The sequence below is a fragment of the Rhinolophus sinicus genome, chromosome 2 (assembly GCF_057876585.1).
Source record: "Rhinolophus sinicus isolate RSI-liver-muscle chromosome 2, RSI-T2T, whole genome shotgun sequence".
In the NCBI taxonomy this organism is placed as follows: Eukaryota; Metazoa; Chordata; class Mammalia; order Chiroptera; family Rhinolophidae; genus Rhinolophus; species Rhinolophus sinicus.
In genome coordinates, this window is record NC_142502.1 from 67,630,223 (window position 1) to 67,774,401 (window position 144,179).

Consider the following 144,179-nt stretch of genomic DNA (forward strand, 5'->3'; position numbering starts at 1 on the left):
TTCATCTGCTCTCTTGTTCCTTGCCCCTTTGGTAGCATTTGAAATCAGTGCAATTCATCAGTGCAACAAGTATTGCATTGCATTATCCTTGTGTTCACCAGTTTTGGCTTCAAGTTGGTATGAAGCTGAGCAGGTATCAAGAGAAGCAGAGTCAATGCAAATATGAACACTGCGGGTTAACTTATTCTAGACAAACAACCCAATTATGAATTTGGCTACTAGGTACCAATAAATAGGGACATAAAGCAAAAGAAACCCTGATCATATTTTGAGGCACTTTTGTTATATGGGTAAAAGTTGCTCTTTGATCATTAACAGATGCTTTTTTTTTTTTTTTTTCTGCTTTATTACTAGCACTTCTGGTTTGCATGGCTAGTAACAGTTTTCGCTTTTCCCCTACGCTAATGTAACAAAAGCCAATCGAAATAAATTTTGTTTAAATAAATTCTTAGCTCAACTGACCCATTGATTGAGGGGTACCGATCTGTCATGGCTGCAAAATAGAGGTCAGGGACAGACACTAGGGGAAGATTGGATGGCATTTCATTATTTCAAAAGATGGGAGTCCTAGCCTTTCTCATTTTCTTAAAAGAAATAGAAATTGAAGCACTGTTTACCATTAGTGACATTTGACATAGTTGCTATTTCTACGACATTATGCGTTTTTAAAAAGCAAATAGATCCCTTGAGTGCAGTTCTGCTTTGTGTAAGCATTTTCCATAGTTACTGGTGTCTGTTCTAAGTGTGTGTGTGTGTGAGTGTGAGTGAGTGTGCTCACGCGCATGCTAATTCCAACTATGTGATTTAGGAAGAAAAGACAAAAAAGGGTCTGTCTTATTGTAATGGACAGAGGTTAAGTCCAAATCATCTAGCTGTTTAAGGCACATGCATTAAAAAAAGAAAAAAAAAATTCAAAAAGAAAACTAAAACTAAAGGAAAAATAAAGAAATGGGTAGATAGATAAATAAATAAATAATAAAATCAACACCAATTATTAATGTTCTCAAAAGGTTTGCTGGATAACACATTATATTCCATTATATCTTTTCTTAGAACATGAGCTACTCTCAGAAGTCTTTATTTCCTCTTGTTTTTACTAGGTTCCAAATTCTTAGGCTTTATGTGAGAAAGTGGTATACATTGATGGTAAGGATTTGGGGACATTTTACTGATTAACTTTACCATCAGGGAAGTGTCAAGACAGAATTCACATTTACCTGAGCTAAGGGAAAACAGACACGCATGTCTGCCCATGTAAAAGTTTCTAAGTTTATTTGCTCTCTCTTTTCTTCAGAGTTAGCAAGCTTAATCCCAAATTCAAACTCATATTATGGTTGTGACTGTCTTTAAAATAACTTTTTAAAAAGCAAAAAAAAACAACAACAAAAAAACCTGAATTTACGAAGCTGCTTATTTAAAGAACATGAAAAAGCAATCTATATCGGAGACTGATCAAGCTCCATGAGTCCAGTAAAAACAGTAAATGTCAGTAATTTGGACTGATTTGAATAGTTTGGATTCAGAAAAGTTTTAATTACCGAGTTCTTTGAAAAATAGTCAGACTTATTGCTTTCAAGTAACTATAAAAATAAGAAGCAAACATACACATCTCTCTCTGAACAGGAGCTCTTGGGAAATTGTTATAAAGGACATATTCAGGATTTTTAATTAGAATGTCTACTGTTTATAGATATGTTAAGTGATTGAAAGTGTTCACAAAATGCTATTTTTAGGATTTTCCTCAATTTCTTCTTTATAGCTTTTGTTTACTCAGAAAACATGTTTTTGGTTTAGGGTGGGGGTGGGATATAGAAGTAATGCTAAGTAATGCTAAGTGCCTGACAAATTATTACAATATCAAAATTAGTGCTGAAGCCCAAGATTCTGTCTTTGTAAAGGACTCTTAGAAAAGGCTGCTTTCCAGAAGGTCCCTATTAATTCAAAGGGATAATAACCCCTGAGAAGAAACAATAAATAATTTGGTATCAGTACTTAGGATATCAGCATTATAGTATGAAATGATAGCTTTTTACATATCATCTTATGTCAAATTGTTATTCTGATGTAAGATAATATGTAAAAAGAAAGCTGATTGTGAAAGAATTATCTAGTCACAATTGCCTATAGTAGAAATAAAAACTAATTCTGTTCATTGACTCTTTTAGCAAGTAATTACTGGATATAGTGCTGTGCTAGTTAAGTAATGGTTATGTCCTTTTGCTGTAACATTATATTATTTATTTATTTAGTCCTTCATTTAACAAATATTTTTCGAGCCCTGACCATGTGTTCAGGCACTAAAGGAAAACAAATAAACAAACAAATAATTAGCCACCCCCCAAAACACATTCCTACTCTCAAATATTATCAAAGAAGATAAGTGAATAATCATAACAATGTGATACATCTTATAGCAGATGGTCGTTTATTCATTCATGTAACAGATATTATTGAGCTTTTACTAGCAGGCACTAATCTATGTATGGGGCATACAAGTGATCGCTGGGACATGTCTTCATGGGCGTTCCATGAAGTATATATATATTTAAAAAAATTGAGCTTTAAATTAAGATTTGAAGCACTGGCATATATTTGAGTTGGATATTGCAGTAACATTTTAGGCGGATGAAAAATCATATATAAAGAACAATGATATTAATGGTTGTGACATAAATGTTAATAGGAGAATATGGATGAGATGTTCTGTGCAGCCAGAGTGTAGGGATTGAGGTTACAGCTTTGGAGTGGGGAACCAATGATGATTGGTAAACCTGGAAGCAATGGGATTTAGTTTATTGTTGTAAAAATTACTTTCTCAGCTATATGGATAATGTATTCGAGACATTGAGGAGACCAGGTAGAAAACTGTTGCAATAGTCAGAGGAGAGCTGATGAGTGCCTAAGCTGTGGCAGCAGCAATGACAGCCATGGCCCATGCCTATATACTATCTAAAAGTGCCCTGTATTTATAATTTGTACAAGTCAATAATGCTTGAAATACTCATTTTCTATGTGTTGCATCTGCCTCACTTTGTTTAAATATATTTGAGTGACTTAGACAAACTTTCATAGATAAAATTATTTTTATTAACAAAACATAACTAAAATATGTGAATTATTATTAAACATCCAAATCAGAACAGTCATAAAAGGCAATATACGGTCCAGTATCTTTTCATATCTATAGACATGTTTCCCCTAGTTACTCATCTTTTTAAAATGGTTCAGAACATCTTGTCTATTATCATGGCATGTGAACTTTACAATCATTTCATCGAGTTCCAAAAACAATCTCAGTGGAATTTTTATTAGGCTCATATTAAACCTAAAATTAATTTGGTTAGATGATATCTACAAAATAGTCAACTTCACTTTCTAAGAACTTGGCATATTCTTCTAATTATTAAAGGGTTCTGTCTCTTAAAGTAGAATTTTACATTTTTTGTTTGTTTGTTTTATTTTGTTTTGTTTTCCCCTACAGGTCTCTAAAGAAAGCCAATTTTAGATATTTTAGGATTATGGTTGCTGTTGTAAGATGGGTCTAATGGGTTATTGCTGAAATAGAAGATAGCTATTGATATTTGTATGGCTTATAACCAACAAATTATTTTATTCATTCTAAAAGAGTTTACGTGATTTGGTAGATGACGATGATGGGGTTTAGTAATTTGATGTGTATAGTTTTTTAAAAGTTATGTAACTAGTTTCTGTTTTGTACCATGGTGGGCAACTTTATTTAGTTTTTGATTTTAATACAATCTCAAGTGTTTCATCACCCTTCTGGTATTTTCATTGTTAGGAATTAGGCTGATATACTTTGACCTATATATATGTTTTATAACAGTAAAAGATTCCTGAATTTTAGTCCTGTACCTGAGATAAATCCTACTTAGTAGTGGTTGAGTGTTATTTTCTCAAATTTTAAACTTATTTTCATGTCAAGGTTGAATGTTGAATTGCATCATACAAATATGATTCAAAAATTATTTAATTTTCTCTGAGTTTTCAGTGTAGTGAATATTTTAATTCTTAAAGGCTAATATATTTTATATTATTTCTTTAAATAAGAGGAGAGGGGTCCCATTACTCATCTCACAGACACTTTTTTTTAATCTTAGGAATTTTCAATAAGACATAGTAATGATACCAAATTATTTCCCTTCTTCTGTTGGCAAATATAATAATATAGGTCATGTTCTCATTCTCATATAAGACTTTGTTAAAATCTTGATGACATTTACTTCAATTTGTTTAATTATTGGGTTTTGCTTTATAGTATTACGTTCCTAATTCATTTATTTTTCAAAGTAGAATAGTAAGGGATAGGGTTAAAAGTCTTGAGCTCACTAGATTGTCAGATTTTCAAATCCTGGCTCTGCTTCTTAGCAGTTGTGAGACTTTAGAAAAGTTACTTAACTGTTCTGGGCTCAGCTTTCTTATATGTAATGGGAATAAGGTACTATGCATAAGGTCACTGTGAGAATGAAATAAATTAATACATATGAGGCTAGTATAATAGTGCTTTGACATTGTAAATGTCAATAAGTGTGGCAAATTTTATAATTTTCCCTTAAAAGCCTAAAACCTAGGCACGTCAAATATTATAAAACATTTGAAATACTTTCTTAGCCTGCAAGAACTATACTATCCTCTTTTGTCATCCACCCTTTTTTTTTTATTTTACCTAGAATTATTCTCTTAAGTATGCTATTTCCTAAGTACTAAGTATTGAAATCATTTTTTCTTTCACTTGTTCATTCAGTCTATTTCTTTAACTTGTTCATTCTCTCTACTACACTTGAAATGCTCTTAGTTTCAAAACTAAGGGTCAAGAAACATAGGCAACACAAGGTTTGACAATGTATAGAAGATCAGAAATGAGATAACCTAAGAGGTCCTATTTGCCTATCCTCCAGGGTTGTTTAAATGGGAGAAGTTAAGAAGTCTGACCTATGCTTTCTTTACTGGCAGCTAAATGTCCAAGCTATTACACTATTCATAGAAGAAAGGTAAAATGCTTTTATGAATATAATTTTTGCTTCTAATAATCAATTCCAGGATAAACTCTTTGTTAAAAATATTATACATTAGCATCATGTAATTATTGTTCGGTTTGTTGTACTATACTAAAACAGTGTAACTAAATATTGGTCTTTAAGAAGAAAAGGTTGGGAAATTTTAGTCAGCACTACTTTTGTTGACTTTCTCTCAGAAGATTATAAAGGGAATATATATACAATAGTATGTAAGTGATAGCATGGCAGTACAATCTAAATCCTTTAGAATTAGCCAATTATATATGTTTAATAACTATTGAAATTTTTCTTTCCTTAGAAAAATATTATGTAGTTGAAATGAAACCCTGTTCATTTAAAAGAAATACTGTTCATGTAAAGAAATACTGTGTACCTGGCATCATGTATTTCTTTTACTGATTTTTTTCCTTAAAAGTAAAAGCTGACTTCAATGTTCAAATTTTTTCCACTATCTCATTCACTTGGTTCCCTATACTTTTGAAGAAGCACCAAAAGTAGTTTTTCTATTGAAATAACCCAGATGGGCTTGAAAAATTATTTTACCTATCAACAATATTTTGGGAAAGGGAATGACAAAAAGATCAACCCTGAGTCCTACTAGTAAGCTTAGTGAAAAGGCAGATCCATTATATTTCTAGTTCTAGCTTGAAAGTGATTAATCTCAAACAGATTTTGTGCTTTTTATAAAAGAAAGTGAGTGTGAAAATCATAAAGAAAATATTTTTAGACTTCAATCTAAAAGGACGAGTCTCTTCATGGACAGTCCATCAAACAGTAAACTTCTTAAAGGTGAAACAATGTCTGTTCCACTCAACACTGTATTCCTACTGCCTACTAGAGTAGCTGGAACATAATAAATGCTTAATAAATATTAGCTGTATGGGAAATTCAAATATTTACAACACGTCTCCTTTATTTTGTGCACTAAAGTGGTCCTCTACAGCATGGTGTGCCTCAGGGGAGCTTCAAATATCTATGTTTGAATTTGCATAGACTAGGTGCACAGAGAATTCAGGAAATAACTTATGTCTTATGTTTTCCATAAATCAGCATTTTCCATAAACACTCAGAATATTTGAGATTACATTTTTAGTAAAGCAGGTACTAAAATTCTCCAATGTAAGGGTACAATCTTCCGCTGTTGAATAAGATTGTGGATAATCCGTTCCTTAGCACTATGCTTCATTTTGACAAAAATAAGCAAGGAAAAACACCAGATAATCTTATTTGAACTTTTTATTTTGAAATGATGTTATATTTATAGCAAAAATTTAAAGACAGTACAGAGAGTTCCCATATACCTTTCTTCCAGTTTCCCCTAAATGTTAACATTTTACATACCCTGAGTACGTTGGTCAAAACTAAGAATTTCACATTAGTATAATACTGTTCATTAAACTACAGGCTTTATTCAGATCTCACCTTTTTCTCCCACTGAAGTCCATTATTTATCTAGGACTTAATCTAAATACAGGGTAGAACATTGCGTGTAGTCTTCACATCTCTCAGGGCTCCTATGATCTATGACAGTTTCTCAGTCTTTCCTTGTTTTTTATGATCTTGACAGTCTTGATGAATACTAATCAGGTGTTTTGTAGAATTTCCCTCAATTTGAGTTTGTTTCATCAATTTCTTGATGACTGGAAGTATGGGTTTGGGGGAAGAATAGAACAGAAGTGAAGAGCCCTTCTCATCACAGCATATCAGGGGATACATGATGTCAACATGACTCATCACTAATGATGTTAACCTCGGTCACTTAAATAAAGTAGTGTCTGCCAGGTTTTTTCACTATAAAGTTACTATTTTTCCATTTTTATCATTTGGAAGCAAATTACTAAGTCCAGCCCACAATCAAGAAGATACGAATTAAGCTCCACCGCCTAGGGAGAGAAGTATCTATATAGCCTACTGTATTTCCCCCAAAATAAGACCTAGCCGAACCATTAACTCTAATGTATCTTTTGGAGCAAAAATTAATATAAGACCCGGTCTTATTTTACTATAATATAAGACCGGGTCTTATATAATATAATACCAGGTCATAATATAATATAATATAATATAATATAATATAATATTATATTATATAATATAATATAATATTATATTATATTATATTATATTATATTATATTATATTATATTATATTATATTATATTATATTATATTATATAATATACTATTATATAATATACTATTATATAATATACTATTATATAATATACTATTATATAATATAATATAACATGATATAATACTTGGTCTTACATTAATTTTTGCTCCAAAAGACTCATTAGAGCTGAATGTCCAGCTAGGTCTTATTTTCGGGGAAATAGTGTATTTGAGAATCTTCTGTAAGGAAGATTTGTTCTACCTCTTCCATTTATTTATGTCAATATGGACTCGGATATTTATTTCATTCTTTGGGTTATGATAATTCAATACCATGGTAGTTATTTTGTTGCTCACATTGTACCATCATTGGGCATTGGAAGCTCTTTTAGGTTGGGTCCTGTGCCTTTTGAATGCATCGTTTCTTTCTTTTTTTTTGGAGTACTTCCTTAATTTCTGGCATTGTAAGATGCTCCAGAAATAGCTTATATTTCTTACATCAGTTCTAGAATCATCCATTCTCCAAGGAGCCCTGGTTCCTTTTATTGGAGACTAGTATTTAGAAACCAAATTCTGGATGTGGATGTGCTGCTGGGATGTCACTGTTTCTAGGCCCTATCAGTGGATAGAATATATATATATATATATATATATATATATATATATATATATATATATATATATATAAAGTATATACACATATGTGTTTAGTGTTATATATATCATAGTAATAAAAAATGGCCAGATTTGTTTAAAAGATCATATATAGCACATTCTTCATGAAGGGTTAATAAAAGCATTGATTATTTTTAATAATAACATAAATATGTTTTCCAAAAGACGAATTTAATAGTACACTTCTCTCTTATGGTTTGATAGCCTTATAATTGGAAAAATTGTTTCATTTTAGATGTATCACTAAAGGATAAAGTGTTGGTTAACCATCAAAATGTACTTTTTAAAAATCATGATGTGATTTAAGATGTTTAAAGTTATACTCAATTTGAAAATAGCAATTATACTTGAATTTTTATTTTAAAATAATTTAGAAAACTCAAGTCTTACATTAAGTGTCATGAATCCAGTATTTTTGATTGCCCTTTGGAGTTGAGCAACCTTGTGGCCTTGTAAGAGCCTATATGGAAAATCAGTTAATTTTTAGAATACATTTTAAAGCAATTTTAAACCATGCTTGAAAATTTCAACAAGAATTTCCCTTTTCTCATCAAAAAATATCCATCAAACTCAATTTTCTGTATCAGTAGATTAATTGTAAGCATTATAGTCCAATAGAGCCTATATATAGTCCAATATAGTCCAATATAGTCCAAACTAGGGGAAATGTTATAACACATGTTTTTGCTGTACATCAAACTATCCTAGTTCCATTTTAAAGCTCTACAAGCAGATATTATTTTTGTAGAACAAGGAAGACAACTGATTTATACTTAACATACTTCATTTGTATTAACTTAGATTAAATTTGGATACATTCAAAACCATAGACAAAGCAGTTGATCCAAAATATCTGACAAAGCTTCAACAGAGTAAGAGCAACAACAACACTGATAATTTCTATTCTCTGTAATTAAATATAATCCTTTGAATCTCTTGGAAGCATACAATAGAATGGCATGTGCATGGATTTAGATTTCTAGCAGTGAACAGAGATGACAGACTATCCAGGATATGTTCATCAGAATTACATTTGACTGATTGAGATCATCAAATAGTTCAATACATAAACTCTTACTGTAACATTAACTGACATCTCTAAAGCCACTGAAAATGCTGCATTAGTGAAGATGGAGAAGGGTAAAAAAGATTGATATCAACTTGTCAATTTTCTTACTCTACAAAGACATAAATATTAGGACAAAGGATTCAACCAGTTGAGGAATACATGACTCTCACATCACTCAAACAAAGGCAGTAACTTTTCTAGATTCTCTGAAAATAATCTGGGTGTATCTGGCCTTGTTTTCTTAACAAGGTTTTGGCATAGATAAAGGCATAAAGGGATGGGGTATGAAAAGGAAGAAGGAGATTGTTTAGCACCTGCTATATGCCAGGTACTCGGCATGTCCTTTATAGATTATTAATTCAATAACTCCCCCCAACTCACTGCAATGTAGGTATTTTTGCCCTCATCTGACAGTGAAAAAAACTAAGACTGAAATTTAAAATGGAAACGTATCACCCATAAGTGCTGGAATTGGTGCCTTAATATAGTATTAGTCTATCTCCAAAGACTTTGTTCTACGCATATGCTATCAGATTGTTGGGAAATATTCTTTTTAACATTAATTGAGGAAAAATGTAAGTAGGAAGAAAATCTTCCACCAAAAGATATCAAATAATTTATGTTAAAGTCAAAGAGGAATCATCTTTTCCAAGCACTCTCTGGTTTGGATTCTACCAGTGAGTATTAAATGCAGCCTCTGTTCATGATTTTTATAACAAATAACAATTAGGTTCTCTCTCCATGAACAATATATGTGTAAATCAACCTTTTCAGTTTTTTATTGATCTCATCACAAAGACCAGCATGGTTTGAATCTGGAAAACAGTCAGCAGGTGGGTTTGCCACTTGTGACATAACAAACTTAATTTGATGAGATGCTGATGTTATGCTCTTATGTCTATCAATTACACACCTGCCTGATCATTTAAAAACCATACCATAAATACACTGATTTTATTTATAACAGTGTCTAAAATAAAATTCATTTATTCAATAAATATTTACTGAGTGGGTGCTATTGCATTATTCTAGACACTGGAAACCAAATGCATTTCTTGATGTTATGGAACATTTATTTTGATTGAGGGAGGCAGCAAATAAGCAAATATATAAAAAACATCAGATAGTGGTAATGCTTTGAAAGAAATAAAGCAAAGTAAGAGGATAGAGTGTCCAAAGGGTGATCTTTTAAGGCCATTGGTCAGAGTCTTCTTCTCTAAGAAGTTGATTTTGGGCAAAGACGCTAAAAAAGTCAGGGGGTGAATATGTCCGTATCTGGGGGAAGAGAATACCAGACCAAGGGAATACCAGATGCACATGTCATGAGAGTGGAATGTTAAAGTACTGCAAAGAGACAATGTAGCTGGAACAGAGTGAGAAGGAAGGAATGCTGTAGATGAATTTGCAGGGAAGCTACATGTTTGTAGAAGTATGTAGGCTGTGCTAAAAATCTGATTTTAAGTGAGATGGGTATTTTAGCTATGAGGAGGTTTTGTGTAGGAGAGTAACTCAATCTAACACTCTGGCTACTATATTTGAAACAGTCAGAGGACGACTGTGGAAGCACAGAAAGTAGCCTGGAAACTCTAGAAATAGTCATGATAGTGTAAGAACTTCTACCTGCCTAGGATGAAACATTAATTATGTGGAAGCTAGGGTTTTAAATCCCCCAAATCCTGTTTTAACAGTACTTAAAATATTGAAATTCTTTGATTTTTTTCATTTTTAAACTCTATAGATTTTACTTAAGATAGGGAATTCAGCAGATTATTCACGCAGATAGCGAGGTTTCACAATGCATTTTCAACGCATTTGCTAATCAAGTACTATAAGGACTGTGGCATTCATACATGCTTGTTAAACATGACAAAGTGAAGATGTAACATTTTTGAGCCCTTGGAAGCATGGCTTTGCCTATAGGAAGTTGCAGGATCCCTCATTCTCTCCTTAGGAGCCTTCAGTTTGTATATCCCTCTCAGGGATGTTGCTGGCAAGTGGTTCTCTGCTAAGTTACTAATATTCAGATGTAAAGTGATATGACCTTGGTATCCCAGGGACCTTTACTGAGTCATCAGGTTCTATGGGGTAGCTTCTGACCTGGGGCACTTTTATATATCCTGGTGAATTCAAGGGGCTAATGGCTCTGAATGCCAACATTTCTAGTTATGCCTCTGAATGATTAACAATCTCAGGGCATACAAGATATTCTCTTCTTTAGATACAACAGAGGAACCCATGCTCAGAAAAATTTGGCCTTGAGTGCTTACGTCACCAGAGAGTGATCCAGGAGGCCTCTGGATTGGACACTCCTTCCTCTTCAGTGTTGTCATCAAAATTAAGGATAGGCAGCCGGTTGTTAGAATAGGAAGAGGAGATGGCAAGAGAGATATTGTTGAACTACTACCAAACCCAGATTTGCCTGTTCTGGCAAAAATTCCATGACAATTTTTCAAAATGTCGACACTGAGCTAGCATGTCAGAAGATAGATAAATAACAACAATTAAATAGAAACTACGACTTGTGGCACTGTGCATCTATGTAGGAAACAAAGAGAAAGAATTTCAGTGGTCCATGCATGCCACAAGAGAACTGAAGAGAGCCTAGGAGAGTTCACACAGACCCTACAACTACCTAACTAGCTATGTCTCTGAGTTTGCTTCCACCCTCTTCCTCCTGCCTGGTTTCATGTTAATGCAGGGACAGTTTATGAGGTCATCTCCTCCAGTGTCCCACATTTATAGGAGACAAAAAGTCCCTACCCCTGCCCTTTTTCTCTCAGCATAGTTAACGTTCTTCACTCAGTCTGACCTAAATCTGAGGAGTGAATAAGTAATCCAGTAAATAATGTCTCATCCCCGACTCTCTTTTTCTTTTGAGCTTCTACTCCGAAAATCCCTCCCCTAAGCCAGAGGGATGGAATTTTCTCTTAGTTCTCTTATCACCTACATTGGAATTCTATCCTCTTGACAAAACATCATTGTTAACCCTTGATAGCAATGAGGAGAGACAGATCTTCCCTTATTAATGAGAAGACTTACTATGTCCATAATCAGGCTTTCCAGGTTCCATAGGTTTGTACATATAAAGTCCGTAATACAAGCAATGATGATTCTTCCCCACCTTCTCAATTTTGGTTGTGGTCTTTTTTATCTAATTTTGTGTTAACAGACTCTGGGTACTCTCTCTAGAGTAGGGCATGTTTAAGTAGAATAAGAAAGAAAATATTTATCACAGGAAAGAATAAAGATTAACTTGTCTGTATGTGTCTCGCTATTTCAATACTAAACTACAGCTGGTAGAATTACAGAGCTCAGAAGTTCAGCTATATGTATGCTGGCTGGGTCAACGCTGCAAAATAAATGTTTACTAAGTGTTTCAACCAATACTAATCTTTCATACCCTGTTTTCTTTCATGAGCTGTTATGACTGACTAGAGGTCCACTGATTTTATACCTAGAAAAGACTAATTGTGATATTTAGGAGTTTGGGCTGGGAGAGGAGCAGTGGGTGATAATGTAGTTCTAAAATGTAACGATGTCATTCTGAAGGATTAAATCTTTAATTGGGCGTTCCCAAAACACAACCGAAGATAGTTTCCAGACTCCTAGTTCTAAACTCCTGAATAGGGATGGGGTTGAAGGTTAAGGAGAAAAAAAATGCACAAGTAAGAAAAGTATTGAATTTAAGAAGGCTCAATAAATTCCACTCAAGTTTTCCATCAGTTGATAAGTGAGGCCCAAAGTTAACTTCATGCTGATAAAGGTGATATTGGAATACATGACTTAGCTCATGGTAGCATTAGCTTATCATCCAACATGAGCCAACTTGCTCACTGGGCCAGGCCGTGCTGACCAACGTCAGCTTCCGTATATGTACAGCTTGAAGGCCATACACCTTAGAAGAACAGAGCTTTCTACTGGCAGCCTGAGTTCCAGGAAAAAGTACAGAAAGTATCAACATGCTGGGTTTCTCCCTGTAAAGGTACAGCTTCAGGTTAAGTTCCTCCTTCCCTACTAGAATTCCCTTCACATGAAAGGAATATTAGAGGTCTGGAAAAATTGTTCCCCACCACCTATGAGTACCCTGTTGTGAGTAATTCTCCCCTTTTTTGTTGAAACTTCTGCCTTAACACAGAAGTTTAACGCATGGGGGACGTTTCCCCATGAATAGCACATGTCAGGATAGGTAAAAAAAAAAAAAAAAAAGTCAGCTGGTAATAGGTGAAAAGACAGAGAATGGAGGTAGATAAGACAAAGACAGATAAGGTGCTAAGCTTATATTCAGATATATGTGTTTTTCTTTTTAATTATTGCACAACATGTGGCCATTATGGACTCATGATCCTAAAGAAGAAAATTAATGTTGAAAAGAAAATGAAAAAGAAAATAAATTCTTATGACATCTTGATTATATTGCTTAAAATTTATTCCTCTGGGTAAGCTAGGATGATATCTGGCATCATTCACCTTCTTTGGGGGAACTGCATGAATAAATCCTGTAAAATGTAATCAAAATGTGAGGAGATTTCTTCTTGCGAAAGTTATTAGGGTGTGATGTGTACTGATAACCAGCTGTTGGGAATAGATTCAGTTTTCCTAAAGGGTGGTCCACAAAACCAGGAATTCTTTTCCACATATTTCAAGTACTTAAAAAATCTACAGTCTACACATTCCATTTATTTAGAAAATGAATTGATATAGATGTCACATAAATTATACTAAACCCTCATATTAACATCCTAATCTTTGGGCAATTCAACAGAAGAAAACTAAATACTTTTTTTGGTTGTTCTGTTTATTAATAAAAGGGAAGTTTTTAAACAACAAAAAATGTACTTATGCAATTATCTTGAATATACTTTAGAAAGTCAGGAGAACATAATGTTAATATTGAAACTATATATAGAACCAATGAAGTATAATAGCCCGTATCTTCTGTTTCTTAATTGTTGATGGATTAATTTTCAAGCAATCATGGTATATTTACTATTTAACAAAACATTTACTAGTTTTAATTGTTTTTGCATAAAATTAGATTTATATGGAAATATATTATTCAACACAAATCGTGAATAAGAATTATAACAATGCATTAAAAAATCAATAGTAGATTTCATTGGAAATAAAACTAGTAATTTCTAGAGAATGAATAACAGATTGAAACCAGAGTCTGGTTTAGGGAAGCTGTGGAAGAGAAATAAAATAAGATTGACACATAGAGGTCATTTTTGGCTCATCTTTATGGAGTGACCCCTGGTTCATAATGGATAGATATGTTAACTTGGCGAAAAACAAACAGGCTCTGATGGGCACCATTAAGTCATAGCTTAATAATTAGCTAACTACACAGGAGTAATTTGAGCTATGATTTAGGACTGATAATTGCTGAATTACTGAATTTTCTAAGAACAAAAGTCCATATTTACTAAGAGCTACAACTAATTAACCCAAAGGAAAACACAGAGTAGATTTTATTTTTTGGCAAATAAGGAATGACCTTTGGATTTCACTCATATCACATTATTATTCTCTTCATACTCATGACCCTACACCAGTCTGTGTTATATATTTCGTGTTTCTTCAAAGTTGATTTTACTCTGGCAAATATGGCTGTCCTCTCATTTAACTTGTGAGGGAAATGAACAATAAAATCTATTTAATAAAATGGGATGTAAGACTGGATTATAAAGTAGTCTAATTACCTCACCAAGTGCCTTTGTGTGCTTTTGAAATCCTTTCAATAGAATGAAAAGTAATGTCATTGGAGGAAACAAAACAAAACAAAACAAAACAAAACAAAACAAAAAAAACAGGTTTAATCCATTGTTTTCTGTTCTCTAGATATAAGTAATCAACTCCTTCTTTTACGTTTCAACTCAGTTGCTTGGGATCAATCTTTGTGGAGACATACCTCACACTGAACAGTTTTCTTAAACTAATGCAATATGGATTTGAATCTGGAATGCATGAAATTTGATTATTGACGAAGTTGCTTTATGTCTAGAAGAGTACATGTGCACAAAGAGTGCTCTAAATTCTTCACTTGGTTATGTGAACATTGATATTGAAGAATTTGTAAAAATGCCATGATTTTGTTATCATAAGCTTGTTTTTATGTTGTTGATTGTAAGGGTGATCCAACCGCAATTTCCTCCCTTCCTTGAACTTTCAGATTGATCCAGCTGACCTGGCTGTGCCCATTCGTCTCTCACCTCCCCATGTACCTACATCATTAGAAAAAGATATCGCCGTATATCAGATCATGGTTCTTTAGCCCAAAGTACTGGAGTAATTGTGCTTTCTTGTCATACTCCCTGTGATTTGTCGACTGGCCTAGTTTCATTAAGATGATAATTAAAATCTTTGCTTCACCTGTGTTTTGCAGACACCATTTCCCACTGCCACCAAGTTATCAAGTTGCACATACCCAGCATATTATGAAGGTGTGGTAAATGATGCAGTTGTTAGTTCTGCATAAATGTCAGTTTCCTGAAAATCCAGCCACATCACACCTCACGGCTTATCTTCACTGTGAGCTTTGCTATCAGCCTGCCTGTTCCAGATGGTAACATTAGGTAAATGAGTTCCATGGGGCTACTTGCCCCTCTTCATATACCAAGGATGAGGTCATAGGTCAGTAAATCCAAAGCCCTGCCAGAACCAGTGCATCAGTTGAGGTGAAGACGGCCTGCTATAACCCCATGACGCAGAGCCATCAGTTTTTGATTTCTCTCAACTCCACATCAGAAGTCTTTGGATTTAGTTTTGCCTGCAGTGTGTCCAAGTCTCCACAAACTTTCCCAGTGGGGAAACCTATTTGGAATACCACTATAGATGGCCAGGCCACTCTGGACCCCACTGAATACCAGACCTTCTCCTTCCTGCTTTAAACAGGGCTCTATCTCCATCAGCAGATTAAGTTCATCCTATTTTATTCTTTCCCAGCATTTAATCACTAGGAACTGGGATCTGATCAACTCTAATATTTCTCTTTCCTGCCTGAAAAGAAGTCCTATGGAGAGGGGACTTGAAATTTAGTTCTTAATTCATTTCCTCCTTCATTTCTAGAATTGTCTATTCTTTAACTAAACACTCTGCCCCTACCTCACTATCACTCTTCCCTCCACTTGTCCCCAAAGTTGTTTCCTAGACTAATTCTGCTATACCTTTGTTCAAACGTGTTCAGACTTTTGGTCCTTCCACCAAGCTTCACTGTTTAACCCATTTCCCTAAAACCCAGGAATTCTCCAAACTATATCTGCCATGAATGCACTTGCCCATTGGCTTGAGTGTGCTCTGCAGCTGTGTAGTCCATACCAACGCTTTACTGGAAACTTAAATGTGAAAAGAACTACTTATTGCCACCCAGCCCTAACCTCTGCACAGCGGGAGGCAGTTTGGCTGGCTAATTTCCGCTGAGAGGGTCTCTTTTTCACCAGAACTTTCTCTGCCTGTGCCAAGGCACAGGACATTACTGAGGAAGTGGGAAAATTTGTCCTAAATTCTACCTGTTACCTTGAAGTCTATTTTATTGCCAGGCCCATTTTCAGTAAGATGGGCCTGATTCACTTCTCAGTAGCCCTGTTTTTGAGGGACACTTGGAATGGCTGAGAATTAATTTGCTTTATGTTTGACAACCATTGTGTCTTTGTATTCATTTCTAAAATCTAACCATCATTCATTATTCCCAGAATTAGACAAATTCCTCATAGCCATCTTGGTCTGAATTTTCTATGCCATTGTTCAGACAAGCTATCCGACATGGCGCTGTTGTCCTGAGCTTTGGCTAATTGCCTACTTCCCCAGACTCTGATTAGTTCTTCTACGAGGTCACCAGTACCTTCATATAATCTAACTCATTGCTTTTCCCAAACTCTGCTAATGAGCAAGTGAAATTAAACTCAGATTAAATTTTTTTCCTCCACGGTAGCAAACAGAACGGATACAGTGCATCTATTTCCATTAATCAAAACAGATGAAGTTAGATAATACTATTTCTTTCATCTTATTTTACTGGGAACAAGCTCTGCACGAGGCAACTAAATGATGTCTTTGGGAAAGTCCAGAAAACTGCTACTGCTCGTAGCCTGGGAATTCCTTGCAAACCTAATACCACCAAAGGTTGTAACTATGAACACATAATTGCACAGATCTTTTTTCAAGACTTTGTAATGCATTTCCTAAATTGATATCATTTGGCAATAGCTATAAATTTATGACAAACCAAAAAAGGTTACAATTATGAATTATGGGTTTGTTCCTAAGGATCCCACAGAAAAACTGAAAACTCAGAACCCTATTTAAGGCAGTAGAATAATTTTAACCATCATTTTTTCCATATTTCAAACCAAATACATTGTCTCAAAACTATATAATCATGGTGTTTTACGGCTTACTCAAATAGCCACAAAACCCTTTGAACAGATGTACGGTTACAAGTAGCCATTATAAACTATGACAGAAATGAAATTGATTTATTTTATTGGTAGTGAATATTTTGTATGGGATTGGTTAAAAAAAGTTGTATAGACCTCCCTACTTAAGTAGATCATCCATCCAGTTTTTCTCTATCTGTTCCTTTCCATTATCACATTTATCACACATGTAATTATATATATTTTTGTTTGCATGTATGTTGATTTTCTGTCTTCACCACTAGATTGTAACTTATGCACTCCATGAGACCAGATACAATAATTATTTTATTCACTAGTATATGCTCAACACCTATGCCTGTTATTCTGTTAGGTGCTGAATGAATATTTGTTAAGTACATTGCAAGCATTCAATAGGTATTTAATTGTGATGGACTTAAATGGGATTATATAAACTTGCTTTCTCCTCATAAGACAGATGGTTAATTGAAAAAATGTATAATATATCATAAAAATAAATAGAATCATAAAATTTCTGATACTCGTATATATGTAATTTCTACTTGTTCATGTATATATCATAGAAATTCTATGAGTCTTATATATGTAGATAACTAGAAATGATTTGGTAAATAATGATTTGGTGCATTTGTTTTTTATGATAAATAGAGCTTAAAAATATTTTTAAAATCTGAAAATTTGCCAGTGACATTTACTTTGCATAATATATTCTGTTCCCCGAAAAAAAACAGGTCTATTACATTTCAGGATAGCATGATGTTTGGAAGGAAAGTTAAATACTGAACAAAAGAATCAGCATTCATTTTGTGAATGAATTTTGTGAATGAATTATTCAAGACAAAAAAATAAAATTTTGTCAGTAGATACATTTACTTCCACATTTACATTTTAAAAAGTGAGAAGAACTGGTATGAAATGGGGGAGGTTTGACTTAATATTAGCACGGACATGGTGTGTGGTGAGGAAGGGACTTAAAAGTTTTAGCTGCCTCTGAGTTCTTTGTGAATATTATTGTGATAATTGCAATAAACAAATACATACATAAAATATGGAATTTTAGGTTGTATTATTCAAACACATTGTCCATAGCAAACTATATGATAAACTAGCTGTCCGGCCATACCTAGGGTTCAGTTTAGAGAACCACATTCTCAGAGAAAGGGGTAAACGTGCATTTCTCCGGAAGCAAACAGTGAGGGCCGGGGGAATTGAAAGTGTCACTGGGAAGGAATGTTTGTGGGATCAAAGGCCACAGGCATGAGCCTTGTCTTCAGTTACATGAAGCGTTTATCCTGTAGGTCTAGAATGGGTATCGATAATGAGGCACCAGAATACAGGTCCAGAACCAGCTATGGAACTTAGAAAGTGAAAAAAAATTTGACTCAACCTAAGGAAAATCTTTTCAGAAAAATAATCAAAATATTGGAAGGGGGTGCTTTTTAATATGAGCTTCATGAATCCTGAGATCTTCAAAGAGGGTAGAAGTCAGTGAAGAAATTCGTTTAATTACCTAGCAGACCCTTTCAACTATAATGTTCTAAAATTGAATAAACAGTTAACATAATGAGTCCTTTAAGCCCTAAGTGGTTTTTATTAACAACCGTGGGCTTTCTCCCTTGACCTCTGCCCATTTCATCTGATTATTTTTGTAATTTTCTCCCATCCACTATAGTGTGTGAGTTTATCTTTCCTTTTATTGGGTTTAGTGAAAGCCTGAGCAGTAATCTCAATGACCTGTAATTTAAATGAAGAAAATCATGACTTTTAATGAAAAGGGTAACATGTTGACCCAAGAGATGCTCTTGACACTGTCTACTGTTTACCATGACTTCCCATCCTCCAACCTCTGCATAACTTTATAGGAGTCATGCAAGCTACAATCTGATCGCCTGAAGAGGGCTCATAGATTGAATACCTGCTGATCAAGCAGTTCATGAGCAAGTTATGATCTGTTGTTCTAGTGACGAGGTGGGGTGGTGGAGTTTGCTTAACCTTATGCAAAACCTTCTGACCAGAGTTAGGAAAAAATGCACCTTCAGTAGCTAGCAACAAGATGGTTGGTTTGGGGTGCGGGGGTGGGGCTAGTGAGTGCTGGCGGAGACACGTGTGAACTGGACTTCAGGCAGGAGAGTGTGAGCTTTGATGCTGCTTGGGCAACCTTGGTTAGTTTCATAAAGGGGCATGAGAGTAAACTTAGAAAATTAACACTTTATGTTTATATCTTTTAGTGTCTCTCAAAATGTAGTTCATGGAAAAATCACTGAGAGAAATCGACTTATTTCTCAGCACCACCTCCAACAATTTCAATTCAGTGATTCAAGGATTGGGCTTAGGGAATCTGCCTTTTTTAGAAGCACCCAGGTGAACCCCAGACACATAGTTCATAGACCTCATGTTGAAAATAACTATTGGTTTAGGCAAAAATGACAACCTTGCTCTTTATATTTTTCAGGTGTATCTCTTCGAGCTGAAAACCAGTCACTAGGGCAAAGGGCTGTGGCAAACATCAAAGGGCTGTGTGTGTGTGTGTGTGTGTGTGTGTGTGTGTGTGTGTGTCCATTTAAGCATTTGAAATGTGCTTTGTAGACTACTATAGGTAAAAGAAATTAGACACTGCGAAATAGTCAGGAGAAAGTAGGGTAAAAGGTAGAATGATGTTGAATTCTAAACTTCAATATAAAATAACTCAACAGTGGGATAGAGTCACAGAGTTTGCTTTGGGGTTGAGTGTCAAACTTCAATGTGATAATTAATAGCAGATGGACTGCACAATTGGCTTAGGGGTTAACAACCTCTATAAACTGGAATGGCAGACCATTATTCTTGCTATTGCACTGCTCATTTTACCAGGACAAGGGGACACATTGCTATTCAAGTAACATACTGCTCTAATGCTACCAGTGAGCTTAGGAAACAGAAGGTATTAAGAGGAAAACAATCACATAATGTTTGACACAGCTTTTCTGCATTGATCGCATCTGTAGATTTTGAAGGGGTGTTTACTCACCTCCTCTCAACTTTTACTGAAATAGCTACATTTAATAATGCAAGATCACAAAGGCGATTTGCCTCCTTTTTTTTTTTTTTTTTTTTCATTTACATGTAAACGAGAAGGCTGTTGATAGAATTACGGTCAATAACCACTATTTTCTTCATGTTGCTACGTTTTTGCTTTCAAGTCTGAGAAGAAAATTATATGAGAACTTCAGCGAGAACTTCAGCCTGAATCATGTCATTCAAGGTAATCTGGCTACCAAGAATCAAACAAAACAGATTGAATAAAAGCACCTGAAGTTCATCAGGTTTACTTTGCCTCCACCTGCTCGCAGAGAGACAAGTTTGCAATGCTTGAGTGCAGTTTCATATTTACAGGAATGGATTAGAGACAAATCATCCTCAGGCCTTAATCCCAGGGAAACAAGAAAAACAACATCTTATGAAGCTATTCTACAGGACAGCAGATATGAAAGTGTGTTTTGGATCAGCCATGGCATACCAAATAGTTTTTAAAATATTTTGTTAAACAACTGAAAATGAGTATTGAAAATGTATGAACTCTGTCTCACATAAAGTACTAAGAATAATGGGCATTTTCAGCATCGTCTCATTTGCTCATTTCTCCTTTGTGCTTTATTGAGTAAGTCCTATGGTATTGATCGTGCTGGAGTGCTCAGTATACTTAGAGGAGAAACATGTACTGCAGTAGGTGTACAGCTAGCTACAGTCACAGGGAGGCTTCTTGCCAGCTACAGTTACCACTTTTCCACAAAATCACACAAACTCCCTCCCTTGTAGGAGACCTGCCAAAATACTCCTAACCATGTATTCTGTCCGAAATAGTAGTCATTTTACAATTTTTAAAAATCTTAACGCTTAAATTTTAGTTTGTCCGATTATTCTTTGGCTTTATTCATTCTTTTTCATCCTATCTGTAATGTTCCTTTCTTTGGAATATTTAAATGCATTTTTAACTGTTTTGTTTTCACTACCTATGTTATAGTTTCTTACCTTTTATGAGAAAACAAATTGTTTGCTTCTTTTAAAAAGTGCTCTCTTTTGTCCTAAAATAGTAATAATGTTATATAACATTACAGGTATATTCATATCACTATTGGAGCTTTGTTTGGTTTTATAAAAGAGATAGAAATTTGTCCACTGGGCAAAACAAAAGAACCTTAACAGGTGAGGTGCATTTGAGTGGACAGATAGACCCAGAATGACTTAGCAAGAGAAATTCTTACAAATAATGAAATGCCAAAATAAGAAAATTAATTGTTTAAGAACAGTAAGGCAAATAAGTGTTTTCATTCACAAATTTCTAGGATTGAACCGATTCAATGGGGAATTATGTATTAACCTAGTAGTCTGCTATTATTACTGCTCTTACTTTATTCCTGAATTTCTTTCAAAAAGAGAGAAAAATTAATTTCATTATCCAATCCCTCACTTCCATGTGCATTCTACCATGAATCCTGTGTCCCATTTCATGAAAATTTGCCTACTTAACAGAGAGAGGTAGTTCAAAATCATTAATATAATATGACAAAGTACAATGTGCAGAAAAACTTAGACAAATGAAATGTGATGATTTCATTGAGGTAAAGGAGGCAAAGATTATGCTATTTTTCACCAGGTAAATGACAACATTGGGAAGCATTTATTATACCACCTTTTGCTGCTTTAAGGGAATCGGTCCCACTGATATGTTTGGCATGATGGGCATGCTTGTTCCCCAAGGGGAGGCCAACTTCCATTCAGCTCTTCTATGTTTCCACTAGAAAAAGAGACCAGCCCAGTTTGGAATGAACAGAGCTTTCATTATGGATTGAGTATTCCTTATCAATAAAGACTTTTTATTCTTGTCAGAGCTTTCCCAAGATTACATTGACACTTCTTTATGTTCAAAGCTGCCTTAGAAGAAACTCAGCAAGTAACCACTTGTGAGCGAGAGTAGAAACATTGGTTTTTCTGTGTCTAATTTAAGATTACTTTTAGATTTCTTCTCTGGCCAATTGTTTAACATTATTCAAGATTAGAGGTAAAAGAGAATTTGTAGAATATTTTATTCAAGATAGTCAAGCTTAAAAAATATGGATCCTTTAGTCACATAAAATTTTCCATAGAAATTTAACATATAGAACAAAAAGAGTGATATTAATATCACTTTCTTTTACAAGTTTAATGTCTATAATTTATTGTAAAATCAGTAAAAACAAAGAGGAAGTTTTGATAAAATGAATATTTGAAATCACACAATTCCTTTTCACCGGGTTCATTATAAAAGTATTTGTAGAAATATATATTTAAAGCCAAATTCCTAAAAATCTCAGGATATTTTTTTCAATTAAATAGAAATGGCAGGACATGCTTTCTTTTGGGGTCAATATAAAGCAAGATAATGTAACAGCACTAATCGATGTGTTCATGGGCTCCGGCATATTACAATTAGAAAAAATATATATATTTGGGCAGCCACATTTCTTTGCTTTTCTTTTCAACTATTATATATATGTGTGTGTGTGTGTGTGTGTGTGTGTGTGTGTGTGTGTGTGTGTGTGTGTGCTTTTGCATGAAGCACCTACATGAAATCCTAGAGTTACGTAGAATTTGGTTGGAAAAGCATTATTCTTATCTTCCATTTCAGAGGGGGGAAAAAAGAAAACAGAAAAACTAAAGCACAGAGAAGTGACTCATTCTAGGTCTTTCCACAACCTACTGACAGAGAATTAGAATGTACATTGCCTGACTCCCATTGCTGTGTTCTTTCAACTATTCCCCAATATGTCTCTCATACTATTATTATTGTAACTATTGATATTGTTTTTATTAATATGGCTATTATGGTAAAGATGAAACATCCTGGAAATAATATGATCATTCAGCATTAGCACTGGAAGAAGCTTTGGTGATAACACTAACATCATCATTCTTGAGGTTGTAAGGTGAAGTAAATAGCCGGAACCTGAAATTCCGACTCTCTGTCCAGTGTTTTACCCTCTTTTTCTTGTTGTTTCTTTGTTCAACAGGAGTGTTCTTGAGAAATAGGTTTACACAAGAGAACCTGTATCACCTGAGCAATTACAATTAATTTTTGAGACAGTATTTAGTTAAATTCATTGAGTAACAACATTGTCTACGGATCTTGTCGAGCTTTAAATGCAACAATAGGAAGTTCTTATTTAAAATCTTTTCAGATAATCCTTATCACTTTATTCTGAGAATTAGAAAGGACTACAACCATTTTAAAACACGTACTCTCCAAATTAGACAAAGATTCTTATCATAACTTTTTAACCCAGTTTACTGTATACCTATTGCTTATAGGACCAGACATTATTTTAAATGCTGGATGAGTGAATTATTGCTCTACAGACACTGATGAACCAACATTATATTTATGCATTTTGTATGTTCCTGAACTTTCATATATCTATCCTCTCAATAGGAAAACTGTGCACCATATGTAAAGCATTTTCCATTGTACTTCAAGATGTTGGCTTTGTGACTCGTCCAAGTCTTCAACTTTCTTTGAATTTACCCTGAAACCACCACAAGCACCTATTAAGTATCCCTCAGCACTACTGAATTTGCAGTCAAAGTGGAAATACGATGCCTTCTTTGGGTTTGAATACCAAAAGGAAAATTCATAAAGTAAAAATAAAATTGCAATTTGGCTTCTTTAATGAATATAAGCAATGCATCGTGAGTTAGTAATTAAAATACTTTCTGTCATTTTGGGGATCTTAAATTTTGAATGATGTCTATGCTATATTTATAATCACTTTCTTCCCCATTAATAACAAAGTATTTCCAATTGGAAATGAGTGTGGCCATAACTTTTGCTTGCTCTCATTTGAGATTCCAGAATCTAAGGCTTTTCTTTCTGGCTCTCTGTATGTCTTATATTACAATTTCATTACTGTTTTTTCTGCTTTGGGGAAATATTTTACCAATAGTCTCGTTCATACATATATCTAACTTTTAAAAAAAGACATGAAACAAATGAAAAAAAAGTATATCAAATAGATGGATTGTAATGTTTTGGAGGCATTTAAAACTTTTAAAGAATACATGAAGTTTTTTGTGTATGTGCCAAAAGGTGTTCGATATTAAAGGGAATCAACTGTTTTCAGCTGATTTGTCACTTTCAAACTAAGTTCCATTTAGGACTGGGATTCCATGAAACATCTCTAGTAGACTTTTGAAAGACATGATCAACAGAATATTTTGTACTCTGTTTATCTCCAGGTCTGGTATCTCTGTGGGTTGGTATTCTGATGCATGAAAAATGACCCCCAAAGTTTTCATGATTTCACAGTATTGAGCTTACTGTACAAATAAAACCTAAACCTGAACACAATGTCCTAAGAAAGGTTTCGAGTCTCAAAGGAAGTGAAATGGTTTCCTTTTTTCTTAATGTCTTTACCTGTAAGGGTGAGACTGCTCATTTCCTAGAAAAAGGATGAAAGCCTAAAACTATATTCAGTATATATATACAAATATATATATATATATATACATATATATACACACACACATATATATACACACATATATATGTGTGTGTGTATGTGTATATATGTGTGTGTGTATATATATATATATATTTTTTTATATAGATATAAATATATGTATATTAGATAGATAGATAGATAGATAGATAGATAGATAGATAGATAGATATAGATATAAAATCTATATACCTCTGTGCTTCATTTTTTCTAACTCTTACTGGTAGATTATTACTTAAAACTGGTATATCAGTTATGATGTATTCCAATTTTGTTATGAAAGTTTACCTAAAGGACTGTGTGTGTTATTTCTTTATTAAATAGACAATTCAGCTAAGTTCAACTGGATCTTTATCCAAAATCAGATTTTTTCTCTCTACTGGGAGTAAATAAAACTAAAGAATATTTAAAGTATCTTTGATTACATTTTGTAGTAAAGAATTTTAAAAAGTGACATCTGCTATCATTTGATGAACTTTGTGATCACTCCCTATTTACATTATTTATTTCTATAGTCTTTATACCTCCTTTTCTGTGGTTTGTCATCAGGTGAAGTGTGGTACCTTGGTTATAACTACACTGAAGAAAACATGAATGAATAAAGATGTTAATTTTTTTCCAATATGGCTACAGAAACATTTAGAGAAGTCTTTTTTAAATCATCCTTTATTTTCCAATGAAATATGTAATCTTTTATCAAAAAATAGTATTAATTGACAGCATTTCTTGGCTCACTGTAGGTAGAGTGTACACTGAGAGAGACAGAAAAAAGAATGAAACTTAAATAATTACGCTTTCATTTTAAACTTCAAATGATATCAATCTTTGTGAATCAACAATTGATACTCACCTTTGTTTTTTCCAGGAACTTCTGTAATTTACCTGGCCATTGGGAACTTGGAACCAGGAGCTGCTGTAAATCACCTGGCCATTGGAAACCTGGAACGGTCTGGCTACAATGCACAGCCAAGCTTCTTGAACATGACCAAATCACTGTTTCAGAGGTAAAAGAAAAAAATGTTGTCATCCCTTACTGGATGCACAAACTGTGTTTTCTTGACAACACACTTTTATAATCTTCTAATTATATTTGAGACAGTTTTAATGGTGATATATATTCACAACTTTCTCTCTTTGGAACTTCATGGGCAAGTCCTCCTGTATGCCCTAAAACATAGCATTTAAAAGGTAAAAGCATTTTTAGACAAAGAATTCAGGAATTCTTTGTACATTGCAAGATTCAACCTTTGTTACAATCTGTATAATTATATTTTCTATGATGGGCTATGCCTTGTTTAAGAATAATGATTGTAGATTAATAACTCTATTTATTTCCTATGAAAAGGAGGATATGTCCCATGTCGAAACTCTACAGTCTCTGCTCCATTGGGGATCCTCTGAGGATTCTCCAATAAGAGCAGAAGTGCCCTTGCCTTGGGGACCCCATGCTCACTAACCTTGATGTCCCTGAATGAGACTTACGAAAGTCTGCACTGACATTTAATTTTCCAGTACTTCCTGGTAAAAGGAATTTATCTTGCAGTCTCACTTGGCACACAGTACTATGAGTATTTTACCCTATGGCACTTATTAGTCCTTTATCTGTTGAAAAAAGGTAGTGATTACATTCAGGTTGAGTACAAAAGGCAGAGCTTGGAATCCAGCTGGATTCATTTCCAAGCTCTGTCACCTACTAGACATGCCTGGGCCAGTCACCTAACCCCTCTGAGCTTTTATTTCCTGGTCTTTAAAACAGGGATAGTGCTTGCCTGTGGTACTGCAATGAGGGTGAATTATGGCCCAGTGTTTTTCAAGCATTGATTTGCATAAGAATCACGTGGGCGATTCTGATTCTGGAGATCTGGAGAGAGACTTGATATTCTGCATTTTTAACAAGCTCACAATTGACCCCTAACACTGCTGGTTCTCTGATCACTCTTAGAGTGGTAACAAGATTGTAAATGAAGACTGAATATACAAACAGATCATGGCCAACTACACATAAAAACGGAACTCTGACCCACATCCTGCAGCAAGCTGCCCAGTAAGCCAACCCCTTATCTTCAATAAGCAACCCAAGAACTTGCCTGCTATATGTCATACCTGTAGGAAGTCAGACTGCTGTCTCTAGTAATAATTTAGAAAGTCAACAATAATTTCTGTAGCAATCAGACTAAAAAAGGTCAAGACTTCATTAGTAATTGACAGCTTCCCAAATGTGTGTCCCCACTTCCAATTTAGCACCTACTAAAGAAAACAAAATATACACCCCTAACCAAAGGTATAGGATGCTCCATTTTTAGGTAGTTCGCTAATAGCTTCCCCAGGCCAAGAGCCTCCACACACCTGAAGCCTTCCCCGTTTTTCACCATAAAGCTCTCCCACTCCTCTGTCTGCCTTGAAGCTGATCCCTCACTATAACATGCACTGGATAAATAGCCTTTTCTTGTTCTTATTTGGTTGGTCTTCATGTATTTCTGCATAAGTAGATTATGAAAAGTGTCTGTTGTATAGTGAGGGCTCAACACATTGTAGCCTTAGGTCTCTAGAAGAAGGTGGAGTAGAAGCTTCTCTCCTCACCCCAGAAAAGGTCTTCACCGTTGAGCTCGCCGCCTTCTACTCCCCCAGAAAGGTCATTTACTGGTTTCATTAAAGTTCACATACACTCTGCCTAGGTCTCCTTTCCATGACAATACTTTCTCTTGAATTGAAAGGAGACTGACAATTTGTTTTTGTTTGTTTGGTTTTCTTTTGGCTTTATCCTCTCCCTTCATCTAAGTTGCAAAGAAGCCCAGACAATCACCGATTAACTTCTTCCCCCTTTCCTCTAAAAACTATGGTAATAGGCGAAGAATATCTTTCATCCAGGGGAAGGCCAAGTAATTTCTTATTAGTGAGCCTATCACTCTCATCTCTTCATTATCCTGTCTGATATATCCTGACCCAAACAAGGTAAAGTGTCAAATTTAGGTTTCAGCTGGAAGGAAAGGAGAAAAGAAAGCATTCTTAAGCCTAAATTGTGTACTCTTTCCCAGGTTTTCAATGACAGCAATATTTGAGTTTGGGTCACTTCTCAGCAAAATGCAGGTGGCATTTTGCTTTACTCTACCACTTTCCCTGTATTTATTATATTTATATCCCCCTTGGAAAACTCACTTGGAGGAGAAGTGCCTGGAGCAAAGGAGGATTTGGAAGTTCTTGACTTTCTTAGCCTAGCATTTCCCCAATACCATTTGAATAGCACATCCTTTTTCCTATTGATGATTTAAAACACTTCTATACATAAACATGATTATCCTAGAGGTATCTTGGCAGAAAGAATATAGAAATCATCCAACAAGGAGAAAAGGGAAAGGGTGACTCAGGTTTCTAACAATCCCAACTCAAATGCAAATTCCACGATCTACATTGGCCTTTGCAAATTTATTTGGCATAGTAAAACGAACAAATATATAAGTGGCTATGCAAAAAATATATATATATTTCAAACATAAATATAACTGAAAATGGTTACCAAGCATTATAAGTGTGTTTGCTTTTAAATACTTTCACACAAAAAGGAGAAATTTCATTTAAAATTTTTATCTTTACAAAGAATTTCCCCATATCCTTAAATAATTTAAGTTCCTGTCTTGATAGCAGCTCTTTAGTATGTTACTTGATGTAGTAAAAGATATAAGATAGTGTAATGCATTTATTTTGTGAATGCTTCTCAAGTCACCCTGCTTTCCTACAGGCTGTCTTACAAAATAGGAGCTTCTGTTCCTAAGGAGTTTATCCCTACTTTCTTAGAATTTAAAAGGGTTCTACTAAAGCTTTCATTGGCATTGCTGTAGAACTTTTTCAGGATACCATTTTTCAGGCTTCTTGGAAGTAGATTCTGATTCAGTAGTTCTGGAGTGGGGCCCTTGAACCTGTATTTTTAGAAGCTCTCTGCTGCCCACCACGTTTGGCTTAGGAGTTACAATTAGATGGATGCCAGTTGGCATGATTAAAGTACTCCTGGTTTGGAAAAGTACTCCAGGGCCTGCAGTGCTCCATAAAGCAGAGCAATTTAATTCAACAACACTTACTGAACACATAGAGTATCCACTCTATGTCAGATACTTTGGTATATGCTGCAGATACAAAGATGAAAAACACATTTTTTGTCCTCAATTGGCTCAGCGACTAGAGGGAAAGAGAGAAACAAAGTGAGAGGGAATGAGTGTGAAGGAAGGAGAGAGAAAAAAAAAGAGAGAGAGAAGGAATGAACCAACCTGCCTGCAGAGTGTGGCAAGGAAGACGACAGTGAATTCCATTGGAATTGATAGAGGAACACGAAGGGCAGAAAAAGCTACAGAAGAGAACTTTGAATCTGCCTTGGAAAGTTCCAAGAAATAAGGTGGAGTGGTTCCCAACTGCTGTGTTGAGCAATGTGTGGGGACAATTGTAGTTGTAGCTGTAAGGCTGTGACTGCATTTAGAAGCTGTGCAGTGCTGTGTAAAGTGTCCGCAGGACTCCTGTGGAAAATTTTGCATGTGTTCATGACATGGAAGAGAAGTTAAGATCTTTGGCAATGACCAGGGTAAGGGAAGGTGAGACGAGAATGTTGGCTTGGATCACTATTGTGGTACCCTTTTTAACAAGAGCAATAATAGAAAAAAAAATAAGTTGTGTGGAGGGTTTTAGACGACAGATTTTTACTAATCTGATCATTGAATACATATCACTGTTTCAATCTGAAAGTTTCGAATTGATACTAATGGCAGTAAAAACACGAAAATATAATCAGGTTTTATTTATTAGGAAGAAGCATAGGATGATGTCTTGCCTGTAGTTCCTCAAAACTAAGCAGTAAGCAATTGCTTATCGCTCTAGTGTTCGCTGTTTCATGAATAGTATAGAGCCCTCTTGAGAATGTTCTCAAAACTTCATTGATTTTTCAAGTTCTTTTCCAAACCAATAACATTTCTGAAATATGTTTTCTATGTTTGTGAACTTGTTGCAACGATGTTGCTGAACTTTTTTTGATATCAGAGGGATTATTCATTATGAATTTGTACCAATTGGACGAACAGTTAACCAAGTTTGCTATTTGGAAGTGCTGAAAAGGCTGTGTGAAAAACTTAGATGAAAATGACCTGAACTTTTCACCAACAATTCATGGCTCTTGCATCACAACAATTCACCAGCTCACACGGCACTTCTGTGAGGGAGTTTTAGCCAGCACACAAATAACTGTATTGGAACACCCTCCCTACTCAGCTGATCTGGTCCCCAATGACATCTTTCTTTACCTGAAGATAAAGGAAATATTGAAAGGAAGACATTTTGATGACATTCAGGACATCAAGGGTAATACGATGACAGCTCTGATGGCCATTCCAGAAAGAGTTTCAAAATTGCTTTGAAGGGTGAACTAGGCTCTGTTATCAGTGCATAGCTCCCCAAGGGGAGTACTTTGAAGGTGACCGTAGTAGTGATATTCAGCAGTGAGGTATGTAGCACTTTTTCTAGGATGAGTTCACAAACTTAATTTTCAGACCTTGTATATGAAGCTATTATTTGTCTTTTGGTTATCAACCCTATTTTCAGAATCCTTGGACAAAACAGTTAATTGATAGTTTTCCTACTAAATTGGAAATCAGGATAGTAGGGTCAGAACTTTTGCGGCCATCTAGATGGTGAGTTTGTATATTCTATTAGAAACAGACCTCAGAGAGCATAAGGAAAGTGTTAACTAAGTATTTATTAAGGATAACTCATAGGATACAGAGCAAGTCCTTTAAAAAACTATATCTGGCTAGATTCCTGAATATCATTGTTTACATTCCTCTTGAAAAGATTAATTTCTGTTTCCCTGTAATTAAAAAATCCTGTCTGCTTAGAGTTGCTTTGGTATGCTCACCTGAATGAAACTATGAAAGTCTTATTTTTCTTTAAAGTTTCACATCAGAAGTCATAAAAAGAACTGAATAACTGACATTAAATATTTTGCAATTATTACTTTGTCTATATTACATTTGTATTATGCCTACTATATAAGAAAATTTTCCCTATGATATTACATGAACAGCCTGCCTGTTTTCTCATAAAGAACTATAAGAGCATTTTCAAGACATTTAGTTAAAGGCAAATATCACAGATGGAATTAGGAGCTCTGAGGTTCTGATTCTGAGCTGAGTGACCCATACATTCAAAAAATGGGCCTCTTCCTTAATGTTCCACTTAGATTCTCTTCCAGGGCACAGTATAACATCAAACATTTGTGTCCAGGTTTCACCACAGCCACAACACACTACTTTTAATCTTGCCTAACTGTGTTTGGATATTTCTAGCAGTGGTTTTGATGGTGGGCAAGACCATGGGACCATTGGTTTAACTGTTGATTCGAGGCTGCACATGGGAACTAACTAAAATTATACTATGAACAAAATACATTTTTTGTAATTATTCACTATTTAAATGCTGACCTAGGGTTCAAATTTTAAAACCAAGCCACTTTTCATTTAGTCATTTCACATCTATTATAAACCATAGAACATATTATTATCTTTCTTTACTGCGCCAACCCCTCAATATGTAGAAGTTCTCTATTCATTGCAAAAGTGAAGCCAAGGACATGCATTGAATCCTGATCTGGCCAATTAGACAGTACAAAGAAAAGCATTAAAGATTATCTATTCATTCTTCATGGCACAGCCACAGAAAGATAGATCCAGAGTGGCCAGCTGGTCTGACTCCTCTAAACATGAACCAAAGTCATGTGACAGAATCAAGAGTGGAACTCAGAGACCGACTTTTTATTCATTGTTATTTCCTCTAAGTCACAAAGATGCTACTCCAATATTGCAGATACCACTTCCAAATGACCCTTGGATGGTTAGTGGTCAGTAGGAATTAGCTGAGACTGTGCATGAGCTAAGGAAAGGTTATTCTCATTCATGTGACATAACACAAAGAGCACATCCTACTTTTGGAAGATCAGAAGCATGACCATCCTTCATTACCATTCTGTGCTCTCAGTACTTTTGTGTTAGAGGACAGATATTAAGATTTTAACTATGAATTAATATAAATTCTTGGGGCCAAGAAAATCACTCTGCCAATTATCATTATGTGATATTGGGGCAAAGTGCTTATTTTTTCTAAGTTTCATTTTTCTTGACTGTAAATAAGGTCAATAATATTACCATGATGTGAGATTTTCAGGATCAATGAAATAAATGGCCTATCTTAAATGTTGTATTAGTGAATTTTGCTGCTATTAATAATGAGGCTCTTTTCTCTCAAGTTTTTCATAGTTATTATATTAGGAGGAATATACAACAGACTAAGAATCTTAGACATAATTTAGGTTTAATATGTAATATTTCTTTCTAGATAAACATACTAAGAGACATGCACAAATTGTATAAATAAGAATTAACTATCCTCAAATACGCATGATTCCCTTCCTTTGACAGAGAACTCATACAGACACGTAATTATTTATACTATAATTATATTTACATTATTTAATTATACATTTGATATCAAAGCAATAAATCAATGTGTAAATGGGAAGAAAAACACACTTTATATTCTACTAATTCATAATGTTAACTCATACAGAATTCATAAAATCCTTTAACTAATTCTCATCAGTCAAATAAGATTTTCAAAATTAATCAGTGTTATGACTCCTTTATATGATGAAAGAGAAATACCAATATCTTTTTCTTAGCTCAAAGAGTAGGGAACTTATTGTTAGAAAATGCTTTTATTCATATTACAGAATTCCATGGACTTTCTTTTAGTATAACTTTGTAAAGAACATCCTCTTTATACAAGTTATTTAATTTGTTGGATTATTTAATTATGCAATGATTATTAGATGAACTAAACAGAGTTATGTTTTATCCTAATGAAAAACTATGTATTAGTACTTTTTCCATTCACCTTGCAAAATAGCTCTGCAACATTACTAGAACCATAATAAAGTATTAGTTCAAAGAATGAATACATTACACCTCTCTTTTTCCAGGCCAATGGTTTAATGGATTTTCACAACTACATGTCTCTCTTTTATGTGTGGTGTTTTTCATGATTATATCCAAATGAAAGATTTTCTAATTTGAGGATAGTAATTAACTATTTAAGAAGATTAAGTGAAAGTAAGCCTTTTCAAATTTCTTACCAAAGGTAAGTGACAACGTTTTAGGAATTCTATCTGGGAGACAATTCCGAGCCATTTTCTCTCCCATCACAGTGTTGATTTTAGTCTGGGCCACAGGTATGTTGTATAGCAAAGAATTTAACACTGACAGCTGGGCTAGAGGACAGAATGCATTATCCAATGCATGAATAATATGAAATATAATTTAAAAAATTTTCTTTGAAGAAATGAAACATATTGAGGGGACAGTTAATCTGGTCTAAGTTCATTTTACTTACAATGTTGCACCTCAAAGTTGAGAAAATATTTATTGAATGCCTGTTTCGTGGCAGGGACTGAGCTCTTATACATATTTTCATTTGCTTATGAAACATTTAAATCTGAGCGGTCTATATAGAATTGAGTAGGTCCAGAACCAGATGAATTCTTTCCCACCCCCATCATCTAATCTGCTCCATTTTCTTTACTTTCTATGTTGATTAATGTATCGCCATCAACCTAGTGGCCCCAGACAGAAACGTATCTGCCATTGAAATTTTTTCCTCTCCCCTGCTTTTCTACATGCAATTTATCAGTTGCTTTAGTCTCTTAAATACTTCCTGAATTCATCCTCTTTATACAACAACTACTCCTGTTCTAATGCAACCCTTTATTTCTGTCCTAGACCATTTCAGGAGTCTACTGTCCAGTCTTCTTCTCTCCAGTCTTACCAAATTCCATTTCTTCCTGAGCAGTAACACAGAGGAATTTTCTAAAGTATCAATCCAAGTACATTATAACCACACTTAATATCTTTAATTGGCTCCCCATTGCCTATAGAACTAGAACCATGTCCAAATGCCATGGAATCATTGCCCTGGCCTCCTGCTCTCATCTTCCTTTCTCCGCTTATGCCCTATGCTCCAATCACCTTTTACAGACTCTAATTTACCATGCTTTTTCAGGCCTCTGTGCCTTTGATACTCGCCTTGTGAGGAATTTCTTTTTATAATTTATAACTGAAAATAATTTCCTAATTTCTCAAGACCCAGTTTAAGGATTACTTCCACAATTAAGCCATTCTTGGTACTTCTATTCAGCTTTTTTTTTTTTTCCTCTCCGCCTACGCAATTGTGTTTCACATACGCTATTGTTATAGCTCTTGCCATAACTGCAAATATGTATTTACGTTGACCATGGCAAGAACCTTCTAAATAGTGTCTGTCTCCAATCGCTCCTCATCCTAACTGTCTTCCACATTGTGTCCAGATTATCTAAAACTCTTTGATATTCCTTCATTGCTTTTATGATAAAGTCCAACTACTCAGCATCGTACACAAGGTCTTTCACTCTCCATCCCAAGTCCCAATTCCATCACCCATGCCAGGCTTCCTGCACTCTCATATAAGCCAATCACTCCTAAATACATACTTCTGTTTATTTTTACCTTTATGAGGAATGTTCTTTTCCTCCTTTCCAGAAGCTCTATTATTACTCATTATTTGAAGGCTCACAAAACCTATACAAAGCCTTCACTGCACTCTTTTGTAGTCATACACCCTTTTTTTTTTTTTTTTTCCTACTTTCAGAATATCTTCTTCAAAGGACCATGTCTCATCTGGAATCTTGTAATATAGCTTACCTGGTCTCTTCCTTCAATATTTGCTCTCTTTAGTCAATCTTCATCACAGTGTCTGCAGTGATTCTTCAAAAGGAAAGTCAGATCTGTCAATCCTCTACTCAAAACCCTTCGCTGGCTCCTCTGCTCGTTCAATCCTGACAAGCCCCTGCATCATATGGCCTCCGTCACGTCTCTGACCTCACCTCACACTAGTTTTTTCCTCCCTCTCCTCCAGCCTTACTGGCTGGCTGCGTTCCTTGCTCTTTATTGAACTCTTTAGACAAGCTCTGAGCTTGGAGGCATTTGCACATACCTTTTTCTCTACCTGAAAACCTCTTCTTTCAATAATCACATGGCTTGCACCTTCTCTCCTTCAGGTATTTACTTAAATGTCACATTCTCAATGACACCCTTCTCAATTATCTCTCCTACTTGGCATTGCACTTGACTCTTTCCCTGCCCTTATCTCTTATCCTCCTTTATTGCTCTCATCTCCCTCATGTCTAATCTTTTTTTATTTTATTTCCTGTTTCTCCCCCTGGAAAATAAGCTCCACAGAACAGAGATTGTAGTCTATTTTGTTTTCTGACATATCCCTAGAGCTTAGAACAGTTTTTGATATATAATAGGACTCAATTATATATGTTGAATAAACACACACATTCATTCAGGCTATAAATTACTTTGAATGGAGAGGTTATGTTTGACTCAATTCCATGATTCCATCTGAAAATGATTCCTGGCATATTATCATTAATCCCATAAAAATATTTGTTGAATAAATGAAAGTATTTGCCAACCCTTGGATACAGTATAGGAGAAGCTACTTAAACATGCAGCTGTTTATTTGCTCTATTTCTTCCATCTAAATATAGCAGTTAAAATAGCTTCTAAACTTATGTGTGAATATGTTCAACTGTTACAATGGTTAGTGAAGGAAAAAGTCCTCATTTATATAAAAGAATATTGGAACTCAATCCATTACACCAGTAAATAAGTGTTGTTTTTTTTTTTTTTTTTTTTTTTTTTGGTTTGTTTTGTTTTTCCTGTTGGTCCCTTTGTATTTTATCCTTTAACAACTTCATTCTCTTATATTGTTAAGAGACAATGCTACTTTTCAGCTCTGACTTTAAGGTAGAACACTGGGCAAAGTCTGATGCCTGGTATATAGAACCAGAAATTTTGGTTCCGTTAGTTGGTGTGCAGCCTGAGCTTATGTAGCTTTAAAAAGTCTCAGAGAAATGGGAAAGAGGAGTCAGGATTAGGAACCACAGTTTAACAATAGTATCTTGGACTTACTGGTCATGTCTCAGTGGCTGCCACACATCACTTAGCTCTCACCATGACTGGTAAAGCTAGGAGAGTATTTTACACAAACTTCATAAAAATTAGCAAAGTCATATATTTAGTCAGTTTTAATAATGCAAAACGTCTAGCTATTTTCTGATGTAAATGATAGACTGCTTTGTACTTTTTTGAGTTATTTTAGTGAGCTTACTGCTATATCATGTGTAAAATGCCTCCTTTTTTCTTAGCTATTAAATATAAATATGAATAAAGGAGAAAAACTGGCATTTAAATTGTCAAATTCATGATTTTCCTTTATAAAACTAAATCTTATGAAAGATTTGCTCCTTCCTCTCTGTAAATCAAAGTCCTATGGATTTATTTATTATCAAAACTGGAGTAAAAAGAGAAACTACAATGAGATTTTCAGATAAAACATTAAATGATATTAGAAAGAATTTTCCATCTATCCCGTATTCCTTTCCTACAGAATCCTAAAGAATCAGTGGTAATGGTTTCCTAATTAACATAACATAAACCCATTTGTATGTAGAGTGATTTAAATTTGTCTCTCTAGGAAATTAGACAGTTAGTTACAATTTACTGTGTATGTAATGCAAATATAGCATATAGAATTCATTTTACACAAATACTTCAATTTTTATGTCCTTTATACAAAATGAGTGTATATCAGTCTCTGTCTCTCTCTCTCTCTCTCTCTCTCACACACACACAGACACAGACACAGACACACACACGTGCAGATTATATCTATATTTATATCTATATCTATAGCATCTAAAACATTTCTATAAAAGAAAATATAATCAACAATTTGTGCCTAACTGAGAGGATATTAATGTTTCATCTAGAAGTTATAGTAGCTGTGGCTGAAAGAACAACATTTTGTTTTTTTCCTTTTTGGTATTAAGTAATTTAGGAGACTTATAGGAACAATTAAATTTATTTCCACAGTTACACTGTCTGTATTTTCAGTAACACTTGGGCCTTTGTTTCCCTGTTTAAAACGAAATTTTCCCAATGCCATATGTGTGAAATGAGTTGGAGAAAAAATGAGTTCTCTTACTCATCACTCAGTGAATAATGACACCAGTGATGTTAATATTAGTGGCACCTGATGGAATAATTATCTATCATCATGCCTTCCTCACTGCCCAGTGAAACTATGTGCCCATAGCTTCTGGGGAACTTCCAGTTTTACAGCACAACCTGCAACTGGGGTACATCCAGGTTGTAAAAAGAACTGAAATACTACTCTGCTACGTTTCATTACCAAGAAAAATAAGTCTGGCATGTTTAAGTTCTGTAACCTGTGTTTAATTCACTTCTCTCAGTCCATTGTTAGGTCATTTTGGTTCTGACTTTAGGGGATGGTATTTTGATGTCTTTGGGTAGACAAAACTATATTTTTCTTGTTTTTCTCACCTTTACCCCTGTCCATAACTCTCATAAGATAAATCAGTCCATGTGTCAATCATTAATTTGCCTAAATTCTTAATAAATGAAACTATTTATCTCCTCTGTCAAGCTCTTAATTTTATTGGGACCTATCTCTATATGTCAAGATGTACAAACAAGAGTGAATTTAATAGAGAAACATATAAATACATATTCACCAAAATTTATTTAGAGTGATTATATATAGCTCAAACAGAAAAAGCTCAATTTATTTTTGCCTTAATGCCAAGAGTTATATAAAATAATTTAAGTTCTATTTGCGTACCTTACCGTGTTTGCCTAGATGTGCATATTTAACCTTTGTATTACATTTTTTTTGCTAAAGAAAAAAAGCATTTAAAAAATAGAGGCTTGAAGTAAATAAGAGTGAACACACCCCTCACTTTAACTTTCATGTATCTTTGTTGTTTTGTTTAGATCAAAATTTATTCTTCCTTTCACTGTCTTTTCTCTTTTCTTAAGCACTGAAGTAGTTGTTTGATTTAAATTATGTTTAAAGTTAACCATTTTCAAGGAGAGACATTTGAAGTTTTTGAAGAAAACAATGTTTCCTGTACTGATGCTTTTGAGTCGTCTCAACCTCTTCTGCCAACTCTGAGATAAAATTGTGGGGCTTTTGTTTTTGTAATAAAAGGAACATTTTAAAGTGCAAAAATGGCTTAGGTCAAGGAGGTGTCCTGAAAAAAAGCACAGGGCTTTAGAGTTAGACAGATCTGACTGAGTAAACTGGATAAGGAGCTAGGTATTTCTGCACCTCCTTTCTATTGTCCGTAAAAGACGAGCAATCCCATCTCACAAGGCTGTCATGAGATGGAATTTAATTAGAAAACATACAGAGTATGTATATTATCAGTCCTTATTCAAAAATAGGAATTCCATTTTCGTTACTTTTTAAATTTCCAATGAAAATGCTGAAATCATTTTCATCTGAGACCTTGTTGATGTCTATACTTCTAAGTGACTTTGGTTGTGTTAATGAATAACATTTTTGAGAAATATGATTGAACTATTTGGTGTCACCAGTCAATGGCTGCTTCAATTCAGTGGCCAGTAATTGTTACTACAGCCAAAGCACCAAAGGAATCTCGTGAAAGTCAAATTTCAAGTCAAGTACTTAATTTCTTATGAAGCAAACCATACATTCTTGGACCTAGGAAAGAACATCTTCAGAAGAACCAGCTCTGTATCCAGTTAAATTATCAATAATAATTATTTTAAATTAGCTTACAGAACTGAATTGAAGAAATTCAGTTGTCATTGGTTGGGACGTGTGATGCTAAAAGCAAAGAAAGATCCCAAAGAGGAAAACTGCATTAGATTTAGATGAATGAAGTAGGTAGGGTGTCTCCTGGACTTATATTGAGGGGAACCAATCCAGATATATTATCTGTTTAAAAAACAGTGTCTCACCACTGTCAGTTTCTGGAGCTCCTCTAAAAACATAGAAGATTTGTCATAAAACCTAAAATAGAAGGTGTAGCCTCTGGCTGCAGAATGTACCCTGGCATGAAATGACCATCTCAGCATCTGGTTAGTAAATTACCTCAGCAGAAAATGCTCTCCTTTGTTGACAAATGGTCTAGCTACTTTCTCAGTGAGACTGGAGGTTGAGAAATTTCTGGAAACATAGTTGTATTCAGTCCCTAAATATGGAAATATGCTGAAAAATTCTCTAATCCAGGTGGAATCATACACTGAATGTTATTGTAAAGAAAGTCAATGCTTCTCTTCATGTCTTTTCTTTAAAAGCATAACTAACTTTGAGAATTTAAATTTTAAAAATGCTTTTTTGCCCCAATTTATCAATATCAAAACCAATAAGAAACAAATCTCATATGGCATTCTTATTATAATAAATTTAAACAATAAGATTTATAAGTTGAGCCAGTGAGTATTATAAGACATATTTTTATCCAACTATATTGGCTAAGACAATTCTTTCCAAAGGTAACAGTATGGAATAATTGAAATGTCAATTGCTTTCATATGGACTATGTTGATATCAAAAAAACCAAACAAACTAGAAGTTGGAACAGAAAAAAAAAATCCACTTAACTGAAAAAAAAAAAAGTTAGAATTTAAAAAGAACTTTGATAGTATCCTCATTCCAATCTATTCATAATATAGACAAGGATATAACAATATGAGGTTTAAGTTGAAAAGAACTTTGATGCCCTCTATTCGATCTACTCATAATATAGACAAGAATATAATGATATGATGTCTAAGCAGGTTTAGAAACATGTCAAGGTTGTATAAACTCCTCAAATCTCTGTTTTTCTGCTCTAAGTTTACTATTTCTTCCACCATACCAAGGTTCATCTCCATATTTAGTGTATAGTAGATGGATTAATATGACCAGAATATAAGGGACATGTGTGACCTGTAAGGCCAGAGAGGCAGGAAGCAAAAAAATATGAAGATCCTTCAAAGACAGTCAGAACAGTTGGGACTTTATTCATTAGGTAACGGGGATCGACTGAAAACAGTGTGGACACTATATTACACACCTATCAAGAGTTCATAGGACAATCTTAGCTCTCTACATTTATGTACAGCTCATGAAGCTCAGAAAACAATTTGCCACCCATTTCACATGTTATACTGGAGTAAATTCATCTTTCTGCAGAGTGCCTGGGTACTATGGCTGTACAAGCCTGCAAGAGGTATATAGGGAGATTATACTCTCCAGAAATAAATAGCATAATGCATTTGGAGAAGGAAAAAAAAGAGAAAACATTATTCAACCATGTTTTCTCCACTAGTTCTCTTTATTAAGAATAAGGTTACACTCTAAAAGCCAGTACACCTTAAAAAATGTGGTTAAATACCTATAATCTCTAAGAGAGTATGGTGAGAGAGGCAGTAGAATAAGTATGAACATAGAGCTAAAAGACTGACAACAATGTTGCAACCTCTATCAAATCTTTTAGCCTTAATTCATTCATCTATAAAAAGAGAGGAATATTAATTGCCTATATTAATCTTGTGTACCTCAGAGGGCGGTTGTGAGGTACCAATGAAACAATGTGTATGAAAGTGCCTAGACTAGTTTGGCTCCACAGAAGAAATCCAGATGCTTTTGTTTGAATATGAATTTGTTAAAAGTTATTGCACTTTATGGAAGTAGCATCAGTTTCAAATGTCAGCCCTACTGGCTCTAAAAAATACTGTGATCATTAAAGAAATTGACCCCAAAAAGAAAGATTCATAACTTTTTTCTTTAAAAATCTTAAATTGGATAGGTCATCTTATGTTCTGAGAACTATGATGATGCAGGAATCCCTTTGAAGGACAAACATGGGTCAAATAAACAGAAAATTTAAAAATTCGCTTCGCCTAATCTACTATTCTATCATCATTAATCTTTTAAACTACATATATATCAACTTGCTCTCTAAGAAAGTAATTATGCAAGGAAGCATTTAATATGAAAGAAAACTATTGTATGGTAATTATATCACATCTTGGAATCTTAAATATATTACTAAGGAATTATATAAAGATGATATGAGACTTCTACTTCTGGTTATGATATAGAAAGTCACAGGAAATCATTGCTTTCATCCTAACAACCAAAAGAAGCTGGATAACCTTCAAAAACAAATCCTTCTTCTTTTAATCCTTCAGAGACGTGAGGATGCAGTGCAACCTAAATAAATGAATTTCCAGAAACACGACAAGCCCTTCATAGCACAGAAGTGTTCCACAGCTGTTCTCATTTCAAGCAAAGTAACGGAGGAGGAGTACCTGCCATAGAAAGGGGTAAGGAGAAACCAGCTAAACTTTTAATGAACTTTTAATGGCCGTGCGTAGGCTGGCATGAGAGATTAGATTTCCAAGGAGGCTAAACCACAGAGCAAATCTGCAACCACCCACCAAATATTTTCCACAAGCCTTCACGTAGTGCTTGAGAATACTATGCCAAAAAGCTGGGAATAAGTAAGGATTGCTGAGGAAGATACTCCTGAGGTGAGCAGGGCCTCCACTAAGTATAATACAGAACACACTGAAGGGGAGGAGGGTCATGGGTAGGACAGCTGAGGCACACAGTTCCTTAGCTATACAGGCTGGGGCAGGACAGAAGAGAAAACTGAGACATTTCAGTCTTTCATGGCATGTAAGATAGCTGCCCTAGTAAGGTTGGGGAATGGGAATCAGGTGTAACTACATCTCCATGGCTTAAAAACAGGTATGATGCTAGAGAGAAAAAACTTCTTCCCAGGGAATCAAAAAGTTGGCAGCTGAACTATAAAACAGGGTTATTGTTCATGGTATAAAGAGTTGGTGGTTCAGTTCTAAAGCACAAAAGGAACTCCCAAATCTTACCAGAACTCAGATCCTAGGCCACACTGAAAGGAAAGTCTAGATTCGTCCTCAAAACTGGGGAAGCCAGTGTTAATAGTCAGCCCAATTCAACTGTATACCATACAGTTTCAGTCTTCTGCTCTAGCATATAAATAAAATAAGGGGAATAATTTTTGTTTGGAAGTTAATATTTACTTTAGGCTCTGCCATTCTTTTATATAAAATGTCTTTCATGCAATAAAAAAATCAGGAGACATTGAAAAAAAAAACAAAAAAACACAAGATAGCAGGGCCATGATCAATACAAGAAAAAGTCAATAGAAGTAGACACAGAGACGGCCCAGATCTTGAACTTATCAGACAGGGACTTTAAAATAGCTAGGATAAAATTGCTAAAAGACATGTTGAAAAAGATATCATGAAAGGCAGTCTATTATATTCAAAGTTATATATATATATATATATATATGTAATATCACAACCTATGGGACAGAATAATTAAATTTGTAGAGAAACAAAGGGAAGGTTTGATTCAAGAGGTATCATTGCTGTCATGTTTTGTGCTGTATTTAAAAGCAGAACAAACAGGGAAAGGCATTCCAAGAAGATAAAGAGTACAAAGATAAGTAATTATGAAATGGTATTGTGGTATGAAATGGCATGAATGGTATTCCAACTGGTAGGAATAGATCATTCTAAGGGTGGATCAGGGCAGCTTCATGGATGTGTGACCCATACATTCACACAGAGCCTTATGATCTGAAGGACACTGTGCTTGGTTTAATGCTTTGCTGTGGCCAAGTTGAAATTCTTAACCTTTGAACAAGGGGTATCACATTTTTATTTTGCACTGAGACCTGCAAAATATGCAGCCAGTCCTGAGTAGAGGTAGCTATCAGAAGGAAATGTTGGGTCAGATTGTGAAGGGTTTAGAATACATTATTAGACAAATTAAGGTGATTACATGTTATAGGTTCCCCAGAACTGGCCCGTTTTATACTTATTTCATCTTAAATTTTACTGGAGTTTCCTGTCAGTCTATAGTGTACTGATTTGAGCATACATGACTTGGGGGAATCTTCTCATAAGAGTGGTAAGGAGAATTTTGTAAGCCACAAACAAATAATGGTGACCTAAACCAAAGCAACGGATGGAGGGAAGGAAGAAGTAGAATATATCAAATTTGGTAAATGTTTGGATGTGAGCAATAATGAAAAGAGAAGTTTCAAGGAAGACATCCAGGTTTCCAATTTGAAAGATCAAGAAAATATGATGCTCTTCTAAAAGGTTTCAAGGAGAAGCAAGAGAAGGCTTATTACACAGATTTGAATTTAGAACAGCTACAGGATAAAGGTATAAGAGTTAATAAGACAAATGAGCATACAGGTCTTGAATTCAGAATAGAGGTCAAGACTGGAGATGGATGGGAATTTGGGAAACACATGAGGCCTGTCTATTTTAGTCTTGGTTTATGTTTGCCTATGTATCCTGGTCTTGTCAAACAGGAACCTGTTTATGACAGGAAATTACTCCCAAAACTAGGTACATGAGAGTGGAAAAAAAGGAGACTATCTTAAAGCCTATTCCAAACTCTCCTGTGTTGATGCCAAATGTAAGACATCATTTCCAAATGTAATGTCACCAAGTATCTATATTATCTTGTCTTTTTTCCTTTTTCATCTTCTTATTTATTTTATTACAAAGGCAACTTAAATTGTCAATAACTCTGTTGTTGTTTTGGAATTTCTTTTGCTCTGAAGCATGCTCCTTGATGCTATATTTTAAATTTCTTCTTTGATTTATAACCCATTGCTTTAATCTTTGGCTTGTTGTATCTTTTTGTATTTATTTATTTTCATTTACCTTAAAATTTCCATTTTACTCCTTTTAAAGAAAAAGGAGGAAAGAAAAAGAAATGTTTTGAACACTCCTTTAAATTTTAACTTCCAAATTTAATTTTTAATTAAAATTTTTATTGAGATGCTTGTACATTTACACTCAGTTGCAAAAAGTAATACAGAGAGTTCTCCAGGCTCAGATAGTTTCGTTAAATAATTTTACCAAATATTTGAAGACTTAATGGAGGGGAATTATGTCAACTTTATTAAGAGGATCTACAAAAAACCTAATATGATTATTTACATCAATCATGGTGGAAAAATGAATGCTTTCCCCCTAAGATCAAGAACAAGTTCAAGTTGTCTGTTCTCATAATTTTTATTCACATTGTACTGGAAATTCTAGCCACTGCAATATGGCAAGTAAAAGAAATAAAATACATACAGATTATCTATGTAGAAAATCCCAAGGAATATTAGAAAAACAAACAATTAAATAATGGAAAAAATATCTTCGAAAAAGAAATCAGCAAGGTTAAATATTAGTTTTGGGAGGTTTATTTTTCTCTTTTTTTGAGATATAAAATTATAATCACATTTCTTTATTAGTTATAGGGCTATGCAGATCATCTGTTTCACCTTGGTTGAGTTTTGGTAGTTTGTGGTCTTCAAGAAATTGGTCAATTTCTTCTATGAATTTATGAGTGTGAAATTATTCAGAGTATTCCCTTATTATCTTTTTAATGGCTGCTGAATCTATAATGACATCCCATATTTAATTTCTTATGTTGATTTGTGAATTCTTTATCTTTATTATTCTCACTAGAAATTTATCAATTTTAGGTAGGGGATTGCTGTGCTGGTCCTCTAGTCCCAGGATCCCAGTACAGCTTAATTTCTATGTGGGGTTTGAGGGATTTGGGGCCTCATGAACAAAAAATAAATGACACACACACAATAAGCTTTAATGAGTGGTGCTTAGATAGGGTTGCACATTTTGACACTGTCTAGAGGCATGTGGTAAGGAGGCTATATAGAAGGGGAGGAGGGCAAGGGAACTCTCAGGGGAGGAGATCTACCAGGGAGATTCTATGCCTGGCTGATGTCGCTCAGCCAGGAGTCTCCAGGTCAGACCTCTGAAGGACAGTATTGACTTGGAGACTTACAACTCCAAGGCCCTAACTTATCAATAGGTAGCTACTTTTGGGTGAGGTTTGGTAGGGTATACAAATCATGCAGCCTCTAAATCGCTAAAAATGACTTGTTTGGTCTATTTTAAAAATAATTCGATGTGTAAAAGATTGAGTTTGACACTGGTCAACTTTTGATCTAACAAATCTCAGCCTGCAATGAGGAAACAGACAACCTAGGGACTTACACACAGAGGCTCTCTTTGGTGCATTTATATAACAACTTCTACCCACCTCGCAGAGTTCTCCTTTGGCTGTCTCTCAGTCTCTCAGCTTTATTTAGATATACATCACATTTCATGCAATTCATGCATTTAAAATGTGTGATTTAATGTCTTTTAACACATTCACAGTTGTACATCCATTACAACAATCAATTTCAGAACATTTTATTACTTCAAAAAGAAACTCCAAACCAATTAGCCATCACCCACCAACTCCTCACACCCCCCAGGCCCTAGGCAACCACCAATTTACTTCTGTCTTTACTTTCTGTGCTTATTCTGGAATTTTCATATAAATGGAATCATACAATATGTGGTCTTTAGTGATTGGCTTCTTTCACTTAGCGTAATGTTTTCAAGGTTCATCCATGTTGTAGCATGTCATTTTTGTTGCCAAATAATATACCATTGTATCAATACAGCATATTTTATTTATCTATTAATCAGTTATTGGACATAGGGGCTATCACTTTTTTGCTGTTATGAGTAATGCTGCTATGAGCATTTTTGTATACGTTTTTGTATGGGCACATGTTTTTATTTATTTGGATATATACCTAGAGGTCAATTTCTGGATCATACGGTAATTCTAAGCTTAATCATTTGTGGAAATACCGTATTATTCTGCAAAAGGGCTGTATCACTTTACATTCCCACCAGTACTATATAAAGGGTTCCGATTTCTCAAATTCTTTCTTTATCTAATTTTTTTCATAGCCATCGGTAGTGCATGTGAAGTTTGATTTGTGCATATGGTTTTGATTTACATTTTCTTGATGATTAGTGATTAGTTGAACATTTTTTTTTCATGCACATATTGGCCATTTGTATATCTGTCTTGAAGAAATGTCTATTCAGATCTTTGGCCCATTTTTAAATTGCATTATTACAGAGAGGTCTTTGCATATTCTGATAAAAATGCCTTATCAAGATTTTCTATATATAAAACCAGGTCATCTGCAAATAGAAATAGTTTATTTTTTCCTTTCCAATCTGAATGACTTTTATTTCTTTTTCTTAACTAATTGCCCTGGGTAGAACCTCCAGCAACTAACTTCTTTACCCAAGTCCTATTAATCATCAGAAATGCACCGTATGTTGTGTTGCCATATGTCTTATTTCTGTACACCTTGTTTAATTATTTAATTAATTTTATACCTTGAGAGGTGCTAATTGGCATGGATGACATATTTAATAATAGTAATTTATTATTAAAGCTATGTAATATGTAGAGGTTAGTCATCAGTATTTCAGTCCTGAATGAATGTACCATAATCATTCTTAAATTGTGCAGTTTGTGCATTTTCTGTTACAGTTACCTCATGTGAAAGTCTCCATGTGCATGAATACTGATTTTTAGCCAATTGAAGAGGTTAGAACAGGTGAATAGCATCATTTTTTAAAATCATTTGAGTTCCCCCGAAGATGTCCTCTATCAAATGAGAATGTAATACATTTGAATTGTCACAGAAATTTTTTGAAAAGATAATGTAGGATTGTAGGTTATAAAATTGATGGGGAACTTTGAGTTTTTTATTTTAATACAAAGAAAGGGAAAAAATAATTTTGGCATGACCCCTATGTCTTTATTATTGATAGCTACATAGATGAACATATACACTTAGTTAATATTTATTGTGTACTTACTGTAACACTATATATGCAGTGATGTGAGGCATTAAAGGTATCATAATAGTGTGATTGTAAAAATTGACAATGAATTCCAAAGAATTCAAAGAATCTCCTTTCACGTTAAAGGAGATCAAAGAAAATGAAAACTAAACACAATATGTGATCCTGGACTGAATCCAGAATCAGAAAAACAATTGGTACAAGAATCATTACTGGGAAAATTAGTGAAATTTGAATGAAATATACACATTATTATGCATCAGTGTTAAATTCTCTGATTTGAGAAATTTTACTGCGGTTATAAAACTGAATGTCTTTTATCTTAGGAAATATGCACTAAAGTAGTTAGTGGTTAAAGAGCAGGAAATCTGCAACTTTCTCTCAAATGGCTCAAAAATAGTAATTCCATCTCTCTGTATTTAATTATCTCTGTCAATATATTTATGTGTATATATATGTGCACACACATAGATATAGACATATAGATATTAGAGGCAGAAAAAAAAAAGAATGACATAGCACATGTGACAAAATGTTAACAATCCATGAGAGTAAAGTATACATTGGAGTTCCTTGTACTATTAAAACTTCTGTAAATTTGAAATTATTTCAAAATTAAAAAGTTAAAACAATACATGAAATATTTTTTGCAGTCCTGAAAGAGCTTATAGTCAGGTTGGTGTTATATGACCTAGTATACACAGGAAAAGTGTGTAAATTCAATTGGTAACAAGACAAGAGATCATTTCATTAAATTAGTGGCATTCAGTCTCTATTATGGGCCAGTGACTGTGTGTAGCTTTAGGCTATGAGGATGAAAACACATACAAGATGTGACAATTAAGTTAGCGAACTTATTGCAACGATGTTGCTAACCTCTTTTGATATCAGAGGGATTATTCATTATGAATTTGTACCAACTGGACAAACAGTTAATAAAGTTTACCATTTGGAAATGCTGAAAGGGCTGTGTGAAAAAGTTAGACGAACTGAACTTTTCCCCAACAGTTCATGGCTCTTGCATCACGACAATGCACCAGCTCACACGGCACTGTCTATGAGGGAGGTTTTAGCCAGTAAACAAATAACAATATTGGGACACCCTCCCTAGTGGTCTGATCCGGCACCCAATACTTCTTTCTTTACCTGAAGATAAAGGCAATATTTAAAGGAAGACATTTTGATGACATTCAGGACATCAAGCCTAATACGACAATGGCTCTGATGGCCGTTCCAGAAAAAGTTCCAAAATTGCTTTGAAGGGTGGACTAAGTCCTGGAATCGATGTATAGCTTCCCAAGGGTAGTACTTCGAAGGTGACCATAGTAATATTCAGTAATGAGGTATGTAGCACTTTTTCTAGGATGAGTTCATAAACTTAATTGTCAGACCTCATAGACCGGCTCCTCAAATATCTCCTAACCTGGTAGGAGAGACAGACTCCTAACCAGATATTTCTACCTGGGAGGAGAAACGTACCACCAGGAAGGTCTGTAGTACTTCAAAGGAAACATTAACTCTATCCAGGAAGAGTTAATTTTCCTGGATAGAGTTAAATTAACTCTAATCTTAAGGAAGCTTCAGGAAGAAGTGAATTGTGAGTTGGCTTTGAAGGGGGTGGCAGCTGCGAGAAGTCACCTGCAGACATCCCAGCACATGGAGGAGGCAAGTGACAGAGCCCCAGCTACTGCACTGTGAAATTCACACCCAACTCATTTGCAGAGTTTAGGCTCCTCTGGTGCCAATGGCCTGACCATATGCAAAAGGCAAACTAACGGCGACTTTGGCTCAAAGACTCCCAGAAGGCTTTGCCGAGCCTTTCTTACACTGCTAGGCATCCAGGGCATTTCTACCTAATCTTTTGTTCTCTCCTTCTCTTGGACTTGCTCCGGAGTCTGATGACTCTCCCAGCCTTATCCGACCCTCTCCTTATTTACTTTCACTCAGACATTTTCTGAAACGTAAATTTAATACTATCGTTTCTTCTGTTCTGGGAGGATTAACACAAAGGATGAGGAGGAATTAATGAAATCAGCAATTGGGATAAAAGGTGTTTCTGCAAGGGGCAGAACATCATGCCAGTGGTCATCTGGCTGCTCTATACCCACCAGAAAAAAACAAAACAAAACAAAAACAGTTGTGAATCTTACTTCTAGGAGCTGATATGAACAGGACACTGTTTTCCAACTCTTGTGAGATCCAGATTACTCCAATTCCACGCTTGTGGGAGTCCTCATCTCTTGGAAAACCAGCCCTCTTATCATTCTGAACCTATGCTTTTCATACATGCACGCACGCACGCACGCACACATGTTGTTTTTTTCCAGGGGCATATTGAAAGTTGATAATTACATTTTCATTGTCGGCAATCTCCTACAGTGACAACTATACAACAGACTATAGCTCAATAAATTACCCTGCCACAGAGATTTGGGGAAACTTGTCTACCTCTGAAACTTCAAATCTTCCCTCATCATTGTCCAAGGTATGGAGTCAGCCTTCTCTATTAATTCCCTAGGCCTCTATGAAGGTCTGTTTCTAGGATGAGATATAAACTTTCATAGCTGGTCTCCAATATGTCTTAGCCAAACCTAATGTACTTTTGAACCAATTTATCAGCCTATTTATTCTCCACCCTCTATTTGAAAAAAAATTGAGACATAATATTATTGACTTGGAAATGATGATCTTTGGTTCATCTTTGGCTTGTAGACATCAGTCACTTTTTGTTACATACCATTCTGGGTCAAGAGAAAGTAGACTCCAGTAGCTCCCAAAAGCAATAACAAAAAAAGATACATCTACCCAAGATGCTTTTAAAAGTTATTTCTGTGTGAGAAGTAAGTATAAGCACTAGGGGCAGCACAGCATTTGACCTTTGGGAAAGCTTCTGTAAGTAGTGAATTATTGACAGAATTGGCAAGAACAACCTTTTGTTGTTGTTGTTTTGGTAATGCCGAGTATAATTTCATTGCTCTGAGTTTCTACAGCAAAACAATTTATTTCACTCAAAATTTTATTTCTGGATTTAATGAACCAAATACTTTATTGAAATACAGATAAATATTCTATTATAAAATATGGTTCATGTACAACAATACGAATCTCACCAATATAATATTGAATAAAAGACCTCAAACATAAAAAAGTAGATATTTTAAGATTCTACCTCTAACAAAGTACAAAACCACAGTTAATCTAAGATCATAGTTGTCATAATGGTTGTTATCCTTGAAAGAGAAAGGGACAAAAATGGAGGCGGGAGGACTGTTCATGTTTATTGATCTTGCTGGTAATTACACAGATATGTTCAATTTGCGAAAACTTTATCAACCTGTAAAGTTATGTGCACTTATATTTAAGAATTCCCTAGTTCAATAAAATATTAAAATGAGTATGTTCATCTAAAATATAGAAAGCAAAACCAAACACTAAAAGGAAAATACTAAAAACAAAAACAAAAACTTTTAATTTCATGACCCGGATACTGTCCTTTCTTTTTTTTTTTTAATTTTAAGACTTCACAATTATTTTAAAGTTTAAAAATCAAATAAAGTTGTATATTTAGTAAAAAGCAACCATTTCCATTTACTGCCCCTCTTCCCAATATTATGAATCCCTCACTTTTTTTCACATCCCCAGTGCTATCAAGGGGGTGGTTATATTTCTACATATTTATTTTTCTTGGCATAAGAAAGCATAGTACATACTTAAACATATAACATATCATTTAAAAAATATAAATAGAGTAATTTGTTTATTTTTTATTTGTAGGTGTTGTCATATCAGTACATAAGACAACACTTCATTATATTGAATATCTGCAGAATATTTCAGTCTCTGAATGAATTTATGAAAATACATAAAATTTTCATAGTGAATGAACATGTAATTTGTTTCCAGTTTTTCATTATTAAAAGCAATTCAGGAACATCCTTGTAAACAGATGTGTTAAACTGCTTAAATTGCCTTAACAGAATACCACAGACTAGATAGCTTAAACAACAACAATTTATTTTCTCATACTCTGGAGGCTTGAAGTCCAAGATCAAGGTGCTGGCAAGGCTGGTTTCTTGTGAGAGCTCTCTTCCTGGTGTGCAGACAGCACCTTCTTTTATTTGCTAACATGGCCTTTCCTCTGTGAGCATGTTGAAAGAGACAGATCTTTGGTTTCTCTTCCTCTTCTTATAAAGACACCAGCCCTATTAGATTAGGGCCCCATCTTTGTGACTTCATTTAACCTTAATTACCTCCTTAAAGGACCTATCTCCTAATACAGTCACATTGGAAGTTGAGGGGTAAGGGCTGCAATACATGAATTTTGGGGGTATACCATTCATTCCATAACAGCAGACATTTGTGCAAGTGTGTATCTTTGTAAGTCATAAGTTTGATACACATATATGTATGTATATGTAAATATACATATGTATAAATTTATAGAGAAAGTGATATATATTGTATGTATACAATTTAAAAATAATATTGAAAACCCTACTGTGTAAGCCATATTATATCCTTAACATTTTGTCATGAACATTTTCTAGTGTTATTCAATATTCTGTGAAAAAGTTATTTTTGCTGTTGTATAAAATTTTATAGGGATTGTAAACATTCTGGTATTGGGGAGAATATAAGATTTTTTCCTGATTTATTTTAACATAAAAGTGGGTTCTCTTGGAATGTAAATTTCTATCTATATCTGTATTTCTTCAAAATACGTCCTTAGAAATAGATTGCTCAGTCACAGGATAGAAAAATGTTTGATTTATTATATACATTGCCATATTATTTTCTGATCAGAGTTATATAAATTTACATACCTACCAGGTATACATATTAATAAAATTAAATATTTTAATATGCCTTGGACATGTGCATTTTTTTTGCATTTATTTAATCAGTCTTCTATTAGGATATATTTTTCCTATTTGTAATGTTTTTATTATAGTTATTGGACATTTTTCTAAGTTCATCCCTTTTACTTTTATTTAATCATGTGTCTTGATATCTCGAGGTTTTTGATAAATTATTCCTCATTGTTATTATTTTCATTTATTTTGTTTAAAATGTAGTATTCTAACCCAAAGTCTGATAAACACACACACACACACACAGACACACACACGCAGACAACCTTTTGATTTTTAATGACTTTGTATTATACATTTCACTATATACAATTTTTTAAATATAAGTTATAAAGTAAGGCTGTGTTTTCTTCCAAATAATAAATCACTTTCCCAGAATCACTTAATGAATAATTTTTTTTTCCCCACAAATCTGTGGGGAAATTTTACTATATATTAAAGAATTAAAGTATTATCTACAATGATTATTTTCTGCTCTATTTATTCTTTTAATTTCATCTGGCCATCAGTTCTTCTGCCAAAACTATATTGTTTTGATTATCATGGATTATATTACACTTTGATATTTAGTAGAAACAGGACACAGTAATTACTTTTTTTTTCAAACAATTCTTAGTTGTTCAAAATCTCCCCTTCCCCTCCTGAATTTGAATTGAAATTTGATGAAGCCAATAAATTACCTTGGGAAGAATTGACATCTTTATATTAACTAATCTTACTTTCAATAACTATAATATAAAATATTTTTTTAAGCTTCTTAGCAGAGGTTCATACTTGTCTTTATATATTTTAGTTTGGGTCAAGAGTAGTCCTAAAGTGTTTTATAGTTTTGTATAAATGATGTATTTAGCTAAATATAGCTGATAGAAAAGAGATTTTTTAAAAATTTGTTTAATCTATATTTTTTAAATCTTATCAATTTATCGAACTATTTCAACAGATTGAATATTTTTCTTTGTTTCCCTCAGTTTTTCTTGTTATACTTTTACACTGGCAAGTACTAAATAATTTTGTTCACAACAAATGTACATATTTAAATAGTATTTTGCTTGTGTAATGTTTCCTCCCCTTTTTTCCCTTCTGTACATCTCTCTAGAGTTGTGTATCTGATATTAAATTATTTTGAGCTTCATGGGAAATATAAACAACAACACAAAAAATGAAAAACTTCAAAAGTTGAAAAAATTATTTTGAGCTTTTTAATCACATGCTTAAAGAGTAGATTCTGTATATTTAGAATAAACAATTTCCATGGAAGAAAATAAGATACGGCTTTCTTGTAAATATCTCCACAAGCAATCACACAATTCCCAAATTCTTACACAAAATCAATGATTTATTTAATTTTTTTCAAGTACAATTGTGTGAGCTCTTCAAAAATCTTGACTTACTCTTAGTGATACGTCAGCAGCTTTTGATAGGCTCTTGACCAAATTTGTTACCTAGGAGATTTCTGGGATCATCCCTTAAAGTTGGATGATTGCTGATTTGTGGCTTTTCTGTGTAGCTCACACTCCTTTTTTCATTCAAAGAGGCCACATGAAATTTCAGGGCACTTTGCTTTTTTGGCAATCATTTTCCTTTGTGACTAAACACAAAACCAGATTGTCTTCTTTAGTCAGTTTTTAATAGACTTTTACTACATTTGTTGGAAAAATAATTGAGAAAGAGAAAGTGATCATTATTTTACAGGTTGAAAAACAGAAAACAACTTCACTGAATTATTTACTAAAATTTGTAATGTCACAAGAGTTTCCGAGACACCTAATTCCTACAATAGAATTCTACTATATCCAACTCCAAAAGATTTTTCAAACTTCAGGAAATGATAGTTTTCTTCAACTTTTATAGTTATAACATAGTGCATTTATTATTATTCTTCCTTATGCATTATCTTATTTTTTAAATTAGTTTCAGGTGTACAAAACAATGCAATAGTTAGACATTTACACCCCTCACAAAATGATAACCTCCCTCCCCCAATCTATTGCACCTCTGACATCATATATACCTATTACAATTCCATTGACTCTATTCCCTATGCTGTACTCCATATCCCATGACTATATATATATATATATAATTATACTTGACACACAGTATTATTCAGTGTCAGCTTCAGGTGTACAGTGCAGTGGTCAAGTATCTACACCATCCATGAAGTGGTCTCCCTAATAAGACATGTGCCCACCTAATGCATTATGACCACCAGCATTACAGAAGCCTATGAGGTGTTATATCTTCTGGATCTTCAAGTGAATCTTTGTTGTCAAGGTGGGAGCTTTCTTTCTGCACTTGCGTAAATCTTTTAACCTTTCAGAGGCGCATTTGAAAACATGTATCAGAGTTAAACTTTTTTCCTGGAGAAACTCAGTTTTTGTTGTTGTTGTTTGTTTGTTTGTTTTAGAGTTATAATTTCATTTCTCTCAGGTTTCTGGGATGTAGGGATCAAGCAACAGAGGGCTTATAAATGACAAAACTGTACTTCTTTGAAACCACCCCCATGTTCTGACTCTCAATGCATTAATGGCTCGGAAGAGTTCACATGAGCCCCTCCCTCAAATTATAACACACTTCACCCAAATTAAGAAGAGTCAGTTCATCTGATGAGTCTAAAATTGTCCTGGACTCTCTGAATCCCCTCTTAAACATCTTAAATTGAGAAACTATTTGTACTCATGTGTGAACTCTCAGTTCCCTCTTTGTGAGCCTTTTCCAAATGTAACTGGAAAGTTCATGCTCATTAAATCTACTGTGCAATTGCTGGAGGGAAAAGTCTATAGGCTTTGATTTACTCACAATCACAGGTATGCTTATTCAACATTTATTGAATGCCTATCATTTTAGACTTTATGTACTGGCTATTAGAAAAATGAAAAACACAAAGACTTTACATAGACCACTTCACGCCCTTGTAGGCTGAGCAAAAATAACTTTGATAAAAGTGGCCCTGTATACAAAAGCATGATGTCCTCCATAGTCAAAACATAGGCTTCCAGGCCATGCATTAAAAAGCAAGTCAAACGACACTGCCATGGATAATGGGGCTGTTCCAGACACCTACTTAGAAAAGTTGCTGCTTGGGCAGGTTTTGAACAGTAGCTGCATGCATGGCTAATGACCCATGAAATCATGGACCTTGACAAAATAAACAGTTCCTCAACAATATCTCTGAAAGAATAGACAGACTTATTCAACTTCTGTAACTAAAAGCAGAATTTGAGGTGGTATAACGTTATCTGAATAGTATGAATTAAGACCTTCATGAAACGTAGCTCCAATTTCTCAGTAATCTTTTATAGAGCACCCCAGGAGAAGGGTATATCGACATCCAAGCCTGTTTAACCTACAAAATAAGAGAATTAGTTGGCATGATACAATCATATAAAGAATTCCATTCTGGAAGAGTGGTAATGAGATGAAAGAGACATAAAACTGCTGGCCTGACCCTGAAACTATCCCTTCACCACTGCTGCTTCCCACCCCCAACCTAAGCTCAGCATAACAACGACTCAGGTGTGCAACCCCTTCCTTACCCAAGGGCCAAGCAACTGAAATGCCAGTTAGCACCTGCATATCATTTAGTCCCAGCTTCCATGGGAGGAAAACTAAAGTGATTGTAAATATATTTCTTATGATTTACCTCCCTCTGTTTTTCAGCCTTTCTTTCCCTCTTTCCTTTTTCTCTCCTTTCCTTCCTTCTTACATTAGATATGGTCAGAGATGGTGAGGTGGGGGTTGGGATCATCTGGTGGAATGTGGAGACAGGGAGACAAGATATTAAAAATGACATAAAAGATTTTTAAATGATGAATAAGTTTTGGTCTTATTTGTCCCATAATACAAAGTTCAGTCAGGGACACTGATTTATAACAAGAGCCCTATAAGTACACAAAGTAATAATATCTTGTGAGTACATAGAATATGCCGTGATAACTAGTCAGATATGCAATTTGATCACCATTTTTTTTTTAAACCCTTGCTTGGATTGTGTGAAAGTGAGAAAATCTGATTCGACATTTGCTACACTCTCTCTATAACCATCACCATTGTATTGGTTTTATTTTTTAAATAAATATTAGTACAGCACTTCTGTACAGGCCTTTGCTAGAAGCTGTGGGAATACTGAGATCTTAAGGACGGAGCCTGGAGAATTAAAAATAGGCAAGGGACAAACAGATATGTAACCCCCACCAAGACAAGGAAGTATAGGATCCTTTCATATGAGGTGGTAGAATACAAAGTGCTTTGCAAGTTATAAAGAAGGAATTATGTTGTAATTTAGGAAGGTAGAGCTGGATATTGGAAGAAATCTCCAACAGCATAACTCATACTGTTCTTTCTCTGGCCCTTTCACTTGCCCTTGTACCACTCAGTGTTCTCTGATCTAAGTACTCATTGCCCTCCAGGCTCTTTTGTGAACTGTGAGTGTGTTTTACACCTAGTTTTCTTTGTTGCTAAACCCTGATTTTCTCACTCTCACCTAAGTTATCTTGCATAGATGATAAATAAATTCTTGCTAATGTGATAATGGGAGATACTGGATTAATATGTGAGAGCAGTAAGGTAAAACGTTTGCATTTCAATGTACTTTTGGAGATAATGTCCCAAAGGAATGGTGAGAAATTTTCTGGTAACACCACAGGCTGGTGGCAAAAATATTTCTGGATGGGTCGGTAGGTGTCTTTCAAATCTTACCACAGAAGCAACCACTTTCTCTGCCATCATGTAGGGCCGTTCCCCCAAGTATATTTACCTTTTAAAAAAATAAGAAGACCAACTGTAGAAGACTCTGTTATTCAACTCAAACTTCGTTGTGATACTACCACCCACAAAGAGCTCCTCATAACTTCCCTTATGTACCCACAGTGTAGCCCTGTGTATTTTATGTCTTTTAGGAAAGCCAAAAGTGACCTGTAATTACAAACATCACCATTTTATTTTCTGCTTGTGTTAAGTGTTTCTTTTGCACGTTAAAAGGAATCATCGTGTCATTAAAACAATTCTTTTGAGTGGTAAGGATTTAAGTTTTCTTCCATTTTTCAGGTAGCAGCAGACTGAAAAACCATAGGCCCCACTGGTCACGTGCCCTTTCTAGAGCAGGGATGGCCTGCCTTAAGTCAGCTGTCACTCCCAACTGCTCTGATGCTCAACCACTCCCTTCCCATGGCTACCATCTCCTAAATGTTCTAGATGTCATATTTTGTTTAGTTTTTAAAGTCAAGAAAATAAAACATAATTTTGTTTTGAATATTTTAGAAGAATTTCACAATGCATTTTGAGAAAAATCCCCATGCTTAGTGTTATAAAACCAAGGTGAAAGATAATTTATGTAGAGACCAGATAAAGGATATATTTGCTTAATTTTTAACTTCATAGTAATCTCTTCCTAATTATTGGATATATTGTTATGCGAGATCTATTTTCTAGTTACATAGCTACCAATAAAAAAAAGACACATTTCATGCTTTCTTACCTAAGCATTAACTGATTGAAACGAAGACCATTGGAACACTTTTATTTGGAAATATGAAAGCCTTATTTGGAAACCCACATGTGTCAGGTTTTAATACACTCCTTTTTTTTGTAATACTCCCCTTACCCTCCACACAGACTGTTGAGATTGCTTAGCTCTAAAGATTTCCACTTGTCAGTCAATCTGCTGATTAAAGAATTAGGCTTGATGGGATGGTTAACCTCAGAAAGGATAGGCTGTTATTCTGGACTGATGAAAGCTGACATTTGTGACCAGCGTCTCATTATTCCCTTTAGCAGTAAGAAAAGTCTCAGGCAGGTCTTACAGGCTTTTTTTTTACACTTATTGAAAAATGGAAGGAAAACCTGGGGAGTTATAAGAAAGGCTAAAAAATTTCCTGGCTGAGAAAGTTTTAGCATCAAATCGTTTGTTAAAAATCTTTCTGTGTGTGCTCTGGTTTCTTCTCCTCATTCTTCTCCACCAGTCTTTGGACTGTTCTTTAAAAGGAATAACTGCCTAGGCCATTAAAGTGAGAGTCAAGGCAGCTTGGGTCTGTGACCTTTTTGGCAGGATAGGTTGTCCTCACACATTAACTTTGCAGTGACAGAATTTTTCTTTTTTCCCCTCTTTCTGCCATGGAACAACCCCAAATGAAAACTGAGAAAGATCCCAGTTGGGTTAGTCCTGAGTGAAGCATTTCAGCTGAATAGGGATCACTTCTCCATCTTTGCTCTGTTCCTTAATTTTTAATTTTATTTTGTCACAATATAGTGAATAATGCCATGTGGTAATTAATTAGAGATCACTTGTTTTAGCCAGGTCACATCTGTAGTCAATACATTGGAGATTTTTTAAATTACCAAAATATAGTCAGGAAAGCTTAGAACTCCAATTATCAGGTTAAAATTTTTATCACTAAATATTTGTTCAATATATATACAGAGATGTGCATGCATGTGCACACTCACGCTCGTGCGCGTGCACACACACAGACAGCTCATGCAGAGTGACCTGTAGGACAAGAATTTGCTGCAGAATTTTATATATATATATATAAATATGTATAAATATATTTATTTTTTTTCAATTTCGACACCAGATTAAGTTTTAAAATTAAGAGAATTGAAATTGGAAAACATTTAAAATGAATTGTTTAAAATTTTTTTCAAATTTATGTTATTCATAGTTTTTCATATTGAAAAGATTTAAGTTACACAGAAATGCATCATCTGTGATGATCTAAGATCATAAATAAGCAGAAGACAAACTTTGCTCCGCGTCTGCATTTAACATTACATCTTCATGAGCATATTTTATGAGCGGAGCAAGAAAAAAATCTATAAAAGTAAAAAAAATTGGAATTCAAACTTTTTACAGCATGCATTTTTTTAACTGAAAAGGGAGGAGCAGGAGAAGAAGAATAAAAGGAGTAGAAGGAGGACTGGAGAAAGAATGGGAAAGAGAAGAAATACAAAAGGAAAAGGAAGAAGAGGAAGAGAGGAAGAGGAGGAAGACTAGAGTGAAGGACTTTTCCAATTGTGTGCTGTACGACCTTCTGTAATTTGTCATTTACAGCATGTCATCTTTAATTAAACTTGGCATCACATCTTAAAGATACAGAATTAAAAGCAAAGCAAAATGAAAAGATTTTAGTGACTTGGTAAATACTAAAATTCCTGGGCTACAATTTCTTCATCTGTGGAAATAATTCTGTGTGTCTTGGACATCTTCAAACCATTCAGCAATTTATGGATTTAATAAATAAGATAAAATTTGAGCACTCTAAATGCTTCTCAGAGCCATAGAAAATATATTATTTTACCTTGGGTTTGAGTATAGTATGTGGAAATGTAACATTATTATTTTTTTTTTTTTTTAGGTTTTAGAGATTATTAAAATCAGATTTGGAAATTTTAAGATACATAATGCTGTCTCTTGGTCCTGGTAGAATCAGGGAGAACAATCTCTTACCATTCCATTTCAGGTATAGGAGAATCAAACTGCAGAAACTAAGCTAACTCAGGAATGTGTTATGTAACAGTCACCTTTTGCATACTGAGAAAAGCTCTGTGTGTGTGTTTTGTTTTGTTTTTCCCAGCACTGAGCAACTGTTAAAAAAGTTACCTGTTGCCTGTCAGGTCTGAGATGTAGATTTAGCTGAACATTTGCATTTGAAATAATTAGCTTAGCTGGCATTTGTTTCCAGAGCCTTTAGTCCCAAAGATCAAATGGCAGTTTTGATCCACCAAAGTTTTTCATAACTAAAATTAAACAAAATTTCCAAAAGTAGAGATGCCAATGACTACTCAAAAGTAAACTTTGAAAGAAATGATTATTCTACAGCCCGACTCTTCTGTTTGAAGCTATAATTATCCTACTACATTGAGATGAAGGTTCTTGCAATGTCTGTTTTCAAACAAAATTTTGATGAGCATACAGTAGTGAACTGTTTTAACTAAATAGATTTTCTCCTGGGTGACAAGCCCTCAGAGGAACAAAGACACAATAAAATCCCATGAATTATCTTTTCTTTGTATCAATTCACTAAATTTGTATCTTAAAAGGTTCCACTGTGTTGTGATAAATTTGGAGATTATCACAGGATCTTAATTGTAGACAAAAGTTTACTTGAACATTGATTATGTTACTTAATTTTTCTCTAATAATATATTTGCAGTTGACATTATTATTAATGGGTACTAAATTAACAGAAATTTTTAGTTTGATTAATTAAGCTAAAGTAACATTTAATAAAAATTCAGGTACACAATGAAATAAACATGTGATGTGAAAAGAGGTTAATTAATAGAATCTTAAAATTGGAAGGGGCTTTGTTGGTCACTTAATCCAACCTCTCAAGTCACAAAGCTCCACAAAAACAGGCTGACATTTATCTTTTACTTGCTTACTTTTAGGGATGGAGAGCTCATTTCTTCATAAGACAAGCATTTACAGTATTAATCTTAAGTGTTATCTGTCTTCCTGCATCTCCTACAGATTGGTTTTACATTTTTCCTTTGAAATATTAAAAGAAATAAATCTATTCCTCCTTGCATATGACACAACTCCTCCCACCTTCTAACATTTAAAAATTCTATTCTGTTCTCAATTAAATTTTCCCTTCTCTAGTTTTTCAACCATTCTTTTGTGGTATAATTCTCAGACCAGTTTCCAAACTATCCCACTTAAATTATTCTGAATTGGTTGTACTTTGTCCATGTATATCATAACATCTAGAACTGAATTCAGTATTCTAGATATTGTCCGATGAGTGCTGAACACAATGATAGAGAAAAATCTCAGTTGATTTCAACAATATTTTTTCTCTTAGTGCAACATAGAAATATGTAATTGGCATGTTGGAACAGGGTTTGGTGGGGTGGCTGTCGTTAGGCGGCATCATCTTTGATTTGGTTGCTGCAATCTGCAGTCAACTAAAGCGCTCTAATCTCTTTTTCAAGACATCTGCTGTCAAGACAATCATTTCCATTCTGTTTTGTGCATTCTTGATTTTTACTGTTATCAATTCTAACCTTCAAGCAGGAATTAAATGTTGGTCACGTTAAAAAGGAAAAAGTTTGGTTCTTTCAAGGCCACATTGAATCTTAATGTTGTTCTCTTGCATGTTAGCTATCACCCTCATACTTGGTCCTGCAAGTTTAATAAAGAAGCCCTCTCTCTTTTCATAAAATTCATGGATAAAAAGTTAAACATGACAGAATCAGAAAAAAAACTGGAATTCTATGTGTGCATAGAAGTCTTGTGGCATACTATGAAAGACCCTTCTGAAGTCACTAATTAACACATTTTGAGAATGACCATTCAAATCTAAGTTATTACCTTATAAGGAACTTCATCAAATGGTTTCAAAATCAAGCTGCAGAGTGAAAGGTGATATAGATAGAATGGAGGCTAAGGACACCAGATATGTAGCCTCCAGAGTGCCAGGATTTGAACCTGAGGTTTCACTTGCACCAGCTGTATGATCTTGCCTTTGTCACGTACCGTCTCTTGATTTGCATTTCTCATCTCTAAAGTAGAGCTGATGATGATGATTTATGATGATGACAGAAGAAACCATCTATAGGGTTGTAATAAGGATTAAATGAGTTAATATATCTAAAGTCCTAAGGAAAATACCTGACATATAATAAACACAACATAGTGACCAAAATAAACCCTATGTTGTATAGCATTCTTTCGACCTATCACTTTTGTGAACCATACTCTTACCAGTCATTGATGTAATTTTGTAGTGGTAGTAAATCATGAAATTGATAATTTAGTTTACAATTTTATTTAGAATAAAAGTTAAGCTTACTGTTAATAATTTTAAAATCCAACTTTTCCATTTTTTTAGGTTTTAAATGGTTATAAAGTACATATGCATTATTTAAAAAGAGTTTCATATATTCTTCTTTTGAAGCTTTCCAAGAATAAAAATATTAAATATCATTAGTGTTTAGTATATATTTAAAACTATATTAGCAAAATATATGATACTACATGAAAGAAAAGAAATTATCCTTAATCTTAATTCTATTATGATTATTAAAAAGAAAACGTATTCCTTTTTGAACACAAATGTTTGGTATGAAAAAAAGGGCACATGTATATACATGTAATAGTCTTATTTCATTAGTTCAAATAGTTTCCTACATGGAAAAAGAAAAAGATTTTGATATCTTTTAATACTCTAAGTAGAAAAAAAAAAACTTAGAGACATTTGCCTTTAGAAGAAAAAAAAAATCTTTATTATCAAAATTTATAGGAAGGCGTTTGAAGCCTTCCTATAAGTTTGAAGAAGCACAAATCCTTCTCTGGAGTTTATTAAATGATCTATTCATATTAAATAGCTCCTTTTTCATATTTATCAAAATGATGGAGTATCTTTTTGTTTGCTTTGGATAATTCTGTGTATGTCTGTTTTTATATTGTGGTAGGAAACTCCAAGATTATAAACCCATGTGTGGTGGGAAATGAGAGTAGAATGTGGCCTACTTTTTTATAATTCCTGATCTCTTAACACAGACACCACATACACACACACAGGTACACACATGTGTATGCACACTCACAAACATTGAAAACATGGTCTACGGATTCTTCCAAAAAGACAGGATTAGCTCAAACAGCATTCAATTTAATGAAAGCAAACAAATGCATTTGAACATTTCTGACTCTATTCCTTATTTCAGTAAATAGGACAATTAACCTTTTTTTCTAATCCAAAAATTTGAAAATCATGTTTTATAACTTCCTCTCTTACCCCAGTCCCAGAAGTATCACTAAGAGCTATCAAATTTATCTCCAAATTACCTTATGTCCCATTTAGTAGCCATTAACCACATGTGGCTATTGAATTCTTGAAATGTGGTTATTGTGCCTGAGGAACTAAACTTTCAATTTTATTTGCTTTAAATTTAAATATAAACTAATGCACAGTTAATTATTGGAAAACTTCAAAGTACGTTTGGAACAGGTTAGGTTTGCAAACTTACTTTTCAGCTGTAAATTAGTAAAATTTAAATCTAGGTGAGATTCTAGATAGATCAAGATAGATGGAAATCAAAATCAAATATGTCTGATGATATTTAATGTAAGAATTAGCTGTGTTTTAAGTGTAAATATACACCAATTTTTCATTTGTTGGTTAACTTTTATAAATGTTTAATCTCTATATTATACACCTGTAATTAATATAAAATAATATTGAACGTCAACTGTAACTGGAAAAAAATCAATAATTTGTGTATATGGAAAAAAGAATGTAAGAAAGATCTCAATATTCAATATCTTGTATATATTGAAACGATACTATTTTAAACAAAATATGTGATTAAGTTTAGTGTCCTCTGCTAATTTTACTTTTTCCTAGCATAGTTATTAGAAAATTTATGTGGCTTCCATTATGTTTCGCCATACAACACTGGTGCAGACACATCTCATTTCTCTCTACCGTCCTCTATCCCCACTACCATAATACTCTGGAACACTACAACATTTTCCTAACTGGTTTCCAATGTTTCTACCTTCAATTCAACCTCCACCTATTGGCCAGAATGATAATCCTAATGCAAAATCCTCATCTGCTTTAAACCCTTCAATGATTCTTCACTATTTCCTCAAATTAAATGACTTTAAGCAACCTAAATGGCTCACCTCTCTAAATTCATCTCTAACAAATCCTCTTCAAATGCTGAGTCCCACCATGCTTTTCCCACTGATGGGACTTTGCCAAACTGTGTCCTCTGTGTCACACACTTTGTTGCCCCTTTCCTTGTAGCTAAGGTTTACTCACCCTTCAGGATTAGCTCAGATGACATCGTTTCTGTAAAGTCAATTTTGGTACCCCAGGCTTTGTTTAGATACCTTCCTGTGTCCTCCCAAATAGCTCAAAGACATCTGATTTATTTGAGCCTTTTTTATACTATGTTATAGTTGTCTTTTTGCTTGTGTTTCCTTTTTTATACTCTGAGATCCTGAGCAGAAAATGTGGAAGAAGGAAGGCACATAGGAAGGTCATCATACATGGTTTTAAGTCCTCTTAGGAAAGGTTACTATTACCTTAAGTCATTTTATTTCACTAATACCATTAATTACAAAGTATCTTTTGCTTAAAACCACTATCTAAACAGAATTTATGATGAAAATTGTCATTCAAAAGCTTCTGTTGAAAGATCCGTAAAAATTCCCAGCACTTCTGGGTAATTTTGTGAAGAACAATGCACTGTTATTATTAAAAAGTGCTTGTTTAAGCTGTAACTGACAGATTTCTTGGAGTCAAAACCAACAATTTTTTAAGTTGTGTGAATTCAGCCTACTATGTCAGAGATGGAGGTCAGACGCAGTCAGGCAGGTGTGTGCTTCTTCCTTGGGGTGTCCCTAGGAGGGGCTGATTTCGTGCCCTCCTGCCTCTTTCCACTTGATGTTGAAACTCAGAAGAAAGTACCAGAACAGTTTTGCCTTCCTTTCTCTTCTCCTCCCCAAATCTAGGTAATCCAAAAACTCAAGATGGTAATCTAAAAATCCTCAAGCCTAAAATGATAGTATGTGTAAGTATCATCACAACATTGTTGTTTGTTCATTTTTGTGTGTGGAATTAGTAGGGCTGTACTGATATGTTCACCTCTGCTTATCTGTTTGATTATTAATTATTTCTATTAACTGACTACCTAGGGATAGCTTCATCTCAAATGTTGATGCTGTGATGACAGCATTAAAGCAAAACACTGTCTTAATCATCATTAACCAAGAGGAGCTACAGAGAACATTTATTTGTTGGATCTGCAAAGTCTCTCTCAGACCTACAGAGGCACATTGGCATTTAGGAAGTAGTTTACCAGGTATTTACATCAAAACTGCCAACACTGATGCCTAGCTCTCAACTCCAAACTATACAGGAATATTAAATTTAGTAGTCTGGAACACTATAATATTTTCAGTACTATAGTATAATCAGTACAAAGTGATTTTTTTCCTTCTCTCCAGTCTCTATTATCTTGAACTCATTCCCCCTGATATGTATAATTCACATAAATAGAATGAAGGGCACTGCAGGTATAATGAGATCAGAATTCGGGTGAATATGAAAAGAATTTGGTATTACTAGTCTCATCTTGGTAAGTCTTTCTTATACTGTGCTGAGGTAGATCAAAGGCAATTCACACATGGGACTATATCAGAGTGCTGAGTAAATGCAAACTAAAAGTAAAGAATATGGGTTTTGGATTCATTTCTAGGTAGCTTAATGTGCACTCCTACCATGTTTCCCTGAAAATAAGACTAGGTCTTATATTAATTTGTGCTCTAAAAGACACATTAGGGCTTATTTTCAGGGGATGTCATCCTGAAAAATCATGCTAGGGCTTATTTTTCGATTAGGTCTTATTTTCGGGGAAACATGGTAGCTCTGCCAACCACTTGGTGAAACTGGATAGTTAATACGTAGTCTCAGGTTTTTCCTTCTCTGTCTCTTTTCTTTATAAAATGAGTGTAATTCCTGCTTTTCAGGATTTTGATGAAGATTAAATAAAACAGCACATATAAGACTCCTAAAAACAGTAGATACTTCATAAATGTTTCTTTCCTTCCCCTGATGTTTTTGATAAAGTTATACTGAATAATTGTTACTTCAAATTACATGTTTGTTGCATTACATTTTATGCTGAATATGAACCTTTGGTTTAGAGGGCATATATTTCACTCTACAAGGTACAAATCTACATGAAACAAATGTTTCTGGTTCAAGGTTATGGTGCACACTTTAAAGCTGAGAGTAATAACTTCAATAATAATTATGAACATTGAGGAAAGATTCCTAAACTACATTTTCTCAGTCGTGGATATTTAACAACAACAAAAAATTTTGCTTGATATTTCTTATTGATATTGAGGGGAAAATTACTTAAAATTTACAAAATAAAAAAATACTGTAATGAAAATTAATAGTGGAATGAATCTGCTTGTATTATATTTTACCACAAGAAATTAATGATTTTGATTTCACTGCGTTGCCTGAAAAAACAAAACAAAACAAAGCAAAAACCTCAGAAATTAACAACATAAACTACAATGTTTTGAGGTCAAAGTTAATTTTTTTAATTGAAATAAATGCAAATCCCCTGTTATGGTTGTATTGAAACTTAATGCTTAATGCTTAATGCTAAAATATGTGGGGGTTTTTGTTTGTGGTGAATAATATGTCCATCACATCTCACATAATCCCATAAATACTAACAGATTGCAACATTGTCAGAACTCCAAAATTTTAAATTAGAATTGAGACAAACTTGTTTGGAAGTAATCGAATATCTTTAACTGAGGGCATATTTTCTAGTTTATTCTATTAAATAATCTATTTTTATTTAGTTTATTAGTACTATTTTTTTTTTTTAATTTTTGGAGTGAGATTTCAATGGGAGACATACCTTACATTATAAAAAAGAAATGGGACCAACCGTCAGAGTGGGGGAACAGAAGAAAATATGCTAAGCCTAGGCTTAATATAGTCTCTGTGATTAAGCTTCACATTGACTCAAGTTCCTTGAATTTAAGACAAAAAGAGAAACCGTGAGAGACATTATTACCAAAATTGAGCTTCATGGTTTCCAGGAAACATTTTTCAAGTACTAAAATGTGTGACTTGATATGGGGGCATATTGGGTGATATAAAGGGCAATCTCATCAACGTTTTTTAAAAAAATGCAAAAAAGTAAATTGCACAGGGCTAAATTAGTGAACATTCATTTTATGATAATATCTAGAAATAAACAACTTCTGGATACCAATAAATAAGATCAGTTCTAGTAAACTACATGTATGGAAATGTAATTTTAAAACATTTATATGGAAGAAGCAAGAATGAGCAAGAGAAAATGTTCTGTAGAATGTCCACAATACACAAGATTTTAGCTTTTTGTTTTCTTCCTTCCTTTTTCATTTCTGTGTCTTATTTATTCCTTCCTTCTGTTAGTAGTTATATACTAATATACTATTTGTCATAAAGGACTATTTCTGATGAATAAGAAAATCGTGTTATCATTAATATATATGATAGACTTATTCTATTGATCATGACAGAAGGAAAACGCTTTAATCATAGACAAATATAATTTTTAGAGAGTAGCTCCGAATCTTTTCTTAGTTATTTCCTATCCTTTCAACTAGATTGTGATTAGTTTTATTTTTTAACATACCACAACACATATGGTTATTATTACATATTAGTGCATAAGCACTTATTGCATATTTTCTGAATAAATGACTGTATGTTAATTATCTTTATAACATGCTTTTAAGTTTTATGCATGGAATACATTTTCTCTTATTATTGCTTCATCAAAACTAATAAATTTTAAAGTATCTTTAAATTAGAGCATTCTAAATGTATTTTCCTGAGATTATCAAATAGGATGTTTCCACATTAACCATCACTGCCCTGTTTGATTTCATTGGGCCCTAAAAGCACTGTTGCGTTAAATGTAGTTTAAGTTGCTAGATTATAGTTCCTGAACCAAGAGTACCGTCATCAACTTTTACTGTTCTGTGGCAAAATAAGCAGACAGACATGGAAATGGAAAGAGTAACTTGGCTCTTCTTTTTCAAGAGAAAGGTCATTTTCAATAGTTAGATGAATAACACATGTCACCAGTCATATGTCTATATTCAATGTTTAATTCCAAATGAAAGTTTGTATCATTAAATACAGGCATTAAACTTACAACAAATCTCAAATATAATTATGTTGGCCTTTCATCAGTCTTTTACTCCTTTGGATGTTTTTTCTAAATGACTTATTTTACTAACTGAAGCTCAGAGCAGTTTCCTATTTATAAAGAACTTAATTAATGGAAACAAAAAATGGCTGCTTAGGCTTAAGGACTTATTATTTTAGGATGATAACCAAATAAATTAAGCTTTATTAACATTGCAAAGGGAATTAATATCAGCTGGAGTTCTTGATTTACATATTTTAATTAAAACAAGCTGCACTGTTAAATTTAAACAATTTTAAATGATTGTAAATAAATATAATGACACTTTCATATTGTAAAGGAGATTTTATATATATATATACATATATATATCACCACATTGAAATTGGAAACTAGCCATGAAATGAACCTCATGTGCTCTGTTTACTACCTCATAAACTACTAATGACTATTTCACACATACTAGTCCCTTAGTGTTTGTGCATTTACTAGAGCCTAAGGCCCTTCAGTGACACATCTTTAACTGCAAAATTAATTCGACCACCCCAGTAAAATAGAATCATTATAATCATTAACATCTACACATTCTATGTATTCAGGTGGACTGAGGACCATCACAGATTGGCACCTGAGATATGTCACAAGTAAAATTGCCTTCCATGTTTGCTGTATTCACTCTAAATATTTTTGTTTTATGCTGGAAATTTGTCTGTTTAGAATTGTGTGTGTGTGTGTGTGTGTGTATACACATATTCTATATATAGTAATCAATTATATATATATATATACAATTTAGAATATATCAATACATAAATACCAAGGGTGACAAAAAATGTATACAAGTGGACATTGGTCAACATTTCTCAAGCAGTATTTTGCCATAATCAGAAGTGTTTGGACGCTGATGGTACACTTTGAGCACCCCTTGTAATTACAGAATTCAAATGTGACTTGTATTAATCTTTTGTTATTGGTGTATATTGAGTATTACAAATTTAACACAGTATTCCTTTCTTAAAATGTGTATACATTTTCTATCATCTTCTGTGTGTACATATATATTATATATTTACATATTTGTGTATATATTATATGTATAATATATATCTGTAATATATGTATAATATCTATATCAATAGGTAAATATATATGTATTATACATATACGTGTATATATATAGTTTATATATATAATCCTAAAAATTTAGTGGGACAAGATAGAATTGGAAATTCTTACAAATAATAGACAAGATCTTCTATAGTCTCTGCAGACACATTCCAGGGGCTCCCACCACTCAAAGGGTCAATCCTAGAATGAGCTAGATGTTTTGGCAGTCAAGATTTAGGAGAGGGGAACAGAAATATTCTAAGCAGGATACCTGTTATGGGTGCAAGATACTCTGCTGACCAGTTAATAGTGGGAAGGAGACCAGAGTAAATGTCTAAGAGAATGTCCAGGAACAGGTTGTAAGGGAGAAGAATTAAACCAGGATGATTTCAATGTCAGGAGGGGTTCACAGGAAATATCAAGGGATGTGAACTCCAAACTCAGAATTGAGGTTCCTACAAGAGCTGGTAGGTTAAATGGACAGATTAGGGCTTTGAAGGCCAACGTCTCAGAACTTGTCTTTCTTGTTCTCAAAGTGGCTTGTCCCCAAGGGCTCTGGTCAGGAGAGGCAGGCCACATACCTGGGAAAGTGACAATTTATGAGTGAAGAATACAATTTTAAAACTGTTCCTTGAATGCCCTCTGGGAAATGGTTGATGGTGACCTCACTGCTGGTGGAGACCAAGTTGTTTTTAGCATCAGGTCCTCCTCTTCTTTGAAGTGATCATCAGCTCAGGTCTGACACTCATAAAGGTGGCAGGCACTGTGTTGCTCAAACAGAAAATAAATGGGTTTAAACTGTGTTTCAGATGAACATTTTGGTAGAGTGCAATGTTTCAGTAATATCAATGATTTCAAACGTTTAGAAACATGAATCACCAAAGTTTTCATTAGTGAGACATTTGGACCTCTAGATCTCTCTAAGAATGGTGTGCCTGTTTCACCCCTATTTATTTCTGGAGTACCTCGTATGTGTTTCATACGTTCAAAGACCCATCTGCTATATCAGCTATGCCACCTCTGCCAAATTTCTCTGCAGGCACAGCCTGCATTGATGTGATGACCAGAGTGACTGCAAAGCTGCTCTTGCAGCTAAAACCTAGAAAGCATTTGTGTGGGTGGGCATTATAGTGAATCAAAAGGAGGTAGCATGGCTGTTTCCTGGAGCTGTGCTGTGCAATAATGCCACACCACCACCATTTGCCACTACTGAGTTTATAACAGTGACTTTGTTACTTTCTCTTGTTCTGTTATCATTGGAAGACTGTTTTATGGATCATATGTCTCTTAAAAGTTTTATGTGACGAGGTTCCTTCCTTTAAAAAAAGAATTCCCATTTTATAGATGTGAAGTGTGTAATTTGAGTAACTTGCCGATGGTCACATAGTTTGTAAGTGAGAGAGATACGATTTACAACTAGCAATCTGAATTAAGAGTGTTTGTGTTTGAACAATTGTGCTGCTTTTTTTCTAGGTAATCTGTTACTGAGCCAAGCGTCTCGGCAGAGATCTCTCTTCAATTGCAATGATTTCTTTCAGTCGCTCAAGGAAATAGATTTTTGGTAAACCTGACCCACCTGAGAATATCCAGAAATATCCAAACAGGCCTTAATTTCAATAATTCTTATAGACTGAATATTCGAAAATGTTTGTTGCCACTCCATCTTGAGACTCTCTCTATTGGGAGACTAATACTTCCTGCAGGAGCATCATACTTCCTGCCCTATGATGTCAGGCTTGTGCAGGTGACCAGCTTTGGCCAATGGACTTTAATAAGGATTTGTCTGTGTCATTTCAGAGCAGAAGTTTGAAGAGTAAGCTCTATTTTCCCTTTTCTTCCCAAGGAACGTGTAGCTCTAGGAATAGCTCATTCAGGCTGGATCGCAAAATGAAAATGGGAGGGAACAGAACTGAAGTTGACTTAAAAAAAAAAAACAGAACTGAGAAAAGAGATTTTGTTTTTGTAAGGTAGTGAGACTTTGAAGTTGTTTTTTCACCAAGCATAATTTAGCTTAAGCTGGCTGATAAGGGTTCAGCAAAGATTTGCCTCTCAGGGAAGGTGAGCTGCTGTCTGCATGCCCACTAGATCTGATAAAGTGGCATTCCCCTGTTACAGGGCCTAGAGCAACCATCCTCTCCCTGAAAATATGGTAAACATAGTAGGAAAAAACTGATTGAGTTGTGATACAGTGAACCAGAGAAAGAAGGCTAAGGTAACCCAATGTTTGCATGGCTCTGGGCGCTTCAGGTACTAATTTGTCTTTCCCTCTCACCTTCTTCGTCAAGTTCACTACAATTGGATCTTTAGTGATGTTGATTCATCCATGTAAACTTCATGATAGGTTAAAAGGTCTTTGACCATGTGAGAACTGGATATAAACCGTGGGTCTGCAGGTTGCTAGCTTGGTAACCTTTAGAATGTTCACTATTGTTCAGATTCCTAAGATTTTCCACCTGGACTATTGTCATAACCATTTTCTTTGCCTTCATTTCAGGTCCTAGAGTGACCTGAAATGAAGGCAAAGAAAATGGTCCAGGGGTGTCCAAACTGTGGCCCGCAGGCCAACTGCAGCCCACAATCCATTTTTAATTGGCCTGCAGCAAATTCCAAAAATACATTTAGTTTACTTAAATAAACCAGGTGAGGCCACACGTACTTCACCTTGAGTGAGTGGCCCGGCTGTTTGTGTCATACTGCATATGGCCCTTGGTAAAAAACGTTGAAAAAAGTTTGGACACCCCTGCTCTAGTCTCTCTCATTCTTGGCAAGCTTGTCCTTATAAAATACATATCTGCTTATATCACATGTTTGCTTATCATGCTTCAGTAAATCCTTATTACCTACTAGACAAAGTCTACATTCTTTGACAAGGCACACAAAACTTCCATGGACCGGCCCCTACCTACTCCCACAGTCCTGTCTCTGAAGTTTGTGCTCTAGGAATACTGAACTACTTGTGTTTTCCAACTGTCTTTTACCTGCAAACCTCTGTATTGGCTACTTCTTCTGGCTCATCTGCCCTTCCTCTCAAAGCTCCTGCTTCCTGACCTTCAGGTTTGCGATCTCAGCCAGAACTGTTTCAAGTATGGGGAAAACCCTCCGTTGCTTCTTGTTAGTTAGTGTACACATGAGTGTGTTTCCTTAAACACATGAGGAAGAAAATCCAATATTTGAGTATGGGATTAGGACAAGAGTCGCAGAGAGCAGTTTCCAGGCTCTCGGCCTCACGTGGGGACGTGCTGGCTCGGTTAGTAGATGGCCGTCAGCTGTGGCTAGTTGGCCATAGCTGTAACTAGTTAGCCATTGGCCACTGATATAACTGCCTTGGCTGAGCTAGCAAGCATGGATTGCAGTTAGCAGGGGGTTGATTTGTTGGCAGAGAAGTGGACAGTGGATTGTGGATAGTGTGGATCTTGCTTCTTGTGTCTCGCGCGGCTGCCAGAGAGACTGGGGTGCAGGAAGATCCCCTGTTGGGGTACTGGCGGATGTTTGCTTTTGTGTCTCATCCAGCCACCATTGAGAATATAGTGGTATGACTCCCCTATCTGTGGCTCCCTGGTTGTTCCTTTTTGGCCTCCCCGTGGGGAGTGGGACCAGAGACGCTGCATGACAATGGGCTTTTTCTAGACTTCTCTTTCCAGACAAAAGTAATGCTCCACAAAGTTCAATCAAACCCCCTAGTGTGGCACAACTAGTAACATATATTTCTTTACTAATTTTGTTTGTGGTGTGTATTTTTCTCAACGACCTCAAGAGGAAGGCAGCCTGGCCCTCTGACTGAAGACAGACCCAAGATGAAGACATTCTTAATATGACCTAAACACACATTGCCATTGTGGGGACAGAGCCAGGAGTGCAGTTTCCAGGCTCTTGGCCTCACGTGGAAAGGTGCTGGCTCAGGTAGTAAATGGCCATCAACTGTGATTGGATGGCCATCAGCTGTAGCTCGTTGGCTGTCAGCTGTAACCAGTGAGTCATTGGCTACTAATATAACTGCTGTGGCTATGCTAGCAGAAAATGGGGCTAGCAAGCAGATGGCAGCTGAGCTATCAAGCGCGGATTGCGAGCGGCGGATGCCACCAGTGAGGATATAGTGGTATGACTCCCCCATCTATGGCTCCATGGGTGTTCCTTTTTGGCCTCACCATATTCTGTGTTCTTATGTGGCGAGCAGGACCAGAGACCCCGCCTGACACCCTGCATGGCAGCCATTTTATAATTACTGGCTTACTCCACATGTGGAGGTCTTCTCTCCACATAAACTGTGGTGAGCTTCAAGATATTAAACAGGAGCTTTTCATCTTTGGAACTCCAGGGTCTTGCTCATTGTAGGTTTTTTATAAATATTTTATTTTAATTTATCTGCAGAATAGAGTCAGATTCAGATTTGAATACTATGTACGATGCTGTTTACAAGGCAGCATCATTTACTAGGCAGCACATTGTACTAAGTTTGGCATACTGTTTTACAAAATCCCTATCAGTTCTATACATAATTTTCATTTCATAACTAAAGAAATTGAGGCTCATTAAAGTATAAGTATACACAATGTCACATAATCAGAACAGGGCCAGAATTTGAAGCCAAGCCTCCCTGAGTCTGTGTTTTGTTGTTTTTACTATATTGTAGTCTTACTTTATTATTGAAAAACTACCCACAGAAACACTTTATGACCTTACCTCGAAAGGAAGAAAAATTAATTAAGTTAAAAGTATTAAGTTTTTTCTAATAAATTTGAAACACTAGATTTTTCAAATTAATGTTCAAATCATACATTCAGAGAAACCTCAAAAATTAAAATAGACGTTTTCAGTTCTCCTCCAGATCTTATCACAAACAGGACATCTATAACCCATCAAAGGACTCTGCTCATCACGCAGAACAGCTAAGAGACTCGTGCAAGGATTACTTGAAGGTGGGCAAATTGGGCGAGCAGGGGAAGAGGGAAGGGAACGGAGTGGAGACACGGCCCGCATCTGTGGCTGTGGAAACACAGTCTGTATTTGCGGCTGTGGAAATGCGGTCCGCACCTGTGGTTGTGGAAACACAGCCCGCATCTGCAGCGGTGGAAACGCAGCCGGCATCTGCAGCTGCAGAGACGCAGGGGATCCCAGGACGGAACAGAGAACACAAAAGCCAGAAGGTGGGCTCTTTCCCTGCATCCCACAGCTGATCTCTCCCACCAAGGGGGCAGCATATCCAGCATTTGAGGCAATAACCTCAGTGAGACCTCCAGTTGGGCCCTAGGCTGGACAAAGGACACAAACTCCATACCTGGGCCCCTCCCCCCTGCTCTTCCAATCCTTCCCCCGCCCTTCCAGATACTTAAAATGGCCCCTGAACTGAGGAGTAGTGTCAGATTACAGAGGAGCCTTAGTGCTCAGGCTCTGGGAAGACTGGCGTGCAGCTCTGACCCAGGGAAGAGGCTGGGAAAAGTGTGATTTTTGCTGGCCTAGGAGAGAAGAGACTCCTCCACTCCAGCCACCACCTTTTCTGGCCTGCAGGAAGAGTGTGACACTGCTGGGCTGGAAGAGAGAAAACCCCTTCATCCCCAGCCCCCACCCTTTCTGGCCTGCCTAGGGCAGGGCAATTACAACTGCAGAAGCACTCCCAGGGATCAGCAGTAAGAGGCAGAAGCAGCTCTGGGCTTTCAGCAGCTCAGAAATCTCCTGCCCACCACACACACACACACACACACACACACACACACACACACGGAAGAAGTGCCCTAAGACTCAGGAGAACTAGACACAGGGCTGGTGGTGCTACTCTCAGTGCGCATATGTACAGCCAAGAGCAGAAACTGCACTGACTTTATAGAAACTACCATCCAGACCCCTCAGCCCCACGCATCTAAATCTGCAATTCCAACGTTACTCTGGGCACCAGGTGACCGGCTCTGCCTGCACAATATGCAGAGGACTCTTTGGTATAGCAGAGGACAACCTGGAGGTTACTTGGTGGGCTTAAGCCAAGACTGTCACTGCTTTTTGTTTTGTTTTGTTTTGTTTTGTCTTTATATCTTTGATATCTTTGCCTGTGTTGAGTGGGGATTGTCAGTTGGTTTTACATGTGAAGGTATTTGATTTTTTTCTTTGTTGTTGTTGTTTTTGTGCTTGGTTTTTTGCTTTGTTCTGAAATTGCCCTACCAGGGCCCAGCTTAAGAGGCACAAGATTCAACATACCCAGAGGCCAACTCCAGACCAAACCAGAGTACTACTGGGTTTGACCTACAAGTGACACACCCAGAGGGAATTCTCTACAGGCACAAGAGCCCATAGAGGCCAAACCACATTTCAGTGGTCAACCCTCACGCAGCAGAATACCTTGCAGTGGGCAGAGCCAAATCTCACAATTCGTCAGCCTAGGAGTTAACCCCACCAACTCACAAGCAAAAAGCAATTAAAGATCTTCTTTAACAGGACAATATACACAACACAAGAGTCACCTTTGGAGCACATGCAGAGGAAAAGAACGAAGTAGTGCAAGTCAAATATAAAGGACGCATACTACATAAGATAACCCAGCAAGAACTAAGAACGCTAGGGGATCTACCTAATACATCGAAGCAAACACAGAGAGTCAGCCAGAATGGGGAAACAAAGAAACATGTCCCAAATAAAAGAACAGAAGAAACCTCCAGAAATGGAACCAAATGAAACAGAGGTAACCAAACTATCAGAGACAGAGTTCAGAACATTAATGATAAGAATGTTTAAGGAGCTTAGAGACAACATAAAGGACAGAGAAATCATAATGAACAAACAGTTAGAAATAAAGAACACAATTACTAAAATAAAGAACTCACTTGAAGGAATTAACAGCAGGTTAGATGAAGCAGAGGATTGAATCAGCAACTTAGAAGACAAGTTAGCAGAGATCACCCAAACAGAACAACAGAAAGAAAAAAGAAAAAAAAACAATGAAGATGGTTTAAGAGACCTCTGGGATAACATCAAGCGCAACAACATGCACATCATAGGAATATCAGAAGGTGAAGAGAGGAAGCAAGGGATTGAGAAAATATTTGAAGTAATAATGTCTGAAAACTTCCCTAACCTGATGAAGGAAACCAACATACAAGCCCAGGAAGTGCAGAGAGTTCCAACCAGGATAAACCCAAACAGGCCCATACCAAGACACACTATAGTTAAAATGGCAAAGGTTAAAGACAGAGAATCCTAAAAGCAGCAAGAGAAAGACAGAGGGTTACATACAAGGGAACTCCCATAAGACTATCAAATGACTTTTCTACAGAAATATTGAAGGCCAGGAGGGAGTAGCAGGAGATACTCAAAGTGATGGAAAACAAAGGCCTACAACCTAGATTGCTTTATCCAGCAAGACTATCATGTAAATTTGATGTAGAGATAAAGAGCTTCCCAGAAAAGAATAAGCTAAAGGAATTTATTACCACCAAGCCAGCATTGCAAGAAATACTAAAAGGACTTCTGTAAATGGAAGAAAGATGAAAACAATCTAACTACAAATTTAAAAATGGCAATAACTATGTACCTATCAATAATCACTTTAAATGTAAATGGATTAAATGCTCCAATCAAGAGACATAGGGTGGCTGAGTGGATAAGAAAGCAAGACCCTTGCATATGCTGTATACAAGAGACTCACCTCAGATCAAAAGACACACAGACTGAAAGTGAAGGGTTGGAGTAAGATATGTCATGCAAATGGAAATGAGAAAAAAGCTGGAGTTGCAATACTTATATCTGACAAAATAGACTTTAAAATGAAGAACATATTAAAAGACAAAGATGGGCACTATATAATAATAAAGGGATTGATCCGACAAGAGGACATAACCCTAGTAAACATCTATGCACCCAACATAGGAGCACCTAAATATATAAAACAGATATTGACTGACATAAAGATATACCTAGATCAACAGTAACACTATCATAGTAGGGGACTTCAAAACACCTTTGACAACAAGGGACAGGTCTTCCAGACAGAAAATCAATATGGAAACAACAGCCTTAAATGACACATTGGACAACTTGTATTTAATTGATATTTTCAGAACACTTCACCCCAAAGCTGCAGAATACATGTTCTTCTCAAGCGCACATGGAACATTTTCCAAGAATAGATCATATGTTAGGCCACAAAACAAGTCTTGATAAATTTAAGAAAATTGAAACCATACCAATTGTCTTCTCTGACCACAGTGCTATGAAATTACAAATGAACTACAGGACAAAAACTGGAAGACACACCAATTCATGGAGGCTGAATAACATGTTACTAAATAATGAATGGGTCAAGCAGGATATCAAGGAAGAAATCAAAAGATATCTCGAGACAAACGAAAATGAAAACACGACGACCCAAAATCTATGGGATGCCTCGAAAGCAGTCCTAAGAGGGAAATTCATAGCATTGCAGGCCTACCTAAAGAAATAAGAAACATCACTAATCAACAGTTTATCTTCACACTTAAGGGATCTGTAAAAAGAACAGCAAAATAAGCCCAAAGGGAGTACAAGGAAGGAGATAATAAAGATCAGAGTGGAAATAAATGAAATAGAAACCAGAAAAACAATACAAAAGATCAATGAATCCAAGAGTTGGTTCTTAGACAAGATAAACAAAATCGACAAACCTTTAGCCAGACTCATTAAAAAAAGAGAGAGAGGACCCAAATTAATAAAATCAGAAACGAAAGAGGAGAAGTGATAACAGACACTGAAGAACTACAAAAAAAAATTAAGAAATTACTATGAGCAACTATATGCCAACAAATTTGACAATCTGGAAGAAATGGAAAATTTACTAGAGGTGTACAACCTTCCAAGGCTAACTCAAGAAGAAACAGAAAACCTGAATAGACGGATTACCACCAGGGAAATTGAATCAGTAATCAACAATCTCCCAACAAACAAAAGCCCTGGACCAGATGGCTTTACAGGTGAATTTTACAAAACGTTCAAAAAAGAATTATCACCTATTCTCCTCGAGCTCTTCCAAAAAATCCAGAAGAAGGGAAGACTCCCAAACACTTTTTACGAAGCCACTATCACCCTGATCCCAAAATCAGACAAAGACACCACAAAAAAAGAAAACTACAGGCCGATATCTCTAATGAATATAGATGCAAAAATCCTCAACAAAATATTAGCACACAGAATTCAGCAATACATTAAAAAGATCATACACCATGATCAAGTGGGATTCATCCCTGGTATGCAAGGGTGGTTCAACATCCGCAAATCAATTAATGTGATACACCACATTACAAAATGAAAAATAAAAATCACATGATCATATCAACAGATGCAGAAAAAGCATTTGATAAAATCCAGCAGCCATTTATGATAAAAACCCTTAAGAAAGTGGGAATAGAGGGATCATATCTCAACATAATAAAGGCCATATATGAAAAATCAACAGCTAACATCATACTCAATGGGGAAAAGCTAAAACCATTCCCCTTAAGATCAGGAACAAGCCAAGGTTGCCCACTGTCTCCACTTCTATTCAGCATAGTGCTGGAAGTTCTAGCCACAACAATCAGACAAGTAAAAAATATAAAAGGCATCCAAATCGGTAAGGAGGAAGTAAAAGTGTCATTATATGCAGATGACATGATACTATATATAGAGAACCCTAAAGACTCCACCAAGAAACTATTAGAGCTGACAGATGAATTTAGTAAAGTAGCAGAATACAAAATTAATATTCAGAAATCAGTTCCATTTGTATATACCAATAATCAAACATCAGAAGGAGAAATTAAAAAAAAATCCCATTTACAATTGCTCCAAAGACTATAAAATACCAGGGGATAAATTTAACCAAAGAAGTAAAAGATCTGTACTCAGAAAATTATAAGACACTGAAGAAAGAAATGGAAGAAGATACAAATAGATGGAAATACATACCATGTTCATGGATAGGAAGAATTAATATAGTTAAAATGTCCATACTGCCTAAGGCAATATACATATTCAACACAATTTCCATCAAACTACCAAGGACATTTTTCACAGAAATAGAACATATAATCCTAAAATTTATATGGGACCATAAAAGACTCCGGATAGCCTCAGCAATCTTGAGAAATAAAGACAAAGTGGGAGGTATAACAATACCTGACATCAAATTATACTACAAGCCTACAGTAATCAAAACAGCATGGTACTGGCATAAAAACAGACACATAGATCAATGGAACAGAATAGAGAGTCCAGAAATAAATCCATGCCTATATGGCCATTTAATCTACGACAATGTAAGCAAGAATATACGGTGGGGTAAAGACAGTCTATTCAATAAATGGTGCTGGGAAACCTGGACAGACACATACATAAAATGAAGCCGGGCCACCTCCTTACACCATATACAAAAATAAATTCAAAATGTCTTAAAGACTTAAATGTAAGATCTGAAACCATAAAATTCCTAGAAGAAAATATAGGAAGAAACTTCACAGACATTACCGGGAGTAAGATTTTTACTGATATATCCCCTCGCACGAGGGAAGTAAGAGAAAAAATAAACATGTGGGATTACATCAAACTGAAACGTTTTTTCACGGCAAAGGAAACCATCAATAAAACAAAAAGGGATCCTACTGATTGGGAAAAGACATTTGCCAATGATTTATCTGATAAGGGGTTAATATCACAAATTTATAAAAAAACTCACTTAACTCAACTCCAAAAAAACAAACAACCCAATTAAAAAATAGGCAGAGGACATGAAGAGACATTTTTCTAAAAAGGACATACAGAGGGCAAACAGACATATGAAGAAATGCTCAACCTCACTAACCATCAGAGAAATGCAAATAAAAACCACAATGAGATACCACCTCACCCCAGTCAAAATGGCTATCATCAATAAGTCAACAAACAACAAGTGCTGGTGCAGATGTGGAGAAAAGGGAACGCTTGTGCACTGTTGGTGGGATTGCAGATTGGTGCAGCCACTATGGAAAACAGTATGGAGGTATCTCAAAAATCTGAAAATGGAACTACCTTATGATCCAGCAATTCCACTCCTAGGTATCTATCCGGAGAAATCCAAAACTCTAATTCAAAAATCTTTATGCACTCCTATGTTTATTGCAGCACTATACACAATAGCCAAGACATGGAAACAACCGAAATGTCCATCGGTAGATGACTGGATTAAGAAACTGTGGTACATTTATACAATGGAGTATTACGCAGCCATAAAGAAGAAAGAAATCTTACCGTTTGCAACAACATGGATGGACCTAGAGAACATTATGTTAAGTGAAATAAGTCAGACGGAGAAAGACAAATACCATATGATCTCACTTACATGTAGAATCTAAAGAAAAAAATCAGTGAATGAACTAATCAGAAACAGTTTTTGAGACAGAGGAAAAACTGAGGGTTGCTAGATGGGCGGGAGGGTGGGCATAAGGGGGAAGGTGAGGGGATTAGAAAACAGTCGGTAACCACAAGATGGCCACGGGGTTTTGAAAATTAATTTGGGGAATGTAATCAATAATGTTGTAAAGATTCTGTAGGGTATCCGATGGACACGTGTCCCATTTGGGAGACCACCTCAGGGATGATGCAGATGCCTGATCACTGCACTGTACACCTGAAGCTGAACAATAATGAATGCCAACTATAATTATATATATAATTAATTATATATAAATATATATATATACATATGTATCTATATACTTACAAGAAGCGGAGTGCAGCATTAGGAATAGAGACAGTGGAAACGTAATGGCTCTGTGCAATGTCAGAGGGATAGAGGATGGGGGAGGGGGGTTCACACAGTGTGAGGGATATAAATGATAAACATCTAAGTATTACTTTGTCTTGTGTACCTGAAACTAATAAAAAAAAAAAGTAAATATGAGTTTAACAATTAAAAAAAAATTAAAATAGACTCTCAGGAAATGCTACTTGAATATTTACAAATTCCATGGCTGAGCCCAAGTAGAGATGGGAAGACAGTATCATGGCTTTGTGGGTTGGATCCTCCCTTTGTACCCAGTAATGAATTATCTTTGCAGCCTCAGCACAAGTAGAGCTCTCTAGCATTCATTTTCACCATGAAACAGCACTCAGGTATATGCTGGAAATCTAGGATACTCAAATACATGTTATTCCCCTATTGCTGCCTTTCCATCAGGTCTTTGTGTCTTCTATGTGCTTAGACTTGGACTCCTATATGTGGGCCTAAGTGCATTTGTAGGTGACTATCATTCCCAGAATGATGGGAGCATCTCTGAGACCTGTTCTGTGCTGTAATGTGTCCTGTCACAGGCCCCAAACTGAAGTGGTTATAGGCAACTCTATCAGCAGCAGAGCCAGTCACCAGGGCCACAGACCCTAATGCTACCTAAGAGGCTTGAGAAGTTCAACACAGAAGAGCCTGGGGTTATGGAGGAAAGAAAATGGCATTGAGGTCTGACAGTGCCAATTTAGCCCTACCACCAATTTGTTCTGTGACTGTGAGGAAACACCTGGGGGGCTCACTCCTAGACGAGATTGGTAGCCCAGTCAACTTGGAGTTACCTGGCTCAGAAATTCACCAAGAGGCAAGCAGCCACCTGAGATACGGGAACACTGATTATGTTGTCAGAATTGATTCTTACATATTCTCCTCTGATGGAATTTTCATGCTAGGCAGAAGGTCCTTTACAAGGAAGATTTTCCATTTCTAAAGACAACGTTTGAGGACAGTTAAGGGAACTGTGTGAGGATAAGAATGTTGGAGTTCATCTACAGAAAACAAAACAAGACAGGACAGAAGTGTAGCCTTTTGTGCCTTACAGAAAATAAAAAACTATAAACTAGGCACTATGACAATAAGACAGTTAAATTTTTCATGAATTTTGTGACTGACCACATTTATTCATTTTGCTGTCACCTTTTTACCTCTCCATAATGATTCACATTTAAATCCTTAAAACATTAAAGGAAAGTGGTTTCTCTGGGGAACAAAATGAAAGAAGTGCTTCAGAGATATCACATCTTAACCATTTCAACACAGTCAGACTTGGAGGAGAGAGATCTTTTGGGACTGAGACATTTACGTAGAGGAGGAGAGAAGGTACATGAGCCTGCAGGGCCTATGGAACAGAAAGAAAAAGAATTGGAACCAAGGAATAACAGACTCATGTCAGATAACCAGACAGTGCCCCTGGAAAGTTCCCATGTTTAAACCTGAGTTTTCTCTTTTCTAAAATGGAGACAATGACTCTTACCTCACAGTGTCTCCTTAGTGTTAAATAAGATAACATATGTATGCATCTAGAAGTGTTTCTGTCACATGATTCAGAGCTGAATTGTGCTTGGGGCATTCAGTAAATATTAGTTCCCTTCACCCTAGTAAATGTTTATTTTTTTTATTTGCTATCTGTGGTGGTGACATTTGTTTATTTTACAGCTCAGGTCCCAGTGGAGTCTTATGATTTTATCTCTTTCAAAGGAAACAGAGACAAATGATTTACTCCCTTCATTACTCCCTCTCAAGCCCTCACATATATCCATATCCCTCAAGATACTTAGGAAAGAAATGTAATTTTTTAGGAAGTACATGATCCCATTTCTCTCTTCTGTAAGGCCAGTGTAAGGTACAAATGACAGCTCACATACCTTATATCTAAATATTAAAAATTCATGTACAGTCAACAAACTATTATATGAATTATGTTCTGTCTTCTCACCTTGATAAAATATCTTGTAATAATTTTTTTAATGCATTAAGCAATGATTTTTACATGATTAAAACTAAGGAAAATATTTAAAACTACTGAATTTAATTTTTATTGCATTTCTGGATGTTTTGTTTATGAGCTACTGAGGCTTGAATAAGTAATTTTTAAAAAATACATAATTCGTAACATTTTAAAAAATTTTTATTAGATTTATTGGAGTGACATTGGTTAGTAAAATTATATAGGTTTCAAGTGTACAATTCTATTAATATAATACATCATCTATATATTGCATTGTATGTTCACCACCCAGTCAGTTCTCCATCTATAACCGATATGTATTTGACCTCTTTTATCCTCTTCTACCAACGCCCCTATCCCCTTACCCTCTGGTAACCACTAAACTGTTGTCTGTGTCTATGATTTTGTATTTTCTTGTTCTTTTGTTGTTTTCAGTTTTATATCCTACATATCAGTGAAGGCATATGGTTGTTGACTTTCTCTGTCTGACTTATTTTGCTTAGCATGATAATCTCAAGATTCATCAATGTTGTTGCAAATGGAAGTATTTCATCTTTTCTTATGGCCAAGTAATATTCCATTGTATATATGTACCACATCTTCTTTATCCAAGCATCTATGGAAGGTCACTTTGGTTGTTTCCATGTCTTGTTTACTGTAAATAATGCTGCGGTGAACATAGGGGTACATATATCTTTTCGGACAAATATTTTCAGATTTTTTGGGGGTATATACCCAGGAGAAGGATTGCTCGGTTTTATGGTAATTCTATTCTTAATTTTTTGAAGAACCTCTATACTGTTTTCCATGGTATTTGAACCAATTTACATTCCCACCAGCAGTGCATGAGGGTTCCTTTTTCTCTACAACCTCTTCTACACTTGTTATTCCTTGCCTTGTTGATAATAGCCATTCTAATAGGTGGGAGGTGGTTTTGACTTCTATTTCTCTGATAACTAGTGAAGGTGAGCATTTTTTCATGTATCTGTTGTCTGTTTGTTTGTCTTCTTGGGACAAGTGTCTATTCAGGATAATTTATAATTTATTATACATTTGTTCCATAAAATTTATTTTATTGCTTCATTTCAATAAACTCATTAATTATGTTGGAAAAAATGAAAATTTCTACATAATTTGTGTTCTATTGATAGTAATGGCTAATTAGGCAACCATCACTAAGTCACTGAAGTTTTTAGATAGTTCTTTTTCTTTTTAATGAGTTTTTGTTTGGAGAAACTTGGCTCTGTTGAGTCAAGAGTATCTAGATTTGTCAATGAAATTCTTAAAGCCATACTTAAATTTGAAATGAACCAAGAATTTAAGATATTGTTTTCAAGCATGATAATGGTGATATATATATATGATAAATTGTTGTTGGTAAGCAGAAAATATTATAAGATATTTTGATTTTATTACATAACTCTATAACTTTATTTTGACTCTTATAAATTCCTAAATCAGTATCTCTATTCATAATCAGTATCTCAGTATCCCACTTCAGATATATTGTTTAGATTATATATGTGCATATATATATATATATATATGTACAAATACATACATATAATTTTAGAGTAGTATGAATTATTTAATATTGCAGACTGTTTCTCAGTTGCCATTTGAAAGATCATGCTAATTAGTGAGTACCCTTGGAACAATAAATTAGGAAATAATAAAATGTGTGCTTGTCACTACTAGAAAGACACTTCTTCATACAAAAAACAACAACAACAAAATAACCAGCATTCATTCTATTTAAAAGGGAGGATTTGTCAAGTTACTGAACTTGTCTTTTCTCTTGAATGCTGTGCTCAATCTTCCTTCAGTTCTGAAGCAGCACCAGTATTGAAGTTTTCAGTGACACAAACTTTCATTAAAAACAGTTACTAGCCTGAGTAGTACTAGTCACGAGACTAGACATTTAGCATTATGAGTTAGAGTGGACAAGCACTAGTGCCGGATCGTGAGTGACAGGGACACTCAGGGACGTCTCAATACATTTACTTTGAGTGTGCTTATAATGTATGGAGACTTTTATGGTAGTATGGATGAAGAGAGTAGTTCTTTGGCAAGTAACCTCTGAAGGTAATCTGATCATAAATCCTTAACTGGGCAGGTCCTGGTGCATAGTCACGCCCCAGGCATACAACTTCTATAATAAAAGGTTTGTCTTTGCCTTAAGTTAGCCCTATCCATTGTTTCTTTGCATCTAGGTTAACACGCCTTTGAAATAAGCGGTAACCACCCTCAAGAAAGCACATAATTTTAATATCCTGTAACCTGATCCCCATGTTGCTCCTCTCCAACCTTCTTTAAGGTCCCTCCTTAATTTTAAATGCATAAAAGAAACTGCAAAACTGTTGTTCTCTGGAGCATTTGAGATCTTGCTCCCCAGCATATGTAGTCAGTTTGGCTCAAATAAACTCATGAAAATTCTCTGCAGTTTTGAATGTTACTTACTTCAATAGTAGGGATCCCAAGGACAGGAATCCCTGTGGGGAAGAGTGTTATAAATTTAATAAAGTAGTCAGATTACCCCATTGAGAAGGTGATGGAACAAAAAAACTATGATAGGAAGAGTGAGCAATGTGGCTATACATATGAAGAAAGAGCCCCCAAGCTGGAAGTGTGATAGGTAGTGTGTTGATGGATTAGTATAGGTGCCAGTGTGGCTGAAGTTCATAAGTAAACAGGAGAGTGGTAGGAGATGGGAGGCCACTGGACTGTTCAAATCAGAGGGTTGACATGATCTAACCATGTATCATATTAGCAGCCAGTCATCTTCCTAAAACACAGCTCTGATCACCCACTTCTCCAACCTTTAGCAATTCCCTACCACCTGAAAAATAAAAAGGTCATTTCTCACTGTGGTACCTCTTAGAGGTGTCCACAACCTAGCTCTAATCGAAAGCTTAAGCTAAATTATGCTTGGTAAAAAACAACTTCAAAGTCTCAGTACCTTACAAAAACACTTAAAATGACCATATCTATCTCCATTAATGTCACTTCCTCCACTACAATCTTCTCTGAAACTCTAGCCAGAAACAACCTCCACTGCACAGAGGTAATAATTTGCATCCCTCCTATATCCTGTATCTTCTAACCTTTATCAAAATTATTATGCTCATGACTCAGTTCTTTTACTATTACACCAGGAATGCTGCTTTATTTACCTTCGGATTTCCTTCAGTATGTTGTACCTAATATGTACTCAGTAAATGTTTTTGAATAAATAAATGAATAAAAGGTCTTTATTTCAGCTCAATATGAAGACAATATAATAGTTAATACTGTAGAATGAAGGTAAAGATCCATCTAGAGTCTAAATCTAGAGTGAGGATTCTAGGCTGCGACCCCAAATATAAAGTTATTTTATTTCTGCTTGTTGCATTTCTAAGAGTGTGTCTTTATGTGTGGAAGATGATCATTTATAGATTTGAGAGGGCTATAAAAAGGAATTGTTTTTTACAAATAACATAGGGTTCAGTATTTGGTCTGCTATCATAAATGATAATGACAAATTTCATCTGAGCATATTTTAATACTATAAAAAGATCTCAATCCAAAGTAAACTTAGAGGTAACTTTCATGAAACACTATCTTGCATCAGTAAATTCCAAAATACATAATTATACATTTAAAATGGAACTAGAACTTTGGAAGAACATTTTTCCCATGGCTTTTTAATGGATCTTCTTTTTCTTACAAATTGTTTTTCATTACAACTATAGGAAAATAATGCAATTCAATTAAATATTTTGTTCAGAACAGTGAATGTTAGGTTTATAACTGCTATTTTGTTATACTGAGACTTTTAATATGACACAGAATTTCATCAGCTGTAAAATTTTGATAGTTTATTACAGTTATAGATTTAAATTTTAAACACTACATTTTAACCTGTGGAATGTTATCACTCTAATTCCAGATTTCATATTTGTTTTTTCAGAATATTAACTATTTTTCTATACTTGAACTGATAGTCATTTATATCACCCACACAAACATTTTAATTCCCTCATTGCTCCTTAGAAAAACAAATTAATCCAGTCCAAATGCATTGGGATTTGGTTAACTAATTGGAAATGTGTTTCATTGTTCCGAATAGTATAGTAAATCATGTCATTGTAATTATACCTTTAAAGATAATTTGCCTTAGATACCATGAACTTGTACAACATTATTAATGGGGAAAAAAAAATCAATATTATGCACAGTGATTTTAATGAAGTTGAATGTTTGGAAAACTCAAGACCATTAGTTATTTAACGTATTGAGAGATGGTAACTAAATGACATCAAAAATGATGAAGAGTTTGTTTCTGGTGAGGAAAAAAGTGCACAATTCAAATAGCAAGAAAAATGCCATGAAAGTACAAGGTTATGAAAAAAGTCAAATTATCAGAGGAAAAGAGCAAATGTACTGTCAAAGTAATGAGTTAGTTCTTAGGGGCAGCAATCTCCACTTTCACCAAACAGAAAACTTTCTGCCAAATATGGCAAGATACAGTTATAATTTTAATATTATTATGAATAGATGGTTTAAACTATTTTGGATGCACTCACTGCCTAATATTTCAACTGAGAGGTTTATGTTCTCTAACATTCAATTTAACAGAACACACTTAGAAGTGGAAGCACCACTTTCACTTGGGTGTGGTTATTGTAAAGGCTACGAGAAAGGAGCATAACTAAACATGATAGTGCAGAATAGATAATCAACTATTCAATTTATTACTAGTCTATTAAGATAGTCCTGAATGATAGTAGAGAGCAATTACTTACTTTTCCGACCTAGTTGCCAATGATTCCATATATGAGGTTGGATAATTAAGTTCGTGAATTCATCCTAAAAAAAGTACTACATACCTCATTGCTGAATCACTACGGTCACCTTCTAAGTACTTCCCTTGGGAAGCTACGCACCAATGCCAGTGCCTAGTCCAGCCTTCAAAGCAATTTTGGAACTCTTTTTCTGGAATGGCCATCAGAGCTGTCGTCATATTACACTTAATGTCCTGAATATCATCAAAATGTCTTATTTTCAATATTTTCTTTACCTTTGGGTAAAGAAAGAAGTCATTGGGGGCCAGATCAGGTGAGTAGGAAGGGTGTTCCAATACAGCTATTTATTTACTGGCTAAAAACTCCCTTACAGACAGTGCCGTGTGAGCTGGTAAATTGTCGTGTTGCAAGAGCCATGAATTTTTGGTGAAAAGTTCAGGTCATTTTCATCTAACTTTTTCATGCAGCCTTTTCAGCACTTCCAAAAAGTAAACTTTGTTAACTGTTTGTCCAGTTGGTACAAATTCATGATGAATAATCCGTCTGATATCAAAAAAGTTTAGCACTATAGTTGCAACAAGTTTGTGAACTTAATTGTCAGACCTCGTATAGTTGTCTCTTTCCCTTGTCCTCTTCACACAGTGGCTTCAGGCTTTCTAACCTCTCTCCTTTTCCTGGGGTACTGATTCTCAGTCAATATTTTCCATTTGGATCTGGAGGTTGATAAGGACACTGGTGATCGTATGGAACTGGTGATATTTCAGATCCTTTAGGCATTAGAGTGAAATATTTACAAAGCAAGCACATGCTTTCCTTTTTCATATCGACTAGCTCTCATGACATGATTTCAATGTGTAATTGCACTAATTGAGTCTTTTTTTCTGTTTTATTACAGATTTTTTTTTTTTTTTTTACTACAGTGTTTTCTCTATTGTACTACAGATTCAGTTCTATTATTCTAGAGTGACACAGGCCAGGACTTTAGAAAGGGTGTAGAAAAGGACCCCTCTAGGATGGGGAGAAAAATCTACCCAGCAACATCTTATTAAATGTCATAGTGATTAAACCAAAATTATTTGCAGTACCCTCTGGGCAGAGAAAACAGCTATGAGAACTTTCGGCCATTATTTTAGATGTTTTAATATTGTTTTAGAATATTCTAATTATTAATATTGAAACTGTTGAGTCGACTAGAAGATTATCTACACTTTGTGTTTAAATTTAGACCCTCCCTCCATTACATCAACATTAAGAAACAGAAAATAACTTGTATAAGTCACAAGGATTGAAGCAGTTTCCCGTAAATTTATCTTTAAGAAATACCACTTCTATTTAATTGATTTAAAAGAATGTAAAATTACACATTAAAACAAATAATTCATTCTTCTCTAAAGAACAATAGGCTATATATTTTGATTTACATAAGATGGTGCTTTACATAAAATGATGTATTAAGATGATATGAGTAAATGAGCAGTGGAGGTAAAGGTAGGGCTCTTAGATTCTCTCTTCAAACTACTATCAACCTCTTCTGCAAAGTTAAGGTTACAGGTCACTCTCAGCTCCTTAAACTCAAATTGAAAATGTGGGATTAGGTCATTGCTTTCTCAGCCTTGTACTTGAAAATGTAGGTTTCCACATAAGAGTCTCAGAACAGTGAATGAAGGGGTATCAAGGGAGTGGTAGGTAGAATCGTGGATTCAATCTTCACATCAAAAAAAGTAACTGCTTTACCTCTTATACATTTTGAGAATCCCTTATGATTTTGTTTGAGGGAGAAAGAACCCACCACTAAAAACTGCTTAAAAACCAGTTAATTATCTTTAAACTTTAAATTTAGTTTACATCTATTTTTTTATTAATTATCATACAACGCTCATGTGTGATAGAAACAAACTTTGTTAAGAAATAAAACAAAGGCAAATAATAGAGAACCAGTTTCAATATAAACAAGCAATGAGACTATAAACTGTTTTATGTATTTTTTCCTAAAAATTTTATTCCACAAAAGTGTTCATGGTCCAATAAACTTAGAAAACATTGTAAATCTCTTAGAGATTTACAGTATACATTAACTGATTAAAGACACTGGTAAGTCTTTTATATTTATTCAACACAAGTTCTCCCAATCTTATTAGATGACAGAACTTCATTTTAGCATAATATCTGTTACTTATGGAAACATGCTGCCATAAGGAAATAAAAGTGAGGTAGAAAGAAGATACTTCATTTTCCACTGTTTCTGTAGCCAATACTTGGTAAAATCATCCAGAACATTCATGAGCTTTACATTCCCCTGTTTTTAACATGGATATCTTGGGTTCTTGCTATAGCACCCGTGCCAAAAACTGCCTGACGTACAGACACAGAAGCTTCTAATATTGGTAAAAGATGACTTTAATGCAGAATACATTACACAAGATGGCAGACTGACCAAATAATTGAGTTTCTTTTCATGTCATGTCTTTTTAATAATAGGTTTGGAACCCATTCACAGACAGGAAAAATACTTAGTTGTCATAGGAATATGTGTTCAGTAATAAAAGAGAGGGAGCTAGAAGCTTTAGATAAGAAAATCCCATTATTCAGTGGCTTCAAAAAAGATTGATTGGTTTTCTCAACTTAAAAATTCTAGAAACACTTAGCCATTAGTGTATTTTATGCATTAACATAATGCATATCCAAACAAAAATAATATGTAAGAATACTCTATTTTCAACAATTCAGATTATAGGAAGAGATTAAAAAATACATTAGATTTTTCCTATCATAACTTAAGAAATCATTTATTGTTTTTTTCCAAAAAAATTTAGGTTGAGGTGTAGCATACAAACAGTAAAATGTGCAAATCGTAAGCATACTGCTTGGTGAGTTTTTATATGTGTATGCACCTAAATAACTACCAGCAAGATCAAGATATACAACTTTTCCAATACCCACAAGCATTTTAGGGCTCATTCTTAGTGGATACCCAACTGCAATGGCACTAAAGGTAACACTATTCTGATTTCTTTCACTATGGATTAATTTTGCCAATTTTTGAACTTCATATAAATGAAATGCAATATGTCATACACACAGGTATTTGTGTCTTTGTTCACTTATCATTATCTTTGTGAGATTCATTCTTGTTTTTGCACGTGGATGTTATGAAAATAGAAAGCTGCTATACACATTCCTGAGCATGCCTTTTCTAGGACACATACGCTTACATCACTTAGAGTGGAATATCTTAGTCATAGGTAGATATAGGTGTAGCCTTAGTAAATTATCACAGTGTTTTTCGTGAATGCTGCTTTTTATTAGGAAATAGACCATAAGAATCAATGTTAGCCCATTTAAAGTTCTTACGCACTTATATAGCTTGAACCCCTTAAATGAATTCATTGAAGAGGACCTAGGGACAAAGTGACATGTTAAAATTCATTAGCTCACAAACACTGGGTCTTGATCTGGGACTCCCCCTTCCTGCTGCCCCCCCCCCCCCCCAATTCCTACATTCCTCCTCTTGAGCAGCATCATGCTACATGGATGGAACTTGAACTTTACAATCAGGCAACCCTGTATTCAACTTCCTTCTCTGCAGCCCTCCATCCCCACCCTTGTACCTAATACAAATTAACTTTCAAATCTATTGTGAGAATTAAATGAGTTAATGTATACAAAAAGGCTCAGATCTAATAGGGTCTCAAAATGATGGTTCTTATTTGTTCCACATTCTACTGCTGATGTAGGTGATGTTGGATCTGCTAGTAGTTTCTGGGTGTGGGCCGGGATTGTGTCTCATGAAGCCAAAGAATGGACACACTGACCAGGGAGAGGCAAAATGTTTTAAAAAGAGGATGGTTTATTAGAGGAAGGAGAAGAGGTTGCAGCTCCCAAGTGGGAGGGGGTCCCGAATGGGTGTGCCCAATGACTGAGACAAAAGATTTTACTTTTATATTTTCCCCTGGGGAAAGGGGCTGGAGCCTTCTAGTTGAATTCCTCTATCAGGCTATTTCCTATTTGTTCATCCTGAAGGGATTAACAAACTAACCCATTCTTATCTATCAGATTTGCTCGTTTGTCCGGCCAGAGGAGATCTGAGATTATCTATTAACCTTAAGGTGTATTCCCATGACTCTGTCCTGGAGTGAAGGAGACATTCCAGGGCCTGGAGTTTCAGGATATGGCTGCTTTTTTGTTTATTCCATCAGGGACCCCCCTATCTACCTAGCAATCATACTAACTAACCTGTCTCACTGCTTCCTGAAATAGATCCTTGGGCATATTAATTAAGAGTTTAAAAACCAGAAAAAAAAAAAAAAAAAGAGTTTAGAGTCTATGATTCTTCATATTTAAAGTATCCATAATTATATTTCTTCTGCCAATCTTATATAACTCTTGTGAGGATTAACTGATAATAGAATAAAACATATATATTTTACCTCATGCAATAAAAACTGACATTAGAGAAATTGAAAAAGTTAGGTCCTGGGGGGAATAAAAAAGAGATGTATCAACTTTATATATCAACCACACTTTATTTAATGTAAAATTTAAATCTATATTTATTTTTCAGTGTTTGATCTTTGGTCTTTTTCTTTGGTGTGGTGTCTACTCTGGCATTCAGAGGCTATCGTCCTTGTGTAAAAACAACATTCTAGTACTGAAATCAGTGAAAATGTTGGAGTAGGGACAATCTAGGGGCCATCTCTCCCCCAGAAACACCTAAAAAATTACCCCAAATTGTCAAAATAACCTTATTGGAATACAGGAAGATAGTCAAAGGTTTACAGTAACTAAGAGGACACTTAGCCAGGAAAGAAGTCACTGAAACAAGACTTCTTCATAGGAGATCTTTGTAACATTTTAACTAATATAAATCTACCTTCTTCCCTGATGAGGCAGTGATCTTGAAGATGACAGCATGTGTTCCTACCATGGGTGTATCTCTTACCAGAGGAAGCAGAGTGAATTTTGTTCCCAAGGAATTGTGTTTATCAGTTTTTACTGAACTGGAGTTTACCTGAAGGAATGCAGCATGGAGTGTCCCTTTGTTTTGCTTAACTCAGAACTCTTATCGGGACTGAGCAGTTACATTGTCCTTAAAAACAATGAAAGCCAAAAGAACAAGTTACTGCCACCTGGAGTGAGGGGAAAAAAAAAAAAAAAAGTTAGGATAAACAATAGATATTCCGAAAGCGGGGGCAGGGGGGGATCTGAGGAGTGAGGTTTTGGAGGGAGAATAAAAGCAATAAAAGCTTTGAAAAATGTAGTTCACTTATACATAAGAAACTACAAACGTACATGTATGCCCAAATTGGGACATGTACTCAGAAAAGACCTGAGAAGTCTATAGCTTTCAAATCTGGCTCTTTAAGCTCAGTGGAAGCAGGAAGTGAAAGCTAAGGCAACATTGTAAATAGCCTGGAGAAGTGTAGCAAGACTGCCCTAATACAAGAGCCTATCTGAAAAGATTTAGAGAATACATTTATTTCTTTTCTTTTTTTCTTTGCACATCACAATGTTCAAAATGTCCACTTTCAACAAAAAATTGTGAAGCATGCAAACAAACAAAAAATTATGGCTCATACACAACAAAAAAAGAAATGAATAAAAACTATCCTTCAAAAAAAACTGTCCTGAGGAAGTACAGACATTGGAGACATTGTACTTACAAGACAAAGACTTTTCTCTTAAATATGCTCAAGAAGCTAAAGGAAGCCATATGCAAATAACTAAAGAAAACAGAACAACTGCTTAGCAAACAAAGATAAATCAATAAAAAAAAAACTATAGAAAGGAATCAGATAGAAATTGTGGAGCAGAAAATACAATAGTTGGGGGAAATAACTCATTAGAGAGGTTCAACTGCAGATTTATGCAGCAAAAAGAAAGAATCAGCAAAATTGATGATAAGTCAAATGAAATTATTGCATTTGAAGAACAGAAATAAAAAAGAATAAAGAGTGAATAGCCTCAGAGAATTGTGTGACACCATTGAGCATACAGACATATACATTATGAGAGTCTCAGAAGAAAAAGTGGGAAAGTGTCATAGAGACTATTTCAATATTAATGGTCAAAAACCTCCCACCTTTGATGAAAAACACATCTATGCAGATCAATGAACTCCAATAAATTCAAAGAAATCTATACAGGGATACATTATAATCCAACTATCAAAAGCCACAAATAATGAGAGAATTTTGAAGCCCAAGAGAGAAATAGCTTGTAATGTACAAGTGATCCTCAATAAGATTAACAGACAAATTCTTAAAAGAAACGATAGAGAACATAAGATAGTGGTATGATATATTTAAAGTGCTGAAAAGAAAAAAAAAAAGACTCTCAACCAAGAATCCAGCAAAATTATTCTTCAAACATGAAGAAATTGAGACATTCCTAGATAAACAAAAACTGAGTTAATTACTAGTAGAACAGCCTTACTAGAAATGCAAAAAGGGAGTCTAGGCTGAAGTAAAAAGATGCTAAGCAGTAACTCAAAGCCATAAAAAGAAAGAACACTGGTCAAGAAAAATAATAGGTAAATTTAAAAATACATATTATGGCATTTTGATTTATAATTCTTTTTCATTTCCTATATTATTTGAAAAAATAAATGAATGAAACAATAATTCTAAATCTATGTTAATGGATGCATAATATATAAAGATACAATCTGTGTCAATAATAATATAAACAGGGAGAGATGTAGATATATAGAAGCAGATTTTTTTTATACTATTGAAGCTGTTAGTTTGCTTCAAACTAGGCTGTTGCAAGTTTAAGATGACAATTGTAATCCCCAAAGTACTACTAAGGAAACAAATAAAAAATATAAGAAATCAGTATATCAGAATTGTACTCTACAAAAATATCAATCAAACACAAAAGAAGGCTGTCATGGAAGAACTGAGGAACAAAAAATATGTGACATATATGAAACAAATAAAAATGACAGAAGTCAGTTCTTCTTTATCAGTAATTACTATAAATGTAAATGAATTAAACTCTCCAATTAAAAGACATAGATTGGCAGAATGGCGGGAAAAATCCCATCTATATGTTATCTACACATGACCCACTTTAGATCCAAAGACATAAAGAGGTTGAAAGTAAAAGGATTACAAAATACATTCTGTGCAAATAGTAATCAAAAGAGAGCTGGGTGACTACAATAATATCAAACAAAATAAACTTTAGGATAAAAATAGTTTCAAAAGATGAAGAGGGGACATTACGTATTTATAAAAGGGGAAACCCATCAAGAAAATATAATCATGAATATATATACACATAACAAAGGCGCCCCAAAATATGTGAAGCCAAAATTGAAAGAATTAAAAGGATAGACAGTTCTATAATAATAGTTTAGAACTTCAGTACCCCAATCTCAATAATAGATAGAACAACTATGCAGAAGACGAATGAGGAAATAGAGAACTTAACATATATATAGAACCCTCCACCCAATGACAGCAGAATACATATTCTTCTTAAGTGCACATGGGACATTCTCAAAGGTGGACATCAAGCCAAAAAACAAATTCAATACATTTTAAAAGATTGGAATCATATAATGTATCTTTTCTGACCACATGTAATTAAACTAGAAGTTAATAATAGAAGGAAAAACTGGAAAATTCACAAATATGTGGAAATAAAATACTCTTACATAACCAATGGATCAAAGAAGAAATCACAAAGGAAGTTAAAAAAAAAAAAAAAAATGCAACATACCAAAACTTAGAGGATGCAGGGAAAGTAGTGCTCAGAGGAAAATTTATGGCTGTAAATATATAGCTATATGCATAGCTATATAAAAAAAAACTCAAATCAATAAGCTAAGTTTAAGGAACTAGAAAAAGGGGAGCAAATTAAACTCAAAACTAGCAGAAAGAGGAAAATAATAGAGAGGAGATAAATGAAATAAAGAATAGAAAAACAACCTAGATAAACTGGACACATTTCTAGAGACACACAAACTACCATAGTAATACAAGAAGAAATAGAAAACCTGAAAATACTATAAGAATTAAAGTCATAACAATAATAAAAAAAAATTATCCCAACAAAGAAAAATCCAGGAGCAGAGGTTATCACTGGTAAATTCCACCAGGCATTAAAAAAAAGAATTAACACCAATAATTCTCAAGCTCTTCCACAAAGTAGGAGAGGAGGGAATACTTCTCAAGACAGTCCATGGGGCCGGTATTACCCTGAAATCAAAGAGCAAAAATTCATAACCTTGGATTGGCAGTGGTTTTTTCAGTATGACACCAAAACACAAGCAATGGTTTCTCAGTATGTTAAAGAGAGAGTTACCCTATGACTTAGTAATCCCTTTCCTCAGGATTTACCAAAAGGATTCAAAACAGATACTCAAACAAATAATTTGTACACACATGTTCATAATACCACTATTCAAAATAGTCAAAACAACCTAAGTCCATTAAAAAATGAATGCATAAATAAAATGTGATATATCCATACAGTAGAATATTATTCAGCTATAAAAAAAGAATGAAGTACTGGTACATGCTACACATGGAAGAGTCTTGAAAACATTATTCTAAGTGAAAGAAATACACATAAAAGACCATGTACTGTATGATTCTATTTCTGTGAAATATACAGAATAGGCAAATCTATAGTAATAAAAACAGATTAGTGGTTGCTAGGAGGTAGAGGGGAATGGGGAGTGACGGCTTAACAGGTATGAAATTTCCATTTGAGATGATGAAAAAGTTCTGGAATTAAATATTGGTTAGGGCTGCGCAGCATTGTAAATGTACTTAATGACACTGAATTGTACATTTTAAAATCTTTAAAATGTAAATTTTTTGTCATGTATATTTTACTACAATAAAAATGAAATAAAGAAAAAAATCCATAAGGCATCACTCTCAACTTGGTAGTTTTGTATTTTGTAAAATCAAGGGAGAAAATAGAGAAACTTGGGAAGCAATTTGATAAATAATTGTATATACTTACTTTCCATCCATCTTTTGCAGTTGTTTGTTTGGCTCACACCTAATTTGACTAAATTGGAAACAGTCATTACAAAGCATTTAAGTTAGTTTTTGATAAAAGCAACACTCTGTTTTTGTACTTTTATTGTATTAGTTTGTATAAAATTGTATTAACATATTTAATTATCTATTAGCATAGATGTTAACAAAGCAATTTATAGAGATGTGACTAGAATAAATAGTTCGAGGAAGAAACACAACTAATTCTTGATAAGTTCCATAGCTTAGCTCTCATAAGCAGAGGTGTGTGAGTGAGTACACTGTGGACCATGCTACTGCCAGGAGTATCTGAGCACCAAGGCATCTACCACAGTAAGTTTACAGAGGGAATCAAGAGTGTGGGTAAATCAGGAAGTTGGTTTAAAGAGCTTCGACTGCGTGTAATATTTGTATAGTGAGCTTTGCTTGACAAAACTTTTTTTCATCTACTATGTGAACTTTATGTATGCAAAGGCCTTGTTTGCATCGTTCCTTATTAGGTCCACAATGCCTACAAATAGTGCCTGGGGTATAATCAGTCTTAATAAATATCTGTGACCCAAGCATGACACAACAAAAGTGTTTTACTCATTTAACCAGAGAGAATAAAAAGTATGTGAAAGCATTTGAAAATATATATACTGTATATACTGTATACAATATGCTTTATAATAATCTTTCCTTTCATTTGCCCATGTCTTCATGTAGTACAGATTTAGTTTAGAATATGTACTTTCAATCAACAGTCATTTAAAACTGTCATTTAAAGAACTGCACAGTTCTCGAAGAAAACCACAAGACAAAATGAATGGCATTTTTTATTATTTTATGTTTGATTATGGGGCCAACGTTTTACAAGAGAATAATAAAATGAAAAGATTTAAGTAGAACTTACATGTTATCATATACTTGTGTGTGGCAACTTGCCTTTGAATCTCAGCATTGCTTTAGAAGCAATTCTGTTAAAGCCTGAAAACCGTTAATTGTGATGGATATGCGTATGTATATTCTAGCTTACCAAAGGGTAAGTGATATACTCATTTTTAAAAATAGTTTCCATACTTGTCCCTGTTACTTAGATTTTTCTTTAAAAATGCCTGTTTTTCTTGAAACTTTGCTTGTGTGGTCTGACCAAGTGTAAACTATCTTTGGGGCAAATGAGGGAGGAAAAACAAAATTACTTCAGCTATTTCCAAGTAAGGAAAACATACACTTTGTATGCCTTTTATTTTAATGAACTTAAGAACAGACATTTGATGCCCCCTCAGCATTTTTGAAGTAATCCAGCATCCTGGAGGCAATGTAGACAGTGGAAAAAACAGGAGCCCTGGAACCAAAAAAATCTTGATTTCAGTAATAAAAATGTTGCCACTGTTTAACTGTGAGGTCTTGAACAAGTCCTTTTACCATGTTGCCCTCATTCGTAAATGTGGAAAATAATAATACCATGTGTAAGTGGTAGTAAAATATTAATCTTATAACTTTAGGGGATAATATTAATACTAGTTATCTTATAAAGTTCTCAAATATAAAAATTAGGAATGTGCTGGCTTCACACAAACATACAAAACTAATTTAAGTCTCACTCTTCACCTCCACAAAATTTAGCAGCTTTTGGTATTGTGAAATTGACATTATTTCCCAAGTGCAGATAGTTTCCCAGTGTTTTATGCTGTAAACTATATAAGACTGTTAGCTCTTTATTTTCAGAATCTGTCCATATTTCGAGTCATACTGCCAATTAATCGATTCATAATTCCTCCGAGGTGGGGTAGCAGTTGCCTCAAATTTATGTCTGCCAATCTCTAATGCAAAAGGCCTCAGTCTACCTTCAGGTCCTGGACTCATTTTCATGTCTGGGAAACCCACGCTGCCTGAAGTCTGGGATAGAAAGCCTTCCATAGATTGATGCTCATTGTTCATTTTCACTCTTGCTTTGATGACCAGCTTTGCCACCATCATCTACCACTTACCAATGGCTGCAGCAGTTTACACAAACACAAATATAAAAATGTGGTGTGTTACCCAAACTTCTGTGTGCAAAGCGTAAATACCAGGATGTTCTCTCTCACAGGAAGACTACGAGTATAGTTAAATTTTACGTAGAGAGAGTTGGCTCTTTAAAAATGTATGAGCCTTATTTTACTTTCTCCATGAGAGGACAGCTCCTTTTCTTCCCAACTAGCTAATTCAACTGAGCATGACCCCTTCACTTCCCTATGACACACAGACGTCTACTCATTATATGAGTCATGGTCTTCTACTGATGCCAAGAAAGAACTTCATAAGGTAACACCTTTTTTTAAAAAAAATAGCAAACTAGAATTTTCAGCAAATTTGACCTCATTTTCATAGGACTATTTAAATACTTCATAGAGGTTGTTTGAGATATTACCTTTTTGAAGAAAGACATCCTAAATAATTACATTATTGAAATGAACTGAGTTTTAAGGATGCAATTTATTTTAGTAGGGCAGAGTAAATGAAAGGAACAGATTTTAGTCAGAACATAATCCAATATCCATAAATAAAGTACTACTCCAACCAACGTTATGAAAACAGCACAAGAAGGAAATTTTTACGTTCAGAAAACATTCAGATATTCCAACACAGTATTCTCTATAGGAACAGATAACAGTGAAACTCAAAGACAGGATTCTACAACACTCTCATTTGAACATGCAGTTGCTTTCTTCTGTCACGTTTAAGATATGTTATGTTCTCACAACTGAACATCTGTTTTTGTATACCTAAAATGGCTTATTTTAAAATGTCTTGTCATTGAAAACCTATGTTTCTATGAATACCTTGATTAGGGAATCCTCACACTCTTTCCTGTTTCTTGCAGGAGAAACAGCAAGGGAGGAACTCAGCTGGAGCCAGAGAATTCATTTCATCAAGAACACACAAGACTCCCAGATCAAAGCAAATCTCACCATCTTCTAATCCTTTCCACAATACTCTGCTTTATAAAAAATAACTCCTTTGGTTTTGTGAAGGATTCTTCACTAGACAATTTATTCAAAGAAAAATGGATATGTTTCCAAATCAGAGACATGGAGAAGCAGACACTTCAAATGAGATAAAGCCAAGGGGCAACTTAAACCTTTTTCCAACCTAATAATATTCTGGGTGGGAATAAAAATGTAGGAAAAAATGGGAAGTTTATCAAAGGATGACACTAAGCTCAGATTTCTATCAGAAAACATGATCAGGGTATAATACCTGAGCAAGTTCGCTGTATATTTTGGATATTAGCTCCCTATCAGAGGTGTTGCTTGCAAATATTTTCTCCCATTAGATTAGTTGCCTCTTTCTTTTGTCGATGGTTTCTTTTGGTGTGCAGAAGCATTTTAGTTTGATATAGATCTATTCATTTATTTTAGCTTTTACTTCCCTTGACTTTGAGGTCAAATTCATAAAATCCTTTTTGAACTCAATGTCCATCAGTTTAGTACCTATGCTTTGGTCTACACAGTTTATTGTTTCAGGTCCTATGTTTAGGTCTTTGATTCATTTTGAGTTAATTTTGGTATATGGTAACAAATAGCAGTCTAGTTTCATTCCTTTGCACATGGCTATCCAATTTTCCCATCAGCAATTATTAAAGAAGCTTTCTTTTCTCCATTATGTTTTTGGTTCCTTTATCAAAAATTATCTGTCCATATTTATGTGTGTTCATTTCTGGGTTTTCAATTCTATTCCATTGGTCTGTGTGTCTGTTTTTTTCTCCAAAGCCATGTTGTTTTGATTATTGTTGCTCTGTAGTACAAGCTGAAGTCAGAGAGTGTGATACCTCCAGCATTGTTCTTTTTTTCTTAGGATTGCTTTGGCTATTCAGGGTCTTTTGTGATTCCATACAAATCTGATGATTTTTTTGTTCTATTTCTTTAAAAAGTGCCATTAGAATTTTGATGGAGATTGATTTCAGCTCAACAACAAAAAAACAAACAATCCAACTGAAAAATGGGCAAAGGACCTGAATAGATATTTCTCCAAAGAGGACATACAGATGGCCAATAGACATATGAAAAGATGTTCAGCATCACTAATCATCAGGGAAATGTAAATAAAAACCACAATGAGATATCACCTCATACTGGTTAGAATGGCTATCATCAACAAGACTAATAAGTGTTGGAGAGGCTGTGGAGGAAATGGAACCCTCATACACTGTTGGTGGGAATGCAGATTGGTGCAGCCGCTATGAAAGGCAGTATGGAGGTTCCTCAAAAAATTAAGAATACAATTACCATATGACCCAGAATCTCTCTCCTGGGTATCTACCCAAAAAACCTGAAAACATTTATCCATAAAGATATTATGTGCTTTGATGTTCATTGCAGCTTTATTTACAGTGGCCAAGACACGAAAATAATCAGTGTCCTTCGATAAATGATTGAATAAAGAAGATGCAGTATATATATACAATGGAATACTACTCTGCCGTAAGATAAAATAGTGCCATTTGGGATAACATGGATGGATCTTGAGATTATTATGCTAAGTGAAATAAATCAGACAAAGTCGAGAACCATATGACTTCACTGATATGTGGGATATAAAACTGAAAGCAAAAAAGGAACAAGACAAACAAATAAAGAAACAAAAACTCACTGACACAGACAATACTTCAGTGGTTATCAGAGGGTAAAGGGAGAGGTAGAAGAGGGTAACTGGAGTCAAATATATGGTGATAGAAGGAGAACTGTCTCTGGGAGTTGAACATGCAATGTGATATATAAATGATATATTACAGAATTGGACACTTGAAACCTATGCAGTTTTACTCACCATTGTCACTCCAATAAATTTTAATTGAAAAAACAAAGAAAGTTTGCAACCACCTTAGAGCTATACCTTTTTTTTTTTTTTTTTCTTTTCTTTTCCAATGAAGGGTTTCATTTAGAAACGAGAGAAGAGCCTATCATTGTGATTGGAAACTAAATACATTTATTTATATTTTTAATTTAAAGTCCATGATTAAGACTTTTGTCAAATCAGGACACGTCTCTGTGAAGAATCACAAGTAGAAGACATATGAAGAGAAAGAAAACAAGGAAAATAGGAGAGGGAAGAGAATACATTGAGAAAAGAGTACTTGTTTTCTTACATAAAAGTAAATAAAATACAAATGATTGCTTTGCACAAGGAGAAAAGCAAAGCAATGAAAATGAAACCTCTACTGTGATTGTGAAGCTGAAAAAGACAAATTTAAGGATAGTGAAGCACAAAAAACAGTGAGGAATCCAGTGACCAGTTATGGAAATGGCACTTATCCTAAAGGAATGTCTGGAAAAAGTGTTTCCAGTGGAAGCTGGTGAATGGCTGTGCCACTGGTGAAAATGAAAGTAGAGAGCCACAGCCAGCCAAGGGAGGAGCATCAGAGGGAACATTCCGCTGGCCAGGACAGATGATGAAAGCTGAGCAGCCACACTCAATGCCAGGTCTGGGACAGTCTGGAGAAATAGGAAGCCAAGGTGGAGCCTGAACTGGTCGGAAAAAAATACCCAAATCCTGAGTTATAAAAAGCAAAATCAGAAAGGTCAGTTAGGTACCCCTTACCCTTTAGCATATGGATATAATTGTGGGATACTGAAATAATGCTTAGGAAGAGCATGTCTTTGATGAGGTGACCAAAACTAAATTGGAGGAAGGGGGTATTTTAAAGTTACGTTAAGTACTTTCTTTATTCAAAGAGCATGCACATAGAATCTATTCTTTGCTAAGTTTCAAGAATACAAGATGAAAAGGAAGTCAGGAGAAGAAAAGATTTCAATAAGGAGAGATAGGACCACCATTATTAAATACCACAAAGAAATCAAGATCAAACTTCAAAGTGTCCATTGGATTTGGGAATTAGGAAGTACAGGGTAATTTTAGCAGGAGCAGGTTTAGTGAATAGCAGGACAGAAAGAAGATTGTAGTGCATTGAAAAATAATTTAGTGGTAGGTTCATGAAAAAAAGAGTGTATGTAACTTTTCCATGTTCTTGGACATGTTCCATGTTCAAAGGAAAATAGTAATTCAAATTGATGGCATTTTTAATACATTATTTGGTTTATTTATATTAGTAGGGTAATGATAATTTACACTTGGAAAAGACCTTCAAGATCATTCAATCCACTTTTTACATTTTGTAGATGAAGAAAGTTGTGAAGTTCTAGTCATTTATTTTAAAACCCATACCAGCAGACATCATCTGTCCAATATGAGGGAATAAAAAATGTAATGACTGTTTAGGACTTCCTTCCTTCCTTCTTTCCTTTCTTTCTTTCTTCCTTCCTTCCTTCCTTCCCTCCCTCCCTCCCTCCCTCCCTCCCTCCTTCCTCCTTCTCTTCCTTCCTTCCTCCCTTTCTCTCTCCCAAGATAGAAATATCCCCCTTATGCTATCCATTCTAGATAAAAATATATGATTAAAACTATTATCCAGATAAATTATGGTGAAGATATAATGCCATACTTTTTATATAGCCATATATTTAAGCCATATAATTAAGAGAAACGTGCATTTTGGAATGATCTTATTATTTCCTCATTTCTACATTTTGCTTTGCTTTTGTGGACCTGACATTCATGTATAACTTCTTATAAAAAGTAAGTCATTTCAAAAATAAAACAATTAAGCAAAAGCTGGACATTTTTCTTATATAATTTAACAATTTTTAAAGTACTGACATTAGAAACTATAAATCTTATAGCTGGATTTTCCTCATTTTCAGTGCCATAAAAGTAATAGTAAACTGTAAGAATGCTTCACACCCTATAGTAAATAGACGTTTTGTAGTGCTGAAAGCTTTAGCATTAAAAAACTTTAGTGTTTAAAAGCAGAAATTATGTGAACCTAGAAAAGCAATACAGGATTTGAAAACCTTATGTGACCTGCTCTAATTGAGCCAAAATACATAAAGTATAGCACCACTGAATTTGGAGGAGGAAAATGGCATTTAGGTAATTTAGTATTTTCCCTGCTAAATTTGAACAGTTCCCTACAGCGTCTTTTCTAACACTGTAAGCCTGGTTTTGAAAGTTTCACCTGATAACACTTTTCACCGCATCCCTAAAAAGCTACTGATCTAGTGGAGCAGCAAGGAACAGGAAACTTTCTTTTCTTAATGTGACTCCACTGCTTCCCTACCAGGTACCCTCTCCAGCAGCCCTCTTCCTTTTTTTTTTTTTTTTTTTTTTTTTTGAGTATTTGAATTGTATGGAGTCAACCAGAAGGAAAATCATCAACGTGGCAGAACTCTGCTGACAGTGAATCCCTTCTCCTTGCTCCCTTTCCAAGCTTAGACACTGACAATAAACTGTTTGTTGCCCCTCATACTTAGAAATTTTCCTGCCCTCTTCCTTTCTTCCAACTGTCAGGTCCCCTAAAAGAAGGCTATGGGAGATGATAATATTTATCATCCATTAGAGGTGGATTTTCTTTTATAGTCAGCTGTGTTTGCACAGGCCTGTGTGGAAAGCATGGACTCCTTTACTGCAGTTTGTGTAGTACCAGCACAAGATGCCAAGCTGGTAATTATCTATAGCTAATTTACCTTCTCTAAATCACTTTAAGAGTAGAGAAAAACTTTCGGGTTTATACCTTGAGAGTGATAAGTCATTAAGTTTTACTCTAATTGACAACTCAGGTAGTCATTCTGAAAGCAAACTGAAAGGCACCTTTGGAAATTTGGGTTAACATTTGCAAAAGTGTAAACATAATTATTCAGGAAATATTTAAAATATTTATGTTATACTAGTATATGGGCCATTATGTGCTAGAATTGGCTCATACCTGCCCAGGAGTGCAGATTTTTCAATTTTCAAGAATTTGATGAACCAGTTAAAAAACACCTCTGATTAAATTTTAAATTATATAAACTAACAAATAAATTATATTAAAAGAAAGGCAACAAATTCTAAAAATTCATCATGTTCTAATTATTTTACTACATTTTAGTGTTATTAGTGCTTTTGAGATTATTTCCATCTATTGCCTGTGTATGGTGGACATACTATAAACTAGTGAACTACTGAGCATTTCTTCCCAACACTGTGTTCAATGATTCCATGCTGATAGCTTGAAATCAGCAAATGCTGCAAAGCAGGCTCTTCTGCACCCCCACATGCTAGTTGTTACACATTTACCATCACACCAGTGTTTACAAAACTATAGCATAACTATATTCAAAGAGAAAAAAACAACAACAACTGTAAACACATATAGGTAAGGAAAAATGAAGACACTGAATATCTATAAGCAATTTTGTCAGTTGTCCATCATTCTTTTTCTGTCATTCTTGTATGTTCACTTTGATACCATTTCACCTTTTTGCTAAATTCTGTTATTGATTTACTCTACTATTATCCTTCGTACTATAATAATTGTGATATCACATACAATTAAAAAACATAAAATTAGAAAATTAAAAATATAAACCAAGTAAGTTTGATTATTAGAAGCAAAGTGAATGTCACTTTGTAACCTGAATAGGTTAATTCTTGAAAGTATCGATTTGGTTTCAAATTTTCTAGAAACAAAATAAAAGTGAAATTCAATTAATTATACTGTGTTTTGTTTTGTTTTTTATCTGAAGAGATATTTATTTTTCATGCCACTGAATGCAAGGAGTAATACATAATATGGGTTATTAGGAAATGGATATTAAATGATATGTTTTTAATGTTGTAAGTCTTTGGAGCACCAGATTAAAATGTAGTATACAGACTCCAAATGTGTGTTTTTTGAATCGTAAATTCATGAGCAGACTATAGCTAGGTAGATTTATTTTCTGATTACCTTCTATGTAAACTCAAGGTGTAATTTTAACATATTGAAGATAGAGTTAAAGCTTATTAAACAGAGAGAAGCATTAAATTTTCAACAAAAATATTATCTTCTATGTGCTGCAGTCTTAAAGATTTTATTAAACAGATATGTTCCTGGCTTGTGAGACCTAAAACTTAAAGTGGAATATTTTTACTATTCTTTTAAATGACAGAATAAAGTCCCAGTCTCATTAAGATTTGCTCAAAATCACACATCAAATAGAGGGTGATGTCAGAATTGCACCCAGCTAGTTTGGCATCTGATGTTGTTGTCTGTTAGATGCCGCCAAGAGCTCAGTCTCAATCGAATAACCACATCATCTTTGCCAACTGAAAAAAGAACCATGGACTTAAGATATCAAGTATATAAGAAGCAAAATTGACATGTTTTTGACAGAAAACTTCATGTAGTAATTTATTTTTGCCCAGATGGGTAAGCCAAGCTTCCTAGGCAAGAAGATGGCCTACAGTTATGTTTTAGAAAAAAAACAAACAAAACAGATATGTCTGTATAAAATGAGGCAAACTATACCAGAGGCCATGTGACAGAAAGCTCACAGACCTAATTAAGATTTTTAAATCACACAACTGTGCGTACACACACACATACACACACACTTCAAGAGCATAGATCATACAAAAATGTAATAAAATCTTGGGTCAATATTTGTAGATTTGCAGATTTGTTATGATCCACCAAAATGTTCTGTTTGTTTCTGCAGAACAAACTCATCTATACTGACTTATAGACTGTCTATTTATTTAATGAAGTCAGAATAATTTTAATACCAAAACTCTGTATCTGGCAAATGTACAAAAATAAAACTACATACCAACCCCACTGTGAAAAAAGGACAACCTTTGAAATAAAATATTACCAAATAGCAGTGTATTGAAATAATATTTTAAGTAGTATTCATTTCATTGGTTCAAGATTAGCTCATTATTAGAAATCTACCAGCATGTCTTAAGTCAAAAAATTAAAGAAAAAATCCTATAAATCACAACAGAAGATGCTGCAAAGGCATTTAAGAAATTCACCTAGAACTGTAACATTCTAGAACATATGTAGAAAAAACCTACTTAAGTATGATAAAAATTTAATGTGACCCAAATCATACATGTGTTTAATTTTTTCTCAAAGTTGATTTCATAGTCAGAAAATAATATAAAACTGAAATATTTTCATTTTCAAGTGTCACGAAAAATATCACAGGAAATTAAGACATAAGTGATTCACAAGATCCAGATCTGAAAACAAAATGTGAAATCTTGAAGTGTTATTGTAAATGTCTGTTTTTGGTGTGCATGGAGAAAAATATTATTCTGGGAAACCATGAAAGCTGACTTATATTACAGAATATTTTATATCAGAAGCACCAGTTCTGTGAACTGTTGACTGATATTTCAATTTCTGCTCAGGATAAATAAATTTCAGTGTAAGAGTACTTTCGATTTTAATCAGGAATCCCAGCAATCCAACAGCTCCTATGTCCACATGTGCTATTTCTATGCTAATGCTAAAGTCATTTGCATCAGAACGCAGCACCTTTCAAGCTCCTCCAAGAATCTAGTCTCACATCAGTTCCAAGCAATGTACAAGTTACTGAAGATTTCGCATGGGAGACAGGGGACAGCCGTAATATTGTATATACTTCAGCAAAGCATGTAAACAACCCCCAGTCCTGTCAGTTCTCAGGACTGTCTTGGTGGTGGGGCCACCAACTGCAGGGAAAGTCCTTTCCTTAAACAGTTCTCCCACACTGGACAGACCTGGATGATTTTTCTCACTTGCGTGATACAGAGCCTCTGCCTCCCACCCACAACATGCATTGATAGTCAGTATAATCATAAGTAAAACTAAGTGTCCTCCAGTTAAAATGCCCTACTTTGCATAGAAGGTAGTTTCAGCTATCATTTTGATTCTTGTAGCCTAGAATGGGTTCTCATTCTCAATTCAAAGAGACGCCATTTAAAAAGAAAATATTAAAATGAAGGGCTCTCCCAAGTGGAAAGTTTGAAAATAAAAATGTCTTCACACCTTTAATGTGTAAAGTTAAAATATAGGCAAAATTCACAGCCAGTTTTTGATTTAGTTTCTGTGCAGAATGCACACAGTGTTGGTTGAAGTACTGGACATTCTTGATCTACCCTGTTAGGGTTGGGAACACATCAAGGTGTGCTTGCAGGGAAATTTTCGTTACTCATGTCTTGATTCTCTTTTCAGAGTCCTCCTAACTCTTACATTTTTTTTTTCCATTAGTTTCAGGTGTACCAAACAACATAGTGATTAGACAATTACACCCCTCACAAAACAATAACCCCAACAGGTCTACTCCCCATCTGACACCACACATAGCTATTATTATACCACCATTGATTATATTCTCTATGCTGTACTTTACATTCCATGACTATACACACACACACACACACACACACACACACACGCACACACGCACACACACATATATATATATTAATTATAGCTAACATTCAATATTATTTCATATTGTTTCAGGTGTACAGCATATTAGACTTATCGGGGGGATCACTCCGTAAATTATATAAATGTCTAACTTTTACATTTTTAATTTGAAATTTTATGAGTAATGTCTCATTATCTGAAAAATAATCCTCAGGAAATTGTTAAAATAAGTTATAAAATATGTATGAAGGCCTAGCACAGAATATTCAACTAAATGTTAAAGAGTTATAAAAATTATTGGACAAAGGTTGTGAGTTCAAGTCTTTTATCTTTTACTGAAAAGTAGTAACACCTAGAGTGTGAACTCTAAGTTCACCGCTGTACCTTAAAAGCTTAGCAGTTTGTCTGGAACACAGTTGACAACAAAAATCAAACACAACAGAACACAACAACAATGGTAACAGCAAAAACTCTGTGTTGAATGTTGGATGGATTTTGATTCCTTTATCTTCACAGCTGGTACCTAATTCATTAGTCTTTGTACACTTTCAATCATGCTAAGTAATTTGACAAGTAGAAAGACAACATCAGAGCACACATTTCTTGTGAAAGTCAGTTTGAGAAATATTGCAAGCTTATTTATTTCTGTTTCTGTGAGGTCACTGTCTTATTAATTCCCATAGAGAATCAAATCCAGATTCCTTAGCATGGCATATAGAACCAACGAGATATGAACTAATACCACAGTTACTCTGATAACTCCATTTCCTCTCACTCTCTTTGACATCCTACACCCTCCAGTCATATGGAACTACTTAGGATTTCATGTATCTATGATTTTATACATTCAATGTTTTAATTAAAATTTATCAGTGTGACAATGTTTAGTAAAATTGGTGGATGAGGGTAAATGGGGTCAAATATACATATATATATAGTGATATATATGGTGATATATTCCATATGGTGATGGAAAGAGACCCGATTCTGGGTGGTGAACACACAATGTGATATATAGATGATGTATTACAGAATTGTACATTCACTTTAAGAAATTATTTTAGAAGAGTTTTAGATTTACGGAAAAATTGAGTAGATAGTAAAAACAGTTCCCACACACCTCAAACCTAATTTCCCGTTATTAATATCTAATATAAATAAGGTACTTTGGTTACAATTAATGAACCTATAGATATTAACTAAAGTTCACATTTCATTCAGATTTCCTTAGTTTTTACTTAATGTCTTTTTACTATTCTAGTTTTTACTTAATGCCCAAAATACTGCATTACACTTAGTTGTCATATCTCCTTGCATGCTCCTGTTAGCTGTGACAGTTTCTCAGGCTTTCCTTGTTTGTAAAGGCTTTGATAGTTTTGAGAAGCACTGGTGAGGTATTTTGTAAAAGGTCTCTCCACTGAGGTTTTCCTGATGTTTGCTCATTATTAGACTGGTGTCATACGGTTTTGGGAGGAAGTCTCGAGAGGTAAAGTACCATTTTCATCACCTCAAGGTTGATGATGTTCATATCAAGGGCACATACTAACATGACTTAACACCATAGATGTTGACCTTGATCACCTGGCTGAGGCAGTGTTTGTCAGGTGTCTCTACTGTAAAATCAGTCTCTTTTTTTGCCCCTTTCCATATTGTACTCTTTAGAAGAATGTCACTATGTGTAGCCCACATTTAAAGAGTGGAAAGTTAACTTCACCTCCTCAAGGGTGGAGTAGCTATATAAATTATTTTAAATTCTTCTGCATTAGTGATTTGTGTCTTCTCTCCCATTCATTCATTTAATCATTTACCCAGTCATTTATTTATATCAGCATGGAATCATGGATATTTATTTTATATTTATTGCTCAAATTGTTTTAGCTTTTGTCATTGAGAGTTCTCTCAGTTACTCCTTGTGTTCCTTTGACATTTCCTTATCATTGTGGGTTCTTTTTTCTTTTCTTAAAGTACTAACTTTCTGGAACTACAAGATGTTCTGGGTTCATCTTGTCTATTTCCTGCTCCAATCCTAGAATCAGACATTTTCCTACAGGCCGTGATTCCTTTCATTGGAGAATGATATCAGAAACCAAGATCTAGGAAATAGATTGAGTTATTGCTGCTGAGATCTAACATGTCATGGGTCTTTCATCTGATAGAACAAAATGCCAAAAAAAATGTATACAAGTAGACACTTTAGTCAATGTTGCTCAAGCAGTAGTTCGCTGTAATCAAAAGTGTCTGGACACTGATGGTAACCACTGTGAGCACCTCTTGTAATTGCAGAATTCAAACATGACTTGCATTCATCTTTTGTTATTGGTATATATTGAGTATTACAATTTTAATACAGTTTTCCTTTCTTAAAATGTGTATACATTTTTTTGGCACACTCTGTATATACACATTTGACTTTATTTTTTTCTCACAAAGAAAAAAACCTGCTACCTGAACTTCAAGTCCCAGCTTAAGAATCCTTCATTCTAAGAAAGCTTTTACTGACCCACCCATAAAAGTTGATTACCCCTTCCTTTGTGCCAAAATGTAACTATTATAGCACCTGCTTTGTGAATTTAAATTATTTTCATATTCTTTTCTATTAGACTTGGCAATTTTGGGTGTCTGTTTCTCTACTAAATCATAAACCTAATAAAAGTGAGAGGTAGAAATTGAGAGGATATTTCCAGAAAGTCAATCAAGATGTCTAGCACATGAAAACTTGTTGAGTTAGTATATTAAGTAACTGTGTGTCCTTTTATAATACAACCCTGTGTGGTAAATAAATTTTTAAAATTGTACAGATGATAAGTGTTTTAACTATATAATTTCATGAGTTTTTACAAATATATATACCCATGTTCAATGAGGTATTTTCCTTTTTTATAATATCTGTGTCAGGTTTCTATATTAGGGTAATTTAGTACTTATGAGGGATTTGCGATGTGTTCTATTTTATGAAACAGTTGTGTAAAACTTTTATTCCCTAACTATTTGATAGAATTACCCAGTGAAGTCATTTTGATGTGAGCTTCTCTGCGGCACAGTTTTGAAAATTAATTCAATTTCTTTACTGCATAGATATAGAGCACTTATCTATATTATCTATATCAAATTATCTATATCTTCTCGCATCAATTTTGGTAATTTTTTGAAGAACTCATCTACAGATTTTCTAATTTTTTGGTGTCAATTTTAGTAAGGCTCTTTTTTTTTTTTTTAAAGAACTTTATCCATTTTTTCTTAATTGTTAAATTCATTTTAGATAGTTGTTCATAATATTCCTTTATAATACTTTTAATATCTTTAAGATCAGCAGTGATACATCCTCTCATTTTTGATACTGTAATTTATGCCTTCCTTTACCTTCACTGATTGTCGTGCAAGGCGTCCGGCGAGGTCTTTGCTCCTGCTCCCCACATAAGAACGCAGGATGTGGTGAGGCCAAAAAGGAACACCCACGGAGCCATAGGTAGGGGAGTCATACCACTATCGTCTCACTGGAGGCTGGGTTCACACGACGTGCGACCTGCTGTCCGCTTTGCTGCCAACCGACCCACTCTCTCCTCAACTCCCCTTGACTCTCCTCCGCAGCCGCGGCAGTTATATTAGTGGCCAATGGCTCAATGGTTACAGCTGATGGCCAACTAGCCACAGCTGACGGCCATCTACTACCTGAGCCAGCACCTTTCCACATGAGGCTGAGAGCCTGGAAACTGCTCTCTGGGGCTCTGTCCCCACACTGATTCATTTGTTTTTATTATATACTTGATATTCTGAATCATGTTTTAAAGAATTTGGATTTTATTATCTTCTTATAAAGAGTGTTGTTTTTGTTATAGCAATAATAATAATAATAATAATAATAATAATAATAATAAACTACCTTGAACCTGTGGAGGATGGATCTTTTGCTTTTTCTTAGTCTTAGTTGAATCCCTTGGTCCTGACAATATTTTATTCCTAAAATGTAGTCATTTTGGGACTTGAATAGAAAGTCACAGTTACTTATCAAGGCTTTTAACAATGCAGGACTCAAATTCCAAACTCCAATCTTTATTCTGCCTTTTCAGTTGTTCAACTATTGCTTTTCACTAGGTTCCTTGAAGTTTCCTTCAACCCTACAAACACACTTTCAGTTCAGTGAAAGCTTTCATTGGAATTAATACGCAGATGTTGAGGTTTCCCAACTCTGGCTTTCTCTCCTTTCCTGGATAGTCCTCTTCTACTTCAGGTTTTACAGGAAGCCCTAAAATCCATTCTCTGACAACTTGGGCCAAAGAACCATGGGTCTTTTTTTTTCTCATTCCAGCCAAACTGCACATCATGGGCCATGGACTGTGCTCAGGAGAAAAACTGTGTAAATGTGGAGTACACCAGTGTAGTTCTCTTCTTTCAAAGTTGTAATCCTCTCGAGTTTTGCCTACTATTGGTAGTATTTTACCCTGACACTAATGTGAAATAAATAATTAAATATAATATAAATATATTATTTTAGTAAAGTGTATGGTTGTAACTATTGGCCTCATTCATTAGTATTTGCAAATCTTTATTTTATTTGACTAGTAAAATTAATCCTAGCTACAGGCATGTATCTTACAACTAATTATGTAAAGGAAGTGCACTCAAAATGCAAACTATTAAAGATTTTGTGTCCACTTTGTTAGGGATGTTTGGGATTTCACTTGCAGAAAAATGAATTATTAAATAAATTGTGGCAACTAAAATAGAATTCTAACAGATTCAAAAGACATCACTTATAAAGTATTTGTCATGCCAGGACTCTGGTCCCGCGAGAACGCAGGACGTGGTGAGGCCAAAAAGGAACAAAAACAGAGCCACAGATAGGGGAATCCTACCATTATATTCTTGCTGGCGGCTGGGTTGGAGACACAGGAAGCAGGAGTAACATGACCCGCCACCTGCCATCCACTACTCTGCCAAACAACCGACCCCTGCTAACTGCAATCCACCATGCTAATTGCAATCCGCCCTTAATAGCTCAGCCACGGCAGTTATATCAGTGGCTAATGGCTAACTGGTAATAGCTGATGGCTAACTAGTCACAGCTGAGGGCCATCTACTACCCAAGCCAGCCCTTTTCCACATGAGGCTGAGAGCCTGGAGACTGCTCTCTGGGACTCTGTCCCCACAAACACCAGTGGAGCCATGGATAGGGGGTTCATACCACTATATTCTCGCTGGCGGCTGGACTGGAGACACAGGAAGCAGGAGCCACACAATCCACAATCTGCTGTTGGCTTCTCTGCCAACCGACTCCACTTGCTAACTGCAGTCAGCCCTTGCTAGCTCAGCCATGGTAGTTATATTATTGGCTAATGGCTAACCGGTAACAGCTAATGGCCAACTAGTCACAACTAATGGCCATCTACTACCCGAGCCATCACCTTTCCACGTGAGTCCGAGAGCCTGGAAACTGCTCTCTGGGACTCTATCCCCACACTCCAACCCTACAGGGTCTCGCCTCACAATCTATGTGACAAGCATGTTCCGCAAGAGGCCTGTGCCGTATTAGCCTATAGACACCTATGGGCAGAAAGAAATAGTATTCTTGGGACCAACAATGGAAATCCTTTCCATCTGGAAGGACACATGCTAGTTTTTGGTCCTGGAAAGGAGGATTGCTGCCACCGGCACCTTTCCCGGTTTGTGGTACCAGACCTTTATGGCAGTGCTTGGGGTCCCCTGCATAGTTTCAACATGTAACAGAACAGGGGACCCCATCATAGGCCATAGTGAGAGCACATAGGTTCCCCGCAAAATCATCCCGGCATCGGGACCTCTGTATACCACAGTCACTTGAAGTGGCCACTCGGCCACCACCCCTGGCATCACTTGTAAATCATGGGTCAAACTAGGCCCCCATGAGGCTATAAGGCCCAACCATCGACAGTGGGGCTTTTAACCTGCCAGGGCCAAGTCAATTTCTGCTGTTCCCCTGCTTTCAAGCATATGGGTGCTGGCAGCAAAATATTTCCATTTCTGCAGTAGCTTGGCTTTAACAGAGTCTCACTTGTGGTAACCTGTAAACAAATGGGAGCAGCCATTCGATGTAGCACAGCTTCTACTGGTGTGGGCCCTCCCTTCCGTGGTCTCTCATTCAGGATTCTCAACACGTCTAGGGTATCATGGAAGGGTGTTTTGACACCCAGAGACCTGGCTTCAAAAAGCCGTTGTAGCATTCAATCATGCCAGCTGCTTGTGGAATGTACAGGCTGTGAAACAACCATTCTATGTCCATCCTGGCAGCCCAACGCTGCACTTCTTCCCCCGTAAAATGAGTACTCCTGTCACTTTCAATGACTTGGGGGCGCCCATAGAGGGCACACAGCCATGTAAAAGCGACCACTGTATGCCGCTGATCCGCAACCGGACACGGCCAAGCAAACATCAACCCCGTAGCAGTGTCCACTGCTGTGAACGCATACATCACATTGCGGGCCTTAGGCAGAGGTCCAATGTAATCCACTTGCCAGCAATTGAGGGGCACCCTCCCTCCCGTAATCTGCTGTGTCTCCAAGAGGAGCCTCTGCTATTGGGGTCTGTCCTGGGCACAGAAGGCACAGTCAGCAGGCATCTTCTATCTCCTGCCATTTCAAAGGCAGCCCCCAGCATCTGCTCACCTGCCACATGGTTCGGTTTCCAGTGTGCTGCAATTTCCTATGCAGCCAATGGGCCACATTAGTGGCAGGGGCCCATTCTAACCATCGGACCCATACTAGGGCATCTTCTTCATCATTACCTGGGGATACTAAGAGGAAGTGACCTGTGACATGCATTGGGGTCACCTCCTTTCTCTGCCCTAGGTCCTAGAGGTCCTGCCACATGGCTTGACCCCACAGTGGACGGTGTCCTACCAACCAGTTTTGGTGTTTCCACGTAGGGAGCTACATTAGGCCCCGGAACACCGCCCAGCTATCAGTACAAATAATTACAGGCCTGGGCTCATGGCTAATTATCATCCACACAACCTGTAGCTCAGCCCACTGGCTACTCTGGCCCGTCCCAGTATCAAACCAAATGGTGTCTGTTTTTGGCTGCACACCAGTAGCCATCCAAATGGCTGCAGCTCCCTGGCTAGAACCATCAGTAAACCAGTCATCTTCAGGTACTGGGGGCTGTCCTTCTCTGTAGGGCAAGGGCTCCAAATCCTCCCCTCTAGGCAGAGCGCTTGGCTCAGCCTGGGCTACAAGCTCCACAGGCCCGAAGACTTGCTGTAGCTCTGTGCTCAAAGGGCTTGAACTACGGGTGCTACATTGCTCCAAGTAGGCACCGCACTTGGTGAGGGTGGTGGTCTGTGCTACCCCCGTTTTGGGTCCCTGGGTCCAAGTACAGACCCATCCCTGGACAGGATAGGTTGTTTGAACTAACACCCGTGCCATCCCTATGATGGCATCTGTGGCCACTAGGGCTGTGTACGTAGCAGCCAGCTGTTTCTCTATTAGAGAGTAGCAGACTTCCTCTCCTTTCCACAATTGGGACCAAAATCCCACTGGCGACCGGAGACTCTCCTGCTGTTGCCAGAGGCCTCAACCATACCCATGTTGGGTTACGTGAACATCAAGTTCAAATGGGCAACCAGGGTCTATTATTTGCAGAGCCTGTGCCTGCTGCACTGCCCATTTTGTGGCAACAAAGTCTTGTTCTATAGCCTCTGTCCAATCCCATGAGGCCCCCTTTTTTATCATGTTATACAAGGCTTTGCCATTTGTGCTAAATGGGGTACAAATGCCCGCCACTACCCCAGCAGACCCAAATAGGTCTGCAGTTGGGAGACCTTGGTCGGCCGGGGAAAGGCTTGTATTTTGTCAATGATTGCCTCAGGTATAACCTTTGTCTTACCCGACCACACAACACCCAAAAACTTGACGGATAAGCCAGGGCCTTGGACCTTTTCCTCATTCACCGCCCAGCTGCGTGACTTCAGGTGGCAGAGAAGAGAGGGAGCTGCTTGCTCTATACCTGAAAGAGAATCAGATGTTAGTAACGTATCATTAACATAGTGAAACAAGGCCACAGAGGATCGGTGATCCCACCCGGCCAAGACCTGGGCTACAAGCCCATGGCAGACAGTGGGGCTGTGTGAGAATCCTTGCGGAAGTCCACTGTCGCCTGTCCCAAGTGAAAGCAAACCGCTCTTGACACTCAGGTGCAATGTCAATGGAGAAAAAGGCATTTGCCAAGTCCACCACGTAGTGAAACATTCCCAGGCAGACAGTCAGACCATCCATCAAATCGTGAATTGAAGGCACTGCAGGGTGCAAAGGTGATGTCACCTTATTTAACTCCCTATAGTCCACAGTCATTCACCAGGTCCCATCTGGCTTCTTGGCAGGCCACACTAGGGAGTTAAAGGGACTGTGGGTCGGCCTCACAATATATACAGAAAAGCGGATGGCGGATTGCAGTTAGCAAGTGGGGTCGGTTGGCGGAGAAGCGGATGGCAGGTTGCGGATCCTGTGGCTCCTGCTTCCTGTGTCTCCAACCCAGCCGCCAGCAAGAATATAGTGGTATGAACCCCCTACCTATGGCTCTGTGGGTGTTCCTTTTGGCGTCGCCATATCCTGCATTCTTATATGGGGAGCGGGACTAGAGACCCTGCATGACACCGCACATGACAGCATTACACAGACTAAAACAGTTGCATAAATCAGCCTTGAATGTGTTTCCTCTTTAATCAGATTGTTAACTATTTAATGGTAACACACACACACACAATTATTTTTGTTAAAAAGTTTCTAAACTCTCAAGAAACCTTTAGCTAGTAAATGCAGAACCTACTTGCCACACAATATTATGTTTGTCCTCAAACTTATTTTCCCCTGTTTTGTAAATACAAATATTCTTTTTTGAGATCAAAGGAATGTTTATTACAGCATTTATGGACCTATTTCCTCCATAAATAAAGTTATACAGAGTTAGAAAGTAGGACCCTGATAGATACAGGAGGGAAGAGAGAATGGTAATAGGCTTGGGGATCAGTACACATCATCAGACTTAGCATCCTCCCATTTTCAAGTGTACAAACAAGGCTGCTGGGATGTCCATTGGAGTGGAAACAGCAGGGCCTCTGCTGCAGCTCTCTCAGAATTTGGTGGGGGTCCAATGCAGGTTCAGTTTATTACCCAGGTCCAAAAGTTCCAGGCTTCTCTGCCACTTCCAGGGCTAACTTCAGGTTGTATTCAAACAATTCACACCTGATGGGCAGACCTAGGGAAACTAATGGTTTCTTGGAGGCAATGTCTGAGTAAATTTCATAAATCTTTCAGAGAAGAAAATTATTCCAGCTTGCATAGGGTCTGCCAGCACCACAAACTTGATCCTGTCAGTGTCTGGAAGCAGTCTTGTTTGAATAGGTCTTTCTCCCTCATCTCAATGCCTCAGCTGCCCTGTTTGGAGACAGCTGGGAGCAATTTTTCGAACAGCGAGTGGAACATGGAGGCCAGCATGAGCTTCTCATTGGAGGTGAGGCAGGCTGGCCGAATCAAACGGACGGTGGGTACTTAAAAGGGTGGCCCAGGTACTCCAGCACTTCTTTCCCATTGGCTGTGTACTTGGCGTTCATATCTAAGCCACTGATGACCAGCTCTGTAGAGGAGAGGGAAGGGTCAATGAATCCCCATCCAGGTGATTCCGCCCATGTGCAGATATTCTTTATGCCTCTCCAGAGAAAACTATGAAGTCATGTCTTTGATGGTATTTATATATTGCGCCTTGTCATCTCGTACTCCCACCTTCAAAAAACAGAAAAAATATCATAAAAAACATGCACACAGAGGATAAACTTAACAAATGCATACTCAGTTTTCCTACATTGTTCTATTTCTAATAAGACCATTACCCAAATCTGTAATTCAATTCAAGCTAGACCAGAATCCACAGAGAACTTGTGTAGCCCTACAGCAACACACCCTCCCCTCTCTCTACATGCTTGCACTAGAAATATATTTTACACTGACTCTGCTTCTAGTCTGCAGCTAGAGGGTGTGATGAAAAGACATTACTGGTTTGAGCATGCTTATACTGCAGAACAGAACATAGTTATACGAACAAGAAAACAGCAATACTTAGTAATATATGAGGTACAAAAGTGGATGGAGAGAGTGTTGTAGAACCTGAGAAGAACGAGCGACTACTTGGACCACTGCTAAGTCTCAAAGAACATATATAGGTCAGAAGAAAAGACTGGAATAAAGGAAATAATTTTTCATATGGGGGAATTCAGCTTGAACACAAGTAGAAAAGTAGAAAAAGAATGATGTGTTTAGGGAAAATAAAATGAATGGATAATCCTGGCTTGTTGTAGAGGGCCCATAGTAGGAAGGAAATGGAGATTTTAATATGACTGAAACATGTGATGAGGCTGGCTTCTATATTTCATAAACTTTTTGTCAGAAAAAAAAGAAGTTGATAAAGACAAAGAAGTAACTCCTATCATATTGACTATTTTAAAAGTTTCTATTTATGAAAACTGCGTAACTCAGGAGTGATCCTGTTGGAAAATAAATTCAAACAATATCTTCTCTGAGCAAACATCTCTTGATGACTAAGTTGACCTCGGAGGTGACTTTGTGTGGGCTTCTCTGTTGATTGCCACTTTTAACTGAGTCATTAACTGAGTCACTAGGGCACTGGGGTTTTATTTTCACAGCGCAGATCACACGGGATGCTTCACAAAATGTATCCAACTGATCAGAATCCCTTAAAATGACTCATAGGAATCAATAAATGATGGACAGGCAGGGATTTCCTAATAGGTAAATATTTTCTATGTTCTGACAGACTGTATGGTGAATGGATGAAAGGATAGATGTATCAAAAGAAATTTAGAGATAGCTCTTCAGACATAAGATGAATCCAACTATGGGGCACAGAGCCAACAAAGTTGTAATTTGTTGTAACTTGAAAACTATCAAGGGCATGTAGAAATTTTAAAATAATCTCAAATATCATTTGCTTTTATGTCAGTTTGCTGTGACTTAAATATTCTGTTTGGAATATTCAGCTTTAATATAAAAGATTTAGTAGATTCAACATTAATATCAAGAGCAGATAAAGTGTTTAGGTTAAAAAATTCAATGATTCAAGCCATTTAAATGAATATTTATAAAGCACCTGTGTTGTATAACCCACTGTTTTTTGTTTGTAGATAAATAAAGATGGGCAATATACCATTCCTTCCCAGGAAATGTGCAATTTAATGATAGGGAAAGGAGGCATTGCTTATTCTAAGATAGGCAGAATGTGATAAGAGCCATAGAGGGCAAATCAAATATTATGGAATTACAGACAGTAATAGTGGTAGGAGAGGAATCGTGGAGAAAGAGGAGGGAAGAGAAATTTTTTGTTCTGGGTCAGGCTCTTCACTAAACATTGTATGCACATGATCTCATTTAATCTTATTAATAATTTTAAGCATTATTGTTATATCAAAATTATTTTTTTTAATGAAGAATCTGGGACTCGTTGGCAGTAAGTAACAAACTCCTACAATTGGAACACTCACATACTCAGATATTTCTGACTTTAAAAGTGCTTTTTAAACACTGCACTACACTGCCTCCTAGGGGAAAATTTCATGGAGATTATAACCTCACTTACATGAGGTAAAGATGAAGATAAGAGCGTTCTCCAAAGTCACAGATATGAGACGGATCAGTATTTGTCCAGGAAATGCTAATAGTAAAATCGACTCAGTGTCAGGTGTATGATATTGGGCAAGAATATAATGCATATGCTTTATATACAGAATAAAACATAAAATGGACTGGCAGAGCCTCAGTCAAGTCCCAGGATAGAAGCTTGGATTGACTATGTGCATTGAGGCTCCTTTCATATGGAAATATGAATATTTGATTTACCTTTTTGATGATTTTCAGTGAATCAGTATCTCCCCCTTTTTTTAGAACTCATATCCACATTTTTATGGTAAATACAGCATTTCAGAATGTCTTAAAACAATGTCTTTTCAAATTTCCCAAAAATGGATTTGATAAAGAGAAAGAAAAAAGCATAACAAAGAAATCACCATACTATTCAATTAAGCGTCCTCAGCCAGTGATTTATATTGTGATCTGTCAAACATAATTTATTCTATGTTAAAAATCTTTCCCATAATGGATTAAAAAAAATCTCAATGCCTTTCACAGTAGCACAGTTCATCTTTTCTTTGTGCAAATGTACAACCGATGTGCTTTTCCAATCCAATAAAATGTGTTCCTCCTTCCATATGTGGATGGTTGAACATATCAATCATTAAGTACTTTGTTAGTTTCTCTGGCTTTAGATTTCTGTAGAAATTCCATCATCACCAGGTACTCTACCAAATGCTAGTAGCAATAATTTAATGACTTTGATGATGTTCCAAGCCCAGTGTTTGCTTTTCTTTGAAGAATCATAATGGAGAATAGAATTATCCTAGTTTTCTGGATTATTAAGTGCCAAATAGTCCTGCCCATTGCCTGGCTTATATCGTTTTCCAGTCTCAGACATGACTTGCTGATTAGTTTCAAGTCCTTTATAGGATTGTGTCTTTCGTATCAATCTGCCTCTGAGAATCACTGAATGTGAATTATTTATAACTTCTGAGATCATTTTGGTCTACTTCCATCATTTTAGAGAAGAGCAATCTGATGGTCAGAAAGACGAAATGATTGACAATAACCTCTCAGCTGGTCAGTGCTCACTTAGAACTTGAACCTGGGCTCCCAGCCCAACTATGTTACATTTCTCTTTCTAGCTCCCTGCCTTTCTTGAAGCTCAGGTCATGTTCTCACTATCAAGTCTGTTATGCCATAAAGGTTTGTTATTGAATGTATGAATTAGGTAAATCAGAAAATAACTTATTTTGCCCCCAGTTAAAAAAAAAATCAATCTTACACTAGTAAAGTTGTAAAAGGTACATAATAAACATATATACTTTTCCCTTAGGGTCATCAATTCTTACTATTTTGCCACATTTTTTTCCTTCCTTTCCTTCCCTCTTTCCTTCCTTCCTTCTTTCTTCCATTCATTCCTTCCTGCCTTTCCTTTCCTTTTCTTCCTTCCTTCCCTCTCCTTCTCCTCCCTCCATCCCTTCCTCCTTCTCTCTCTCTATATATACACACATACATATATATGAAACATATACATATGTATATACACACAATATAAAGGCATACATATACAACATATGTATACCTAAACATATATGTTGATAAGTATGCATATATTATTTATTTTCTCTGACTCCGAGAAATAGATTCAGACATCATGGAAACTTAAACCTAAGTACTTCACTGTGCCTGTCCTCCTCCGTGTGCCCCTCAATTCTTGTACATCACCACAATACAATTGTCACACTTAAGAAATTTAAGCTGATACAATACTATTACCTAATATGTAGTATTTATTCAAATAACCACTTATATCCCAGTAACATATCTTATAGCTATTTATTTTTCCTTCCAATTCAGGATCCAATCAAGAATTGGTTATCATTTTTCCTTAGTCTTCTTGCTTCTAGTGGAGTTCTACTTTTGTTTTTTTAAGTCTTTCATGTCATTGATATTTTTGAAGACTCTTGGTCTCTTGTTTCACTGTTTGGAGTCATCTGATTTTTCCTTATCATTAGAATCAAGTTAAATATTTTCAGCAGGAACACTACCAACGTGATACTGCATCTTTCTCTGTGCATTAATTCAAGAAGCACAAGATGTCAACCTAACCCATCATTGGTGATATTAACTCAATCATCCAGTTAAGATGATGTTTAAGTGATAAGAGCTTATTAACTGGTTAAATATGATCTGGATTCTAAGTTTATTATATAGTACCTATCAGATTGTCCATAGATTTAGATTTTTCTATTCTATATATTTTAAAAATTAAAAGTATTGGTTACATAGTGAAATATTCCATCTTTATCATCATACATCGTACCTCAAGACTAAATTTTTGAATCCTCACCTCCTTTCTCTATATCAAAGTTTAATATATTCTGAAGTTTGGATTTCATTATTTATATGCTTTCTGACAACAGTTATTTCAGTAATTTTACATGGCTTTATGTACTGTTGTAGTGGAAAGCACGTCTTTCAAGATCATTTATTTGAGTAGCATTATTTCTACTAATCCAATAAACTCAAACATCACTAAATGGTGAATATGTTAACCACGGCTGCAGTCATGGCACGTTAGCCCACTAATAATATGTTTTCATAAATTTAATATGCAAGATGTGCACGATAAAGTAAGTCGTGTTGTTTTAATGTTGCACTAAACATCAAGCAATTGAGTTATAACATTTTGTTAAACTCTGTGATTCCAATTAACAATTAGCATAGGCATTGAAAACACCAAGAATTATTGACATACAAGCACTTCGACATCGCTGAAGTGTTTCCCATGGGGAATTAATTATCTCTCATCAGTGTTATATTTTGACCTGTACTTAGTCTAATTGAATTACATTCACTTGAATCTGATAACTTGAAGTTTTGATAAAAGATAGCACCTTAATATTACTTGTAACCTCATTCCAATACCATGTTGCCTCGGATAACCTTGTTTTGCCAGTGTTTAATTAGCAGTGCCCAGCACCATTTTGCCAAAAGGAAGTTATCCAAAAAAAGAAGATATCCCCAAGAGCTGTGGTATTTATCTTGCATCACACTAATTCTCTTGCCAAGATGGCTATCTTTCATTCAGGCTGCTTGCCATCGTACATTCCATGCGTCAGCCTGAATCCACCTCTTCAACACTGACACATTTTTCTTGATCTCAGAAATTGATCAAGGTTTTCGCATAGGATAAGAAATTAATATTTTTCAGAGTTATTTTTCTCCTTTAGCAAAGGCTAGGACTCTAAAAATGATTAATTTGTCAGTAAAATATGATAAATTCTGATTTTATGCTTTGACCAAAAAAAATATACCAACTTGGAATGCTTTCTCTTAAGATTTCTAACTAAAAATTGCCAGTAACTTTTTGTTGTTGTTGTTGCTTGCTTCCATGATCTTACTTGCTAATATGCCTCACTGAAGAAAGGGCATTAAGTGAGGCCATGTGGGAAAGCCACTGACTGCTGCATGCTTCTTGTGATGTACGTGCGTCTCAGCACCAGGTACCATGTTATCCTTAACAGTCGTATTTCAATAGGACTACCAGGGATGCTCTGCTGTGGGTGTTAACTAAGAAGGAATCACTGCAAACACTTAATAATCTGTCAAGTTCTCATAAACTGTTGCTAAAACATAATGTTCCCATGTGATATAACTCCATAACAGAATTGAACAGGCTTAGAATAATTTAATTTCAAAATTTGGAAGTGTTATTTAGTTTAATGTTTCTTAAACCTGAAACATAATCAGAGTCATCTGTGGAGCTCTTTTAAAATAGATTATCCAACCTCAGACCTACTGACTCAAAATCTCCAGGAACCTGTGTTTCATTTGTAAAATTTGTTTAGCCTTCTACATAAGTTAGGAATGACATAAGGCCTACCTCGATGGGCACAACTTTTTTCATATGATACTTCACATGGGAAATTATCCTATTAATTGGCACACTTGGATAAAGGGCTGGGGCATCTCCAGGAACTCCAAGTTCCAACCAGTTGCATCTAGGCTGAAAGGAGTATAATTGCACCTCCTTAACACAGCTTTGGCTCATTGGTCTATTCAATAAACCAGATTAGCTAACGGGAAAACTTAGGAGTAGGAACAGTCTGGAGTAAGAATGCTCACAGAGCAACATGATCATTCAATTCTACAATTGTTTCTGTTTCTGTTTTACTCTAAGAGAGAATGATAGTCAAAGGATTCAAAGAGAAATTTATAGCTGATGGATAATGTTGGAAACATGTACTCATTAGAGTTCTTTACATATCATTATTTATAAGAATGATAGAAACACAGCTCACATTTGGAAAAACAAAATTAAGAATTTATCAATCTCCTTCTCCATATCTGGATTCTGTTTTCCACTGAAGGGCTTTATTTTCAAACAAGCTCTTTCCACATAACCTCAAGATGGCCACTGGCAGCTCTAATGGGAATAGAATGGGGGAGTGGGGAGAGAAAGGTGATGCCCACACTAAAATGACGTTAGGTACACCACTGCACATTTCTACTGAATAGAGAATATATTACTACTTATCATTTGGTACCAGTTTAAGCACAGCCTTGTGGCTGATAAGGAAAAGCAGAGCTGTCCTTCAGGTTCTTGTTAACAAAGTAGACAGGGCTCCTAGAGCAATGGTTGTCCAGGGAAAGTTTCTCTCTCAGATGATTTAGACTGCTAACTCAAGACAAACCTCAGGATATTTTCAGGATTAGGTTAAATCTATTATAATATTACTATAAATGCATCTGTGCTTTAAATTTTCATTTATTTCATATAATATCATTGGTTCTTTAATGAGAAATATTTTATTATAGAATACATATAATAAAATAGAAAGCATGCCACACTTTCTCTGAAAAATCTCATTTTATGGTTCACAGGGCTGTAATCAATGCATCAATATCATCCTTGTGGTTACTCACCCCAATTAAAGGTAATTTATAAAAAAGGGAATATTGAACTTTCTGAGGACTATTTTTGCCTACATAAATGTAAAGTAGCATTAAATATTACTTGACCTAACAGAGTTCTCAGTGGATAAACAATTGAGCTGCTTTTAACTGCACTGTCTTCACAGGCCACTCACTGTGCCTGGAAGACCCCCACCAGGAGGATGACTCCCAACCTCACCAGGTCAACTGCAAGGACACAGCCTTATAAAGGAGTCAGAGCAAACCAGGAGACCATTAATGAGTCAGAACTGTCTGACCTTGTTGGTTTTTGCCATGATAATCTGAGTACAGGATGGTACAGAATGTAATTTGTATACACTTATCTAATAAAACAGAATACCTAAGATGACTCACAATGAATAAACAAATTATTCTTGGTTATTGAGTTTAAGTTGTATTTTTAGAGAGATACGTAATGTTGATATTTGTGATGACTTCTTCTAGTTTATCATTGTTACTTAAGGTATCTTTGTAAAGCATATATCAATTGAAAGTGTTCTTATGAGATAATATCAGCAAGTACTAGTGAACCTGTTTTAAAATTTCACTACTAAACTCTCCTTTGTGTTTTGCATGTGGCAGTACAGACTCGCTAAGCAGATCCAGAATCAAATCCCAGCTGAGTGTCTTTGGCTAAGTCATTGAGCTTTTCTAAACCTCAGTTTCATTTTCTATAAAATGTGATCCATGAGCTATATAATAGCTATAATAATATTACCTACATCACAAGATTGAGAGAACTAAATTAGATAATACCTATAACTTATTTGGCATCATGTATAACATACATTGCTTTTAGATATTGATATTATAAGGCTATAAATATTCTTGAAGTAAAGCTACATCTAAAATAGTCATAAACAGTAAAAAAAATCTTAGTGGTTTCAAGCATTTTCACATGCATGCATTAATTCACATTATTCTCCCCAAAATTCCATAAAACAAACCACTCAGGAGACTGGGATAGATTAAGATTAAGTGACTTTCTCATGGCTTCTGTTTCTACAAATTCCATACTTTTATCACTCTATAGCTTTGTCACCCAAGGTTTGTGAAAGTCCAGCATTTTGTCTAAAATGAAGCAACACAGCTATTAAGGAGTATCATCAATCCTTTGTGATCCAATAATATTGCATTATACAATGATGTAAAGCCTCTCTTTTTCCATTTTTTTTTTTTTTCCCTTAAAATGTGGTACATAGAATACTAGACTTTTCTGGTACACTGATTTTAATATAGTCAGATAAAACATGAGAATGTTTTTGGTCCGATGTTATCTTTGCCACTTAACTGTAAGTGTTAGAACTACATTAACTTTTAACTCTTAACTTCTAACCTCATTTGGGAAGATACCAGTAAGTCAAACATGAACTTAAATTCAAAACTATAGGTTGGCTATCTATTTTGAGAAACACACATTGATAGATATTTTTAAAGAAATGGTATCACCAAAATCCCATCTTGAAATAAAAAAATAGTGACAAAGAGTAGTAGTAGAGAAAGAATTGCAGAATCTGAGGAGGCTTGCAGAGGAAGTAGTATGAGTTAGTTGAATGACAAACGGGATATTTTTGAGTGAATATCAACTTAGTGTCTGGATTTAGACCAACTTCTATTCTATTCCCATCTCGTTGTGTGATCCTAGTCAAAATGCCTTTCAAATGAAAGGAACACCAACTCATTTTAAAAGCTTTTTAAAGTTCCAAAGTCTAGAATTCCATTTCAACTTGCTGGAAAAAGGCCTTCCCTGCATTACAATTTACATTCTCTCCATTTGTAGAACATCAGTGGAGAAATTGTTCATCAGACAAATGTTGCAGAGAAATTAACCTATTATAATTTAACCAAAGATTAATTTAACATACTTTTTTTCCGTAAAATTTAATTTTTGTGAGGTGTAGTAAGTGTGGTAGAAAATGATGATGATCGTAATGATGACTTACATTGGCTTACTGATTCTAATGAATTTATATGATTTTGTAACACTGGTGAACAATTTAATTGACACATTTAAAAGCAGAAAAAATGAATAATGAAGTTTCTATATGCAATACATGTGAAATGTTGAAACCTTCAATAAATAGTAAAACTTAATTTGGAACAAATTATTTTCCCACAAACAAATATAATAATACAGGGGCTCTGAATGATTACATAGATTTTAGGTATGTGTTTGATTTGTAGACTATTGCAGGAGTAGAAGGATGTAACCATGGGAAGCACCTTCTCATGTTGGCAGGGAAACAAAATCACCACGACGCTAGTTTATAACTGTGAGCTTGAAGAAATGGTAGAGACATTCATATTGTGAGCAATCCCCAGGGTAACCATGGATAAATTGAACATAGAGACATCCACAGAGTTGCTAGGTGTGCTTGATGGAAAATGCATCTTCATGTCGTTTCTATGGCAATCATAAATAAATCTAACTGCTCTAAAATCAACACAGCAGCTGCACATACAAACAGATATGTTCAGCGAAATTTGGAGAGTTTTAAGGTACATCAATAGTTTGGTTCTAGGTATGCTTGTTTACAATAACAGAGTAAATTACTGAGTAAAATTTAGTTCCTATGTCAACTCCTAAAGTTTGACTTTGTTCATGGTCAAGAAGGATTTTTAAAGAGAATAGTAATGAGGTTAATTTTTTAAGAGAAAGACTGTTTCAATCGTATTTCCATTTACCAATGAAATAGGGGGAAAAATAGGTTCTATAGAAAAAAAAAGGTAACCGTTTCATCACTCATTTCATTTAACAACAACAAATGAATTATTGTTTATGAATGAAATAATACTATTTATTATTATTATTCTTGTTATAATATTTTTATTGTAAGTATGTAAACATTATTCTAAATGTACTATAACTATCATCTTATTTAGTTCTCACAACAACCCAGTGATTTAGGTAATATTGTTACTCTATTTCACAGAGAAAGGAATCAACCCAGAGCAATTAAATAATTTTTCTAGGTCACACAGCTAGTAAGAAGAGGAGCGAGGATTTGAACCCACAAACTTCTATTATTTTTGAATGGGAAAGGCTTATCCAAGTGGTACACAAAACGTAGTGCTAGAAAAGAGAAGAGTGTACATTTGTTTACATAAAACTAAAAAAAAAAAAAATGTGTGATAAAAACCAAAGTCAGTAGAGTTTAACGAAAAGAGTAAATTGTGAACAAATATTTACAGCTTACAATTAAGGGTTTATTTCCCTAATATAAAGAAAGTACTTATGAATCAATAAGAGGAAGATCAAGCACACAATGGAAAAATAGGTGATGCATATAAATAGACAATACATAGAAAAGAAAATACAATTAGCTCTTAAATATATGAAAGAGGCAAACATCACTCTCAGGACAAATTCAAATTAAAACTGCACCAAATTTTTTTGCCACCTATCATATTGGCAAATATCAAAATGAGATAATAACATGTATTGACAAAGTTATGTGAAAAGGGCATCCATATATTGCTGGTGGAAATATAAATAGATACAAACCGTATAGAGGATACTGACAATAACTCTCAATATTACAAATTCACTGACACTTTGACCCAGCAATTCTCCAGAAATTGATAGCAAACATATACACTTTTGAAATGAAGTGCACATAAATTTCTCACTGCAGCAATGGAAAAATAGTGGCAGTGGTCTAAGTGGCTATCAGTAGGAGACCGGTTATATGAATAACTGTATAAGTATACAGTGGAATGGTATAGCTATACTTTGTAACCCCTAAAGAATCTCTGTCCCTGGTGTTGGGAAACTAAGCCTTTGCTCTTACTTGATCTCATTCTGTTTTCTCCTCATTAGCCACCTGATTTCCTGATTCCCAGAGGACGAGAACTTCTACCTATTATTCCAGTCCACTTGACCAGGCCTTGATACACTGTCCATATCTTTAACTGAGAAGATGATCCTGCCCTAAATTAAAGCCCACTCTATGCATATGGAGCAAGCATGCACAACAACTTGAAACGGTGTTCCAGCTGCAATGTACACCCCAGGTTCATCACTTGACAAAGAGGACTCTGGTGTCTTTTTAGAACACTGAGCACCGTAAATCTTCAAATACTCCATTTTAATTTTTCCCCCTGGATGCAAATTCTTAATCCTTTTACATATATCATGTGGTGCTAGACTTTTTCTTTGGGAAGATTATTTTAGCTCCCATCTAAATATGCAGAAAATGTTGATTTTATATTTACACGTTCGATAAACATTCATCGCATACTTGTATGTACCATATATAAGGCATAGTGCTAAATTTTAGAATGCAAAGAAGAATAATATGGAGGCTCCTATCTCAACGAACTAACAGTCCAACAGGAAGCAGCGATGGCACAATAGTGCTATAATGGAGTTGTTCTCAGGTGGTGGGAAAAGGTGCTTAATTTAGCTTAGCAGGTGGGAGGTGGGGCACTAACAGCTTTGGAGAGAAAGTGCAAGTCGAGCAGGGATTGGGAGCAGAAAGTTAAATGGATTAAAGAGAGAGATATGATTGAACTTCTAAAATACTTTTATATAAATTACTTAACAGGAAGTTTAAAGGTCTGAAAGATTTCTTCTTACTTAAAGTTCACTAGCTGATGTCATATCGTAAATGTTATCTGCTTACGAGTAGTTATTTTAGTCTTCAAAAGCATTCACATTGGAGCAAAATGAACCTTTGTTCTTCTTAGAGCATAATAGAATGTTTGTTGATTTTGTATCTCTGTTCTTTTTTTAAACTGATGACAACAATGAATAAGTTCTCTCGCTGAAACTACGTTATCATTTTTTGGTACACAAAAATGTAATTACTGAAAATGGATTGGAGCCAGGCCACCTGAACTAATAACCAGCCTGAATCGTTTTGCTCTGGGAGAAGATGGAACAGAGCTGTTTATTGACCACAAATGGTCATGACCTTTGCTATCTTTTGCACTCAAATACCACAGGAGGAAGTCATCTATACGCCATGACGTTAAAACCAAGTGAGAAATACATGTATACAATTCATGAGTACAAACTAACACTTTTCTAAATTTGCACCACTATTTTTTAGGCACCATGATTAATATTTGCCTATTTAACATTGCCAGGAAAATACTACAAATTTTTGCTTTTTGTTGTACTAATACTACCCTTAATGCCCCACATGAAAATTGACCTTCTTTTGGTTTTTATGATTTTTTTATGCCAGGTTGACATAAAAGAGAAAATACTCAACTTCTCACTTTGCAATCATTTATAGTGGCTATTTATACTTGGTTGGAGAAATGCATTCTTAATAGTCATATTAATATTAATCAAATTATCTGTTCATAGCTTTGATTATATATGCAAGAGCTCAAGTCAAAATATCCAAGGACAATATCCTCTAAGACTTGATTTAGCTGTACTTTGATGGCAACAATACAAAAATACAACTCAAAATAACTCAAGTAATTAAAATAATTTATGGTTCACTTTACCAAACCAGTACAAGAATAGAGTAGCTGGTTTGGGGGAAGTAGAAACCAGGAATTTGATTGTATCAGGACTCTTTCTTGGTCTCTCATTTTTACTTTCCTTTGGGTTTCATCTTTGTCACCTAGCCTGGCATCTTCATGTGGCTGAGATTTAGTCCATGGGTAGGAAAAGATCTAGCCTCCACCTTCATTGAGAAATATTCCAAGAATGAGCATTGATAAACTCAGATTGGCTTATAACTATCCAAACATTAGGTCAGAAAATTAGGGCTAGAACAGGCAGGAAAAAATAATTTCCAAATAGAAGGAGATGCTGTTGCTATGAGAAGCGAGAAAACTGGGCAGCTAAAACTGTCAACAGTGTGTATGAGTATTAACACATCAAAATTTCATTTTTTCAAACTGTAAAAATAATTCTCAAGGGTTAGTTTCTTTCATTTTTATGTGCAAAAAGATTAGATACGGTAGCAGAGTTACTTGAAGACAGATGTATCATCAAGGGCAAAATCTGTTGATTCACTGTTTGTTGAGTGATATTAACACTTTTACAAAGTATTATAGTGTGTGTTAGTGTGAACACCAAAAAATTTTAGAAAACCAAGACTTGTTTTCACATTTTTAGTCTTCTGTTAGTTATTATCTATGAAAACAAATAAATTTGGAAGTAAATATACAAGAAAGAATAAAATCATTGGAGAAAGGACTAATTTTAAAACACAACTCAGTATGATTAGTCATGCTTTGCAAAATCACTTTCTACTAAAAAAAACACAATAGTCTTACAAACAAACAAGCTGATGCTTTATTTCTGGGAAAAATTAATTCAACATCCATTCATTTATAATTGAGCAAGTATTTGTTGAATGCCTTATTAATAGTAAATTACCGTGAAGGAGGCCAGCAGGTATACTCACATACCTCAAATTCCTGTTCTTAAGGAACATATAGTAATTTAGGGACAGTAAAACATAATCATAAATAGATATAACTTTAAAAAGTAGAAATTTTGCCCAAAAAAGTGCACGGAGAGACACTTTTCTATTCAGAAGAGATAACAATTCAAAAGAGAATGAAACATACTTACAGCTTGAAGGATTGAGGAAGACTTTTGTAGATGAAGAATATCACAATCTGTTGTCCATGGTAATTTTTACTGTTACGTCTTCTTTTTATATTTAATCTTGAAGGAATTGTCCACCAAATTAGAAGGTAGAATTATTTTGCCTTAATTTTGTAAACCAAACCATTTTTGACAGCTTAGTTACTCATCATTCTCTTTCTTTAAATTTCATTCTTGAAGAATTAACATCTGGTGATAAGTGGCCAAAATGTGAATTTTTTTTTAGATATACTGGAGATATTTTCACTAGGTCCATTTTTTTCAAGTTTAAACTTGAAAATGAATGTAATGAATGTAAATATGCATTATCATTCATTCTTGAAATATTATTGAGAAAGTACTGTATTCATTATTCATGTATTCATTTATTCAACAAATAATAAAGATTGAGGATATGCTAGTGAAACAGACAAACTTCCTGTTCTCATGGAGATTACAGTCTGTGGGGGAGACTGGAGTTTTAATCCTGAAGAAATGACAAATAATAAGTAAATGCAATACAGTGAATACATAAAATTTGAGGCAATTAAAAGTCATTTGAAGAAAATAAAATTCAGCAAAGAAATAATGAATAACAGAAAAGATTCTAGGCTGGACCACATAAACAGAGAGGCCTTAATCACAAAACAGAAAACAGGGAGACCAGCGTGTATGTGCAGTATACTATCATAAGATACTATACTAGTTGCTGAGATATATAAAAATCCATATTTGGCATGGTCTTTACTTAGGCAACCAGAACAGACGTTTTCAATTTAATAGGAGAAACAGGGCATATGCATAGTAACTAAACGTGTGGACTAGAACAGTGAGAAATCTTTAACTGGTATGAATTATCAGAGTGCAAGCAATTATTCAGGAATAAGGCTTTGAAATATACTCATTATTTCATGAACATATTTGATTAAGAGTGAATAAATTATTAAATTAGTACCCAAAAAAGTGCACGGTTAAACCCAATATTAGTAGCTTTGCCAGCGGTTGTCTTGCATGTTGCTGAAGTTATACTGAAGCTTGGTTCGTCCTCCATGGATCCCTGTCTCTGAAATCAGCCAAAGGTCACAGCCAGAAAACCAGAGCTCACTCTTGACACCTCCCCTGCACTTACTTCTTGTATTCAGTACAACACTCCTTCTACTTGCTAATTTTTCCCCAAATATCATTCTCTCCATCTTCACTTTTTTTTAGCAGATTTTCTTATGGAATTATTAGTCATGAAAACAAATGCAACATCCTTATTGTTCTCCTGCATCCACTCTTGCCTTCTTCCATCATTAGCTTTACAAAGTTGAAATCTTATCATCCTTATACCTTTACATCCCTTCTCTTTGCCATGTGGATTTGGAAAAATGATAACCTTTCAGCACTATGAGCCCTTTGGACTGACCCCTTTCTACTCACACCATCCACCCTCTGCTTGCTCTTTGCACTCCAGCCACAATGAGTTCCTTTCAGATCCTAGACTATATGGTGCTACCTCTTGCCACAGGACTTGGCCAGACAGTGCTCTCTCGATGTTTTCACCTGTGTCTGCTGATCATGTCTCATACACTTCACGTCGCTAATGCCTGCTCATCTCTCATATCTCGGGTTGTATCTTTTCCTCGGGGAAGTCTTCCTTGATTCCCTAAGAGCTGCCATGTATCTCTCCCCAACCTATTAGGAAACTTATAATTTTGCTTTTCTGTGATTGTTTTGCTTTATGTGTTTTTTTATTTTATTACTATATGACTATTAGAATGTAAGATCTAATGAGGATTGGGACTGTGCTTATTTTATTAATCTAGCAGAGAGCCTCTCATACCGTTTGTTGGGTGAATGATTAAAAGCGTTTGAAGGTTGTTGAATGGTTAAAAATGTCATTTTCTTTAAAGCTCTGTTCAACTTTGTCATTTTCTGCATCGTAAGAGTATACTATTTAATACACAAAAGAAACTTTAAAGCAATTGGGATACTGAATTAATGTGATGAGTGATATAGATTTATCTGCAACAGGAAAATGATAACCTTTCAGTACTATAGTTCTCTAATGAGGAAGACATTCTTTCCTCCAGTGTCTTTTCATTTACTTTGAAGAAAATTTAATAAGATGTCAAACATCTACAACAGGTTGCATTTTACTTTAAATACATGATTTTTTTACTTGCTAGAATGAATCCAAATAAGGGTGTCTGAATGACTAGACTCAAATAGTCATACTGTTTTTATCCTTCTTGCCTGTAGAAACAAATTATGCCTATTTTATTGCCAACGATATGTCATTTAACTTTAAGCCTCTCCTAAGCAGGAAAATGTTCTAGAAGTGTTATATATTTATTTGATTCACACAAGTAGAATGGATTCTAATGACTCCAGCTATTTCCAACATTAAGATTCTCGTCCTCAACCTGGTATTCCTTCCTAGGTACCCAGTCATTCTGTTTAAATTCATTCTACATATGACCTCAAAGACTTGACAAAAACCTTTCTTAAAAGGACCCAAGTGCATATAAATTCTATTTCTCCTAAAGTCATGTAGATCAACTACCCCACTATAACTTGAACAATGAGGAATCCATGATGCTTGTTTTTCCAATTATACCTTTTAAGAAATCATTAGCAACACAGAATGGAAGTCTGGGTAATTCTCTGACTACAATAATTGCTGGAGGTATTTTTCTAGAGACATCCTAAAATAAGCAAACATACAAAAAAGTATCTCCGAGTTACTTTAAGAAAAACATGCTGACTAAACAGGCAGAGGGGTTGCTGATTCCAGGAGGGTACTGTTAATCAAAAATAGCGCTTTTATTTTATACACACACACACACACACACACACACACACACACACGGTCTGACAATTAAGCTTGAGAACTTGTTGCAATGATGTTGCTAACTTTTTTTGATATCAGAGGGATTATTCATTATGAATTTGTGCCAACTGGACAAACAGTTAACTAAGTTTACTATTTGGAAGTGCTGAAAAGGCTGCATGAAAAAGTTAGATGACCTGAACTTTTTGCCAACAATTCATGGCTCTTGCATCCCGACAATGTACCAGATCATATGGCACTGTCTGTGAGGGAGTTTTTAGCCAGTAAACAAATAACTTTATTGGAACACCCTCCCCACTCACCTGATCTGGCTCCCACTGACTTCTTTCTTTACCCAAAGAAAAAGGAAATATGGAAAGGAAGACATTTTGATGACATTCAGGACATCAAGGGTAATACGACGACAGCTCTGATGGCCATTCCAGAAAGAGTTCCAAATTGCTTTGAAGAGTGGCCTAGAGTCAGTGCATAGCTTCCCAAAGGGACTACTTTGAAAATCACCATAATGATATTCAGCAATGTGGTATGTAGCGTTTTTTCTAGAATTAGTTCACAAACTTAATCATCAAACCTCGTGTGTGTGTGTGTGTGTGTGTGTGTGTGTGTGTGTGTGTGTGTGTAATCTTACCTGGTTTAACAAAGGATTTGGAGATGTTTATTTGTTTAAATTATCCAATGCTGCCTAACAAACCACCCCAAAACTTAGTGGCTTAGCACAACAAAAATCTTTATTTTGCTCATGAATCTGCACGTTTGCATAGCAGGGCATGGCTTGTTTACACTCCATGACGCATCAGTTGGGGGCTATGAGGCTTGACTAGAGACTGAAATCTACTATCTAGATGACTTACTCATGTGTCTGGGAAACTACCGCTGAGTAGGAAGCCAGCTCAGACTGTAGACTAGAGGCTCTGATTCCTCTCCCTCTGGGATTTTCTTAGGCTTCCTCACAGAACAGCCTCTGAGATCCAAGAATAAGCATCTTAGGAGAGCAAGTCAGAAGTGCATGGTATCTTTATGACTTAGCACAAGATGTGACATAGGGTCACATTCTGTTGAGTAATAATTATGTCCCACTCAAATTTAAGGTGTGGTAGCATAGATACCATTATTTGATGGGAGTAGTTAAAATGCTAAATTATAAGAACATATAGGATGGACAATATTGTGTCCACAATTGGAAAATACACACTCTGCTCTTTGACCACAAAATTTACATACCTCTCGTATGTAAAATACAGTTATTCCTTTCTCAAGACTCTCAAAGAAAAACGTCACATCTGCAACTCACTTCGATATCTTATACCTCCTGTGAAATTGCTGGATAGTAACAGTTTTAGGATTCTTAAAATTTCATTATTAAATAGAGAGAATCTGTGAGGCATATTGAAGCTTCTTGAAAGTTTCTATGAGGTATTGCCTTAGAGATTTTTGATGCATTACAAAATGTTATGATCCAATTTTGGATTTGATCTTTGCTCTGAAACCATTTGTTTAATTTGAGGATTGATTGTCATATTGAATGACTGAGAACGAGAAACAGTTTTATTTTTGAACTCAGAAGCTCCCAGTCTCCTTATATTTAACAGTTTATTATCTATTTCATCTCTCTTGTACTTTAATCATAGATAATATGATGAAGCCAGATGTCACTTTCAATATTCTGCTGGGAATTCTTCTGAGCTAGATCACTGAGCTGATTTCCTTTTTCTACCTTACTGCAAAAATAGTGTTGCCAAACTCTCCACCTCCACATAACAAGGTGCCATTTTCTGCTGGTACTAATAACACTTTCTTGCTTTCCTTTAATATCTAACCATCAGCCTCTTTGAGTTTTTTTTTTTTTTTTTCCATTAAAACGCTTCTCAAAGACATTTAGGCTTTTCTTAACAGTATCATCAAACTCCTCCCAGCTTCCAGGAATCGCTTAATCTCAAAGCCAAGACTGCAAGTGTTTTTTTGTTGTTGTTGTTTTTCTTCATTTTGTCACTTTTATTTGACTTAGCAAATTTGTCTTATTTTTTCAGGTCTATTTCCTTTATTTATTAATCTTCATGTAGACTAGAGTTATATTCAAGTTTAGCATATTCAAATTTGGCTATTCTTTAGATCAAGGCATCAATTAGTTCTTGGCTAAATACCTGTGGTTTGGTATTAGATTGGCCTGATCATTTATTTTCCCCTGTCTTATAATCATTGCCTAAAACTTTATTGTTTCTTTGAAGTAAGTTTTGCTATCCAAGCACCGTACTAGTTCTGTCTTATAAGGGTTATTCTACTTTCAGTGACTTTATTAGAAAATGCATCTTCAGGTTTTACTATATGTTAGGCATCATTTTAAGTGCTGGAGATAGACAGGTAAATAAAGCAAATATATTGGGCATGAATCTGCTGACCCAGGAGGGCAAAGAATATAATACACTTTAATAAAGTTTATTAAAATTTATCTACTAGTTCACTAAACATAATGGTAATAAGACCATTACATGTTAATATAAATAACGTAGTTTATGAAAAATTGCTATATTTTCCTAAGCAAATAAAAAAATAGTGAGAACAGTGACTATATTAGTCTGTTCTGGTTGCTACAACAAAATACCATAGACTGAGTGTTTTATGTGCAACCAAAATTTATTTCTTTCAGTTCTTGGGAAGTCCAAGATCAAGGTCCTGGCAGATTGGATGTCCAATAAGGGCCTATTTCCTAGTTTATAGACTGTCATCTTCTTCATATATCTTTACATGGCAGAAAGGGGTAGGAGGCTCTCTATGGTCTCTTTTAAAAGGGCATTAAACCCATTAATGAGGTCTCTATTCTTATGACCTAATTACCTGCCTAAGTCCCCACCTCCTAATACCACCATATTGGGGATTAGGTTTTAACACATGAATTTAGGGGAAACACAAACATTCAGTCTATATAGCATTCCAGTCTTGCTACTCACACCCCAAACTTATGTCCTTCTCATATGTAAAATACATTCATTCAATATACACACACACTCTGTTAGGATGTTTTTTTCATGATGTAGTTTTATTTTCTGATAATGTCTTTTTCTGATTTTGGTATGTGGGTAACCATAGTTTCACAGATATTTATAGAAAAATTTATTGTAAAAATGCTATTTCATCTCTAGTATAGACAATAGATTTTTGTCAAATATGTGAAGTTCTCTGAATGTTTCAGTCTTAAAGTCCAGCTTGTCTAATTTCTACAAAATGTACACCGGTTATGAAGCACTTAGGTGGTTAACGAGGCAGATTCTCTTTGTAAATGTCACTATTATAATTAGATGTCAGAAGTGAGGAAAATGTAAGTCAGGATGACAGAGTAGGTAAATACTGTGCTTGCCTCCTCTCATGATCACATCAAAAGAACAATGGGATAATTGTATTCGAAGTGAAGGGGACCAGCGGCATTGTGTCTTTTGCTGTAATAACTTTTTTTTTTAATTTAAGCATTCGCTGTATTGTTTGATCACACCTCAACCCTGTCCTTATGCTTCCCACCATTGCCATCATATGCCAAATATCAGAGATTCCAGAAAGAGACAAGCAGCTCCATGTTTCTACTTGCATCACCAGGTCCTTCTCAGAGCTTACTGCTCAGTGTTCTTCCAAATGAGGTCTGAGAAGCTTTATAACTGAAAAATATGAAGTTAATGTTTATAACATAATCATGTAAATTAGTACTTTTTGAGGAGCCAGTAAGCTGGTCAATATGCTAAGTACAACTACTGAAATTTTTCTGGTATAGTCACATAATAACCTTGCAAAAGAAGTATTATTGATGCCCCTACTATACAAATGAAAGAACTTAGGCATAAAATGTTTAAACAATTTATCTAAAGTCTCTGAGTGAATAGTGGGTAGAGTGGGATTTACAGCCAAATCTCTGCCCCTTACCACTTCATGATGCCTCCTCCTAGATACATAAAAGAGAAAACAAATACAAGCAATAAAATAATGGAACCAACAGAAAATAATTAACTACCAGGCTGTTTTTGTCATAAGGAAATTCTAACATAGATTTTTCAATCAATAATTTCTCTGATTTAACAAATGAATTTAACTATTACAATGGTGTGGAGTTTCAGGGCAGATCCAAGTGACACAGTAAGGTTAATCATTTATCCAAGTGGAAAATTAATAAAATAAACCTATAATCAATGAAGTAGATATGTCCCTTAGGGCTGCCAAGAAAGATGTCCCAACTCTAAGTGTCTAATAGAGAAAGTAGACAAAAGACAAGGATACACCAATAAAGCTCATTACCTTTTATATTTCCTTAAAAGTCCTTTGCTTCCAGATCTTTCTGTGATTTGAGAGGAGGAATTTTCACTGAGATGGCATGAATTGAAGGGAAGGAATTCACAGTAAACCACTTGCTTTACCTGGAAGTGTCAAATACAAATTCCAAATTATTGTTTGTCTTTGTTTAACACATACTTTTTTTTAAAAGTCTTAACACATTAGAAGATGTAGTGGGGCATGTTACGTTGTGTTGGAAATATATACAATGTCTGAAAATTCGCAAACTTGTCCTAGAAAAAGTGCTACATACCTCATTGTTGAATATCTCTGTGGTCACATTCAAAGTACTCCCTTTGGGAAGCTATGCACCAATACCAGCGCCTAGTCCACCCTTCAAAGCAATTTTGGAACTATTTTTCTGGAATGGTCATCAGAGCTGTCATCATATTACCTTTGATGTCCTGAATGTCATCAGAATGCCTTCCTTTCAATATTTCCTTTATAATTTTTGAGTAAAGAAAGAAGTCATTGGGGGCCAGGTCAGGTATTCCAATACAGTTATTTGTTTACTGGTTAAAAACTCCCTCACAGACAGTGCCATATGAGCTGGTCCATTGTTGTGATGCAAGAGCCATGAACTGTTGGTGAAAAGCTCAGGTCATTTCAGTCTAACTTTTTCATGCAGACTTTTCGGCACTTCCAAATAGTAAACTTAGTTAACTGTTTGTCCACTTGATACAAATTCATAATGAATAATCCCTCTGATATCAAAAAGTTAGGCAATATCGTTTTGACTCCTTTTTTTTAAATTAAAGTTTATTGGGGTGACAATTGTTAGTAAAGTTACATAGATTTCAGGTGTACAATTCTGTATTACATCATCTATAAATCACATTGTGTTCACACCCAGAGTCAGTTCTCCTTCCATCACCATGTATTTGATCCCCTTTACCCTCATCTACCGCTCCCCACCCCCCATACCCTCTGGTAACCACTAAACTATTGTCTGTGTCTATGAGTTTCTGTTTCTCATTTGTTTGTCTTTTTCTTTTGTTGTTTTTGGTTTATATAGCACATATCACTGAAATCATATGGTTCTCTGCTTTTTCAGTCTGACTTATTTCGTTTAGCATTATAATCTCAAGATCCATCCATGTTGTCACAAATCGTCCTATTTCATCTTTTCTTACCGTCAAATGGTATTCCATTGTATATGTATACCACAACTTCTTTATCTATTCATCTATCGAAGGACATTTTGGTTGTTTCCATGTCTTGGCCACCATAAATAAAACTGCAGTGAACACTGGAGCACGCTTTTCTTTACGTATAAATGTTTTCAGACTTTTTGGGTAGATGCCCAGGAGAGGGATTGCTGGGTCATACGGTAATTCTATTCGTAATTTTTTAGGAACCTCCACACTGCCTTTCATAGCAGCTGCACCGATCTGCATTCCCACCAACAGTATATGAGGGTCCCTATTTCTCCACAGCCTCTCCAACACTTGTTATTATTTGTCTTGATAGCCATTCAAATTGGGGTAAGGTGATATCTCATTGTGGTTTTTATTTGTATTTCTTTGAAGACTAGTGATGTTGAGCATTTTTTCATATGTCTATTTGCCCTTTGTATGTCCTCTTTGGATAAATTTCTCTTCAGGTCCTCTCCCCATTTTTCAATTGTGTTGTTTGTTTTTGTTATTGAGTTGTATGAGTTCCTTGCATATTTTGGATATTAGCCCCTTTCAAAAATCTTCTCCCATACAGTTGGTTGCCTCTTTATTTGGTCAATGGTTATTTAGCTGTGCAGAAGCTTTTAAGTTTGATATAGTCCCTATCATTTATTTTAACTTTTACTTCCCTTGCCTTTGGAGTCAAATTCATAAAATGCTCTTTGAACCCAAGATCCATAAGTTTAGTACCTATATTTTCTTCTATGCAGTTTATTGTTTCAGGTCTTATGCTTAAGTCTTTGATCCATTTTGAATTAATTTCAGTACATGGTGACAGATAGCAATCCAGTTTCATTCTTTTGCACGTGGCTTTCCAATTCTGCCAGCTACCATTTATCGAAGAGGCTGTCTTTTCACCATTGTATGTTTTTTGCTTCGTCATCAAAAATTATCTGTCCATATTTATGTGGGTTTATTTCTGGGTTCTCAATTCTATTCCATTGGCCTATGTGTCTATTTTTCTGCCAATACCATGCTGTTTTGATTATTGTTGTCTTGTAGTATAAGCAAACGTCAGGAGTGCAACACCTCCAGCATTGTTCTTTTTTCTTAAGATTGTGTTGGCTATTCTGGGTCTTTTGTGACACTCCAAGCAAATGGTATCCAGAGAAAATCAGGTGTTGCCATACTGATGTCATATGAAAGAGACTTCAGGGTGAAAAAGGTAACAAGAGACAAAGATGGGCATTTCATAATGGTAAAGCAGACTATACAACAAGAATACATAACAGTCATCTATATTTATGCCCCCAAACAGGGAGCACCGAAATATACCAAGCAACTACTAACAGAACTAAAGGGAAAAATTGACCATACCACAATTATACTAGGGGACCCAAAGACATCATTGACAGCTATGGATACATCATCCAAACAGAAAATAAATAATGAAATAGCAGCCTTAAATGACACATTAGATGAAACAGACATAATTGACATTTATAGAGCGCTTCACCCTAAAACATCGAACTATACATTTTTTTCTAGTATACATGGAACATTCTCAAGGATAGAACATATATTGGGACATAAAACTAGCCTCAGCAAATTTAAGAAAATTGAAATCATACCAAGCATATTCTCTGATCACAAGGCTTTGAAATTAGATATCAACTGCCAAAAGAAATCAGGAAAACCCACAAATACATGGAGATTAAATAACACACTTTTAAAGAATGATCAGGTCAAAGAAGAAGTTAGAGATCAAAAGATACATAGAAACAAATGAGAATGAAAATACATCCTACCAAAATTTTTGTCAGCAAATTTTGTGATGCAGCGAAAGCAATTTTAAGAGGGACATTTATATCATTATAGGCTTATGTCAATAAACAAGAAAAATCCCAAATAAATAACCTCACGTTACACCTTAAAGAACTAGAAAAAGAAGAACAAATGAAACCCAAGGTCGGCAGAAGAAAGGAAATAATAAAAAACAGGGCAGAACTAAATGAAATAGAGAACAAAAAGACAATAGAAAAAATTAATGTGACAAAGAGCTGATTCTTTGAAAAGATTAACAAAATTGACAAACCCTTGGCTAGACTCACTAAGATAAAAAGAGAAAAGACACTAATAAACATAATCAGAAATGAAACAGGGGAAGTTGTCACCGATGCCACAGAAATACAAAGGATCATCCAAGAATACTACGAAGAACTATATGCCACCAAATTCAATAACCTAGAAGAAATGGACAAGTTCTTAGAAACATATAGCCTTCCTAGGCTGAATCATGAAGAATTGGAAAATCTAAATAGACCGATCACTAGTAACAAAATTGAATAAGTCATCCAAAACCTTCCCAAAAGCAAAAGTCCAGGACCAGATGGCTTCAGTAGTGAATGCTACCAAACCTTCAAAGAAGATCTAATACCAGTCTTCCTCAAACTCTTCCAAAAAATAGAAGAAAAGACAGTACTCCCTAACTCATTTTATGAGGCCAATGTTTTGACTCTTGATTTGGACTGACGGGACATTTTTGGTCGTGGAGAATTTGCTGACTTCCATTATGCACTTGGATGCTTTGTTTCAGGGTCCTATAGGTACACACACGTTTCATCACCAGTGATAACATGGCCCAAAACATCGTCTTGCCTCTCCAAAAGATCTTGGCAAACTTCGACTCTGCTTTGCTTTTGTTCATCAGTGAGCTCCTTTGGGACCATTTTTGCACACAACTTTCTCATACCAAGATTTTCAGTGAAGATTTTCCTGTTTCTCTATTGATGTTTATTTGGTCTGCTATAATTGTCACAGTCAGCTGCCAATTTTGATGCACAATTCGACACATTTTTGCAATGTTTTCATCAGTTCTGTTCATTACTGGCCACCTTGACCTCTCTTATCAGTGACCATTCTCTTCCTTCAGAAAAATGGTTAATCCTTTTGTACACTGCCATTTTCTTCATGGCATTATCCGCATAAACTTGGACTAAAACATGCCCCTGATTTCACTTCCACTGTTGCCTAGTTCAACAAAAAATTTAATGTTTGTTCATTTCTCTAATTCAAAGTCAGACATTCTCATGACAGCACACAAAAACACGCAACAACAATAATGAATACCACTCAGCAAGACCCTGCCACACATCGACACAAACACAGCTGTGAGACAATGATATACCCCGGTTATGAAATCTTACCGAGCTGTTTGTACAGTGCTGCCAATGTAAGCACACGGTGGCAAGTTCGCAAACTCAATTGTCGGACCTCATATATGAATTAGCTTTTTTTATTTTTTTAATTGAAGGTATGTTATTATTTTAAAAGTATGTATGTTATTTGGATTTGGAAAAAAAATGAAAAAAACAAACCCATGAGGTTCTCGATAATTGAAACTGCTGTAAATAATCACGTGTCTTCTGCCAGTTGACAGAAAGGACATATTTGTGACACAAACCTTCTGAGTCAATGTAATAAGTGATAAAATTTCATTTGTGCAAATAATATAGATTAATATGTCAGGTAGTTTTTCCCAATCTTTCTCAAACAAGTTATTAAATATAGTAGACCTTAACATACAAATATTTGGGATTTTGGCAAGAAGGATATTTTATGTTATTTGTTATGCATATACAGTCACTTGCCAGGAAGAAAAAAAAATGGTTTGAGTGTATAAAAGTTAAATTTATTCTTTACCCATGAAGCCATTACTTTTTAGAAGAATTACCCTTTAGAGCTATTAATGCAATTGATTTCCAAATTTTATCTGGCACTGCAGATTCTCTTCTTAGCTTGCAGGGTTTGTTCCTCTACCTCTTCCTCCAGTTTAAGATTGTTTGTGACAGTATATCTAACAGAACAGTTCATGAGATGAGGATATTTTATTCTGCAATCACAGAAAGCATGTATGGACAACTTCATGAGTGCTTTCCACCAAGGAATGTTTATGGAACACCACATTATTAAGTAGCAATGAGAAAGTCTATTCATCAAAGGTCTTCCTTCTCCTTGCCCTGCCCCAACCCTATAGCATGAACATGATGGTAAGTTATCCTCTGGAATGATTCAGCCTTCAAATAATCCTACTACAGAACATCCAGACCATCAAAACAAACACACACAAAATGTTGAAAGTTATTTTCTGTCTTCAAAAATAATTTAGTATAATCTCTCTCTTTTAGTTTAGGAAACTATTCTTCATTAAGTGATTATAGTTTTGTTCAGTGGAAGCTTTCCAGAATAGTAACTCTCAAGATAAACAAAGTGATACTATTTTAATTATATATTTATAATGTGAATAACATTAATCTTTCTTTCCTGTGTGAGATATCTTTGAGACAGTTTTATTACTAATTATATTTCATAAAAAGTATATATATATATATATATATATATATATATATATATGTATATATGTATATATGTATATATATAATCCTATTTCCTTAGGTATAAGTAATTAAGATGCAAAACAGGACCAAAATTTCAAAAAGACTAATACAAGGAATCACATTCTGGTTATAGAACTATATATTTCAATTAGGGGAGAAAAAGCATATTTTTCATAATTTTCTCAGATAGCTTATATTTACATTTTGTTTTGCAAATGTGTGAACAACCAATTCACTATGAGTTTTATTGAGTTTTTTTTTAACTATAAATAAGTCATCCTTGAAAGTTAAAGTTCATTTTAATGCTGATGACATTTCATTTTAAAATACTAAGTTGCAAACGATGTTTTTTTCTCAAAATATCCTTTCTGGTGATATTCTACTTTCCTGTTATCTTGTTCTTTAGAGGAGTAGTGATATTTGAAGTTCACGTTTTCAGGCCATGGAGCAGACCATGAGATAAATTTGCATTTGGACTGATGAACTATCACATATGCAGGTGATAAAAAGACAGCGGCTTAATAAAAACATCTCCACCACCAACTTAAAAAAGATAAAGAAATGGAAAAGAAAATGTCGGATTGACATTTACATCTTAATTGTGAATACTTTAATTGTCCTTCACTTCTCATAAGAATGTCACTTTACATTTCCCATCATTATATCTCAACACAAAAGGTATGAATCTGTTCTTCCACAATATCTATAATGCATTTGTTTTTTTCTCCTGAAAGCAATTACTTTGTAAATAGCTTCACCATATCTCAGAACTTCTGCTCAAAATACTTACTATCATGTGTTCTTTTTGCTATGTAATATGCCATTTCTAACAACAAATTCTGAATATTGAATGCATTTAGGTATGTGGAGACTTATAATAGAGAAAACATATAAATTGTATTTCAGGCTTTTATTTATCTATAAGATAACATTAAGAAACTATATTTTCTTATAGTTTTTAAAGTAACAAAATATGAATTAAAAGTGGTATTTCTAACTATAGTAGCAGAGAACTTACACACTGTTTATGAGATGCTAATAGGTCAAGGTTTTTAAAAAATATTTTCATAAATTTTAATATTTTATAACTTTATAATATTTTTACATAATTAACCTATACGAAACAAAAACTGATAGGATTGCATGGAAAAGTTGACAAATTCACTATTATAGTTGGAGCCATTGAAAGCTCTCTGTTAGTAATTGATAGATGCAGTGGAGTGAAAAGCAGTTAACACCAGTGATCTGAACCACCAGTTAACTTGAACCACCAGTTAACTTGACCTAATTGACATTTATAGAATACTCCATCCAACAACAGCAGAATACCAATCCTTATCAAGTTGTCATGGAACATTCACCAAGAAAGAACACATTTTGGGACATAAAACACTTCTTAAAACTTTATGAATGTTGGAAATTCATATGCGAAAAATTGAATCTAAACATAGACTTCACAAAATGTAACTGAAAATGGATCATAGACCTAAGTGC

The 144,179-nt window shown here is 35.2% G+C and overlaps 1 long non-coding RNA gene and 1 pseudogene across 1 annotated transcript; one reads left to right on the forward strand and one right to left on the reverse strand.

The window, feature by feature from the left end:
- The first annotated feature begins 25,667 nt into the window (after positions 1-25,667).
- Positions 25,668-99,055, forward strand: LOC148758793 (uncharacterized). Its single transcript, XR_016020268.1, has 3 exons — positions 25,668-25,806; positions 40,939-41,073; positions 98,500-99,055. It is a non-coding gene; the product is annotated as an uncharacterized LOC148758793 (long non-coding RNA).
- A 16,386-nt stretch (positions 99,056-115,441) lies between these two features.
- LOC141571794 (trafficking protein particle complex subunit 4 pseudogene) lies at positions 115,442-116,593 on the reverse strand (annotated as a pseudogene).
- Positions 116,594-144,179: the final 27,586 nt, after the last annotated feature.